The 144,179-nt window shown below is 40.0% G+C and overlaps 4 protein-coding genes across 4 annotated transcripts in view; 3 read left to right on the top strand and 1 right to left on the bottom strand.

Moving 5' to 3' along the window:
- Positions 1-44,133: 44,133 nt before the first annotated feature.
- On the top strand, positions 44,134-91,641 carry LOC149289258 (neuronal PAS domain-containing protein 2-like). The gene is made up of 20 exons (XM_089490903.1): positions 44,134-44,183; positions 44,502-44,650; positions 48,389-48,477; positions 50,746-50,835; positions 54,385-54,505; positions 55,131-55,244; positions 61,217-61,335; positions 62,721-62,803; positions 66,048-66,154; positions 67,149-67,296; positions 67,439-67,520; positions 69,698-69,839; positions 70,501-70,610; positions 71,586-71,675; positions 74,181-74,327; positions 74,504-74,719; positions 77,929-78,104; positions 81,954-82,037; positions 89,953-90,133; positions 91,495-91,641. The coding sequence occupies exons 1-20, from the start codon at positions 44,152-44,154 to the stop codon at positions 91,639-91,641; spliced, it is 2,427 nt and encodes an 808-aa protein (XP_089347029.1). The 5' UTR covers positions 44,134-44,151.
- An 11,041-nt stretch (positions 91,642-102,682) lies between these two features.
- LOC149289257 (protein CREG2-like) lies at positions 102,683-105,211 on the top strand. The gene is made up of 4 exons (XM_089490901.1): positions 102,683-103,138; positions 103,970-104,139; positions 104,345-104,458; positions 105,070-105,211. The coding sequence occupies exons 1-4, from the start codon at positions 102,683-102,685 to the stop codon at positions 105,209-105,211; spliced, it is 882 nt and encodes a 293-aa protein (XP_089347027.1).
- Positions 105,212-115,187: 9,976 nt separating this feature from the next.
- LOC149289256 (E3 ubiquitin-protein ligase RNF149-like) lies at positions 115,188-133,765 on the top strand. The gene is made up of 7 exons (XM_089490900.1): positions 115,188-115,629; positions 127,505-127,752; positions 128,712-128,780; positions 130,557-130,639; positions 131,792-131,888; positions 133,073-133,268; positions 133,698-133,765. Exons 1-7 carry the CDS (start codon positions 115,188-115,190, stop codon positions 133,763-133,765), a joined length of 1,203 nt encoding a protein of 400 aa, XP_089347026.1.
- A 5,969-nt stretch (positions 133,766-139,734) lies between these two features.
- The window catches only part of LOC149289255 (CCR4-NOT transcription complex subunit 11), a 6,919-nt gene continuing 2,474 nt past the window's right edge, over positions 139,735-144,179 (bottom strand). The window contains exons 2-7 of the mRNA XM_089490950.1: positions 143,645-143,809; positions 143,263-143,415; positions 142,932-143,134; positions 142,009-142,211; positions 141,046-141,142; positions 139,735-139,932 (exon numbers count right to left, since the gene is read on the bottom strand). Of these exons, the coding sequence (XP_089347076.1) occupies positions 139,735-139,932; positions 141,046-141,142; positions 142,009-142,211; positions 142,932-143,134; positions 143,263-143,415; positions 143,645-143,809 (1,019 nt within the window). The remainder of the gene's footprint in view (positions 139,933-141,045; positions 141,143-142,008; positions 142,212-142,931; positions 143,135-143,262; positions 143,416-143,644; positions 143,810-144,179) is intronic.

The following is a 144,179-nucleotide window of genomic DNA, read 5'->3' as shown; positions in this document are numbered from 1 at the left end:
TCCTTTTGTGTGCAATTTCATTTACATTTATGTTTAAGAAAATGAAAACAGATAAGGCCATGTCCAGATACAGAATCTAGGTCAGTGGGTCACTGTGTGAATTCACAAACCAGAAGTGGAGCTTTGTCAGAACATGCTACTGAATTAATGCAGTGTCAGCAGGGCATTCATACATTAAAAAACAAAGCAATGTAATACATCAGAAATACATAGTAGCAAAATATTTATATTCTCCATAATAAAGGACGAAATATGATCTCTCCAAGGACTCCTCTTATCTAGGATGACCACATCGGCCACATATCATTTTTACATATTACTGATCAGCCCAGATAAAATTACTTTATTAAGCACTTACATATAAGAACACGAGAACACACATCAATCAAAAGCTGTGGTTATCCACCATGACCTCCAGACGGCACAAACTATTCTCCGACAGAAGGCCGCAATCGAAAGTCCAGGTTCATAAAAATAAAACGTTTCTTTTGAATATATATTTCAGTGAGTCAAGAACACTGGTCGTATACATTCACACATCAAACTCACTTTGAAGATATGTGCATTTAGTATTAAATATATCTGTACGTTATTTTCATGGCTATCTATTCTTATTTTTTTTAAAAAGCCTAAAAGGATTTACCCTTTGGAAAAAATGGAGTATTTCCCCCAAATACAAAACAATGAATGAGTTGTGTTAGTGTGGAAGATGTTGCTGTATAAATTTTTTTTTTCAGCAATGATATGTCACCCTTAATACGTATATTAAACTTTGTTTTAAAATGTCTCTATTTTTAACATTTTATCCAGTCTTAGTGGATTAGATATAAAAATTGTATTACATACTTTTAAAAGTGGATACCAGTTTAATAATTTAATTCTAAAAATATATATTTCAATATATAGAGACTAACATTGTGGCTTTTTTGTGCATGGTTGTGTTTTTGTACTTATTGTGAATGTGCACCATCTCTGCTGTTTAAATAGCAGATAAAGTGATGGCTATGCTGTAATTATTGAATAGTAAGCAAGGCACTTGGTTAGAGCAAAACATGCCATATTGAAAACGCCCAGGACATAAGGCTTATCGCAGCCTCAGAAGAAGACAGACTGCAGAAAGCAGTTAGCCTATTGGCCAGAAGATCTTGTTGAGTCACTCATACATTGAAGTTGTAGTACATACTGGCAATGGAAATCTGTGCCCCCTGAAGTTTAAAGTCCAGTAAGAAGTAGGCAGCTATTTAGATGTGATTATCGGGATGAGCAGGGATAGGTGAAGTGTCTGTACAAGGATACTTTTGTGAAGATCCATAGAACATCATTAAATTGTCCACCACAGACCCCGGCAAATGTCCACCATGAGCAATGTTGTCTACCCCCAAGGATAAGGTAACTGGAACAAAGGAAATATCTACTGAAAGCATGTTAAATAGTTGTTGAAAATTGTAAGTTACCGTAAAGCTACAATAAAGAGGTAATAAATGGGTAGAGAGAGATGCCCCTAAATATGGGAAACAGGTGGCGTGCAGGTATATGGTGGCATATCAGAGATGAAATGTAGGATGGAGATGAGAGCTGGAGAATCTTGAAGGTAAGAAGGAGGATTTTTGAATGACACCAAATGGCTACACCTTATTTTTTTCTTTTTCGGCCATTCTGTTGTAGCATTGTCCTGTTGCATGACCCAATTTGGGACAAGCTTTAGCTATCGGACAGATGGCCTCACAATACTTTGGTACACAGAGGTGTTCATGGCTGACTCGATGACTGCAAGGTTCCCAGGTCCTGTGGCTGCAAAACAAGCCCTAATTGTCACTCCTCCACCACTGTGCTTGGTAGGAGGTGTTTTTACTGACATGTTGTGATGACTTTAGCCAAACGTTGCACTGTGCATTATGGCCAAACATCTCCACTTTGGTCTCATCTGTCCAAAGGACATTACTCCAGAAGTCTTGCGATTTTTTTTAGATGCAAACCTAAGACGTGCTGCCATGTTCTTTTTAGAGAGGAGGCGTTCTCTTGGGAACCCTTCCAAACAAACCATACTTCTGTCTTGAAAAGTTTACACTTTTAAATACTCTTTCTCACTGTAGAATGGTGGACTTTAAATTTTTTTCGGAAATGGCCTTATACCCCTTTCCAAATTGACAGCTGGTCTTTTCTTTTGATTGTCTTTCCTGCTTGGCATTGTGTTAACAGACACCTGAATGCTCCAGACCAGTAAACTGCTAAAACCTTGGTCACACTTGTTGACGATCAATTAATCAAGGTCATTCGATTAACAGCAAACTGCTACTTAGCATTTTAATTCTTGTGGATGCAGTAAGGGTATACTTAGTTTTTCACACATGGCGTCTCCATTTTGGCTTTATTTTTGTTGAATAAATCAGGACACGGTGTAATATCTCATGTGTTGTTATTCATCTGAAGTTGTTTTTACCCAATTTTTAGACCTGCTAAGGTACATGATGATTGTAAGTATGTCCTGATATGTAAACCCATAGAATTCAAAGAGGGTGTACTTTCTTTTTCACATGACTGTAGGCACTTGTATATGCATTTTAAAGGTTTCACCACTTAGAATGTTAACTTCTCCTAACTCGTACCTATAAACAGGTACTGTGTAACATATCACATAACATATCTATATTATTGTAATTATATCACTACAGCTGCTTAAGTGGTTTTGTAGTTAATTTAAGATATATATATATAATCTTTATTTAGAGAAATAATTTAATAGCAATGTAGGAGAGGTCCTTTAAGCAATTAAAATTAGTTAAAACAGAGCTGCAATCTGTCCACAGTAGATTACATTGGAAATGACAAGAAGGTTAATTGAAAAAAATAAAAATATCACCCTATAACTTATAAGGGCTTGAGGTTTCATTTAGTTTTTTTATTCATCTTAACTGCGAAAAAAGTCAGAGAAATCACTTGGAGCTGAGTCTGGCACTGCATGGAATCACTTTGGATTTGCTCTGAATAAACATTGCCTTGAGCATTCCAGTTCCTTCGAGAATCCATCAGAGCTCAAGATGTAGCTTCCGATGAGATAACATGTCAAGCGTGGAAAACATTAAAGTACCACAATATAATATTGGGGCATCTCATTTTGTGGCATGCAAATCAAAGTCATGTGCATTTTCCAGTTTGTCAATATTCCTGTGCACATCAGTGTATTCAGGACTGCTGAGTAATTCAGGAGAATTGGAGGCACATTGTAATCATGATGCAAATAGTAAATTCATTATAATTACCAGGGAAGCCATTCTTTTTATGAACAGATTGGCAGTACCTAGGTAAAGAATGCTTGGATCAACATACAGTTTATCCGCATGCATTTTGTTTGCTTGTGCAGCTCCTGCTGACCCAAGGCTAGATATAGTAAAAAAATTATTGTGGTGTTGCATAGTTCCTAACATTTAAAACAAAAATTTCAGGGACACTTGAATAGCTGTCAATTACTTACTTAAATATCTACCACATCCACTGCCCCTAAACACCACCCACTCTGCCCAACCCACATAATTAGTATAATTTAGCTCCACTTTGTCATTATGGTACAGATGTACTTTTCATAGCATGTGGGAGGCCGGGGGCATTGCACCTGCAGGACTTGCCACTGCACCCCTAGGTCTTGCCATTGCAAGGGACACTTTAGTGGACTAGTAGCAGGTGTAGGTCCTAGATTTTCTATGTTTACTGGGATTGAATCTTGTAGGTGCCTGTCTGTGCTCAGGAGGCTAATGTGCCATCACGGGAAGGCCAGGACAAGAAAGACTCTTCTTCGTACAATAGATCTATGTTAAAATAAATATATGCTTTATACAATATCCTGGATTAGCTCTCTTGCGTTACACACATACATTATACAAACACACACACACATTATATATAAACACAATACCTATATGAACCCCTTTGTGACAATGGCTGATTTAGTTTGAACATTTCTGCGGTGCTCCCATTTACTGAACCCACACAAGTTATATATTGTTTATTTCAGGACAAGAAGGGTTTTCTTTAGATGTCATTATTTTGATTGTGTTATATAATTTACTATAAATAAAAAAGTATAAAATATGGTGTAAAATTGAGAAAAAATGACTTTTTCTGACTTGTAGTTGAAAAATCTTTTACTCATCTATAAAATCTAATGAAAAAAACTGCTAAATAGATTCTATTTGTCCTGAGTTTAGAAATACCCAATGTTTTAAAAAATTTTCTGCACGTTCAGTTGGAAATTATTTTTAGATGTTACCAATTTTTTTTCTTCTTTTTTTTTTTACATTTATTTTACTAATCACATTGTGATTAGAAAGCTGGGCTCCATTGATCTGCATGGTTGAATACAGTACCTGTATTCAACCTGCAAGGGGAGACCCTCTTGGAAACTTTACCAAGTTCTTTATTTTTTTTAAAGGACGCGCCGCCATCTGGGGGTGGTTGTTTGGTGTTGCTGAATGCCTCACTATCGAGGCATTTCAGCGTCACTATTGAACGACGCCCCAGGGAGATCTCGGTGTTGCTGAAGGCCTCGACATTGAGGCATTACAGCAACAAAGTTTGGGTGCAGAAAGCGAGCGTTCTACACCTGTTTAAAGCCATGGTGGTCCTGGCACGTCAATTCTCACTAACTGGATGTCCTGGACCTTCAATTGTCATCAAGGGGTTAACAAATGACGAAAAATTTAAAAAATACCTTCTGATATGCCAGAAAGGAAAGTATATATATATATATATATACTGTATATGTATATCCAAATAAATGAATCATATAAAATCAGTTGGCATTGTTTCAAATAATAACCTAGAATAACCTGAAAATGAATTAGGTGCTTTATCAGAGCATTTAATCCCAACATATCACTAGTTAATATAATACATTAAATATTACAGAAAAACAACTGAACAGTAACCCATGTTACACGTTTGTTACAGGAAATCAAAACAATAATAGTATGACTAGACTTAAAATACACATATTCACATGCACTGCCCTTACACACGCCAAAAACTACCCAAATATACGCGCCAGCCTATACACACCCTGCCCATACACACACATATACACTGCCCATACACACATCTGCCCATACAAACACATATTCTCTCTCCATACACACACACATATATATGTATGCCTTCAATCACTTTGGATGTTCATGGCACGCTTGAGGATTATTATCATCAGTGGCCTTTGTATACTGGGGTGCTCCTAGGCTTCTTTTGCTTGTAGAGATTACTGTATACCGGTGCCATTCTCTCCTGCCTTCAAGCTTCTGACACAGAACCCTGCCTTGCCTGCAGATGGTACCAAAGAGGAAGTCTAAGGCAGCAGCAGGATACTCAGTCTATGCAGAGACTCCTGCCTGATCCGTTGACCCCAGTTATGACAGGGCTTTGCGCAACAGGAAAAGCCGTCAGCAGGATTCTTTTTTTTTCTATTGTTCTTCCAGGGGCAATGGGTGGCATAAAGTGCATTATGCTCATATGAGTTTAACAGCCATCAAATGTATATTGTAATGCAAATCAATGCCATGTTAATTAATGTGATTTTGTATTACTAGTTTATCTTGTACTGTTCAAAATCATGAGTTTTTTTACATGTGAATTTAAATCATGTCAGAACATTCTATATAAAGAAAAGGTATTCACTTATGTCCTTCACTTTTATATGCATTGTGGTCACCAGATTGAGGTGACCGGATTCACCCATAAAATGAATATAACACTTATACAGTTAGCATTCTAACACCATAAATATAATCCTTAACAATAATATTTTTTAAATGTAGAAAAAAGAAATCTACCATGGAAACTACCCACAAACCATGTTGATGATACATATTTAGTGGTCTTGGGAAACACGTCATATATTTTGAAAGTAAAATAACTTTGCTCACCGGCTTAACGTGTCCCTCCAGCGATGAGGCTGTACTTAGAGTTTGTGTTTAACCCCTTCGTGACAAAGGCTGATTTTACTTTTTGTACCCTTCGTGACAATGGCCGTTTTAACATTTCTGCGCTGCTCGTGTTTAGCTGTAATTTTCTTCTTTCCCGTTTACTGAACCCACACACATTAGATATTGTTTTTTTCAGGACAAGAAGGGCTTTCTTTAGATGACATTGTTTTGATTGTATCATATTATTTACTATTAAAAAAAGTATAAAATATGGTGAAAAATTTAGAAAAAAATGACTGTTTCTAACTTTTAGTTGAAAAATCTTTTACTCATCTATAAAAGGTAATAAAAAAACCTGCTAAATAGATTCTACTATTTGTCCTGAGTTTAGAAATACCCAATGTTTTTATGTTTTTTTTGCTTTTTTCTGCACGTTATGGAGCAATAAGTACAGGTAGCGTTTTGCTATTTCAAAGCCATTTTTTCCAAATCTGGTAATTCTTCCCCCCATGTGCCATTTCGGGTATCTTTGAAGCCGGCCAATGCAATTTACCCCATCAAGTCATATATTTTTTGAAAACTAGACAGCCCAGGGTATTCCAAATGCTAGTATTTTAACCCTTTCCAAGCACTAATTCTACCATCAGCCTTTGTCAAACTTTATGGTAGTATTTTTTTTTGCATTTGTTTTTTCACACACATTTTACTTTAGGTATGAATAAACAGGTTCTGGTATATGTCACTATCACAAAACACCCCAATATGTGTTTAGCAACATCTCCTGGGTACAGCGATACCTCACATTAATGATTTTGCCTGGCTGTTTGGGGGCAAAAGGGCCACATTTGGGGCATGCGCATTTTTCAATGTTGAACTTTGGCATTTGGTACATCTTTGAGCCGGGCCATTTCAGTGTGCCCAACAAAACCATATATTTTTGAAAACTAGAAACCCCAGGGTATTTTAAATGCTGGTATTTTAACTCTTTGCATGCACACATTTTACCACCAGCATTTTTTCAAAGTTTGCAGTAGTATTTTTGTGTGTGTATTTTTCCCACACACACATACTTTATGTATGAATTTACAGCTCCTGGTATATGCCGCTGTCACACGACACCCCAATATGTGTTCAGCAACATCTCCTGAGTACAGTGATACCCCACATGCACGGGTTTGTCATTTTTGGGGGGAACTAAAAGGCCACATTTGGTACGTGTGCATTTTTCTAATTGGAAATTAGATGTGTGGCCATCCTTCCCCCCGTGTTAATTGGGACCTTGTTGAACCCGGCCAATTCAATTTACCCCATCAAATCATACATTTTTTAAAAGTATACACCCCATGGGCATTTAATATGCCAGTATTTTAACTCTTTCCATGCGAGAATTGTTTTAAGCTAATATGCTAATTTTAGGACTTGCTCACAAAAATATATTTTTTATATATATATTTTTTTTTTTGTCTTTTTTTTTTATTTTTTTTAACATTTTTTTTCAACTTGAAGGTTCCCCTGATAGTGACATCAGTGGGAAATTATTTTTACATTTTACTGGTTTTTTACTATTTTTTTTCTAATTATTATTAATTTTATTTTTTATTTATTTTTTCTAATCACACTGTGATTAGAAAGCTGAGCTCCATTGACTTGCATGGTTGAATGCAGTACCTATATTCAACCTGCAAGTGGAGCCAGAGTTCTCTAGAGGGTCAGGAGACCGTCTAGCGAACTTTTTAGACTTTATTGATTTTCTTTATTGAATTTTCCCGGACCGCCGCCATCTTGCTGATGGCGAAGATCACCGGCAGCTGCGGCTGTGACCGCTCTCCGGAGCGGTCACAGTCCATCCCCAGGTAAGTGTTTGGTGTCGCTGGATGCCTCCTGATCGAGGCATTCCAGCGACACCATTTAAGTTTAGGAGGCGATCGTTGATCGCCTCCTAAACGCTTTTAAAACGGGCGTCCGCCTCCATATGGCGGATGTTGACGCCCCGGGGAGGGGCCAGAGATGGCCCCTTTGTGCCGATAATGGCGTTGCTGAATGCCTTGAGGTCGAGGCATTACAGCAACGCCGTTTCGGTGCAGAAAGCGAAAATAGATCGCTTTCTGCACCCGTTTAATGACGTGCCGGTCCTGGCACGTCATTTGTCGTTATCGACTTGAATTTCCGTGACGTGCCCGGACCGGCAATTGTCATCAAGGGGTTAATAAGTCTTATATCTGACATCACATTGAAAGCAATGGCACCACAACATCAGCAAAAAAATGGTTTTAGGTATAAAATACAATTTAATGGAGACTAAAAAGAGTCAGAATAACAGTGTATTAAATAAACACTGTGGCCCACTTCTGTGGGTGTGGCTTCGTGAGGGGCAAGGCTAGCCACACATAAAGGCCAACAGTAGGGGGTGTGGCAAAAGGCTGCTCCACTGCCCATAGAAAGAGGAAACTGATCCGGAGACTCCAAGGAAGCAACATTTCTCCTGGAACTCAAGGTCAAACCTGGGACCTTTTCAGGTATGCTTATGTCTATCCCATCCATAGTTCATTACGTCTTTGTAATTAAAGTTCAGTCGGGCCCACTAAGGAATGTTTTGTGCATGCCAACTTTCAGGCTGTGATCAGTGGATAAACAGGTATGGATAGCTCCACAAACGCAGAGTTGACCTCATTAATATACATGTTGTATTAGGTGTATTGGGGCCTTGTATGTTTTTACCCCTTAACTATTTTACTTTTAAATTAGTTAATATAAACGACTAAGAACACTTTTATTTATCTTTGGATACTAATCAGTAAGTAATGTTGACTCACTAGGGGACAGTTTGTAGAACTTGATTGGGTTATTGAAATAATCTTAATTTAGTAATTTACTAAAGGAAAAACTCAGTGAACAAAAGTTGCCACAAAGTTTCAAAGCAAAACATGTAATGTGATTGTTGAACTTTGTTGTATCTATGATGTCGGGTACCTCATCAAGTTTTCCAAGCTGGGCCTGGAAAGAGAATGACCAAGAACAATGATTATCAAAAATCAGTGCATTACGTAGCACATTTTTAACACTCCCCTCCCACAGAAAAAATATATAAGCAACCTACAGCGCAACGTCACATGATCTCTGACATTAGAAAGTGCGCAGCAAGGAATCTTCTAGGCAGCCTCAACACTTGAGCATTATAATAAGGTATAGGCACGAATAGGGTGCATGGTGCACATTTTCACTGGACTATAAGTTTTGTTTTACTTAAAACAATAAATTACTCCCCTAGTTTAAAATATGTTAAATAAATCTCTATTACCTTAAGGCTCACAACAGAAGTAGTAATAAACAATTAAGATCCTCACACACACTTTAGTACCCAGGACTCCCTCCTGTGCTCTCTCCATATCCTAAAAATGTTCTCAATAAAATATATATAGGAATACACACAATATTTAATTGTATAAATACAACCAAAGTCAAAACTTACAACAGTTCAATCTGTAAGCAGTGTATTTTTTTTTTGGTTTCCTTTAATAAGTACAGAGAGCTATAATAGCCATTTGTGCGTCATACTGTCCTTGGTTTCATGTGTCTTAGCAACAAGAGTTAGATTTTTTTAGACTAATGCATTTATTCAATGTGGGCTACAGCATATCACAGCTCACAAATAGGTCAAGTAGCACAAAATTGTTATTTCAATCAAAAGAGGGTTAACGAGAAGCATGTTAAAAAAGCCTCAGGAGAATAACCATGTGAATTTACAGCACATGATACCTCAGCATGACTCCAATAGCTCCGGGATCTGCCTAAATGGCACCCTGGTGTTCACTGTCACAATATTAAGGAGCCTGGAAATTGTACAAACACCATATCTGCAGAAGCCTGAATATGACTTAATAATAAAGGCACTCTCATTCCTTACGAAATGTAACAATATACAATGCTGCTGCGTACAAATGTGTGGCAAAATACATTTCTAATTAGAGAGGTTGACAATATGCTCTGCATTAAACACACGGAAGAAAAGCAGTTATCTCTTGCACACTGCATAGCAGCACGTAACCGTTCTGCTCAAGTGCTCTTGAGGTCCCAACTCTGTGGGCTAAATGTTTACACTGATAAACAAAAATGCATATAAACAGTTCAGTAATAAAATATTATAAATAGTAGAGTTTAAAAAAAAACAATATTCTTTTATGTTATGTTGAATGGTGTTTCCAATACATAAAACAAACAAACATAAATCCTGGCCTCTCAAAGCCACCATTATCACAAAAAGCATATATGTTTCTCTCTTGCTGTCCCCTTTTACCCTTGCTGGCCTGCCCTTTTTCTCTTTTTACATCCAGTTCTATAATTTTCTAAAGGTCTCAGTGGTGAAATTCTTTGTGACAGACACCTTGCCGACCACTGTTGATGAGGCTGTCAGGGACATTAAACTGTCCCTTTAATTGTGGGACTTCTTTACTATGTCCAAAGGTATTATGATATTTCGTAGACTGGGATCACGACATCTCCTGAGACATAGGTGTTATTCTATGTACTAGAGCATTTTATGCAAGTGTGAACTTTCCAGACAGATTTTTGTAAACAGGACATTCAGAAAGTTAACATTTAAAAAGTCTATAACACCAAGATAGAAGATGACAAAACATGACAAGTAAGCACAGATTTCATGGGGCTGGTTATGGTCTTGAAGACAGAGGAGCTTGTGAGACCACAGGCAGGTCCAAGCTGGGCATACTCCACATTATTTTATTTGGTGACACACTTTCATTACAAATGTAGTGGCTTGAATGCGCAAAGAGAACTTTTGGGCCATTTAGTCTAGCCCAGGCATTTTGGATCGCAGATAGAAGATGCATTTTCACAAGGACAGCCTAAGGCTGGGGCGTCTCCCCTGGCTTCAATCATCTAAATGTACAGCTCCTGTAATGCCTGACCCTGTTTGATTTTGCATTTTTATCTACTCTGCTCTATTTGCTGCATTTATTATGGCCGTAATAATAATAAATCTAAGTAAACATGCTGTTTATTAACATTCTGTGGGCTAAGTATAAGAATGTGCTAGCATGAGCCATTTTTTACCAAGAAGGTCGGGAACAAGGACCAAGAAAGTGCCTCCATTATAAGAATACTTTACTCTTGCTTTAAATAGATATCATAACCCTAGAAATATGACTAGCAAACACATGCAATCACCGTAACACTCTCATTTTATGCATCTTGATTAGGTTTCAGTGTTGCTGGTTGACATGCGTAAGCGTGTGTATGTGGCTGCTTCACAATGTGGGAAGGAGATTCAGAAGAGATTATAAACATACACATTTCCCTGCTGATATTTGCTCACAGCCTCTGAGAATCCACCCTGTTCTGTGCTCTACTTTCTTCTTTCACAGACTCTCTCCCTCTCTCTCTCTCTGCCTTGGATCCTCGCCTGTCTCCTCCTACACAGCAAGAAAAAAAAAAGGTCACGTATGTTTGGAAAAATATGTAGGTCAGTGGAACATTTCCTGCACTTGTGCTGGAGAGCTAGCTGGCTTTCCTTTATCAAACCACCTACACTAGCTTTGCTTTTTTATTTTATTATTTTTTCTTCAAGTGATGCTATTAAAGGTGAATATTTTTTTTCTGTTCCTGACCCATTTTTAAAGCTAGCTGTCACCCCCCCACACACACACACATTGATTGCAACCAACACCCTCCTAAAGACCCAGTGCTATAGGTAGGTTGTAGGGATGTGAGTAAGGTGGGTGGGTGGCAGAGGTACCCACTCAGTTCTCCCATTTATTGTGGCAATCCTTAGTGGGAACATTCCTTAATCCCAAATTGTCATCAGAGAAGAGGATGGATGAGGAGACAGTGGGGTGAAAATGAAATGTCCCCAGCAGCAGCTCAGAGGGGCATGAACTTTCTGGCCAGCTGGAGATGCATCCTCTGGCTGGGGCTTCTGACTCTGCTGACATCCCTGGATCATTGAGGGGTATTTCTGGCAGCCCCCCATTCCTCGCTATACCGCAGCCGCCTCTGCCCGTCTCTCAGGCTGCCGCTTCACTCCCTGGTATGCGGTGCCCTTCTGCACCATGAGATACAGCGGCGCCGGCAAATCCCAGGGGACCCCCGGCTGTGGTGCCACCACCAAGACTCTGCCACCGGAGCGTGCCCCGCTGCGTAGCCCTGACGGGATACCCGGAGAGCCCTCAGGTGGCCACCCGCGCACCCAGCTCGCCTCGGCGGACAGCAGCGGGAGCAGGAAGCGCGCCGCAAGTCCCAAGGCGCAGCGCACAGAGCTGAAACAGCAGTACCGCAGCGCAGCCAGGTAAGCGCCCACTATTAATAAAGACCTATTCGCCACAGGAGTAAAACACTTGTGGGTGAGTCCGCCGTGTTTTGTAAGCGGGGATAAACTCGTCTTTCCCCGGGCACTGTGAGCAGAGCCTGCATTACTTTGGCGCCAGGTGCATGTGCAGCAATGACAGAGCGATGCCACCCGGCAGCTAAAGGGTTTCAAGGGAAAAGCACATAAGGACACGCTCACTGATCTATTTTTGCTGTTACTTATTGCTCTGACTTATTTTGACAAGTGACCCTCAATACCTGAAAATTGCCATCCATTACAATAGAAACATAGCACAGCTTGGAAATAAGTGGTTAAAGTGTTGTTTTTGCACATTTATTTTTTTAATTTTGAAATTGTAAAATGTAGTGCTGACTGCTCTACCCTTGTGGACTTGTTCTTTAGTGTTTATGGTTTATCCAAAAGTGAAGGGAAGCTTCTGGTTTTGAAGGTGTGTGTTTAAGTGTGTGAATGCAATGATAAACCAAAGTGATTATGAATGAAGACCAATTGTGGTGCAAAGTGGTAAAAATGGATCCCCTGCCATTGAAACCAATAGGAAATTTATTTTGTTTGCATCAGAGCACCCAGAGGGGTTATTCGATAGAGAGTTTGCAAGAGAGTTGTGGTATGAACTCTCCAATTTCACTATTCATTACGATGAAATAACCCTGACAAGTTTGTTCTTTAAAGTATTTTTAAATGTATGATCTATAGTTAAGGAAAATGAAGACGGCCAACCATGCTCTTCCTGAAAGGCCCTTCATAATGCACAATAGTGGACTATAGGCTTCGTTGCGATGGTCTGTGTTAGTGAATAAATGATAAATGATAATGTGTTTCTGCGTGCACAGTCAATGACGAAGACTATAGTATTATATTATATATATAATTTATAAGACCTTTTAGGGGCAATATATAGGATGTGTTATTCCAAACCAGATGACACTATTAAAAAATGAGAAATGGAACGTCAATTCCCGCTCACCGATCTGAGGGCCCAAAGTATATAACAAGTCTATTTATTCAACCTACCTGTATTTTCTCCTGCCATGTAAAGGAATTCCTTGATTTACTCCCTACATTGTGGAATCCCATTCTTACTGGCAGTAGTATCATGATCTGGATATTAAGATGTATTGTTGTTATGGTAGCACCTTACATTAAGGGCAGAATTTACATTATACCTTAATATGCTATAATCATCTTTGTCATATATCCCCCACAAATCTTCTAAATAAAGTACCATAATGTTATAGTGTAAAGTAGCTGAGTTGTCCTTTTATATTAAGATTGTAAGCTTTGGTTTACAAACTTCTAATTTTTATGCACAACGTAGTTGTAGTATGCTGCAAAATCTGTTGGTATTTTATAAAGATATTCTTATTAGTTATTAATTCCTTTTCACACATACCAAGTATGGAAAAGCAAGCCTGGGGTCTGGATCAGCCCTGGTGTGGCCGGAATGGCTACCACTAATCTCTAATAATACACAAGAGGATTTTTAGTGCAGGTTTGAATTAAGTTTCTATTTTATGAATGTCAGTTCCACTTAAAAGAACATTCCATACAGTAGATGAGAAAAGCACAGGAAGAGAAAAACAAAACAGAAATCCTATTTTCCAGCTTTGAAAATGTTTCCATATATTAATATGCATACAGACTTCAGAAATACTCGTTTAGAGACTGCTGCGTCCCTTAACAATTGAGGTTGTTTTCTCAGCATATGTTACAGCTGTTTTGGGTCAGTCTCGCAAATATTACTACAATGTGTGAAATACCGTATATGTATGGGATTTACAAGCATCACGAATATCTGTGAAAAGGATTAGTTTCCTGCATGTGTTAAATTTTATGTTTTTGTTTTCCCTGTGGGAGAGCTACAACACCCTGTGAGAGGAGAGCTACAACACAACGATATTCAGATTTAGATCTTTTTTAAATCGTGCATCAACCGGGCCTTTAATATAATGTTTATTTAGGAATTATTATTACGGCTTTAAGTGGAAATTAGCTGGTAGTTAGTGTACAAAGTTTAGATAAAACATGTATGCTTAATTATGGTGCCATCCATAGATTTATGTGGAAGGAGTCTTTGGGTATGGTGTTGGCTGGAGATAGAAGCTACTAGTTCACTCACACTCTCACTCACTGTGTCACACACTTATTCACTCTCTCACGCTGTCTCTCAATGTCTCCCTAACTTCTCAGTCGACTGCTTCCATGTCCCTGTCTCCTATTCCGCAGCTTTGCTTTTTCTCTTGCCTCTTCGTGTTTTTCTGTCTTTTGTATTCCTTCTTCTGCTTCTCCCAAGTATCAGCTCCATTATCCAGGTACTTCCGCTAAAGGGCGGAGCCTTTGCACACACCCTCTGCCTCTATTGGTGGAATGGGGAGAGGCTACCCCCATTGTGTGTGTCCTGTGGCTCCACCTTTTTGTGGAAGGACTCCAAGAGGCCAGAAGATTGCAGGCAGATTCATGGGGGAAAGTGAAGCATTTCTGAACCTCTAAAAGCAGTGATATTTACCAAAAAGACCCAAATGTAGATATTAAGGAAATATGAATTACATATTTGCAAAAAGAAAAGAGAGAGAATTTATTTACTTTAATATAACGTTTCCTTGAATTCCAATTTTTTATATAGCCATAAAAATCCCACTTGCCCCCTCCCCCAGGAAGATAGTTTCAGGGTTTAATTCAGTTATATCACAACTGCCAGAATATCTGGATGGTATACTTTAACCCTTCCTCCATGGAGGAAATGACAGGATGACTATACCCTAGTGACCAGTGATGTCACATTCTTTTACATTAATTTAAAACATGGAGGGATTAGGAGCAGTTTTTCTTAAATTTAAAAATCTCCTCAATCAACAAATTGATTTGGTATTAGAAGGAATAAAAATGTATTGGAAAACAATTGTTTCTGGATGTTTTTTACCTCCAAAAGAGGGGAATGGCGGTGGGCACAAAGTGTGCACCCAGGCAAATCACACAAGTCCCATTGGGAACATCTGGGAGCAAAATGTATTAACCTATCGCCATTATATAGATCATTTGTTTTTATTATCTGGCATGGTACAGAACAGTAATGAAAATGTTTTCTTTCACATTTGAATAACAATAATTGGGGTATTACTTTAACAACATCTGCATACAGTACAATAGAAATTAACCATTTAGATTATAGACATAAATACATACCTTTAAAAAATGAATGTTAATAGCTACATAGATTTTAGTAGTTGTCATTATACACTTTGGTTAAAGAATATACTCAAGGGACAATTTTTAAACTTAAGGACAATTTTTAAACTTAAGAAAAAAAATGCACTAATGGGAGGAAGAAACAAATGATATAGAAAGCTATAAATGATGGAGATGTTAGATAGAAAATATATTTTGAAATACAGGGATAAAACTAAAAACAAAACTATAGAAATAAATTGTACCAATGAAATCTAAAGTGATATTTAGAGGAGCACCAAACCTTAAATATATATTAGTAATGTTAATAAAAAAAGAAGTACCTACAACTGATTTGTTTTTTGGTTGTGATACTTGCCTTTTTAATCTTTTTTGAAGGAGGGAAAAAGAAACAATGCAAAATAAATCAGCAAATCACTTGCTATACTAAAAAACTTTAATTTATTTATTAACCTGGAATGAAATATGTAGGGACAACTAGACCATTACATATTAGGAATATAAAAAAGGTGTAAAAAAACATAGTGTGTCTATACACTTTGACTGAAGTCACGGAAAAAAGCCAAATCATCTTAAATTTACTTGGATATAACATGTAAAAACAAAAGAGATAATTTCCTGAAAAAACTAGGCCAAGCAGAGATAAAATTGATTTTTCATTTAATTCCTTATACCTGTATGGATTAAATTCTGACTTTGAATTGTACCATTTTTATATATATTATCCAAATGTATTTTTACTTTGTATTTATTGTTTTAGGTAAATTATGAAAGAAGATTTCAAATTAAATAAAACAACCATGTTAGTATAATAAATGTATAATATTTTATTATTTATAAAACACATTGTGAAGATATGTATAGATATAGAAATTTACTTTTATAAACATATATAACACAATGATATATAATATATATTATATTTTATATATAAGTGTTATATCATATACCATTTTTATAATTTGAGATGTTTTGTTTCTTCTATAAAACATTATAATTGATTTAAATAAATAAATTGAATTTGATACTAAAATATATCTTCATCTATTTACAATTAAGAATGTGTTTGATTTTGATGCTATTTAGTAAGCAAAAAATGTATGTGGAATACTATGTATGGATAATGAATATGACAGAATCTAAATGGTTAAACTACATGTTTCACTACAAAACGGAAGAAATCAACGCCAGACACCCTGGAGATTTTTTGACGTAGGAAGAAAAACTAGTGATATTGGCGGACGATATAGGAATGTAGGACAGCAAATCATTATGCCAAATCTATGAAGTGTATAACTTTTTAAATGTAAGTGAATATTATTTTTGAAGTACAGAGATGAAACTAAAAACAAAACTATAGAAATGGTCCCTTTAATCTGTGATTATCATCAATATGTCACAAGATCACCCAAATACTTAATAAACACATACTTGAAAGATTCTAGTTTAAAATAAATTGTACCAATGAAATCTAAAGTCATATTTAGAGGAGCACCAAACCTTAAATATATATTAGTAATGTTAATAAAAAAGAAGCACCTACAACTCATTTGTTAAGAGATTTTTTTCTTAACAAATATATATATATATATATTAACAAATATATATATATATATATATATATATTAGTAATGTATATAATAAATATATATTAGTAATGTTAATAAAAAAGAAGTACCTACAACTCATTTGTTAAGAGATTTTTTTCTTAACAAATATATATATATATATATATATATATATATATATATATATATATATATATATATATATATATATATGTCCGTTGAGCCTGGTCCGTTGAGTCTGGCTTTGTGAGTGGAACATCAAAAGTAGGATTTTCATATATTTGGACGAGTTATCGTATATATATATATATATAAAAAATACTGCACTATATTAGTCTTTATGTTTGTCTTTCATTACAATATCTGCTTTCTCATTTTGAAAAGATATGTGTATTACCATATCAGTATTTAGACTGAAAAACTGTGTTATTTTAGTACCCTTAATAACTGACATGGATGTATAGCTAACATAGAATAGTGTACACACATGCATTAGTGGATTCCTAGCATTTGAAAATTGTGAAGCAAAAACAGAATGTGTTTATTATATGAGAGAAGCAAATTAGGAAATAGACAGGGTACAGTTTAGATGTTTTTTTAATTTTGCATACAGCACCCTCTCTACTTGATACATCTACTAAAAATCAAAAGGTTAATTTTACATAGATGTGCAGTCGCTAGGAAACATCATGCTTTTCAAATTAAGGAGAGAGATCTGCTGATTGGTTATTACGTTGTCATGATGCAGAATATCTCTAAATATAGGTTTCCTTGGTGTTGCGGACATGCTTATCTTTCACATCATCTATTATTGTCAGGAACCAATTTTTCGCTGCCTGAACCATGGCTTTTTTATACCTGTGGCGTTTACATCTGCGACCACTAGTGGCCACCCTCCGCCCTCTGGAGCACTCAGAACTCAGGTGTGCCTTGTTACCTGGGTTGAGCCCTAGTCTACATCCAGCTGGGCCTTGTTATCTGGATTACCCTGCCTTTATGAACCTGCCCTGCCCTTCAGTCAGGGCCTTTGTATTGAAGTCTATGGCCCTGCACCTGTACTGTTCCTGGTTCCCTGCTTTGTGTCCTTCCAGGTGGACTCCCTGCTTTGTGTCCTTCCAGGTGGACTCCCTGCTTTGTGTCCTTCCAGGTGGACTCCCTGCTTTGTGTCCTTCCAGGTGGACTCCCTGCTTTGTGTCCTTCCAGGTGGACTCCCTGCTTTGTGTCCTTCCAGGTGGACTCCCTGCTTTGTGTCCTTCCAGGTGGACTCCCTGCTTTCTGTCCTTCCAGGTGGACTCCCTGCTTTGTGTCCTTCCAGGTGGACTCCCTGCTTTGTGTCCTTCCAAGTGGACTCCCTGCTTTGTGTCCTTCCAAGCGGGCTGTGTGCCTTTCGTACCCTTCCAAGCGGGCTGTGTGCCTTTCGTACCCTTCCAAGCAGGCTGTGTGCCTTTCGTACCCTTCCAAGCGGGCTGTGTGCCTTTCGTACCCTTCCAAGCGGGCTGTGTGCCTTTCGTGCCCTTCCAAGCGGGCTCCCTGCCAAAAGACCTATTACCGGTATTTATTTTGCCATACGTCCGGTTTCTTGCTTTGACTGTATTACCCTTATTTGCTGGTCCTGTTATATACATAAAATACACTGCATTACCTGGAATTCTGCTTGTGGTGTCTTTGTTTGCATAATCATGCACCGTGGGTTACATACTGAACCCCAAGTATCCCCTGCGCATGGGCTCCCACCCGACCTGATCACCCGTGTCCTGACAATTCTTTAAATTAACAGAACAAACCCCGCAGAGAAAGCACTACCAGGATAGGTAGTAGGCAGGCCCGGGCATTTAAGCCTGAGCAGCCCATTTTAATTTATTTATTTATTGTTAAAGCCCACCCTTCATGTACCATCTTTTGCATTTACTCATTCACACAAATCATTAACACATTCATTAATGCAGTCTCACAAATCATTCAAGCAATTCATCCACACATGAATTCATTAATTGTCATACGCATTCACACATTTATTCATTCATTCTCATACGCATTCACACTACCCCCTCTCACTATGTTCCCCCCTTTTCACTACACTATGTACCCCCTCTCACTATCTATCCCCTCTCCCCCTATATAACCCCCCCCCCTCTGCCCCTTCTCACTGCACCCCCCTCCCTCACCCTACTTACCTTATTGCCGGACCGAGCAGAAACTATGACCGGGCCCGCGGCATGGCCGGATTGACTTAGGAGCTGATGGAGCTGCAGCTCCAGGCCCTTACCTTAAAATAGGCCCAGTCAGGACCAGACTGACTGGGCCTATGCGGCCTCATTAAGGCAGAGCCCCTTAAGCCCGCCGCAACTGCGACCGGGTCCGCCACTCTAAGGGGTCGGGAAGCCCCCACCAGGGCACAGGGCTTAAATTAAAACATCGGGGTTTTTGTTTTTTTTTATAAACTTTATTTAACATCCTCCATGTTAAATAAAGTTAAAAAAAACTTTATTTAACATGGAGGATGTTAAATAAAGTAAAAAACAACCCCCCGATGTTTTAATTTAAACCCTGTGCGGCCGCACACCCATAAGGCCGGCCCCTTAGAGTGGCGGACCCGGTCGAAGTTGCGGTGGGCTTAAGTGCAGACGCCCCTCATGCCCTGCGTTAATGCGGCCGTAAAGGCCGCATAGGCCCAGTCAGTCTGGTCCTGACTGGGCCTATTTTACGGTAAGGGCCTGGAGCTGCAGCTCCATCAGCCCCTAAATCAATCCGGCCATGCCGCGGCCCGGCCCACCGGGCAAATGCTCGGTGTGCCCGATGGCCAGTCCGGGCCTGGTAGTAGTTAGGCAAATATTTAGAATTATGCTTAAGCATGCTGTATAAATATTAAAAAGGGTGTACAAACATTGATAAGTACTTTTTTAACGTCTCTCTCTTCTTGCCAAATGTCGGCCAACAGAAATGCCAGTGTGTTTAATTCTTCACTACCAAAGGTTTTTCATACCCTAAATTCTGAACCATTTTTTGAGTAAATCAATGTTTATTATTTTACTTTTTCAAGGGGTTACATAAAAGGAATGAGAACATTTAACAGAAAAGAAAAGGATAAAATGCTGTTCCTTGACATCATAACTCCAGATCCTGACATCCCATCATTTGGTGATGAATAACAACAACAGATAATCACAGGGTCAGGATACATTAATTAACAGTAGTAAGAAACGAAAAGACAGGAAAAAACCCTCTTCCCCTGTGGCGTAGGACATCACCTGATGACGTATAGCGGAGCATTGTCGGGGCCCGTGTAGTGGTGGGAAGAGATCGGGGGGTAGAATAAGGATAGGGGTATGGGTGTATTTTGTCACTACACACAATTAAGTGGACAGATCTATGGGCTAGCTGTGAAGTCTAGTCAGTGGAACCACATTTACCTTTCCTGTTATCCCTCTACGGTCTGTTTTTCGCATTACCACCATATATTGGCTCAATCATGATTCCGCTTTTCTGTGTTTACCACACAAATTCACTGTAACACTAGGGTTTTTTCATCACAAGTAGGGCTTTCATTTGAAACATATAAACTATAAAAATACATAAAACATAATAATTATTAGTGCTAATATGTAACAAAAATGATACTAAAAGCACAAAAAAAAATTTTGTTGGAATTTTACTTATGATTTCTGCTTCTGTTTAACAATAATCAAAGGATGATTGGCAAAATTCCCTTATTACATTTAATACCCCACAGAACCCTATGTAGGATTTTTTGTCTACTTTAAAAATGGGGAGTTATCATATTATCTATTGTTGTTCCAAGAGTTATGTGTTTAAAAATTCAGACTTTTGGGGGGCGGACATCAAGGATATTCAACCTTCCAGGTGCCTAAAGTGCCTAAGATCAGTCTGCCAGCTCCATTGCCACTGTGACCCTTAGTCCCACTGGGTAGCGTGTCAGACGCCCAGGGATTGTTCACAAGAGACTGACCTGACATTGTTGGAGTTTGAGCCTGACCTGCAGATTTACAGACCTAGTGGCAAACTGCCAGGGAACTGCGAGAGGAGGCAGCAATTAGCTGCACATGTGGTGCTCCCCTCTCAAATACATGTGACCTATTGACTCCTGATCTGCCATCCTCATCATGGTTCATTAGTAGAATTGATAGCTACACTATCTCAATATAATTGGGAGGCATATACTGGATATCTACTCTGGGAGCTGGATAGCTGTTTGTTCACATGCCTTGAGAAATGGACAAATTTTGGGGCATAACCCAGAGGAAGACTGAGAAAAGAAGCCACTAAACAACCTCAAAAAATGAAAAAGACCCAGGTGCCATCTAGAAGCCCACCTTTCCAAGATGTGCCAAAGGAAATGCAGATCACCTGACTTCTCGGTCAGTGCACTGGCTACACCCACCACCCTGTCACAGGCAGAGGAATCAGTGCGAGAGGTCATTAAGACCATGTGGCCCCTGCTTGACGCACACTTCATGCATCAGTAGACAATGCCATGCTGCAAATTGCCTCAAACTTAACCTAAATCACAGCCTTGGAAAATAGGCACAATGACTTGGAGGATGAACTGATACAACTCAAGGAGACAACCTGCTTCAAGTCTACTGTAACTCTTCAGTCCATCCTAACCAAGGTTGATGACCTGGAGAATCGCAATTGACAGATTATAAACTTTCGAGAACACATCAAACCACACCAGATTTTTAGGGCTTTGTAAAAGTGGATACTGGAAGCCCTGTGCCTTGCATACTCCAAAGCCTCTGCATTGTTGATCGAACAGGCCCACAGAGTGGTACCCTAGAAGCAGGCCCAGGATTTTGACTTGTAGTCTTTAAACTGCTAAATTTTGTTGACAAGGCAAACATTCTGGTGGCATATAGGAAGAAGGACCTGCACCAGATGCTCATGCTGTGTTTCAGGACTATTCAGTCATAATCACTGCTAAAAGGATGGATTTTGTATCAATCTGCAAACAGCTATATGACAAGGGAATGAAATTTACCTAAATCTATCCAGCAAGGCTTTTTCTGGTCCATGAGGGCAAAACTCTAATCCTGGACACTTTGCAGGAAGCATTTTATTAAATCCAGATGGGATTGCAAGCGAAACACAGATCGAGACTTCTCACATTGGCTAGATTCTAAGAAGGTCTGTATGGAGGGATACATCAGGGGTGCCCATTATCAACCTTATCTATTACTGCCTTGATTCCCTGATAAGGGCACTATGCAACTCCTACAGATTTTTGGGTATTCTGATTGGGTCATGGGAAGTAAAGGTTTCTCCATTTACATATGATTTATTCCACTTTGTGTCTAATCCAGCAATTGCTGCAAATCCAGAGGTTTTAAAATTAATATCTCAAAATGAGTGGGCTTGTTTTTACACTCCACAGTGCAGCCCTCCAACACTGCCCAGCATGGGATCAGGTGGCGCCAAATATATTGACTACCTAGGAGTTAAGCTATACAGGCATAACTAAAATGTTAGGAAAGGAGGATTATACTGCCTGTCACCTGTGTTTCACAAATCAGAAAAATGCTGCAACAATTGATGATATATAGTCTGAAAACTGTTAGATGTTCACATAGGAAGCTAGTGTGGACTGTGGACTACCATGGTATGACTCCAAGTACCTTTGCCTTTACTATAAAGATATAAAGGTCTGCATTTATAATTACAGGAATGTGATTGACAGAGAAAGTTTACAATTTAAAACCAACATCTGCCTTATAAATGACCAAGTCGTATGTCTATAAGAAACATTGTTCTGATTTCACCAAACAGAGACTGATTCAGCTAAATTGGTTTACTTAAATGATCTCTTCAATGCAAAATTTGGCATTAATACCTTTTGAATTGGATAAGAATGGCAATGTTTAACAAATACATTCTCTAAAAAAAGTCACATGACACAGGTCTTCTTCTCAGATCCTATAGTTTTTATGCCATAGCAATCCAAAACACAGATACTATAATTCCTGTGCATATTATGCCTTTAAGAAAGTACTCTCAGTTTGATAATGTTCCCGCAATTTAGTTTCAAATAAGCATTCTTATGTAAAAATGTTCTGCAGAATGTATTCTAAAAATGGACGTTTCTAGCGCAGTCATTCAGAACTTTCAACATTTGACAATAACACATTTCTTTTGCTTTCTGTATCGGCTCTTTTGTGAAGGTAAAACATATTCATGCAGCAAAATAACACACGGTTCCAATTGATTTTTTCATGAAAGTGAAGGCATACTGGAAATACTGCAGATATTACAGACAATTGCACATCATTTCTAGGAGTGAATCACCAAGATGTCTGTTTAGCCCGTTTGGTTACTAGGTTAGTTCCCTGGTTAGTCCCCTGACTGGAAAAAGCACAGATGATCTTATTTTTCATTTGGTGTGCTTGGTCAATATCCTTTACGAGTATTCATAACTATCCTTTCCCAAATGTAATATGAGAAACTGGGTATAGACAAGGTAAGGTGTCGTCATTGTATATGCCAAAAACTAGCCCAGGATAAAGCATTGCAACCATAATGCAATGCTTTATGGTAACAGCCTATGGGCTTGAAAACAACCAAACAGCAAACGAACCAGTACGTCTTTTTGTGCAAAATCATAAAATTTTAAATTTCAGTGTGATTCAATATGAATCCCTTGTATATATCCTTTACAGCTGTGGGTACATAATATAATGTAACAAGTAAAACATTGCTATTTTCTTCCTTTTGTGGAAGCTGGCATCAGAGAATTTTAGGACAAATTAAGTTATTCATAGGCACATAGTTTCATGCATGCTGTACACCCAATCACATGAGATAATGGTAGAAAAGGATTTTTTTCCAAATTATTTCATCCGGGAGAGGGGGCACCTGTGACATCACAGTTTACTGATCCTTACATGATACCAGTAATCAGGGATCAGATATTTTCTTCCCAAATGATCTCACAATAAATCAGCTGTCAGTATGCTGCCATTTTTTTATTAACGCCACTCTTTCCATGGTAGGAGGCAGCCATAATAAACACCCTATAGTCAGCCCCACCTAAAGGTACCTGTTATGAAGTTGACATCCAACATACAGTTCACACAGTTGGCACTCTTAAGGGGTATTTCATAAATCAAACGGTATTCTCTCTACAATAGGTGATTGGTCATCATCAATCCAGTTAAATATGACATATTGTCTCTAAATATACCTTTTAAAGGTGCTTTTCCACATAACGAAAAGATTTATTGAGCTCTCGGGCAGAGCTGTAATTGTATTCTTTCCAGTTAATTTTTAATAACACTGAAACAACACAGAAAGTTATCAGCGCCTCCGTCGGTGTCACATTTCAAAAATTACTAGGAATTATGTTTCCAATGCTGAATCTAGTTTTGAAAAGTGATGCATTCAGCAGAGTAGATGGAACGGCACCTTTAACCTTGTTAAAATAGGTTGTGTGGTAGACAGCTTAGTATAATAAATAGCTCTCATCCACGATGGTTTGGGCAAAGTAGCAATGTATAATTTTCATAATACATAATGGAAGTTGAAATAAGCACTAATGTTAAAAATATGTGGTTTATGTGAAAGCAGACATTTCAATTACAATATAGAAACGGTGGCTCTGGACATCATAATGACAGCTGAAAGTGCCTGTTATGTCATAGTCTGTACCCACTCATATATTAGAGAATTCCTAATTTGCCCATATGCTATAAAAGATAGTGTTACATTTGTATTTTTACAAGAGTGGTAGATGCATGTTACAAAGATTTAATGACTCTGCTTTGAGAGTCTTATTGTATTTTGTAATTGTCTGTCATGGACTAATGTGTTTAAGTCATTTTTAGAATGGAGCATGCATTTCCAACAGTAGGGCTTGTATAGAAGAAGATGTAATGTTACAAAAGCTACTTTTTTTCTGGCCCAATAAACGGTTTTTATTTCAACTAAAGACTGCATTTTCTGTTTGGGTAAATTGCCTGCATCGTTTTTCTTATTAAGGGGTAGAACCTAATGGCTTGTTGTCTACTTGCAGAAGAATAGTGGATCTATATACCTTTATGCCTTAAGTCATTGGTTTACCTTTGTATTCTGTAAAGTATAATAGGAGAAGGTTTAAATTACACTGTTTGCTCATGCTGATGGTTCAAGTCGTGCTAGGGGCGTTCTTTTTCACTCCCCTTCAAATGTTTACAGATCAATGAGCTGTCTATAGTCACAGGCTATTAAGCGAGATTTAAAACTTCAAACAAGAAGGTTTAACAAGTGCAAGAATATCGAATTATTTTAGGCAATCTTCTTAAATGTCTACTAAAAGTTTTATAAAGTCTGAAAAAATATTTCTCTCTTGTGAGGTGCATTAACCCCTTAAGGACAATGGGCAGTGCCTAAACCCATTGAAAACAATGCATTTTGAGCCCGTACATGTACGGGCTTTGTCATTAAGGGGTTAATACTGTAGATAATTTCGTTTCTTAGTTGAACCAGGTGTAGAGCGAACTCTTCATAAACTGATATTCCCGACCTTTCCTCTTTAGTTGACACAGGCTGTTTATGACGGTGAAATCCATAGTTCTGTATGAACTGCACATAACATCACACTGAATGGGTGTACAGCATGTTTTGTGTTTCATGCATGGTCCTCCCAGGTTCACAGAGAGAAGTTAAAGGTTTAGTTCATTTTAACAACAGTCACATGAATAAAATAAATAATAAAAATAGCAGTGACAGATGTCTACAGTCACGCCAATGAAATGATAGCAGTGACACAGATTGTTACTGCCATCAGTTCCCTTAACCCCTTAATCTCTTTAACCCAATGCACCTTTATAGTAGGAACTATGACTCCTACTTCATATTTGTTTGCAAACATAATATCTCATACATTTTGTTGACTTGTTATGAGGCGGCAATACCACATCTGCAGTGACGATGTGAGCAGTATTTCCGGTCACCATAGTAACATCTATTTCATTGAAACACACTGTAATTAAGTCATTTGAGTCCTTTATGCGCCAGCGTATGCCTTTGTTCGCTGTTGTTCTCAAAACATTTTTATTTTAACTAAGACATGTGAATTGCAGCATGTGTTTCTGTTTAGTGGATTTAATAACCATTCATTTGGTATTTTTATTGAAGCATTAAAATGGGGATTATTTACAATGGCAAATGGCTATTTTACTCCGATGACTGCACAATCGATTCTGCCCACCCCTTGAGAAGCCAAATTATGTCTCAAAACAAGAACAGTGATTTCCCAAAATAAGGAGTTTATGGACATATTTGGTAAATCAGTTGATATTACAGCATGTCAGTGGTATGAAGACAGAGGTGTCTGATTTATCCCAAGAAAGAATCAATTTGTATTGTGAAGGAAACCTAAACAGTGTGAAATATGATAATATACAGATTTTCAGAGCTCAGGTTAAATTCGGCTCGTACTAGCTAAATTATACGGCTCCATTTACCATTTAGACATACAGTGGCAGGAGACTAAGGCAACGATAAATGAAAGCATCTTGTCGTTGCGCGATTGTTTTGTAAGGTTGCCTGTGTGTATTGGAACAGAAGACAAATTGGGTATAAAGACAACTGTGTTGCAAGGTGGAAGAAGTAAACCAATCCGCAGGAATAGTCCATTGCCTTGTATAGTTTCATTTTTCTACTTAGTAGCAGGATTGATCTTTATAGATGGTGGTTTACTGTACTGTTCCACCTACTCCACACCCATTCATCACCATCGATATCACCATTTGTGACCCTTATGGAAAATTGTGTTATCGTCATGGAAAGTGACATATTCAGGCGTGATGACATATTAAAATAAATACGAAAAAAGTATCTTTCTTGATTTTTAGAGGGTCATTGTCAAAACGAACCATTACAAAATTATTTCATATACTGGTGCCATCGTGGTGTGTTTAAATCAACATCCAACTTTGATTGGGGCTATGACATCTTTCAGGTTGCTATGGATTGTTATTTTTTAACTATTTCAAAACACACACATTTTCAACTCACACTAACTTTCTTAAGCTATAACTTCACCTTTAACAGATACAGGATGGCATTTGCCAGAAGTATCAAGGAAGGAGTCTAAAAATGTTTTTTTTCAGTTTGTATTTACTATTTTAATCTATGAATACAACTTATTGTTTTGTGTTCTGCCTCAGTGGAAACCCATACAACTGTATACACTAAGAAACATAAATCAAAACCTTTTAGATTATTCTCAAATATCCAATAAGCTTGTTCCTGTTTCCAATTGCATTATAAAAATGAGCAAGATTTCCCTGAGAAACATCGATTTTCTTTAGTCTACCAATGGTGGCGTCTGCTGCCTGACAATCAGCACCATAGTACATGCGTGCGCATCTCTCCATTTGTTAGTGCAGGCTTGGCAAGCACTCACAATTAGCACACATTTAATTTTACATGTTGCTGACCATTGCTTATGAAGTGCTTCCTACATGAAGAGATGGGAGATATATATCAACTTTATTAACTTTATTAATAATTCATTTTCTTCTGTGAATTTATACTTTTTACTAGACTTGCGCATTCGTCTTCGGGCGAACATGAAAACGAGCACGAAGAGGCCGTTTTTTTGTTCGTTCCGAAGACACGCCGAAGAGAATAGAGTGCCGGCAAAACGTAGGAGAAGACGAAGACTCACAACCACGAAGAATCGAAGATTCTTCGTGATCGTCTTCGTTTTTGCCGCGCAGCCGCCAAAATTTCAAACAGGAGTGAGCTGATCTCGTCTGTCCAATCAGCTCACTCTTGTGACGTCACGCTAAGGGTCTCGTCCAATGCCTGTGCTGCTGTTTTTTGAATTCTGAAGGCGCCTTTATAAGACCAGAGCTTGCCTGAGAGATCCATTCATTTTTCGCTGTGACTGCTTTGGCAACACTGCTGTGCTGCATCCGAGCGTTACAGAGAGATTGTTCTGTTCTGTGTGAGACTGGTAAGCCTTAGCCTGCCATTTCTCACAGTGTACTTCATCCTCACTTCAGTGCTACTTAATATAATTAATAATAATAATTTGATTAATTTAATTTTTATTTAATTTGTCATCAACTGTAGTGTAAGTGCTGTTGAGTTGACAGTGCACCCAGTGTCTCAGTGGCACTGGAGTGCCCTTGCCCTGGGCTGGCACTAGTGCCTACTGCCTGTCCTGCTTAAATAAATTAAATAGAATTTATAAATAATAATTTAATAGAGTCTATAATTTAATAGTTCATTATAATATTATATATATATATATTTGTCAGTCATATATATATATACTATAGTATACTAGTGTAGAGTGTACTGTAGACATTCATCTACTAGTGTCTAATTTAAAATCAGTAATATTAATTAATATAATTAATAATTGAATTCATTATAAAATTATATATATATTTGTCAGTTATAGTTAGTAATAGTATACTAGTGTAGAGTGTACTGTAGACATTCAAGACATCTACTAGTGTCTAATCTAAAATCAGTAATATCAATAATTCTATAATTCTTTCTTATCTTAATAGTTAATTAAATTAGCTATAAATAAAAGTAATAATATTAATTAATTACTACTAGCGTATAGTTCAGCTAATCTTATTAGTACTGGTGCTGCAGCTCTATAGTTTGTGCTTTGTTTTAGCAACAGCAAGAGACCAAGTCAATTTTTCTTAATTAATAATCTTTCATTTTATTTCATTTGTTTTGCTCACCTCAGTCCATCAGTGAAGTGAACTTGTTGGGCTAGTGAGTGCAGCCGCATAAGTGCTGTGTTTTTTTTTGATCAGCAAGCAGTGACGTTAACTGTTTTGCAAAGATTTTCTCATTTATTTTACATTTTATTTCAATTTTATTAAAAGTACCCTTAGTGTTTTGCTCACCTCAGTCCATCAGTGAAGTGAACTTGTTGGGCTAGTGAGTGCAGCCGCATTAGTGCTGTGTGTTTTTGTTCAGCAAGCAGTGAAGCTAACTGTTTTGCTGTGACATTTTATTTTATTTCTAATTCTTTTCAAGAAAAATTGACTGTGACGAGCTGTACTAAGCAAAGCTTCAAGCTACTAGCTGTAGTACTAAAATAATTCTAATCTTCTTTAATCTTAATCTATAATATATTATAAATAATATATAACAATATAAATTCTAATTCATAATCTATAATATAAGTAATTCTAATTCTAAATTCTAATTCATAATCTATATTCTTCTATCTATAATACATAATATATAAGTAAATTATTTCTAATCTATTAATATTATATAACTTAATATTAATTAATAAATCATACTGAATCTGATTTAACCTCACTTTAGCTTAGTGGGTTTGAGAGCGTCTGCCTAGAGGTAGACTTATAGTAAGGAAATATAGCTTTAGGCTAGCATAGTAGTAGGCTAAGCTCTTAGGCCCGTGTCAATTCAAATTAAAAATAAAATACTGCTAGTTATTAAATAGTTAATCTTGAGTTAATAATTTAAATAACTTTAGCACTTTGCCAGATTGCACACAACAGCACAGTGCAGTAGTGCATAGTTTTACTTTTTAAGCAGTAGCACTGAAGAGAACTTCCTCTAATTTTTTTGTCTTTAATTCGTTTTTCCTATTTTTTATTTTTTTATAGTTTTTTAAACACTACACTACACAAAATTTGAAATGGATCCTCCTTTTGGGACTAAGGAGGGACAAGCTCCATCTACCACCACCATCAGCACCACCACCAGTTCTAAGATGCAGCCTTTGCGTCAGTCTAGTCGGCCAAGTAGGCCAAGCTCTCGCTTATCATTTGGGGAAGCATTGCTTGAAGGATCATCAAGTAAAGGAAAGGCACCAAAAGCAGGCAGTAGTAGTGCGGCTAGGCCCACAAGCTCTATGGTTTTTTACGGAAAGCCTAAAGCACCAGAAGCACGTTCAAAGTTAAAGGGTAGCACAAGTAGTGACTAAAAAGAAGTGCCTTTTGCCCCAAGCAGCATCTTCCCCATCCACAAGCAGCATGCAAGGTACCAAGCAGAGCCAAATTAGCAGCAAGACTCAGAGGGGTCCCAAACAAAAGCGATCTCATTCCTTTGTAGGGAAAACCACCACCACCACCACCCCCACCGCCTTTACCACCACTAGTGCTGCGCCTACTGTTCCCACTGGTACCGCCACGCCATGTCCTCCTAGTACCTCTAGCAAGCCACCAAGTCCTTACAAAATTTTTGTAAAGACAGTTAGAGAGAGGGCTACACATAGTGGGACTCCACCTAGCGAGGTAGCAGAGGAGCCTGAGACTGAGAGGCCAAGTGCAGAGTCTATTCTTCCTGCTCGCACTACTACTAGTCACGAGTCTCACGACGATATCAGTCTTAGCTCCAGCCTAGCAGGAATTCCATTCGATCTGGCTAATGAAGAGCTAGACTATGAGCCAGAGGAAGTAGAGGAGATGAGTGGTCAGGAATCAGATTCCTCAGGGAGCAGTGTCCAAATGACTAGTGCACAATTTTCCCCTGAGCCTCCACCTTCTCCGCTACGATCATCACCATCACCACCACCACCAGCAGCAGCAGCAGCAAAACCTAGCAAATCTAAAGCATTTAGCAGTCCCACTATGGCCAGTGCTGTTACCACCAGTCCCACCACCACTAGTTCTGCCTCTGTTCATCCACCCCGAGCAGTAGGAGCAGCACCCAAGGCACACTCCAAGGCTATGCGCGCCCCAATTTGGGAGCACTTTGAAAATGTTGAAGAAGGGCGCTATGGAAAGTGCAAACATTGTGGGAAGCTAATAAGCAGAGGGAAAGTGTCTGGCCATTTTACCAGTGCTAGCATGAAGCATCACCTCAGCACTCAACACAACGCTGTGCTATTGGGGAAAGATGCAGAAGTAAAACTTAGTGCAGGCAGCATAGCTGGTGGCCGTGGAAAAACCCCAACAGCTTCTTCTTCTGAGCCAATAGCAGCAGCAGCAGCAGCAGCAGCTAGTGCTGGCAGCCAGAGACCAAGGCAGGTTGGAGCACTGCATGTCCAGCCCACCCTGGAACAATTTGTGGCATTCCAATCCAAAAGGTCAATGCCCAAACAGCAGGCCAATAAAATAACGCGACTGATTGGTCAGTTCATTGCTGTTGGAGGGGCATCCTTCTCTATGATCGAAGGGGAGCCTTTCAAACAATTGATGGCGGCTGTGGCTCCACAATATACAGTTCCGTCACGTTCCACTTTCAGCAGGAACATTGTCCCCTCATTGTATCGGTCCTGTGTTGCAGCAGTGAAAGAGGAGCTTTCCAAGGCTGCTGGTCAGTGTGTTCATTTCACTACAGATTTGTGGAGTGCACCTAGCGGCCAGCATGCCTTTCTTTCTTTGACAGCACACTGGTGGCAGCCCGGTGTGTCTAAGGAAGCTGCTGCAGCAGGCTACCGATCTTTCCTTCTCCATGCAGAAGTGATGGATGAAAAGCACACTTCCCAAAATATTCTGCATGCAATGAGGAAAATGTTTAGCCTTTGGGTGGGAGCAGAGGCGGGCACCAATGTTGAAGTTGGTTTTGTGGTAACTGACGGAGGTGCCAATATGGTGAAAGCGCTGCGAGATGGTCATATTGTTGGTGTGCGCTGTGCAGCCCACATCATCCATCTTGTAGTGAAGGCAGCAATGTCAGAAGGAACTAATGCTGCAGAAAGATCGCTGGGCACTTTCACCATAGTGTTAAGGCTAGCCAACTTTTGAGGGAAGAGCAAGAGAGGTCAGGTCTTCCCGTACACTGCCTACGCCAGGATGTCAGTACACGGTGGAACTCCACGTTAGACATGCTGGAGAGGATTTTGGAGCAGCAGAGGGCAATCCATAATCTTGCCTCAGAGCACAATATTGGGATTACCTCTCCATTGAATAGGGAGGATTGGACAGTGATCGCCCAGCTAATGGCAGTCCTTAAACCATTCAGGGATGCCACAGAAAATTTAAGCTCAAACACTGCCAGTCTGGCCCAGGTAATCCCAGTGTTCTCCCATCTAGGCAGCAAGATGGATGTGTTCCTTGGAAACCGTGAGGCTGTTCAAGGTGGCACTCTACATCCTGACGTAGCAGCCATAGCCAGGAAGCTGAAGGATCTGCTAAAAGTACACCTTCGCAAACGAATGGAAGAGAGTCCCGAAATGATGCTAGCGTGCCTTTGCGATCCAAGAATTAAGGGAAAGCTAGCTTTGAAATTTAATGTTCTCAGTAGCTACCGGGAGCAATTGGTCAACAAGGTGCGTGACTGGCAACGTAAAATGGGAATGCTGTCCGAGGAGGGAGAGGTGCAGGAGGAGGAAGAGATGATGTGGTCTGCTACTCCTAGCAGCAGCATCAGCAGCAGTGCCACAAGCAGCACAACACAGCTGAGTGGAGCAGCTGCGTTTTGGGAAGAGGCACTTGGGAGTATAGTTGGACCATCTGACAGAGCTAGCAGCAGAAAGGAGAGTAGTGCTGCTGAAATGGTCAAACTTTACCTCTGTGAAGTTCCTTCTGCGCCTAATGTTGATCCTCTTAGCTACTGGGATGAAAAGAAGAGTGTGTGGCCTGCACTCTCATGGGTTGCGCAGCAGCTACTATCATGTCCGCCAACCACTGTTCAAAGTGAGCGCGTGTTTTCTATGACTGGAAACATACTGAGTCCACAGCGCTCACGCATGGCACCTCACCTGATGGAGCAGATTGCCTTTCTTAAATTCAATCTGCCCAAGTTGGGTTACCCAGCTCTTAGCTTGGAAAGTTAATTTTTTTTCTCTGTAATGTTTAAGGTAGTTTCTCCCCCTGGTTGCACGTGTTTGTGGTGTGGCAACGTCCGCTACCTCCGCCGGTGTAGCCAATTTACGCTAGGGCCTAGTGTCTGAGTTCTGGAAGTCCGCTCCCAAACGCCAAGGACTGACAGTCTTTGGATGCTTTGCCCTGGGGTGAAACAGGTGAGTGGGTCGCCAATTGCCCACTCATTCGCCTTTCCCAATGCTGCTGCTGCTGGTGGTGGTGGTGCCAGCGTCTCTTCTCTGCCAGTTCGCTTCCTGGCTAGTGTCATGCCTTAAATGTCCCTAATGGAGAGGGTAGTTTCTCCCCCCTGGCTGCGTCTGTTTGCGGTGTGGCAACGCCTGCTACCTCCGCCGGTGTAGCCAGCTTACGCTAGGGCCTTGTGTCTGAGTTCTGGAAGTCTGCTCCCAAACGCCAAGGACTGACAGTGTTTGGATGCTTTGCCCTGGGGTGAAACAGGTGAGTGGGTCGCCAATTGCCCACTCATTCGCCTTTCCCAATTCTGCTGCTGCTGCTGGTGGTGCCAGCGTCTCTTCAATGCCAGTTCGCTTCCTGGCTGGTGTCATGCCTCAAATGTCCCTAATGGTAAGGGCAGTTTCTCCCCCCTGGTTGCACTTGCTGCGGTGTGGCAACGCATGCTACCTCCGCCAGTGTAGCCAGCTTACGCTAGGGCCTAGTGTCTGAGCTCTGGAAGTCTGCTGCCAAACATCTAAGACTGACAGTGTTTGGGTGCTTTGCCCTGGGGTGAAACAGGTGAGTGGGTCGCCAATTGCCCACTCATTCGCCTTTCCCATTTTTCAATGCTGCTGCTGGTGGTGGTTGTGGTGGTGGTTGTGGTGGTGCCAGCATCTCTTCTGTGCCAGTTCGCTTCCTGGCTAGAGTCATGCCCAAAATGTCCCTAATGGTAAGGGCAGTTTCTCCCCCCTGGCTGCGTCTGTTTGCAGTGTGGCAACGCCTGCTACCTCCGCCGGAGTGGCCAGCTTACGCTAGGGCCTAGTGTCTGAGCTCTGGAAGTCTGCTGCCAAACGTCTAAGACTGACAGTGTTTGGGTGCTTTGCCCTGGGGGGAAACAGGTGAGTGGGTCGCCAATTGCCCACTCATTCGCCTTTCCCATTTTTCACTGCTGCTGCTGGTGGTGGTTGTGGTGGTGGTGCCAGCATCTCTTCCGTGCCAGTTTGCTTCCTGGCTAGAGTCATGCCCAAAATGTCCCTAACGGTAAGGGCAGTTTCTCCCCCCTGGCTGCCTCTGTCTGCGGTGTGGCAACGCCTGCTACCTCCGCCAGAGTGGCCAGCTTACGCTAGGGCCTTGTGTCTGAGCTCTGGAAGTCCGCTGCCAAACGTCTAGGACTGACAGTGTTTGGATGCTTTGATCTGGGGTGAAACAGGTGAGTGGGTCGCCAATTGCCCACTCATTCGCCTTTTCCATTTCCTTTTCCATTTCCATTTCATTATTTTCCTTCTGATACACAACCAACCAACCAAACATAACACAATAACACAAATAACACAGTGACATAATACATAACACATATAACACACAGTGACAACACACATAACACACATAACACATACACGTACAATGCACAAATCACAAGGACCTTTCCTCTTGTTATTTGTCCTGGCCTTCACTTCTACACTCACTAGCATTAACGCTATAACTCACACTTCATACTATAACATTTTTCCATCCACATACCTGCCAACAGACCCAACTTTTTCAGGGACAGTCCTGCTTTTTTCCAGTCCTGTCCCATCTAATTTAGCTATCTAGGTATGCAAATACACGTTGGTAGTTATAGCTCGGTAGGTAGCACTAGTATAAACATTAAATAAATATAATAAAGTACTAAATAATAAATCTAACTTTAAAATACATTTAAATAAACCCCTTAATTTTTTAAAACCCATTAAAATTAAAATTAAATTATTATTTAGACATAATACATCTTTAACCAAACCAGTGCACTGCTACTAATCTTAAACATAACCGTACATTAACCCTAAGCTATTTTTTAGTTCTTGTCCAACATTTTTCCATCCGCATACCTGCCAACACACCTAAGATTTTGGTGGACAGTCCTGCTTTTTTCCAGTCCTGTCCAGTAAAAGTTGGGTTGTTGCAAAGTATGCCATTGTGAATAGGTAGCAAATGTTAGGCATGTATTACAAGTGGTCCAAAATCAATTTAAAAATGTAAAATAATCCCTATTCTTTTATTAAACATCTATGGATGTGTGACTGTGTATGATAAACGGAGGCCAAGTTCCTTGGAGCATTTGTCTCTAGGTCATTTTGTGTACAGTACACCTCAGTGCGTGTGTGCAACTCTATTGGTCGTTTCGGCAGGGGGCTGGCCTGCCATCAACGAATGAAGTGCGTTCTGCAATTCACTTGTTGATGCCAGACCAGCCCCCTGCCGAAACGACCAATAGAGTTGCACACACGTTCCTTCACGGCAGCTGCTGCTGCTCCGATGTGTTGTTAACCCCGTATTAACCCCTGCTAGGCAACCGGGAAGGAAACGAAGATTAAACGAGCACGAAGAATGTCCGCGAATATTCGCCCGAAGAGAAGACAGGAACGGGCGAATATTCGCGGAATACGAAGGTTTTTTTCCCCCCGAAGACGAGCACGAAGACGAACACGAAGAGCCCCCTGGTGCCCAAGTCTACTTTTTACATGCATGTGGGTGCACATGGAGGTCTGCTCGAAATAATGAATAAACATATGAACAACAGGTGAATATGAGATTGGGAAATGTCTGTACATTATGATAGGCTTGGGGGATACCTTAAATAATAAACAATTGGATATATAATTTTAATAGGTAGACCAAATCCATTCCATCCTACTCAATTGTCTTGACTTTTATTTCATTTTTTAAATACAGTTTGAGACATAAGAATATTATTAGTCCATCTCCCCAATGGAAAGCACTTTGGTATAGTATCAATCCATAGCTTTATATGAATGTTCTTTTATTTTTTGGTATTTTTTTAGCTTTCCTGTATTGTATCTGCTGACATGTATTGTGCTTATCTAGCAGTAATCTTTAATGACATTCAGCAGGTAACAGTTTAAATTTCATTTAACCTACTCTCTACAGGTGGTTGAATATTTATTGTTAAGTTAACCCTTTTTTGTACTGATGAAGTACATGCCTTATGTTGAATTATACTGAAATCCCCACTTCCCACAGGGAATTGTTTTCTATGTAATTACTATGCTACGTACTACAGTATAGTGTGGCATTCCATGATTGTAATCAAAACATTGTAATCATGCACACATTTCCATATGGTTGGAAATATTTCACATTTGGTTTGATCATGGCACCTGTAGTTATAGATGTACGGCAGATAACACTTCAGAATGACTCCCACCCTTGTCTTTATTTAAATAAATAAATAAATAAATAAATAACTAATTGGAATATACAGTATATTCTAAGCTGCCCCACACAGCATGATGATCACATTCAGCTACATTCTGCATTATTTGTATTGTAAGAGGGACCACGATTGCATTATATTTTCTGTTACGGCCACATTTGGAATTTTTCTGGTTCTCAGAAATCATAGACGCTCAGCTTTAATAGCAAATTAGGACAGTGTGTTGTACTTAGATTTTTGGCACACTTTGCCAAGGCGCCTGTTTTCCCAGCAAGCACATTTCTTGAGGGCATACGAGGTAAATGACTCAGTCTGAACAAGGGTTACGGGACTGTTTGTCTCACCATGTTTCCTTTGAGGAGGGCAGGAATTAAACTTGTTATCTGCTTGTCTAAACATCAGTTGTCTTCTTAACACATTCATTTCTGGCTGGTGAGAAATGTAAGAACATACAACTCAGTTTTCAACTTTGTCTTATAAAATAAAATTACGTTTGTAACTAAACTTTGGAGGGATTTTTCAGGGGATTTTGCAGCACATCTTTTGCCAATCTAACCTTAACCAGCTGGATCCATGTCAGAATGTATTGTCAGTAACAATCACGAAAATTTGCGGTACGACCTTAACATAAGCACATTTTGCTCTCACGCAGACCATGTATGAAACCAAAGCCAGCTTTTAAATGTCTTTCTATGCTTACGTAGTCCTTATTTATGAGTAGTCTACAGAAGAGCCAGAATTACACATGATGTTGGTAGGTGACATGCGTGGACTGCAAAAAAAACCCCCATACCATCAGTTTTCATAGGAGATGCATAGAGAATGCAAAAAGGTGTGCAGCTCTGAGCACAACCCAAGGGCGTTTCATTCATTCATTCATTCACTTTTTTCTTTTTATCTGGCCGTAAGACTGTGTAATACACAACGTATACACATTATTTACCTATATTATTTATAGTATCTTTGGTTGTTTATTTACTCTCTGCTTATATTTGTTTGGAGAACAACATGCAAAGAGGACTACGCTTTATTGTGCTCAGCTATTAAAAGTCTTCTAATTTTTGCCCACAGTATAGTCACATTATTCCCAGCTTTGCTTTAACACGAGTGAATGCACAGCACATATTCCTTGTCCTAAGCAGCTTAACTAACTGTTATTATAGGAACTGTTGGCTGCTTTTACTCCAGAGCAGATAAAAGCAAACATTAGACTGTCCACAACAATAGCTTTCTTACTTACCTATACCACAAACTTTAGTTTCCTATGAGCATTTATTTTGAATACTGAAGATCAGTGTATTGTGTTTTTACTTACCGTACTTGACATTATGTTATGCGCTATGGCAATGTTATGTTTCCAAGTGATATGCTCTTTTTTTGTCCAAGCTGTCAAAGAGTATATGAAAGGGAATATTATTTGTCCCTCAACTACCGACCCTTTAATGTTTATTTTACTTTGGGAATGTGCATACATTATACACATACATTATATAAAATTCATATTTTAGTTAAATTAATACATGTGCATGTATTATGCTGATTTATTCTCATAGACACATAACTGGGTAACCCAAATTCCAGAGCCGTTCTTTTATTGAGCTATGTATATGATTATTAAACAATTCTTAAAGCTACTGCAAATACGCACTAATATGAATTGAAGTGGCAATCTAGGGATTAAGTATATAATTTGTTTATATATATAGTTGTGTTAGAACAAATATGTACAGTACCCTATACCTGGTTATGGAGTATTCCGGTCACTTAAACCAACAGGGCTTTCCACTTCCATATTACTTCAAACCAAAATATGTAAACAAAATATAAATTAGAAAAGAAACCTCAACACCTATAGAAATACTTGAAAATTAAAAGTGAGGTTTCTATAATTTTCCCTTTTCACTGCAACAAAATATTACAAATATGCTTGTATCATTGTCCCTGCAAAATCCTGTTGCCTTCCTGATCCCTGAGAAAATGGATTCTACTGGTTCTTTAGCCATCATATATATACTTTAATGCACAATTCCCCATATGCATTTGCCTCTTTACACCCCTCAGCTATTTTCCGTGCAGATGTGTTCAGCTAAAACTCATTGGATGTGGTATAGTTACTATTAGCTCCAGCGCTGGTTCGGTGAACATAATGAGGCACTCCCCACCCATGCACATGTACCACAAGAGCTCCCGTGGACTTCAGTGGCTAGAATCACCTGGCCACGGAAGAGGAGGGTAGCTGCTGCAGGTAAGTTGTTTTTAAGGAATTTAAAGTACTCAGGATATTTTGACAACAGATAAGAACCATTCAACCTGTCTAGTCTGCTTCTTTTTCCTGATGTAAAGAACACAAACATTGGATGTGACCAATTTCATCTATAGGTACTCATCCATAGTAGGAACTACAGTGGTACAACAGGTACACTGAGTGTTACGTAGCACCAATGATTATGAAACCAGTCCGTAATCACCTAACAGTACAAGTTATATTTAGAACCCTATTAGAACTAGGGATAGGCGAGCTGGAACATTCCAGTTGCTATGCATTCTGATTTGGCCTAATGAACTTCAAGGGAATTGTTGCGTACAGAGACTGGAATGCCAGCAGTTGCATATAGCTGGTGATAACATAGTTTATAATGAAACATTTGTAAGACAATGTCTAGAATTTGTTGATACATGAAGTGTCAGGGAACAGCCTTATAGTCCAACTATACAACTCCCCGATGGTGACATCTGCACATTTCTAAATTGGTTAGTCTTCTTTTTCTGAAGCTTTATATCAAGTTTTCTTTCTATTGTTAGTTTTATTGCTGCCATAAGGTACCACACGGGGACTTGCCTTTTTTTTTGGGAAATCATATAAAAAAAACAACAGAATAAAGGAAAGGTTAAAAAATAAAATTGAGTGGTTATTGCATTGTTTACATGGATATTGAGGAAGTGCATAAACATTTAATATGCCACAAATATATCCGATATCTCAGGTAGAGATATGTCATTGATGCTGTGGAAGTAAAAACATGAATGCAGAATTATATAAAGAAATTCGATAAAATTAACCCGATTATGGCCTTTAATGTATCAGGGCTGAGAGCTGCTTAATTCGTACTGATTATGATGACACTAGTGAGTGAAAGGTCTCCTTGTTGTGGGAAGTTATGATCAGCTGTGGAGTTATTTCAATACTGGATGTAATTATTCTCTCTAAAAACTGTACAATGATCAAGATAGATGCGGGGGCCTGTTTGGAACACACATATTGGTAGTAGGTAAATAATTATATTTAATATAATTTTTTTTTTGCTCCTTTCTGCCTTGGACCTTGTGTTTATTTGGTAACTTGCGTGAAAGGTGATGTGGGGCAGCTTATGCAATGCTTGATAAGAGAACGTTTACACAAACAGGTGTGGCCACAGTATATCAAGAATGATAATCCTTTTCAAAAGGTAAATTGTTTGGTAGAGACAACTTGAGCTGAGCCGTTTCTGCTCCCTGTGAATTGGCAGCGTGTCAGCTCAATGAACATCTCCACCCACTATAAATTTATATTTTGTTCCAGCACCTTTCAAAGGAGCTTCACCCACAGCAAAGCAATGAGCCCGGCTGTGCCTGGAAGTCTATCAAGACCTCTTTCCAAAAAAACAAGTGCGTGTTTTTTAAATTCACATTGGACTGTACTGTATCTTATAGAATAAAATATATATTTCAAACAATGATGGAACTGTATTATATTATACAATATTGTTTTGTTCAGACATACACCTGAAGGCATTTGTAATATAGTAACATAGTAATCCAGAAGGCAATAAAATCCACATTGAGGCAATGGCGGTCTGATTTCTCACTGGTTCAACAGGCTATAACTAATCCAGCCCTTATAGCAAACAATATCCCTGTATATTCTTTGCTAAAAAAATCTAGTTGCGAGCACAATGTTTATAATTAGAGAATTCCACATGCTTATTGTAAGGAAACCTTCCTGGGGCATTAAGTGATGAGTCCTTTCTTCAACTCTTGAATGGTTGACCACCTGTTCATTATTAATGATCTGATCACCAGAGAGTGGCTGTTATTTTTATTTATTTGTATAACGCTATCATATCCACTCTAAGATACCCTTTTTTATAATAGGATGTCTTGTTTCTAATGTGTTACAGAAAAGATTGTTCATATTAACAGAGTACTTGTTACAGCAGTATGAAACATGTGATGTGCAAAACAATATATGTTAACATTGGGGATAGATCTTTTGTTATTTTTGGAATCGTTTATAGCTTTTGTCGATACTGACATTGATATATATTGACTTGACAGGGAAGTGTATGGTTGTCATGGGCTATTTGCTCTATTTTGTCAACCTTGGTTTGATTTGATCCTTAGCACAAACTGTATAGGGCTTTCTCCTTTTTTTCTTATACATTTTTCCCTCTGTATTCTTTTTTAAATGTGGAGTGTCAATAAGATTAGGTTAGGCTTCTTATGGTAATCCATCATAAATAATTTTCCCCTGAATGCTATTATGTAGACTGAAAATAATTATTTTTACTTTTAGTCTGCTTCTGTTCTATGGAGAGTGCTTTTCTCTTACATTTAATGTATAATAATGCTCTCCAGTTCCATCATTGTCTTTATTTCACCTGTTCTAACATAAAATGTAGATTTTTATCGTGTCATAAGATGTAAACAGCAGCCCCCTAGAGAGGGCCATATTATTAATCAGACTTAGAATTAAAAAGATACACAACAAATCCATGTTCCACCAGAGGTGCCATTGTTACCTACACTGTGAGTTTTATCAGTTTTATATGATGATTGATAGCAAACTATTGCGATCACATCATCACAGTTCAACAATAGTGTGTTACTGACCTAGTTTTAGTGCTCAGAACAGGCTAATCCAGTTTAGCATTGCATGAGGAGGATGGGCAACCAGAAATTTTTGTGAAATAAAAAAATAAAATCTACTCCGACAGTCTTCGTGCTGCATTGTTTTCTGTTGTGATGAGCTAAAGCTCTGAAACATGGTGGCTTTTTTCTTCTGGCCAATTCATCAGAGGTGAGTGGCATTATCAATAATATACATCTACCCTAAAATGACAAATAATTGAAAGAACTGGTGCAAACATGATATATATATATATATAATTATGATTAATGTTTAATATAATTTAATTATATAATTTATTTTTAGCTCATATGAGGCATTTGTGGAAAACCATTTAAATTATTATTGGTTTCTTTAGTGCAAAACTAGATATGCTTTTTTCCCTCATTGCACAGAAACACACACAGTGTGTATTGCATATAGTCCAGGAGTGAGTAGCATGCTCAAATCCACAAACAAATTATCCATGGTGCCTCCAATGGCCAAATAGAAGATATCTAGAAAAGCAGGAGCACTCATGAGACTTTTTGTTTGCTATAATGATTCCTTTATAGCAGTAGCAATCTCTGAAGGGGAGTTTGTCTTGAGAAACGCTTCCCTTCGGAGACTGAAACATTGACGTTTATGATATATATATATATATATATATATATATATATATATATATATATATATATATGTGAAGATCTATTACCACTCAGGTCTTAAAAACAATGCCCCTAATAAAAAAAAAAAAAGTCCAGCAATAATAGTCTATGAATATCTTAGTCCTATGACTTTGGACTTTTATCTTTATTCTATTATAAGTATATACAGTATTACAACAAGATGATTTTGACTATTTTAACTAGACAGATTTTTTTGAGCTAATAGTATATTTATGTGCTTCTGGAATTTACAGAAGATGTATTAAAGTAGACTTATGTATCTGAGCCTGTTCTTTCAGGCTAGAATAGAAGTGTATGCATTATTTAATCACATGTACAAAACTATTTCAAGAGGCAGATTTGGCCTTAATAAATGTATATAAATATGTATACATTTCACAGAAAACGTTACATACTTTGTATTCAGGAAAGATATTTGTCAGACTTCATACCACAAGGTCCTCAAGGCTGACTTATGACATCTTCTCCAAGGCTTAGGTACCGCCACCACTTTTTGTTGGCTTGCTGTTCCCTGAAACTTGTACTTTCATATATACACGAAAAAGAAGCACATTGGTTGCAAATATAAAATACTCTGTGGTGGAATGAACCAACTTTAGGTTACCTGCAGAGTGTTCTCTCTGTTTACAGGTAACCATTTTGTACCCAGTAGCAAGTTATCATTGCAACAACATTGGTCGCAAATAAGAGGTTCTTAAAATGACAGTAAATGTATGGTGTTTCCTATTGTAAAACTTCAAGTGTATTGCAAATGTTTTCAAGGAATATGTGTTCATAGCCAAGTTATTCTTTGTAGTGTTAGTGGGATAAAAAGAGTTTAAAATGCCCTCTTATTGCAAAATAAGCATTCACATTTTCTGAGCCATTAGTGCCATACAGGGGCATAGCATGGATTACTTAATCCTCCCTCTAAAGTTTATTGAGGGCCCCATGTATTTCCAAATTACTTTTCTTTAAACTCAATTTGCCTCAAAATAATTGAGTATAAACTCACTTTAAGTCATTGATAAGTCAATTGAACACCATACCAGATCAATCATTCTTGTGATTCTATTTTTCCGGCAAAAGTGGGATGATGAGACACTATATAAATGTACCTTTCATAAATGTAACTATAATAAGTTTTCATAGCCTTGCCATATAATAATCTCCTATGTAGGCAGATGTATAGCTAGAATCATTATGTGTTTACTGTTTAAAGAAGACATTCTAAGCTGTCATTTTAGCAGAAGGTCCTTAAATGATTTTTTCCTAACTGACAGAATCCCACTGGCATTACCGAGCAATAGAAGTGGAAGGATTCTGCTGAATTTACTGGCAAATTGCTGCCTCTCAAAGGAGGCTGGAACTGATTGTACTAATTACTTATATACTGTACTCCAGGGAAGAAAAGGAAAATGCTCTTTTGGAAAACAGTTATGTATTCCAATTTTAATTATAGATGAGATGATTAGAACGAGACAATTTCTATAAACTCATCACTATACAGTGTGGCTAAATATACTGTATATTCTTTATAATTGATTGCCAATAATAAAAAGTTAAATGAGATGAATAAATAGGAAAACACATGAGTAACAATACTTACTGTTATAGTTATAGTTGCTGCAAACAGTTACATTTATAAGTACCTCCACTGAATGTGTAATAAAATCTGTATTTTTAAAATATTTTCTCTTAATGCTGTATTCTTTTTAAATTACGTTAAAATCTTAAACACTTCAGACAGAGCCTGTAACTCTTACAACACACTTAAAATGGTTCACAAGTAATAATAACCCTTTCTAAACCATTCTTCCATACCTACAAAGTATATCCAGAGTCTTTCATTAGACTATCTTTGTTCCATATCTGATATGAAGGTCAGACCAAACTAAACTGAATCCGGCGGTAGCGGGTCAATTTTAAAAAGCAGGAACATTTTAGGACCGTTTTTAAACTAGAGAATATATTTCACCACGAGTGTGGTGAATACCTGACTTACTGTTTTATGGATAATTACATAGAGAATACCAGGGTGTACAATATCTTCTGCATTCATAAGTGGGTAATTGACCGTACATTTAAATGAGTCCTCTGTTGCACAACAAAGCCCATTGTCTGTGCAAAGGTATGGGAAAAATTATACAGTAACGGATGTAAAAAAGTTTCCTGTAAAAGTGACCTAACAACATAAGTCAAAATGTATTATTCAAAAATATAAAATAAATCATTTTAGCCATGTAACAAAAACCTTAATTTGTCACAAATCTGGAAATATTTTGGAACAAAATAGCATTGCACTCTCTCTCTCTCTTTCTCTCCCTCTCTCTTTCTCTCCCTCTCTCTTTCCATATTCCAGTAAAGAAAGAAATGACTCACTTGGAAGCTCAGTAAAAAGTCTGAACGTTCCACGTGTGTAGGTTGCAACTCCTGTTTCTATTCTTTTCATAGGAAAAGCTGTGGAGAGTCGCTAATGGAAGAGGATGAGAAGGATAGAGCAAAGAGGTAAGTGCGATGACTTTGTGTGTAAAGCACCTTATAAACCTTCAAATATATCAAGGGCTCAATAAAGAAGAATACTTTTAAATAAAAATGATAACTAGAACCAGTTGACTTGAGTCTAAGTTGTACAGTAGAAGAATAATGTGCCGCTGGTAAAAGAAATGGGCCTATTGGTTCATATCCACCATCACATTCTGTGTTTAGATATATTGTAAAATGTTTTGATCAAGTTAGGCTGAAACATCCTAAAATAAATAAACCTCCTGAAAATGTTGCTATGCTGCGCCAAAAAACTCTAACACGCAGTATTTTCCTAAATAGGGCTTCACGTAACAGGTCTGAGAAAAAAAGGCGAGACCAGTTTAATGTACTTATTAAAGAGCTCAGTATCATGCTTCCAGGAAACACTCGCAAAATGGATAAAACCACCGTGCTGGAAAAAGTCATTGGCTTCCTACAAAAGCACAATGGTAAGTCCCTGGCACACACTTCAATATTCTTTCTGTCTATACGTGAATAACAAACTTATCCTGCCTCCCATTAAGCCATTGCAGGCATGACCTTGAGGTGCTTGAGATAGAGCTGAGTTGATAACAGCGTAAGTGCTCCCTCACTTTCCAGTGATGCCCCCAAGGCATCCTCAAATACCTCTGTAAGGGCAAGTTGGCCACAATCACATCTCTATTGTATCAAGACAATTACTCACCTATGGTTTACATGTATGGGAAATAATGTGGTCTGAGCAAAAATAGAAATAAATAGTCAGGGCCTGAGTGAAATAGCTGGGGTGTGGAAATCAGTGTGTGTTCTTCATTGCACATATGTCAACTTTTATATATATATATATAGAGAGAGAGAGAGAGAGAGCAGGGGAGGGCTGGCAGCCTAAGGCCTGGGGGGCAAGTCAAGTCAAGTGGCCCATTGTGCCACCGAATCAGCCCATCTTTTCCTGATTTTCTAACGCATATTGATTATAAAAATACAAATATGATTCAAATGTGGTTTAACATAAGTAAATTTAATAGCAACAAAGGATAGTAAAAAAAACCGCAAAACCTAATGTCCCCCTGATGCTCAGCCAGGTAAATGTCCCCCATGATACTGGCTGAGAACTATGGGACGTATAGTACACAGCAGCAGGGAAAGTGTTTTTAAGGCTAATATGAGTACCCTACCAGGATCAAGTGGGCCCATACACTCTCAAATATTAATTCCCTGGAAGAGCTGATTGGGGACAGAGCTGACACATGGGAGCTGAATGTGGACAGTAATTACATGGGGGGCTGAATGGGGACAGAGGTGACACTGGAGAGCTGAATGGGGATAGTAATGACACTGGGAGGGGCTGATTGTGGACAGAGGTGACACCGGGAGGGTATGATTGGGGACACAGGTAACACTGGGGAGCTGAATGTGGACAGCAATGACATGGGGGTGCTGAATGCAGACAAAGGTGACACTGGGAGGGGCTGATTGGGGACAGAGGTGATACTAGAGAGCTGAATAGGGACAGCAATGACATGGGGGGCTGATTGGGGACAGAGGTGACACTGGGAGGGGCTGATTGGGGACAGAGGTGACACTGGAGAGCTGAATGGGGACAGTAATGACATGGGGGGGCTGATTGGGGACAGAGGTGACAATGGGAGGGGCTGATTGGGGACAGAGGTGACACTGGAGAGCTGAATGGGGACAGTAATGACATGGGGGCTGAAAGGGGACAGAGGTGACACTGGGAGGGGCTGATTGGGGACAGAGGTGACACTGGTTGGGGCTGATGGGGGACAGCAATGACATGGGGAGCTGAAAGGGGACAGAGGTGACACTGGGAGGGGTTAATTGGGGACAGAGGTGGCACTACCTTTTTTTTTTTTTTTTACCGAATACAAAAGAATAATATATAATTTGTACAAAGATTGGTTTAATAACCTTCTTCCACTTCTTCGTCTAGGCCTCCGTCTCCTCGTAGCTGCAGACTGCCGTTTCTACTTTGTGTCACTAACATCCGGTGCTCCAGCAGTCTGAGCGCAAGGGGGCGGAGCTTTCACTCCTGACGCTGCTCCCATCATCACTAGGCGGCCAATCTAATCTAAACGGCCGATGCGTGCTGCTGATTCCGCCAGCTGGAGCTTCTTTAATACTTTTTTTTTTTTTTTATTTATTATGGCAAGCCAATCCGGCTTGCCATATTAAATAAAAAAAAAAATTAAAGTAGCGCCGGCCGGCGGCATCAGCAGCACGCATCGGCCGTTTAGATTGGATTGGCCGCATAGTGATGGGAGCAGCGTGAGGGGTGAAAGCTCCGTGCGAGGGGGCGGAGCTTTCAACCCTCACGCTGGCACTGCTCCCATCACTAGGCGGCCATCGCACACAGCCGCTGGGTGCTGATGCTGCCGGCCGGCTCTGCTTTAATACCTTTTTTTAAAGGATCGGCTTGCCGCTTGCCATAGTAAATAAGTAAAAAAAAAAAAAGTATTATAGTAGCACCGGCCGGCGGCATCAGCACCCAGCGGCCGTTTAGATTAGATTTCGGGCGGCCTGTGGGCCAATTGCCCCCCTGCCCCCCGGCCCAGCCCGCCCCTGATAGAGAGAGAGAGAGAGAGAGAGAGATATGTGTGTGTGTGTGTGTACATTACAAAATGGCAAATTATTAATGAACATATGTTTGTGTTCCATTTATTCCATTTGAATATATTACATCATAACATATACGTGTTTAAAAAGTATATACTGTAAAAGAGGAAATGTTATTTGTATTTTATCATTAATTATATGTTAATGTGACACTCCAGCCATCGTATGCTCTTAATGTATATGACAACTAAGAGTCATTAAATACGTGTGGTGTCCCCTTTGGGTTGGGATCCAAAATTTGCATATGATTTTATTTTTCAAGACGATTCCATGAAAACTGGAGCATCCTATTCATTCGACCCCCCCTTATTGTAACAGTGCTTTGGAATCTGCTGGCTCTCGATAAATAAAATCTGATTGATACTACCGTATTTGCTCGATTATAAGATGACCCTGATTATAAGACGACCCCCCAAAATCTAAATATTAATTTATGAAAAAAAGAAAAAGCCTGGATAGGAAAAAGGTTTTACTAGTAAATGTTAATTCGTGTAAACTATGTGAACAATTATTTTTTAATAAAAGCTATGATTGAGAAAAATATTTTGTTTTTATTTCCTTTATTTTCAACCTGCCCCCCCAGTTATGCACATCTGCCCCCTGGCATATAGGGAGATATAAGGCATTTCAGGAGGCAGAGTGGCGTATAGAGGGTTAAAAGGCATTTCTAGAGGCAGAGTGGCATTAAGGGGTTAAAAGGCATTTCACAGAGCACTCTGCCTCCAGAAATGCCTTATGCCCCCCATTTAACACTTCCTCCCCCTCCCTCCTCCAAACTTACAGGAGCCTCTGAGTCCCCGGTGCGTAGTCCGGGCAGCGTGTAGAGCTCTACGCGATTCGCATAGACAACTTCCGCTGCAGCCGGGAGGAGGTCCGGTTAGCAGCGGGGGTTGCCTGTGTCCATCGCGCAGACCTTCCCCAGCTGTCAGAGATCACGCTGCCCGGACTAAGCACCGGGGACTCAGAAGCACCGGTAAGTTTGGGGGAGGGACGGGAGGATACAGGTCCCCTGCATCTGGATCTTAGTCGCATAGTCAGACCTAGTTGAGGTCTGATTATAAGACGACCCCGATTATAAGACGAGGGGTATTTTTCAAAGATGGAAAAAACCTTGTCTTATAATCGAGCAAATACGTTATAGCAGATACTATAAAATATAATTTATTTTAAAAACATTGACAAGATGTATTGGTATAACTAAAGTGGGCATCAATCTATATCTATTATATTAGAATGTGGGTACCATTACTACTGTAGTGAAATTACAGCCCTGACATGATGTCACATCTAGTTCAGGGAGCATGTGCATGTGCATGTGCTCCAGTAATTACATAGTTACATACATAGGCTGAAAAAAGACATGTGTCCATCAAGTTCAGCCTTTCCTATATCTGTTAATTTGTTGCTGTTGTAATCATTTGTTACTCGTATTAATATGCCAAAATATCCCATTCAGAAGTGGTTTGTTAAAAAAGTAATGGTTATATGGATTTCTACTAAGAAAGTGTTTGCATTGAAGTGATCTTTGCATGGTTCTGTTTTAAAATGATAATGTTTTTTTTTAATTTGGTCAGAGGTTGCTCAGACAGAGATCTGTGATCTCCAGCAGGACTGGAAGCCTTCTTTCCTTACTAATGAAGAGTTCACTCAGCTCATGTTGGAGGTAAATACAAAATTTTTAAGTTTTGCCATTTTTAATACTTTAGTTCATTTAATTTGAGACTTGTACAAATAGGAAATCATTTATGCCTTAAAACAGTTGTAAATTGGTAATTGCCATTTTTTATTTTTTCCCATTTAACAAAATGCAAAATCTAAATAAAATCAATATTTGGTGTGACCACCCTTTCCCTTCAAAACAACATCAATTCTTCTATGTACGCTTGCACACAGTTTTTAAGGAACTCGGCAGGTAGGTTGTTCCAAACATCTTGGAGAGCTAACCACAGTTCTTCTGTGGATTTAGGCAATCTCATTTGCTTCTTTCTTTTCATGTAAACACAGACAGTCTCGATGAAGTTGAGATCAGGGCTATGTGGGGGCTATACCATCACTTACTGGACTCCTTGATCTTTTAATGCTGAAGATAGTTCTTTATGACTTTATATGTGTAGGGTAGCTGTTATGCTGCAGAATAAATTTAAAGCCAGTAAAATGTCTCACTAATGGTATTGCATGAGGAGACCATTCTGATCAAATCCCCAAGTCCATTTGCAGAAATGCAGCCCCAGACTCTCAAAAAATCTCCACCATGTTTCACTGTTTCCTGTAAGCATTGATTCTTTTACTGCTCTCCAGACTTCTGCTACAGCCACTTAGTTGAAATTGACTCATCAGTACTTGTTGCAAATTTTCTGTACCCCAATTGCTCTGTTTTTTTGTGAAAAGTCTTGTTTCCAATGAAGACCACTTCTGACAAAACCTCTCTGGACAGTAGATGGGTATACCAGGGTCCCGCTATTTTCTGCCAATGCTGAGCTGATGGCACTGTTGGACATCTTCCGATTGCGAAGGGAAGTAAGCGTCATGTGTCCTACATTTCCTTGGCCGACCACTGCTTTGATGGTCCTCAACATTGCCAGTTTCTTTGTGCTTTTTCAAAAGAATGTGGACAGAACATCTGGAAACACCTGTCTGCCTTGAAATTTATGTCTGAGAGAGACATTGCTAATACAGTACATCTTGTTGCTGTGCTTAGTCTGGCCATGGTGTATGACTTCACATTGTTTGTGAGTTTGGCTGTTCCTCAAACATTTTTATTCCTCCTACAAAGCTGTTTCTGTTAATGATTGTGCTTAAATCTGTAAATAAAATGTATGATCATTAGGACCTATTTGATATAATTGTTTAATCATACACCTAACTACTGTATATGCCTACAAAACCTCTGACTTTGTGCACCTAGAAGAATTGATGCTATTTTGAAGGCAAATGGTGGTCACAGCAAATATTCATTTGTCTTTTCTTCTGTTCGCTCATTTTGCATTTTGTTAAATGATAAACAACATGTATATTTTTGAAAGCATTCTAAAACTTTTGCACAGTACTGTATATACCATATACAGTACTCAAATAGAGGTCTGACTATAAGACTAAGATCCAGATCCCCCGCAGCACTGCAGGGGACCTGGATCCTCAACCTCCATTGCTACCTGACACTTTGCCGGGGCTTCTGTGACGGAGAGCCGGCGTCACATGACCTTCCGGTGCTCCATCATAGAGGCCCGGTGGAAGTCCTACTTGACAACAGGGAGTCTGGAGCACGGGGGACAAGTCGAGGGATGCATCTGTAAGTCGGGGGGGGTAAGGCATATCAGGGGGGCGAAGTGGCATATAGAGAGTATAAGGCATATGAGTGGACAGAGTGGCATATAGGGGGAAAAGTGGCATATCAGGGAGGCATATCAGGGTTTTTCTTTTAATTAATATTCAAATTTTGGGCGGTCGTCTTATAATCAGGGTCATCTTATAATTAAGCAAATATGGTGTATATATATATATATATATATATATATATATATATATATTTAAAGTCAGAGACATGGTCATTGGTCAACTCATCCCATAAGATGAACCATAAGATTTCTGGACCAATAAGATTTCTGGAGAAGATGTAAACAGGTAATTGGAACAGTTTATTTGCATCCTATGCTTGTCGCTTCCTGCATAATTTCAATTTACTCTTAATGGTTGAAGGATGCCACAATAGAAGGCCAAACATTTTTAAGTCTTATCTGCCAAGTTTAGTCAAGTGCATAAGTAATTTTATCAGTAAAGGAAGATTGTCTAGGAAAAATGTGTAATGTTTATACAATATTGCAATGTGAGTATGTAATGTAAACCAAAGTTCAAGTACTCAGTCTTGTGTCCTAATAGATGTATGATTCTGCAGTGAAAATCAGAAATTCAACATTTTGTTCATTATGTTTAGGCACTAGATGGCTTCATTATAGCAGTCACAACAGATGGGAGTATCATATATGTTTCTGATAGCATCACTCCACTTCTTGGCCATTTACCAGTAAGTATATTCTGTGTTTCTGTTCTTAATTTTTGTGATCAGTCATTTGCAAGTCATGTAGCACAGGCAACACTGGGCTAAGCTACATAGATATTAGGAGCCAGACCAAAACTTAAAAAGCTTGCAAGGTAACTCAAAATGGTAGGCCCCAGCAAAATACATATAAATACATAAATAATGAAGAGGTCAGGTTAATCTATAAAAGGTTTCCCCCTTTTTAGGCATAGTAAATTTGTATAGACCGAATAATATTTAACGGGTTATACGTTGGTCCATCTAGGTCGAGTTTGGTGAGACTGTCCACTTATCCTTGCCCACCAGGCCCGCCCTCAGAATTCTTGGAGCCCAGTACAGACTTAAGGCACTATACGTTGACATACACACTCAGGATAATGTCATACCGTAACACACACAACACCACCACCACACACTTATACACATACATACACTTTCCAACAGCATACACTAAAGCACACTCTGAATCTAACACTAATCTCGTTTGAGCAGGACCCTCCCTACCTCTTGTTTCTGTAAGTCAAATTGCTATGTTATACACTACTGTTATGTCCTGTTTACCCATTGTGCAGTGCTACAGAATATGATGATGCTATATAAAATGATAAAAATAATTTAAAAAAATAAAATATAAGTAAAAAAATAACTGTGCAAAAGTTTTAGGTAGGTGTAAAATGCCATAAAATAGGAATAATTTCAAATATTTCAGACGTTAATTGTTTATTTTTATTATTTACCAACATCCAAAGTGAGCAAACAGAAGGAAAAGCTAACTCAAATTAATATTTGACTACCCTTAGCATTCAAATCAGTATCATTTTTTTCTAGGAACAAATGCATACAATCAGGGATTTTGCAGGCATATAGTTAGGTTTATGATTAAACAATTTTACCAAACAGGTGCTAATTATCATCAATTTAAAATGTAGATTGAAACACAATAACTCACTGTAACAGATACGGCTGTGTAGGAGGAATAAAACTGGGTTAGGAAAAGCCAAACTCACAAGTTTAATGTCAAAAGTCATATACGATGTCAAGACTGAGCACAGCAACAAGACACAAGATAGTTATACTGCATTAGCAAGCTCTCTGCCAAGCAGACATTTCAAGGCAGATAGAAGTTTCCTTGGTGAGCCAAGGAAACTAACTGCAGCAAGTAAAAGGCTCATAAGGCTTACTTACCTTTACAATCAGAAGATGTCCAGCAGTGCCATTAGCTCTGCTGAAAAAAGTGGGACCCTGGTACACCCATGTACTGTCTGGAAAAGTCATACCTCTGACGTGGAAACAAAGCCAAGCAACCCAAAGAACACAGGGATTGAGGCAAGAAAAATGGCAGCAGGGGCTCTGGATTGATGAGTAAAAATGTTCAGCTGTAGCAGAAGGCAGTTTGTTCCGGACGGACTGGAGAGCGGTACAAAATTGAGTATTTGCAGGCAACGGTGAAGCTTGGTGGAGGTTCCTTGCAAGTTTTTGCAAAATGGAGTTGGGAATTTGATCAGAATTAATGGTGTCCTCAGTGCTGAGAAGTACAGGCAGATACTTCACCATCATGCAATACTATCAGTGAGGCATTTCATTGGCCCTAAATGTATTCTGCTGCATGACAACGGCCCCAAACATACAGCCGAAATCATTAAGAACTATCTTCAGCATAAAGAAGAACAATAGAGCGATGGTATGGCCTCCGCAGAGCCCTAATCTCAACATCATCAAGTATGTCTGGGAATATACGAAGAGAGAAGCAACTGAGGCTGCCTAAATCCACAGAAGAACTGTGGTTAGTTCTCCTAGATTTTTCTAACAACCTACCTGCCAAGTTCCTTGAAAAACTGTGTACCTACATTATCATAGTCATATAAGAGACAATATGAAAAACATTGGTTTTACTTTACTACTTTAGAAAAGACAGAAAAATACTGAAATGTCTTTACAGTAAGCCACCACTTTTTTGATACTTGTTAAAGGGAGTTTTAATTTATTGATCCAGTGGGTCCAAATATATATATACACATTTTAGAGACATCTGGATACATTTTTACATAATTTATGTTTAAGACGGAAGGTGAAATCATAAAATTTTGATATCATTTTTAGATTATTTTGGTTAGGTATTGACTCTAACCATGCTTGAGCATCAGATTTGTTAGACTGTAGAATAATTAATATATATTTTTAACTTAAATAAGTAAACAATTCTCTGGGAAGCAAACAAAATTTGTATACCAATATTGGTATAAACTGAGTATACCAATACTGGGCGTACTCCCCTGATGGAGGCCACGTTGCCCACTCTAAAGGGAGATGTTACTGATTCGTGCCCTTTTTTCAGACTCCAATCACCGTACAAGGTTACGTCAGGAAAGAGCTTTAATATCTTTTATATTGTTTTTTTTTAATAGATTGTCAATACATTACTATTAACTGTCAAAACACTGTGATACATTTGATATGGTGTTGCTTAGTAATGTTTTTTTGTGTCTCTATCATTGTATTCTTTTAGAAAAACAAATAACGCATTACTAATAAGTAGATATGGAAACCTGGTTTGTCCAGCCTTCAGTACAAGAAAATTCACACTATGAATGTCTGTATTTTGGTATAGACATGTAATTATTCTGTTGACCTATTGTAATGAGCCATTTGTGCCTATGGCTATTGTTTGATCTGGCACTATTGATCACTTCCCACTAACATATATACTGTTCACTTGCTCTGTAAATGTCTCTTGCACTACATGCAATACATGTGTAGAAAGTTTGTAGTAAGGTTCTTGAGCGTGTTTTATGATTCTCATTCATGAGGTTTGGGAAATACGTTCATGATTTTTTCCAACTTCATTTTTTCTTACAACATATAAACATCTCCTATTCTTCGCGGTTTGTCTATTTTATGTTCGTTTTATAGTGAGGGCTTATAAAATTGCACTCTCTTTTTTGCTCAGGAATTGAAGAAAACGGCTATGATTTAGACATGATGAACTTAAGCATCTTGATAAAACTCTTTCAGTAAAATTGTCTTTTTGTCTTTCACCTAATCCCGCCACATAAAGACGTAACCAAGATGCATGAGTCAGAGCCTTTATGTCTCTGTGAGCTGTGAGCTTAGCATGATGGTAATTTACTTAACAGTAGATATCATTCTAATATATTTTTATGTAGGAGTATAGATATTAAATCTAATCTTATGGCAGATATTGAGTGTGTATCTGCCACACGCATGCTGATTCACATTACATGTAAGAGGAAGACCGGCAAGAGGGACCGGGGGGGGGGGGAATTAACAAGGATTTTATGGACAATTTTTCTGCTAATGTGATGGGTCCCATATTCTCAAACATATTTTCCAACACAAAATTTCTAATGTTTCTGAAAATTGAATAATATCTAGCACAGGTCTTGGTGTTTCAGTTGGAACATAACCTAAAAGTACATTGATTTGGGTTTTGATCTTAAACTTGTTTCTGCGTCTGTTTGTAAGTGTAGTATTTGTATATTTTACCAATATTTGTTATAACTTTTTCCTCTACAGTCAGATATCATGGATCAAAATTTGTTGAATTTCCTGCCAGAGCAAGAACATTCAGAGATATATAAGATATTATCATCACATATGCTTATCACAGACCCTGCTTCTCTCAACTGCTTGAACTGTAAGTTGTTTTGAACACCTGTTTTATCAATGACATCTTGTCTTCAACTGAAATTATACCTATGGTATTACTTCTGTACAGTGTGGTAGGATCTGTTTCCAGTCATGGCCAGTTATTTTTATGGTGATTTTACCCTATGTTGTTCATCACACAGAACTTCCATGACCAGATCCTCACACATGATATAGAAATTCCAGCAGCTGGTTAAAAATAATGTATTTTTTTAAATAAATAAAATGATAAAAAAGTATACATGGTGTGAGAATAATTAGCCAGATAATAATATCCAGAAAATAATTATACACACACATATGGCACCTATCTTTCCTCAACTGCTGCTTATTATGATGTGGGTCGTATTAGTAGTCCTGATAACTACATACTAAAACTATATTTAAAATAAATGCATATTACATTGTAGTATGTAAAATATCTGGAGATCTGCACTACAGCTGTTGCAGACTCTTAAAGAGTACTGATTGTGAACTAAGGTCGAGAGGTGAGAATGTTTACCCTTTCAGCCCTAAGCAGAAATTGAGAAGAACTACACATTTGAATGATCACAATTGAATGATCATTATGGACATCACTGTTGTAATTTTGTATTGTATTTCTGTTGTTTAAGCTGACAATGGGCTGGAGTTTTGCTGTCACCTTCTAAGAGGCACTTTAAATCCAAAGGAGTTCCCAACATATGAATATATTAAGTTTGTTGGAAATTTTCGGTCTTGCAACACTGGTAAGTTAAATTAGTTAATGATGTTGGATGTTGAATATAAAGCACACAATCGTACATTGCATTTTGTGAGGAAAGTACAATATTTGGAGTTTCAGAAACTCTTCAACCTAGATTCATCAAGATTGCCTATTGAACAATATTAGCACAGTATAGATCTCATAGTATAGTTCTTTCCAACTTAAGTTAGTATTTTAAATCTGTGGTTTTAGATAACAAGATTTCATAAAGGCATAATAAAACAGATATGAAAAATAACATTTAGCAACATTTAACAATTTTGGGGACAAAAGGAAATTGTAGTGTTGTGTTTGGTTAGATGGCACTGGGCTTCCGCGCAGGCATGATGTCATCAACTGGGCGGAGCTTGCAGGTACATTAAAATGACAGTTGGCAGTTATTTGGTGTCAGTAGGACATAACAAAAATTAAGGTGTTATAATTTCTTCTTAATTTCTTGTTGTGTATTTACTATAGTGCCATTAATAGTATTTCTCAGAAAAACACTTTATGTTTTAAACCCATAATGATTGCTCTCTTTATTATCAGTATAACGAATAGCACTACAATATACTAAACAAAGTCAAATTTACTCTTACGTACCTTTAACTCTTGGAATGGGGAGCCCAATGGTCTCCCAGGCCAAGTTCCGCCGTCAGGAGTTAAAGGTCTGTACGAGCGACTCTATTGGTCGCTCATAAGGACCTTTAACTCCTGGAGCAGGGAGTCCAATGGTCTCCCCAGGCGGAGTTTCGCCGTCGGGAGATAAAGGTTACATAGTTACATAGTTACATAGTTCATAAGGTAGAAAAAAGATCTAAGTCCCTCAAGTTCAACCCTTCTACCTAACCTTCCTATTCTTGATCCAAAAGAAGGCAAAAAACCCCTAATTAAGCTAATTCCAATTCTGCCATCAGGGGGAAAAAATTCCTTCTTGACTCCAAGAGGCAATCAGATTTCTCCCTGGATCAAGAAGCTCTAAAATATTAATGTTCTTCTATTTATAGGTCTTTAGGAGCGACTCTATTGGTCACCGGCAGGGAGCTCCTCTGCTACCTGCCGGTGACCAATAGAGTTGCTTGCATAGACCTTTAACTCCTGGAACCTCCCTAGGCCGAGTTCCGCCGTGAGGAGTTAAATGTCCGTACAGGCGACTCTATTGGACATTCATACGGACTTTTAACCCTTGGAGCGGGGAGATCAGTGGTCTCCCCAGGCTGAGTTTCGGCACCAGGATTTTAAAAGTCTGTACGAGCAACTCTATTGGTCGCCTGCAGGGGGCTCATATGACATCAACCAATGAAGAGCAGCTGCAGCTTAATTTTTTTATCTAGCTATATAAACTAGAGAGGAACCTGATAAACCGTTCAACTATAACTTTTCATTTCCTTCAGACTGTAAGCTCATGAGTGGGGCCCTCAGAAGCCCACCATTACTGTCTAGAACTTTATGTGAAGGTTCCAGGGTTCTCAACTCCTGATGTATCTGTATGTATTAATGTATATTTGTTATGTATGTGTTACCTGCCCCTTTTAAATTGTACAGTGCTGCATAATTTGTTGGTGCCAATAAATTATAGATAATATTAGTAATAATAATAATTGAATAAACTACATCAGGTCACCTTCAGTTTTAAGTGAATTGGTAAACAATTTGATGCAAGTCTTTAGGCTGTCATGTCAAGCTTAGAGTTTGCACTTCTTATGTAGCCGTTCAGCTCCATTTAGCTAAAAGAGATTTAAAAGCATTTTATGAGAAGTGAAAAGGCACTCCTAGTTTTCTGCACTCTGTATGTCATATTTTGTTCCAGAGAGAAACTATTCAGATGCCTCTGGTGTCTCTCCAAATAGGTCATCCTCTGCTGAGATTCCTCAGCGTGCCTTCTACAAACCACAGTGCATTTCCTCTCCATGCCTCTCAGGCGTTGTGACTCATTGCCCTTACTTCACCTCTGAGGTTCAAAGCATGTTGGTAACATGTAAGGACTAGCTTGAGGAGGGATGCATATTTGTGCAGTTAGCACAGCTTGCCTGGCATGTCTGATGAAGCTCTTTGTGGTGGTGTGGAGACCAAGGAGAGCCCTTCAGCTGCCAAACCAATGGCAGCATCCTAATTACTGTTTTCTTCCTGTATTTTTCTGGTCGGATGGTTACATTTTTCCAAGTGAGTCATCGTTTCATAAAGATCAACTCCACCAAAAGTATTCAGATGGTCCTGGATTATTTGTTTCTAAAAATACTGTTGACTGAATAAGGGAATACATCTTGAAACAAAAAACAATAATGTTTTCAGCCAAATACTGTGTCAGCTGAAGCAGTGTTGTTCTTAGATCAGTAATGCTAATAAACTGGCTTACAATTCGCAAATGCTAAGATAACACACCAGTGAGACGCATAAGAGAATTGTAGGAGCTTGAACTCTTATATATTAAGTATTGTTAAAAACATTTAAAATAGATCTAATGCTTTTCCCAAATCCTACGTTTTACAGTTTTATGCACTAAATAAACCCGGGTAATGCGAATTAAAATAACCTGAGGAATGGGTTTTAACGTCTTATTTCAGGGTCTGTATTTCTATTCCCCTCCATTATAAGTACATTCCAGCCTTATTTTGTGTTAAAAAGCATTTTGGTCTCCATGTTTGATGGCTTCCAGTGGATTTTACTGCATGCAAATCAGTGAAAGCATTCTTTAGTTACTGAGGTTAGGAAAAGAGACTCCTTTTAACTCCTCTCCCCAGCTTCCTCTATTGAAAACAATGAGTGTTCCTGAGTACACTTCTTGCATATGCTCAGAGGAATCCAATTTATATTTAATAAGGGTGCCATTGAAATCAACAAGGTAGCACATGCTATTTACATGTATGCTGTTTGAACAGTGATGTTTCCTAGAATACATGCAATGGGCTACTGTTTCAGGGCTGCTCAGCATGTGCAAAAAGTTTACATACTAATGCTTGTTGTTTTAGTAGAGACAGCCAGCTGAGGATGAAAATGAGACACTTTAATTAATTAATGACTTGCGCATGCATTCCTCTAGTTGCATGCAAATATGCTTTGGAGCCTATGCAAAACATAAACATATCCTCTTTAAATGTATTTTCTAATTATCTGCCCAAAAGACTATCCTTTCACTTTTGATACATTCTCCTTTGGTAGAAGATGACATCCTTTGTACGAGTGGGGTGAGAAGTGGAAACTAATTCTTACTAATTCGTATTAAAATAGTTCCTTACTTTAAAACAAATATTTTAACCATCAACAACACTGACTGACAAGCAAAAAGCAGCAGCATTTTTTAAAAGTGATTTTACATATCGTGTGAAAATGTATATGTTTTATAATGTTATACAAGGCTTTTAACTAAGTAGGACACTTTTATTATAATTCTGTAACAGAGACACAAGAGTAAAGCAGCAGATACGTTTAGTGGTGCTATTTTTTTATATAATAAGTTTTTATTGGAGAGTTTTGATTAAAGATTTTTTTTTTGCATGTATATCAAACTCTGTTACAGAGTGTGTTGGTTAATGACAAAGATATTACAAGGTCAAGGGAACACCGAGATCATTTCATTCTATGTGACCTCGATACTCCGTTTACAGAGTAAATACATCATAATGCCAAAAATACAACACAACATAAAGATTGAATATTTCAAGATAATCAGTTGCAAAGATAAAAGGAACAAAATTATAAGAAAGTGTAAAAGAAAACCAAAGGAAAAATTAAAGTATAACAAAAACAACCATTATGGTGAAAGTTGTGTATGTTTTCAGATATTTATGGATTGATCCTAAACACGAGTATGCATAAATTATATTTCCAAGGAGTGTAGTCATTGCTGCGATATGAGGTGGTTTATCTATGTATATGTGTCATCTTTATTCTAACCCTCAATTTAATGATATTTGATGAAGTATAGCTAGGGATAATGAATTGATTTTATGAATATGTTATTTATTTATTTTAATCATGCTCCTTTGATGGAAAGTTTTCCCATATTTTATTGAAAGTGCTCATTGTCTGGTTGGCCATATGGAAACCCAATTCCATTTTTCTAGTTTCTCTCATTCTTTTGATGATCATTGGTATGGTTGGAAGCTGATCCGAGTTCCATAGTTTAGCTAAAAACTGTTTAAAAAGCATAAAAGCTATATTTAAAAGTTTCCTGAATTTGTGTGGTATATAATGCGGATAGATTCCCAAAATCGCTATCTTTGGATCAATTGGAATCTGGATTTTTAGGATTTCACTCATGTGTTTGTATAATTGAGATTTGATATACTTGTGGACAGGACCAAAATATATGTAGATGAGTACCAATTTGGTTGCATTTCCGCCAACATAAATTCGGTCTTTGGGGATAGAATGTGTGCAATTTCTCAGGTGTGTAGTGCCACCTATAAAGTATTTTATTCTGATAGTTTTATACATTTGGTTGGGCCTTTCAGTAAAGCAAACGATTGATCCCATTGTTCATCATCTATTGTTTCTTCTATTTCTGTTGCCCAATGGTCTAAAAATTTTATTTTGACTGTAAAAATATTAGTTAACAATTGTTAATACATAAAAGATACTAACCCTTTTATATCTGTTAAATTGTTTAATTTCGATTCCATAAAAGCAATTTGTGTATTAGAAAATCTCTGTATGAAAGCTGGTGAGTTTAAGTATTTTTTTATTTTTAAATAGTTAAAAATTTCTCTGGGGCGAAGATTAAACTCTTCCCTCAAACATTCAAAAGATTTCAGTTTTTTTGAGGTAATATTTGAGAAATTGAATTTATCTTACATAATACCCAGTTTGCGATGTTTAACCCAGGTATATTAAGGTGTAGAGTTTGTATTGGGGCTATCTTTGACAGATTGTTTTCCAAATTGAAGGATTTTAAAAATGTTATCCATGTTTTTAATACATAAGTTAATGTTGGCATGGTTGCTTTAGGTTTGATTGGGATGTTGTTTGCCCACATGACATGTGAAACTATAGGATAGCTTAGAGGATTTTCTTCTATTTATTTCGCCTATTTTTTTTAGGGTTTGAGAGGAATAAGACTAGTTGAGATTATATGGCCGCCTTGTGATATAGTAAAACATTAGGAATCCCCATACCTCCTTTGAGTGTATGTCTATATAAAGTTGACATACTGACTCTAGGGGTTTTTTTTTTCCTCTAATATATCTATTTATGGTTCCTTGGATAGTTTTAAGGAGTTTGACTGGAAATTTTAGAGGAATTGTTCTTAAAAGGTAAAGAATTTTTGGTATTATATTCATTTTAATTGCTGAATTTCTTCCAAACCATGAAAGGTTAAAACCTTGCCATCTTCTTATATCCGCTTGGACATTTTTCCGTACATTTTTTAAATTGTTGCCCGCTATGCTTGTTGTATTTCTATAAAGATCAATACCCAGATATTTCAAGTTGCTTTTTCGCCAATCAAAATTGTATGACTCATGCAGTAAGGATTTCGTTTTTGTATCTAGGTTTAAAGTTAATGCTTGGGATTTGTTGTTGTTTATTTTGTGATATGATACTTTGTTAAACATTTTAAGGTCATTAATTAGGTGAGGTAGGGATTCAATAGGGTTAGCATGATGTCATCTGCAAACATTGAGATTTTATGTTGTTCAGTTTGGTTTGGTAATGTTAATATTTTTGTTTTGGCGAATTAGTTGTGCAAGTGGCTCTAAAGAGAGTATATATAAAAGAGGTGACATGGGACACCCCTGTCTTGCTCCATTATTTATGTCAAAAATAGGAGAGTGGATTCCCAGACAGATTTGTATAAATTCATCAGGGATACCATATCTCCTCATGCATTCCCCTAAGAAAGACCAGTTTAATCTATCGAATGCCATCTCTGCATCCAGTTATTATAATGCCACACGGTTTTTGGGAAATACTGTGATGAGAACCTAACCTGAGGATAAAGTGTTTTTGGAACATCTGAGGTTGTGCTTTTCTTTGCAGTGTCTAATTCCTCATGCAATGGCTTTGAAGGAACTGTTTCAAGAACATATCGATCACAGCTTGGCAAGCAAGTATGTTTTGTCGCAACAGTTCGTCTTGCAACGCCTCAGTTTTTAAAGGTAAAACATTAACTGAATTGGCTTTAATTCTATTAAATCCCCCCAAAAATCCCAATATTTATCACACATAGTTTTAAGTAACCTGTCATGTTTGATAAAATAATAAGTAAATAAACTAAATACAGCATGAAAAATACCATTTCTAGTTCTGTCCTTTCCCTGAACTAAACATTTTCAAAGTTTGCCTCATTAAAGGAACACTCCACCCCAACATACGGTAAATTAGATCTACGTTGAGTCAATGCAAATGGGTGCAGGGATTTCTGTCTTATAGGTTTTAAATTTAAGTCTGGTTTTCTCTGCCTAGTTCTGCTGATTAAGGTTCTGTTCTTAAGTATCCTTCTCACGCATGCGCTACAAGAACATGTCAGCCCAACTTGCATGCTTGTGAGTTGAGTGACAGCCTTTTCTAATTTTGAGAGCTGAACGGCCATTGTGAAAGAAGTCTCATTTTCCAACTCCTTAAAACAGAAACATATGCAAACTAAACAGCATAATATTTTTTAAAAACTTGCATTTTTAAAACTATTTAGGGAACGTCACAAATCAATTTCTTTCAAAGAATGCTTCATTGGTTAAGGGACACAAAAACAGGTACATAGATAGTTGCCATAAAAAACTGAAACTGAGTCTTTTTAATGTGTTTTACACAATTGACAAGGAATAAATCAATGACAGATCTGCTAAGGTTTAAAAATACTATCATTGTTATTACTAGTATTAGATTAAAAATATTTTTTTCAAAAATATTATGCTGTTCGTTTTTTTGCATAATATCATGGTTTCAGGTAGCTGCAAATCACCCATTTGTATGTGTTTTAGCTCTTTTATCGTAGCCCAATTTGCTTGCTAAATACCGTGTTTGCTCGACTATAAAACAAGGTTTTTTCACAGCAAATGCCCTGAAAAATACTCGTCTTTTATATTCAAGGTCATTTTATAATCAGACCACAAATAGAGGTCAGACTACAAGACTAAGATCCAGATCCTCCTGCACAGACAACCTCCGCTGTTGCCCTCATAGAAGCCCCGGCGTGACATGACCTTCCAGTGCTCCACCATAGAAGCGCCGGAGGAAGTACTGGCCAGCAGCAGCGGGGGTTGTCTGCACGCATTGTGTAGACGTTCACCGGCTGCCTGAGAGGAGGATCCCCCACAGTGCTGCAGGGGACCTGCATCCTCCTCTCTAGCAGCCGGTGAACGTCTGTGCTATGTGGGCAGACAACCACCGCTGCTACCTGACACTTCCGCTGGGGCGTCTATGACGGAGCACTGGCGTGACATGACCTTACGGGGCTTAGTCATGGAAGCTCTGCAATTTGTGTAAAATTACTAGAAATAATTTTGTTACTTTCAGTTCACTTGTGTCTTGCATGGATTTGCAGGAAATGTGCATAGTTGAAGAATCTTTTGAAGAATTCACGTCAAGACATAGTCTAGAATGGAAGTTCCTTTTTCTAGATCACAGGTGAGTTTGATTTAATTTATAGTATCCGGAGAATAATAAAACTTGGCATGGTTTCATTGGTGCTCAACTGTATGGAAGATTAGCAGAGTCACAGAGATTAGCAGAAACACTATATAGTTTATTGTTAAAGGGAATACATTTTGCCAGCTATCTACTGTACTTTTAATATAACTTTCCTTGGAATGTGTTGTAAAACATTTCTAAGGGTTTTTTTCCACTAAAATATGTGTGCAAGTAAGTTGAATTCACTATGCATTATGAAGCCCTTCTTGCATGAAATACTCCTTTGGTGGACCCTTGTAATCCCGAGGGGTCTATTCACTAAACTGAGTGCTTGCAAGTTGGCTAAAAATGCTAGTTTGCAACAGCCAATGGAAGATGCAATACATCCTCCAACTGCTCGTGACCTGCTGGTGCACGGGAGCATATATATATTAAAGCTGGACTTGTGCATTAAGATTTTATTTTGAAAAAAATTGTCTATTTTGTTAATTTATACAACTATCCCAAAACGAGGAGGGAGTCCAACTAAACACACAAAAGCAAGGCTGACATTCACTCCATCAAGCTCTCTCACACTTCTCAGTCCCTTTTCCACAGCTCTGCGTCTTGTTCTCTGCTTCTTCTCCTCCTTTGTGTTCTCCTTGTTTTCATCCTTCTTTTCTCTTCTCCAGTGATCTACTGTGTCACCCTAGAGCACTTCTGCATCAGGGCAGAGCCTCAGCACACACAAAGGGGACCCCGATTGGGGTAATGGGGAACAAGTTGTCCCTGTGGTGTGTGCTGAAGCTCCACCATGATGCAGAAGTGTTCCATGAGGCCTGATATGCATTAGATAAACGATGTTGGCTTAAATATTAAGGCTTTCCAAATCCCGGCCTTCCGAATGTGTCGATTAGGGCTGCAACTTACGATTATTTTTATTTTAGTTGGCCGATTATTTTTTCGATTAATTAATCGGATAAAAAATGTAATTTTTTTTCAATTTAAAATAATGTAATAAAAAACTTACAATTTACACTTTCATCTCTTTATTGCAATGGCCTCTCTCTCTCTATTCACCTTCTTATTTTACTGACATAATAATAAAAGCTACAAGAACCCAAACACAGTGTTTCTCAAACTAGGTTTTAATACAAAGTTATTAGTAAATATGAATTCATATGTTAACTATTTTTCATATTTAATAAAAACTATGAGAAAAAAGCCTTGTTTAAATTTTTTTTATTTACCAAACTGCCCCTGGTTATGCACATCTGACCCCCAGCTTGCTACTCTGCCCCCATATATGCCTTATACCTCTTATATGCCAGTGATATGCAACTGAGCCCCCTGTTATACCTTTTACCCCAGATATGTTTTATGCCCCCCCTGATATGCCTAATATCGATATCCCTTATACCCCCTATATGCCACTGAGCCCCCTGATATACCTTTTACCCCCAGATATGCCTAATATCGATATGCCTTATACCCCCTATATGCCCTGAAATTCATAATACCCCCATACACCACTATAACTCACCCATACACCACTCTGGCTCCTCCCCCTCCCATACACCACTCTGGCTCCTCCCCCTACCATACACCACTCTGGCTCCTCCCCCTCCCATACACCACTCTGGCTCCTCCCCTTCCCATACATCACTTTGGCTCCTCCCCCTCCCATACATCACTTTGGCTCCTCCCCCTCCCATACTCCACTCTGCCTCCCCCCCTCATACACCACTCTGCCTCCTCCCCCTCCCATACATAACTTTGCCTCCTCCCCCTCCCATATACCACTTTGCCCCCTCCCATACTCCACTCTGGCTCCTCCCCCCTCCCATACACCACTGCCTCCTCCCCCTCCCATACATCACTTTGCCTCCTCCCCCCTCCCATACTCCACTCTGCCTCCTCCCCCTCCCATACTCCACTCTGCCTCCTGTCAGCCACGTAGGTTCACAAGACACCAGGGAGCCGGGTAGAGAGGCAGAGTGCCGAATGGAAGGGGGAGGAGCCAGAGTGGTGTATGGGAGGGTGGCTCCCATACACCCCTCTGACTCCTCCCCCCTCCCATACACCGCTCTGCCTCTCTACCCGGCTCCGTTACTGACAGGAACTTTCACTGCAGCTTCATAGAAGCCTCAGCGTAAGTGAAGGTGAGTAACGGAGGCTGTCTGTGCGATGCAGACCCCCCACCGGCTGACAGAGAAGATGATCCTCTGTCAGCCGGTGGGGGTCTAAACGATGCGCACAGCCAGCCTCCGTTACTGCCCTTCACTTACGCTGAGGCTTCTATGAAGTCAGTAACGGAGCCGGGTAGAGAGGCAGAGTGATGTATGGGAGGGGGGAGGAGTCAGAGGGGTGTATGGGAGGGGGAGAGAGACGGAAGTGAGAGACCGGCCGACAGTGAGGATAATCCAGGTCCCCTGCAGCGTTGCGGGGGATCTGGATTCTAGTGTTATAATCCGATCTCTGTTTGAGGTCGGATTATAATTTTTATAATCGATAAAAATCGATTCGATTAATCGATAATGAAAATCGTTGACAACGATTTTCATTATCGATTATTATCGATTTTATCGATTAGTTGTTTCAGCCCTAGTGTGGATAACTCCACTATGTGCTACTTCAATAAATAACAACAGACTGTTGAAAAACAGAAGGGAAAATTTGCAATAGCATTAAAATCGACAATATGCAAAACTGACAATAACATTAACACACGTTAGGGCTTACTGGTATAGAAGGAGAAGAGGGCCCTGCTTTTACGAGCTTACAAACTATTAGGAGAGGAAAAAGACAGAAGGTGAGATAGGGATGATATGGTAGTAGCAGAAGCCAAACTGTATGTCTAACTCTACATACAGCTTACCCGTTAGATATTTGGACAGCACATTAACATGCCATGGCATTATAACAATTGTACAAGTGCACTTTATCCAGTAAATATACCTTAACTCTATATCCTGTCCTTTTCTATTGCATTCTTAAGATTCAACTTGATGTGTAGTGTCTGTTCTTTCAATTTGCCCCTGATGATGGAAAGTCCCAGTCAGCAGTCACATTCCCTTCAAGGTGTTTATTGACTTTTCCTAGCTGAAAGCTGCAAAATACATCAGGAGCTGTGTTGAAAAGAAAAGTATGGAAACACGGCTAATCTGCTTTATGTGTTTTTAAATTGTTTTTAGCGTTTAATCAAACTGTTTATATTGGCCTTGTATTATCAGATATATACTACATTTCTTAACTTGTGCAGGGCACCACCAATCATTGGATATTTGCCTTTTGAAGTCCTTGGTACATCTGGTTATGATTATTACCATGTAGATGACCTTGAAATATTAGCCAGGTGCCATGAACATTGTAAGTATTCCACTACTCATGATGAAATTATTTTCGGTTAGCATGGATATGTGTATGTGCACATCTATTACGTTTGGGGCTATAGATATATATATATATATATATATATATATATATACAATAGATACATAAGAGGGCCCTGCTCATCTATCTTGTTCTACTGTACTGCCTGTCTTAGTGTTTGCTCTTTAAAAAATTATTTACAATTTCACTTCAACTTTTGTTGTCAGATTTTGCTGTTATACAGCATTCCAACATCTCTCCATTTTCATTCCCTTACTTTAGCCACTCTGACTTCCAAAGTTATTCAATTGCTCAGAAATTGGTTAATAAAAGAGGGAAAATATAAAAGATCTCACATTACAAATGTAGACATAAATGAAAAGTGGGGAAAGCAAACATGCTCACAGTTCTAACAATGTGGTTGGCTTTTATTAGATAACCTAACGTACCCCAAAATAAATGGTATTAGTAACAATATGTTGTTGCCAATTTCAGTTATGATAGCAACTAAAACCAAATTTCTACCCCAAGTGCCAGGAGGCACAATTTTTACTCTGTCTTTCACGCAATATAATCAATGTACAGTGGGAAGTCTAATGACATATGGTAATCTGGTCTTTTCACTAAAGGGGATGTTGTGATTTCAAATGCTTGACTTCACTGCACATTATGAAGGTTAAGACTTAGCGAGCTTCTGCTGCAGGAAGAGCTTGGTTGGCCATGTTTAAATCCAACACTACTAAAAATTATCCTGCGAACTCCCCTTTAGTGAATGCACCCCAAATCCCCTTAATAGCACATTGATGGGGGGTTTAGCATGTTGTTCTTATGACACATGGAGCCATCTTAAATAGTCGAGATTTGCTTTTCTATACTATATGTGAATGCCCCATATTCTAAAGAAACAAACTGACAGAGCGGAAAATGTGGCTAGTTTTTTTCATGTTTTATAGACATTACAAAAAGAAAACCTTTTTTTGAATCTTAACAGTAATGCAATTTGGAAAGGGAAAATCTTGCTGTTATCGCTTTCTCACCAAGGGCCAACAGTGGATCTGGCTTCAAACACATTACTATATCACATATCATCAGTGGAACTCAAAGCCCGAATTTATTGTATGCACACACACTGTTGTCAGGTACGTCCCATTGGCCCACTTGTTGGGTAAGTGTATTCATTGTTTTATGTGTTTGTGTAACTTTGATTGTGTTGTACATAAAGTATAATAAACCTGGAAACACAATCCTCTGCATATGTCAGCTTGTTTTTATAATTATTAGTTATGCTGATGTACGTGTAGAAAGAAGAAAAGAAGTGAATTTAGAAGAAGCTTCAACTGAAATGATCTCCTCAGCACTGAAGGTAAAATGTAAAGCCTTGTCTACATGAAACAGTATCATGCCAAAACAAAGGCTCTGTAACTGTAAAATGCAATCCAGTTAGATTCTAACCGCATGGTATTTGTTTCAGAACTAGAAAAAACTGAGCAATACCGACGTAAGAAATCTACCAAAAGCATGATGATAATGGAAAAAAGCAGGCCTAGCCATGTAGGTATTGGCAGAGGCTACAGACCTATATTTATTTTGGTTAAGGCTGGCAGTGTGTGCTTATATTGGAAGATGAAAAAATTATATTATTTAAGTAAAATTGGCTGTTAGCATTAATACTAATATTAATATAAATGGCATCATGCTAATGTTGGTAGAGATTGGTCTAAAATACCGATGTTTGTAAAAGACAGCAACATATGTGTCTTCCTGTTCTGCAAGAAAACAGATGCTGATATCACAAGGGCATAAGACGCGTATAGCCTGACAAACAGTTAATGAAAAATATGATTAGGCTATATTAATGAATAACTCCTGCCCATCGAACAATGTTGGGTCTATATAGAGAACGAAAGTAGATACATGAGCATGGAACCCTGTAGTTTGCATTAACTGAATTCACACTGATTTACTGCATTCACACTGGGATAGACAGCTGGTAACTAGTTGGCTACACAATTCTACTGGGCAAATCTGTTTCATAAACCATGCCAGAGTTTTCTGGATCATCAGAGGCATTCGGAGTGAAAGGGACAAGCAAATGTTTTTACTTCACCTTGTTAGTGATTGTAGCTGTTCCTCACCCAGTTTTATTCCTCCTACACAGCTGTTTCTGTTTCAGTTAATGATTCAACCTATATATTAAAGTAGCACCTGTTTTGTATAATTGTTTAATCATACACCTAACTATATGCCAAGAAATGTCTGACTTTGTGCACCTAGAATTGATGCTGTTTTGAAGGCGAATGGTGGTCATACCAAATATTGATTTGATTTAGATTGTTCATATTTCCCCATGTATAAGACGCACCTTAATTTTGGGGCCAGAAATTTGAAAAAAATTGTATTAAATAAAATGATTGTACTGGCTGCCTGGGCATGATATGAGTGTGATTGATGTTATCTGCTAGCAATTGTTAGCAATCACACTCCTATCATGCTCAGGCAGCAAGTACATGCACATCACTTTCAGCCTCCCTGTGCCCTTCCCCCCCTACTTACAAATCCATGATATCACACACACACATATTTACTCATTCATTCCCTCATTCACGCATACTCGTTCATACACCCTCCCCCACCCATACCTGAACTGCAGATCTTCTGGTGACGCTCGTAGACTTCCGTGGGGGCCACTGTTTCCCTCTGCGTTGCTCGAACTCTGAGTGAACTCCTCTTGTCCCGCCTAAGGGAAACAGGAACCGAGTGGAGTCATGTGGTGTGATGTACATTCACGTGACTCTACTGGGTTCCTAAGTAGCCTCGACGGAACAAGAGACACTGCTGAGCAACACAGAGGTAAGCAGGGCCCCTGTAGATGATTATTTCCGGTAAAAGAAAAAAATCTACAACCACTGTATAAGACGCACCCAATTTTTAGACCCCAAAATTTTCAACAAAAGCTGCGTCTTATACATGGGGAAATACGGTAACTCTCATTTTGAAAGCATTCTTACTTTACAGCATGTTTCACACCTGCACGAAACTTTAGCACAGTACCCACATCTTAATTAGTCATTGGTCTCATCTCAGACATGCCAATGCCATGCATGTTTGATCTCCCTCTCTGTGTTGCTACCACTTTGGCTGTATGAGGCTGTTCCACATACCTAACAGCCTTACAGTAGGTTAACAAGATGATAATATATTATGGAATTACTAACTCGACTGATTAAAGCAATGTCTGAGTCATAAATCCAATTTAGACTGCATATTTCACCTGTATCCACTTGTTTTAATTTGTCCTCTTATTAAATATAGACAATGCAATAGATTGCTGTGTAAGTAAGTCGGGAGTCCTACTAGTTTTAAATGAAGAATGGTATTGCAAGAGCAAAGAGTAAGTTACCATGTTACAATCTTACGCCTCTCTTCAGTATCTATCGAGGGAGATACCTTTTGTATATTGTACATTATTGTGTATATTTGTTATTATTGTGTGCATTTATACTCTTTTTTTCTGTGAAATAAAAAATGCTTTGCTTTCAGGAGAGAGACTTAGGTGAGGATGCCGATCAGCACTTTACTGCACTAGAAGTTAGTGCCTCACTTCTTAGCCCCAGCCGCACACCATCCGTATCCTCAAGGAGCTCGCACAAATCCTCACAAACCCAGATGTCCGAACCTACATGTAAGTAACACTATTTGTTTTTAGTATGGATAGAGTGCGGCTAGTTCACCACCAATCAGATTTATTTAGGTTTATACCATCCACTGCAATGTGAGAGTTTAATTTGGCTTTCCACATGTGGTGTTGGCAGTGAAGATGGTATTTAGAAACAGATGCCATCCAATGCAAATAGCCAAGGGGAACTATTTAGATTTAGCAGAACGAAAAGCAAATCTAGTACTCCTCAAATAAACAAACTGTATAGAAATATAAAAAAGCTTCAAGATTTAAAAATAATAACACCCCTGTTTTTAGATAGATAACAGATAGATATTGGATGTTGTAAATGTAGCTACTTACTTTAAAAGTCTTTATTAAGTTATTTGTTATACAAAACATGAAAATAAAACATGCCATTATTCCGTGAAGAGTTTCTTTAGCTAAATGCGATTAAAAAATGTAAAAAAAAAAACCCATACAAGATATAAATAAATCATGGTTCAAAAAAAGGTAAGACTCCAATATTGTGACATGCTGAAAAATAATAACAAAAAGTATGTAGGAGCGAGTGTTCAGAAGAATAATTTAGAAAAAAACTAATTATTTGGATAGCATGACTTTATTCCTTCATTATCGCTTGTATAAAATCATCTAGTGAGTTAAAACGTTTGGCTTCTTTCAGCTACTCCCACAAAGCTGATTACAGAATCCAGCAGTCAGACCTTGCAAGGAATACCCAGAATGCCACTTGATGTAGCCCTGCAAAGAATGAATCAGCCTGTCTCAATTCAGGTATAGAACACATCATGAAGGTGTCATACAATACACGTTATGTTAAGACAGGTCTCTGTGTAACCATAAACACGCACCACATAATATAAGGAAGTTCAAAGTCACCTAATCTGGTTAAATGTCAGTACTGGATTGTTTTGTTTCCTTAAATCTTGGACGTCAAGTGTACCGTTACTAAGAAATGTGTCATGTGTAGACGTACAATGGAGGCTTCCTCCCACAATATGTGATTTCTGTCGAAGTGATGACACGAGGGCTGTTTCATATTTTTCGCATTTTTTTTTTTGGAAGCTGTTGGATGTCACAGTGAAAGGAGCACGCCATTAATTTGGCACTCATTGTTGTGTGGTCATGCTTTGGATGATTATTTCGGTATGGAGCTGTAGATTCTACTTATGTCTTTTATTTGCACATTGCAATTACAACAAAAAAAAGCATGAGACAGTCCCCAGTAAAATGCTTTAACATGAATGCAGCTGTATTTCAAAAAAAAGTATATCACTGACTGGGATATCCACGTGACTGGGATAATCACTCTAGATTAGGTTTCCAGACCCTAAGTGACGTGAATGTGGCTTAATAGGATCTCTAAACACTCCATACCGTGTGTTATTTTCTTTTTACCATACTTTATGCCCCTTTTATAATATAGATTTCTTCACTATGAACTATGCATCACACAGGGTTAACTCAAGCCTTCTGGTAGGGACATTTTCAAGGCATGGGCTTTTACAATGCAAAATGAATTCACATGGTTGTAACCACAGCTATCCTAAATAAACAAATCACATTTTGCTTCAGCATCTGGCTTGGAGATGTAAGTGATGGAAAGAAACATTAAGATACTTAGTAGAAGCAGAGATATTAGTGGACCATAAATAAAACATTTAGTTGGGGTAAAGTGAAAGGAGAGGGTAACGCTTTTCATCAATCATACTCATTATATTCATGTATACTGTTATACTCTTTATACAGACTCCGGTACCTGCTCAGTCATGTGACCTGCTTCAACAACAGCTTTTGGAGCAAGATCCGCTCCCGAACCAGACCTCTCCTCTAGCCCAAGTAAGTCTTCCTTGCCAATTACAAATCTTTTAGATGTTGGAAAAAAACACCATTAGCACAGACTCCTACTGAGCCGTACTGAAATAACAAAACAGCCAGTCTGTGAGGAAACTGTACAGAAGAGAGAGAAGAGGCGAAGTGGCAACATGGAATAGAAAGGCGCAGACAGCTAGGGGGAATGAAAAAAGATGAATATGCCAGATTTCAATAGATATTATAAGAGACGGGGTTAATTCATGTTTTTATTGTGGACCAAGAGAGGCAGTTAAAAAAAAAATCCTAATAATGCAGACTCAGATTTTCAGAAGGTAATGAGATGTATGAACTATTTCCTGTATCACCAGAAATAAACGATCAAATTCATTTTTACTGTGCATGTTATTTTAAGATAATGTTATACAAAACAAAGTAATAATTCAGCACATTATCTTAAGAAAATATTATGCTTCCATGTTAGAATGATCTGCAGCCCCAACAAAACTGTTTAGTAAAACTGAGAAAATATCACAGGTTAGCAGGATTTCTTAAATAAATCAATTGTAATGATATACTCTTCCTATCTTTATTTTAAATACACACTTTCATTTTTCAATGCATTTGCATTAGTATGCCAAAATAATCTCTCTGCTCACTGAATTCATAAACCAACAGGCTGCTGGCAAGTAGCAAGTGCAAGTTTGAATTAAGCACCCACAAGCACACACACACGCACACACACACACGCACACACACCTAAAACCCTATCCTGTGTGTCCCTCTCACCCCCAACCCACATCTGTTTATCCCAAACTCAAGATGGGAGTTTATGCCTCCCAAAGGCAATTTTAGGAACTTCAAACACCCATTGCACTGGGCAGATAAAGTGGGTGGGGATATACTGAGGGGTACCCCAAAATGTATTTTATTACCCCCTGCCTCACTGCATATGGGATGGAGGAACAGGGGTGGTGATTGTCTCCCCCCGCCTTAGTCAGTAGGGGTCCCTGGGACCTTTTTAAAAATATTTAAACATATTCTTAAATGAATATGCTGTGAGGGATGCTGCTATGTGAGACAGGGATGCATGTTGTGATCCATCTTGCATGCCTTCACCTGCGACTCACAAAAGTCATCTTTTGTGCCTTTGCCTACAACTCATAGAATCTAAAGTTACAACACTTGATTGTATGGATCATGCAAAATGCAACATTGTGAGGAATAAGAAAATCATATCAGTGAAACTTGTAGAATGTAATTAAGTAATTTTTGTAAACCAAAATTACCCATATTAAATATGAGGACATAACAGCAATATAGATATATTGTGCGTCCATCCTTTAATGTAATGCAGGAAAGCATAATATTGATTAGTCTTTTGTTCAGACTGTATACAATATAAGTCAGTATTCTGGTGTGAAATCATGATGTATGTTACATTTACATTATTAAACATCTGCTCAAGAACCAGCCTTCTGCAGCTATGAAAATAACAAAAGACATAATTTAAGCAACAGTGATACCCATAAGCAAGCACAAACAGTACCATCTGTATGTGAAGGCATCTTATGTAACTTTATTCGTGATCTATCTAAATAGAAGACTAACTGAGTTGCATATTTACGATCAGGCATGTAAAGTGGTCTGTTCTACTAACAAATTAATACAAATTGTTACTTGGGAAAGGTTTGAGGTTGCTAAAATCTATGTAATATATGATAAGGGAAAATGAGCCCCAGTTTTGTTCATTGCTCAAATGTTATTGATCTTGCAGTTCATTATAGGGCCCTCAATTTGTTATGTTACATACTACTTGTTATGTCCTGTCTACCAATTGTACAGCGCTATGGAATTTGATGGCGTTATAAAAAACAATAAATAATAATAATAATAATTACACCTGTAATTAATGTTTTACACACTTAAACATTTACATTATGTATTTCCAAACAAAGCATGCGGAATATGTATTTGTTTAGGGGATTTAACAGCCTTGCTAAGGGTGGGGTGTGAAAAAAAGTAGATCAGATCAGGACAGCAAATGTATTAGATAACATTAGCCATTTAATCATCTCCATGGTTCTGTCAGAGCAGCATAACTTTTCCTTTTTATTCTTCTGATTGCTGTATTTATCTGTAATGTGTAACGAAAAATTACTGCAGTTTTTTCTGAAGTAATACTGCAGATTTTTGGACATGAAAAAACTGCAATACTGCACTTTTACTGCGCAGTTTTACTGCAGTTATTTTTGTAAGGAAGTACAAATGCAAGAAAGCTTCAGTACATTGAAGTACAACTGTAGGTTTGCAATATAAAAAAAAAAATGCAGTAAAAGTGCAGTATTGCAGTTTTTTCATGTCCAAAAAACTGCAGTATTACTAGAGAAAAAACTGCAGTAATTTTTCGTAAGGGATAGGAAAAACAAGCTGCATATCATCTAGTATGTCAATAGTGTCGTCATCTGTTTGTTTAAAAAATGAATACACCTATATTCCAGCAACTTTTTTTACGTTTTCTTATTTTTTAAGTTTTCAGTGCAGTTCGGTGTGTTCCAAACCATAAAGAGCCAGCTAGAGCAGAGGACACAGATTCTCCAGGCCAATATACAGTGGCAGCAGGAAGAACTCTACAAAATTCAGGAGCAATTAAATATGGTTCAGGATTCCAACTTACAGGTAAGCCATTGATGCAGCTGATGTTATGTCGCATATATAACACACCCTAGATGATTCTTGTCGTTCTGTGACATATTGCCATATTTTCATGCTGCATTTGGAAGCGTTATTTTTAATACTCCATGAATTAACTACTGAATAAACAGACAGATAAATAGATGTTACATTCCTTTCAGATGTTTTACGAGACACCAGATATGTCATTGAACTACGACAGCCTGCAGCACTCAGACCCTCAGCAAGCATCAGTCCAGTCGAGGCCCACCAGCATACCCCAGCAACACCCGATCATTTCCAGTCCTCCGACTCAAGGACAGATTGCAGCTTCCCAGATAGGAAATTTGCTTTCATCCGGTCAACAACAGAGAGACCCCACTGTAATCTCAAATAGGGTACTATTTTTAGTCATCTGTGGGTTTTTTGGCAATGATAATCCTTACTCTTAAGACATCCTTCATAACATCTTGGAAATCACCAGCAAGGTGAAACTTCATAGTGTGGAAGCAGTGCTGACCGTAGTATATTTCATTAGCCTTTTCTTCTGTGTTTATGCAGTCCAACATGGTGCCGTTTTAGGTTTCTATAACTGAATGAATGGCATAATCAAATATGATACATTATCATGCATACCTTGGGAGCAGTGGCGACTCTAGAAACAATATATAGGGGGGGCACACAAGATACCACAGTCAAACTGGGGGGGGCATTAATAATTTCCACCATTAAATCATACCACTGAAAAAACACATTATATATATATATATATATATATATATATATATATATATATTGCCAAAAGTAATGTGCTATGGAATGATACTTTTGTTACTGGACAATACAATACTTGATCATTCAACATGGGAAGCCTGAAGCCACAATTTACTACGACTAATCCTTGAAATCCTTTAAACAACACAATACCTTAACTTTTGCACTAAATGATTTCAGGGCCTAATATTAGACCCCGCTGCCGATATATATATAAATATTAGATCCTGCTGCTGATATATATATATATTAGCCCCTGCTGCCCATATATATTAATATTAGCTCCAGTTGCCGATATATATATTAATATTAGTCCCTGCTGCCGATAGCAGGTATAGATCAACACATTAACACACAAACCCAGCTTTGCATGTATAGATCAATTGAAATTCACTTGTGATCTCAGCACTGAAGGTATATATCAAATAAACAGAATCAGACATACAAATCCTGTATTTGCAGGTATACAATAATAATATATGAAACGTAGCATTGCAGGTATAGATCAAATAAATACATGGAAACAGCATTGCAGGTATTAATCAACTGAACAAGACATACAAACCCTGTATTTGCAGGTATACATAAAAAATGTATGGAAACATAGCATAGCAGATATGGATCTACAGAATAACACAGAAACCCAGCTTTGCAGGTGTAGATCAATTGGAATTAACATAAAAACATGGCATTAAAGGTATATTTAAAACCCCCTAATTTACAGGGATAGATCACAGGTTGCACCCCAAAGCCAGCCCTGGCGTCCACTCTGCCCACATAGAACCTGACCAGCACCCAGATAACACACATAAGATTTGCCATCTTTGTCCCATATACACCCGGCCTGTGCCATCTCGGTCCCCAAGGCTCAAACATCCTGCTAGTGCCATCTTTTCCCTTCCACAATTATACATCTATGATACACACAAACACATTAACTCATGCTCTCCCTCATTCAGACAATTCATCCACACATTAACTCATGCTCTCCCTCATTCAGACAATTCATCCACACATTAACTCATGCTCTCCCTCATTCAGACAATTCATCCACATATTAACTCATGCTCTCCCTCATTCGGACAATTCATCCATTTTGAGAAACTACGCCCCTTGGAGCTTCAAATGAGGGGCTACATGTATTTCTATGACAAAAGTTGAGTGCACAAATAATGATGGAATATGTCGCTTTGGCTAGAAAATATGTTTTTTCTAACCATAGCGACATGTTCATTTGTGTCTTGCGCACACCAGGTTTGTACTAGAAACACATACAGCCCCTCATTTGATGCGCCAAGGGGTGTAGTTCTTGCAAATGTATACTTTTTGTGCCATAATTTAACTTCCTACGTGAGCAGTAATGCCACGTCAAGGCTTCAACCCTAATTACTGATCATTCACATGCCTTTCATATCTCCATTCACTCGCAGAAGCACATACCATACTTTACATACATTCACTCACAGAAGCACACACCATTCTTTCCCCTTACAATCCCAAAGAAACGATGGTAAAGGGAGAAAAAAAAAAATCACTTTTACAGCAAAAATAAGTTTTGCAGTAAAAATGCAAGGCGCTGCAGGGATGAGATGGTTACTTACGTACCGCACAGGCTAACTGGCTGATTTTAATAATATTTGCAGTTCATCAGGATTTCAAAAATTGCCTCCCTCTACCGTTGACTAAATTTAACCCCATGATCAAAGGGATCATGGGATGAAAGATTAGTATCGGCCATTTTTAAAAAGGGAATGTGACTTTTTATAGCTATATGATCAGTGGTAACATTGGCTACCACAGTGATCATTTAGCTAGAATACTTAAACTTCATTTTTTTTTTTAAATTAAACTACTTTATGCTTAAATAATTTCATTTGGGGGTCTCAAGGCAATTTTAATCTTTTTTTATCTGCCTTTAGAGACCCCCAAATCATTTTTTTTTACATTTTTATTTTTTAACTTAAGATTCTTACAAGCTATATACCATTGGAAAGGTGAGGTAATTACCTTTCCAACGGTATATGTTGGGGGTCTGTAGCTGCCCCCATACCGCTTTAACTGACAATTGTCAGTTATTAATAAAGTTGCGCGGTGACGTCATCGCGTCATTGCGCGTGCCGTCACCGGCCGGATCGGGTGGCCCCGGTGATGCCCTTCAGTGTGAGGGGCAGATGGTGATGGGGGTCCACAGACCTCCATCAAGGTAAGATACTGCTAGCGACGGCACCATGCCGTCGTTAGCAGTCAAGGGGACTGTCCTGGGTGGCTCCAAAATCGGCGGGGGGGCAACAGGGGGGGCAAGGAATATCCTAGGGGGGGCAATTGCCCCCCTGTAGCGACGCCACTGCTTGGGAGCATACTGTATATTGTAAATGAACATTTATGGCGTGCTGTTTTGTTTCAGTAGTGTAAAACCAAACCTTCTTTGATCATTATGCAGTGCAAACGTCTCTCATGGTCTGTGATCAGTAAGGGTTTAATCATATCTTATTTCCTCGCCATGGGGAATAACAACCATGTTAACAGAAGCAGGTTCTGATCGTACTGAAATAAGGTGGCAAATAGTAACCTTGATACTTATTTCAGAGCTTTTCAAATACATTAACAGTGGAAGCGCAAAGAGTAAGACTAGAAGATAGATGATCTCCGTTTGAAGGCATTGTATAATACAAAATGTGTTATTGTTGTATTCATGTCTAGCGACTTTTACATGTTATTTAGCACATTTAGCATTTTGCACGTGTAGTAACATAAATATTTCTGTGAAAATAAGGTCAGTTGTCATATTGGTTTGCAGGCCTCTACTAACAGCTAACTGAACAATGTTTTCCAGGTTCAAAAATCTATGAGGAATACTCAAGGAATTCCAAGCAGCGACCAACAATCCAACAGTAACAATGCCGCTCAACTATTATCACAGAGTTTGACAATAGCACCACCTTCTGGTCCACAGCAGGATAACAGCCAGTGTCATACAGCTCCAGACTTCAGTCACGACAAACACTTAAGGTAAATTGTGATATTAAAGGGACCTTTCCATGAATTGCATTTATTTATGTTATGATAAAGAAACAAATATATGTATATGGAGGGGATATGATATATTTATATCATTTTTTATTTATTAATGTCATAATAAAACTAGTGTAGCAAAAGGAAATAGTTACACATTGGGAAATGCCCAAGATTTTCAGCCCTTTGTAAAAACAATCTATACTGTCCCCTTCAGCATACCAAGACATTTTCTACGATGCTATACTTCCAACTTTGTGGGAACAGTTTGGGGAAGGCCTTTTCTATTCCTGCATGACTGTGCCCCAGTGCACAAAGTGAGGTCCGTAAAGACATGGTTGGATGAGCCTGGTGTGCAAGAACTTGACTGGCCCACACAGAGCCCTGACCTCAACCCCATCCAACACCTTTGGGATGAACTGGAACGGAGATTGCGAGCCTTCTCATCCAACATCAGTGCCTGAGCACGCAAATGCTCTGCTGGATGAATGGACAAAATATTCCCACGGAAACACTTGAAAATCTTGTGGAAATCCCAGAAGAATGAAAGCTGTCATAGCTGCAAAGAGGGGACCTATTTAGAATGCAATATCATAATGTCATAAATGTCCCTGTTTGTGTAATGGTCAGGCGCCCCAACACTCTTGTTCATATAGTGAGAATGCCTCAGTTTTAAATCCTTTTTGGGTGTGGAGCCATGTAAAGGCTAGAGTGGTTGTGTTTCAGAGCTCCCATAATTAAATATATTGCACCTGCCAGAAAGAGACATGATGGCTGAAAGGCGACCTAGCATACTACCAGCATCAGCTATCGCTATTGTTTATTAAACTATTATTCGCTACATCCCCTCCTACATCAATAATTATATTAACCTACTACATTTTTTTACCCACTGGCTCGGCTCATCATCACAGCCTGCACTTCAAGTAAAGGTGCCATTTCTTAAATGACCAGGAACTCCACATACAATGCTACAAAATATGCTGGTGTTTTATAAACAAACAATGACATCCATGTGTGATTAAAAAGGTGCACAAATCACTCAAACAGAAGTTTTGCAAAATCCAGTGATAAATAAATAAATATCACAGCACAAGGCCTTTAACCCCTTCGAGACAAAGGCTGATTTTACTTTTTGTACCCTTTGTGACAATGGCCTTTTTAACATTTCTGCGCTGCTCGTGTTTAGCTGTAATTTTCTTCTTTCCCGTTTACTGAACCCACACACATTAGATATTGTTTTTTTCAGGACAAGAAGGGCTTTCTTTAGATGACATTGTTTTGATTGTATCATATTATTTACTATTAAAAAAATTATAAAATATGGTGAAAAATGTAGAAAAAAATGACTGTTTCTAACTTTTAGTTGAAAAATCTTTTACTCATCTATAAAAGGTAATGAAAAAACCTGCTAAATAGATTCTACTATTTGTCCTGAGTTTAGAAATACCCAATGTTTTTATGTTTTTTTGCTTTTTTCTACCCATTATGGGGCAATAAGTACAGGTAGCGTTTTGCTATTTCAAAGCCATTTTTTCCAAATCTGGTAATTCTTCCCCCCATGTGCCATTTCGGGTATCTTTGAACCCGGCCAATGCAATTTACCCCATCAAGTCATATATTTTTGAAAACTAGACAGCCCAGGGTATTCCAAATGCTAGTATTTTAACTCTTTCCATGCACCATATCTACCACCAGTCTTTGTCAAACTTTATGGTAGTCATTTTTTTGCATTTGTTTTGTCATACACATTTTACTTCAGGTATGAATTAAAATGTTCTAGTTTATGTCACTATCACAAAACACCCCAATATGTGTTCAGCAACATCTCCTGAGCGCAGCGATACCCCACATGAATGATTTTGCCTGGCTGTTTGGGGGCAAAAGGGCCACATTTGGGGCATGCGCATTTTTCAATGTTGAACTTTGGCATTTGGGGATCCACTGCCCATGCCCTATTTGGTACATCTTTGAGCCGGGCCATTTCAGTGTGCCCAATAAACCCATATATTTTTGAAAACTAGACACCCCAGGGTATTTCAAATGCTAGTATTTTAACTCTTTCCATGCACCATATCTACCACCAGTCTTTGTCAAACTTTGTGGTAGTCATTTTTTTGCATTTGGTTTTCCACACACATTTTAATTCAGGTATGAATTAAAATGTTCTCGTATATGTCACTATCACAAAACACCCCAATATGTGTTCAGCAACATCTCCTGAGTACAGCGATACCTCACATGAATGATTTTGCCTGGCTGTTTTGGGGCAAAAGGGCCACATTTGGGGCATGCGCTTTTTTCAATGTTGAACTTTGGCATTTGGGATCCACTGCCCATGCCCTATTTGGTACATCTTTGAGCCAGGCCATTTCAGTGTGCCCAACAAAACCATATATTTTTCAAAACTAGACACCACAGGGTATTTTAAATGCTGGTATTTTAACTCTTTGCATGCACATATTTTACCACCAGCATTTTTTCAAAGTTTGCAGTAATATTTTTGTGTGTGTATTTTTCCCACACACACCTACTTTATGTATGAATTTACAGCTCCTGGTATATGCCGCTGTCACACGACACCCCATAATGTGTTCAGCAACATCTCCTGAGTGCAGTGATACCCCACATGCATGGGTGTGTCATTTTTTGGGGGAACTAAAAGGCCACATTTGGTACGTGTGCATTTTTCTAATTGGAAATTAGATGTGTGGCCATCCTTCCCCCCGTGTTAATTGGGACGTTGTTGAACCTGGCCCATTCAATTTACCCCATCAAATCATACATTTTTTAAAAGTAGACACCCCACGGGCATTTAATATGCCAGTATTTTAACTCTTTCCATGCGAGAATTGTTTTAAGCTAATATGCTAATTTTAGGACTTGCTCACAAAAATATATTTTTTATATATATATATATTTTTTTTTTATTTTTTTTAAAAAAAAAATTAACATTTTTTTTCAACTTGGAGGTTCCCCTGATAGTGACATCAGTGGGAAATGATTTTTACATTTTACTGTTTTTTTACTATTTTTTTCTAATTATTATTAATTTTATTTTATTTTTTAATTTATTTTTACTAATCACACTGTGATTAGAAAGCTGGGCTCCATTGACTTGCATGGTGAATGCAGTACCTGTATTCAACCTGCAAGTGGAGCCAAAGTTCTCTAGATGGTCTGGACTATCTAGCGAACTTTTAAAATTTGTGGTTCCTGTTACAGGACGGCGGCCATCTTCCTTGATGGCGAAGATTGCCGGCAGCTGCGGCTGTGACCGCTCTCCGGAGCGGTCACAGCCCATCAAAAGGTTAGTGTTTGGTGTCGCTGGATGCCTCCTGATCGAGGCATTCCAGCGACACCATTTAAGTTTAGGAGGCGATCGTCGATCGCCTCCTAAACGCTTTTAAAACGGGCGTCCGCCGCCATACAAAGTATGGCGGATGTTGACGCCCCGTGGAGGGGCCAGAGATGGCCCCTTCGTGCCGATCGCGGCGTTGCTGAATGCCTCGAGGTCGAGGCATTCAGCAACGCTTTTTGGGTGCAGAAAGCGATAGTAGATCGCTTTCTGCACCCGTTTAAAGACGTGCCGGTCCTGGCACGTCAATTGTCGTAAAGCACATGCTTTTCCGTGCCGTGCCAGGACCGGCAATTGTCATTAAGGGGTTAATAGTGGTGTTCTCCTCAATATTTGTACTGTGTAGACTTTCTTTTTAGACATGTTCTTCATTAAACATATGTTTTGTTTTGTTTGTGTACATGGTGTCTTGAATTATAGCTACATGAGAAATGTACTATGTAGGTTACTCTTTAGGAAATCTTTTCAATTTTGTTTCTGTCTTCCAGATTGTTGCTCAGTCAACCCATCCAGCCAATGATGCCAAGGCCCTGTAGCACAAGGCGATCCTCTGACACCGGACATCAGTCCAAGTAATGGAACAATCGTACATTTTTTAAAGAAAAACGTTTCTCTCCATGGGGCTGGTCTGGCCATTTCTAACGTGCGCACTGCTTTCATAAACGCTGTAGGAAAAGTGCGGGATGCCGCTATATATGAAGTTTGGTTACATATTGAACAAAACAAAAACACTGTATTATCTGTGCGTAGCTGCACAGTCTTTCTGAATAGCTATATACAAAGCAGCAGTTGGCCAGGCAATGGTGAACTACATTCAATGTGTTTTCACCAATATTTCATTTATTGAAAATCTATATCTTATATGAGAGAAATTTTCACCAGCAATTGTCACTAGCCAAAAGATCACTTAACCATTGGAAAGTGCCTCTTCTTTCCTGCTCTGCCGGTGACTATTGTCACCTCCCATTGACATCTGCCCATTAAGCTAAGTACTGCTTCAGGTTTCCCCTCATTCTTTTATATGATATACCCTCACTTTGTAACTTTGTAACTTTGCAACTTTGTAACTGATGATGGGAGTAAACTGGGCTCAGTAGACTTCGGTTTATACATAGAAACTGATTTTGGTGCAGCATTTATAAAAAAAAAAGGGCCTTGTTGCCACAAAAAGTGAATTTTATAGCAAGACAGGAGGCTTCGTATTTTGCATCAAACCTTCTTTACTGTTAACCTCCAGCAGCAAAACAGTTAACAGAAAAACAAGAAAAACAACCAATCAGAACACAGGAATAGTCTATAAATGTCAGAACATCCTGGAACTCCTCCTCTTTCTTTGCTGCTTAACCTCCAGGTGAGAACTTTCCTTTTATAGAGGTAATATCATATATATTGATATATATATAATTTTATTTTTGTATATGGTCTCTAGGTGATCTTTGTGGTATATATATATTGATTCGGTGCTGTTTTTTTGCTGGTGCCTATTCCGTTTTCACTCATTTATTTAGTCGTTATTCCCTTATTTTATTTGTGTTTTCCTGATTTCTTTATTTTCCCGGTCTTTTTAATTTTCTCTACTACGTCTATTTACTTGTTGCTGGGTAGTCTTACCTTGCATTCCGTCCCTTGCTCCGAGACCGCATGGTCCTTTTCTCGTCCCTTGTTTCTCGGCTGTCATTCTTCTTGCGCGCCAGCTCTTCTGCCGGCCGCGCGAAGTGTTCCCTCTCTGTACGTTCCCTCACGTTGTGCGGGTAGTACTCTTCCCGCGCGGCAGCCTCTCCGGCTCCCGCGGGTTTATCTGTTTCTCTGCTCCCCTCGCCCGCGGCGCGGTGATCCTGCAGACTTGTGCTACGCCCGGTTTTTCCCGCGTGTGGCGCGAGTTTCGGCCTTCACTGCGCTGCGCGCCATTTTTTTTTTTTTTTTTTTTATTTTTTTTTCCTCACGTTGGCCGGTTAGGCCCGGTTTGCTTCATGGCGTTTTTCCTTTCATGTTTTAACGTTTCTGCTTTTTCTTTAGGCCTCGTTTTCGCGTTTATTAAAGGTTTTATTTTATATTATCATTTTTCTGGCCTTTATATCTTTAACCCTTGCTGGTTGGATCTCTGGCAATTTGTCCCTTTTTCTATACATAGTTACCTTCAGTACTCAGCTTATGCCTCTGGATTCCTTTAAACACTACAGTGGATGACCATTTCAGTGCCTCAGGATTAACCCTCAGTGGTCATTAGGGGTGACCCCCTTGGGTGAACCCCTGCAGCCATTACCCAGGGTGACCCCTGGCTGCCTATTGGGCCCCAACCCAAGCCTTCTCAATAGCCTTGGAGTTGTGAGAGTTTTGATTTAGGGTGCCTGCCACCTAGCATTAGGGGTGACCCCCTTCCCGTGCCATCTGCCTCGTGGGTGAACCCCCACACTCTCTATTCACGGGCGACCCCCGTTGATTCCAGCCATATGGATATTATTATTTCTACTCACCTTCCTTTGGTGTAAGATGGCTGAGGATTCCCAAGCTCAGATTCCAGCCGCCATCCAGGCCTGGCTCCGCTCTGCCCTGGCGGCTTCATTTCCTGCCCATGCTGATGAGCTCCAATCTGCTCGCTCCATCCAACCTCCTTCTCCAACCGGAGTCGGAGATTCAGAGGCCGGCTGCTCCGCTTCTTCCGCTGACGCTGCCACTTCCCACAACCGCATCTGGACAGATGCCCCCTCCACGTTGGGTAAAGGGAAAGCCCCACTAAAGAAATCGTGCACGTCCGTGCTTCCTATCGTCTCTCCGACCGAGGATCTCACTGATTACGAGATATTGGACGAGTACAGCGCAGGCTCCTAAGACGTCATGCATTCCGTCCAACGCACCCGATAGACCTTTCGAGGTGACTAACGAGTTTGGCACTCCACTGTTTGACCCCAGAACCCTGCGGCACCCCCGCTCTTCTGAATGGACACCTTTGGCCCATATCGCTGAGTTCTTGCAGTTCTGGCTTCGCCCGCCCTCTAGACAAGGAGGTTCGTCAGCGGCTACGTTCCCGAGTGTCCTCGTCCCACCGTCCAGGACAAGGTTCTGCATACCCCGGAGTTCGACCAAACTTTTGTCACTTTTCTCAACAAAAATGGCAAAGATCCTCGCAAAGGAATTGAACTGGGGTTACGCTCAGCCCAGGACAAACTGTTAGATGTGTCGGGCCCTTTAACCCAAGTTTTTCAGATGGCGGATGAGGCCATATCTGACGGCTCCCCCTTGGATCCACATTTGGTCCGTGACTGGACCCAGAGGGCCCTATGTCTCTTGGGCAATGCTAACTGTGCAATCTCTACAGAGAGGCAGGGCGGCCTTATTCAAATTGGATGCCAAACTGGCAGAGCTTGCACCCAAGGAACTAGGTGCAGACGCCAAGGGCCTTCTGTTTGGCGAGAAGTTTCTCAAGGACCTTAGTCAACACGTAAATGTGTTCAAGTCACTCACTAAGGCCCAGACCAGCATGAGGCGAGTTTTCAGTACAGGAAACCGTTTTTCCTCCAGAGCTGGCCGGCAGAGGGGTCGTGCCGCCAGCAGATCGGCCTCATACGCCGCAAGACCCCGGTTTCCTGACTCGTCCACCGCTTACCGATCTCAGTTCCGACTCCTCTTCCCTAGAGGCGGATCCAGAGGCAGAGGCTATTCGTCTACCCGGGGAAGATCAGCCTCAGGTAAGACTCTTTTCTTTTCTTCCCCATATCCCTATCGCGGCGCGTCTCGTCCTTTTTTTTTCCAGGTCTGGTCCCGTCTCATGGCGGACCCCTGGGTACTGCAAACAGTGGAGGGCTTCCGTCTGGAGTTCCTTTCCCCTCCTCTTCAGCGCGCTTTTCCCCAGCTTCCCAGGCTATCTCGGGATGCTACTTCCCTCGTTCATGCTGAGCTCTCTTCGCTGTTAGAAAAGGGTGCTATAGAAAAGGCGGACTCCCTTCAGTTCCTCGGCAACATTTTCCTCGTCTGCAAGAAGTCGGGAGATTTTCGTCCCGTCATAAACCTTCGGGCACTCAATCGATTCGTTGTGTACCGACATTTCAAAATAAAGGGTATTCATGTCCTCCGCGACCTTCTCAGGGAGAACGATTGGTTCTCGCTCCTCGATCTCAAGGACGCTTACCTCACCGTTCCCGTTCATCGCGACGATCGGGGGTTCCTTCAGTTTCGCTGGCAGGACCGCGTCATTTATCTAGACAACATCCTCCTCATGGCTCAGGATGTCGAGTCTCTTCGTCGCGATACCGACCTCACGGTTCGTCTTCTCCAGGACTTGGGTTTCGTTATCAACGAGACCAAGTCCGTTTTGGTTCCAACGCAGACCATTCAATTCCTCGGTTTTTCGGTAGATTCGGTGGCGTCGGTTCTCAGACTCTCTCGCGAGAAGGTTCTGGTCATAAAGAAAGTCATTCGCAAGCTCCTTCGGTGTGGCCTAGTCTCCCTGAGGAACCTGGCCAGGGTCATAGGTCTTCTTTCTGCATCCATTCGGGCCATCTTCCCGGGCCCGCTCCACTACCGGGCCCTCCAGCGCCTGAGGACACGACACCTCCGCGAGTCGGCCTCCTACGACTCCATGATCGCCTTGTCAGACGAGGCTCGGTTGGAGCTTCATTGGTGGTTGATCCACATGGACGCGTGGAACGGCTGTGCCATTTTCGGGTCAAGCCTAGACTTCGTCTCACGGAGCTCACCATAGAGCTTTATTAGTTCTGCCTGGACAACCATCTGTCCATACGCGCGGAGTATCTGCCTGGCAAGGAGAATCTCGTGGCCGATTGGTTCTCTCGCCATTGGAGGGACGTGAGCAACTGGCCTCTTCGTCCGGACGTGTTTCACTCTCTCCACCTTTGTCGCGGTCCACTCCATCTGGACCTGTTCGCGTCCAGGGCGAATTGTCAGAGCGACGTGTTTTTCAGTTGGCTTCCGGACCCGATGTCCTCGGCGGTGGATGCCTTCCTGCAGTCGTGGCCTCTCCAGGGAGCTTACGTTTTTCCCCCGTTCAACATGGTCCTCCGGACTCTCCATTCGGTCAGTCGTCAGGGTGTTTCAATTCTCTTGATAGCGCCACTGTGGAGGACACAGCCATGGTTCCCGTTGCTTCTGGAACTGTCGTGCGCGGATCCCTTTGTCCTTCCCTCATTCTGGGATCTGCTTCGGGATCCGGAGGGGAACCCTCACCCTCTCATCCTCCAGACTCGTTTGACTCTGGTGGCTTGGTCAGTTTCCGGGGATCCTGGCATGTGCCGGGCTTATCGGAGTCAGCTCGAGATCTGCTCTGGGGATCTTGGACCCCGGGCACCAGGAGATCTTACCTCCAGGCTTGGAGCGCCTGCAGTCGCTGGTGTATGGTTCGACACTTTGATCCCCTTACGGCACCTGTGATGGAGGTCCTTAATTTTTTTGGCCCACCTTTTTTCCCTGGGTAAGTCCTACCGCACTATTAATTTGTTTGTTTCGCTCTACCATTTTGGCTGCTCATGTTCCAGAGCGGGGCTTGGGTGTTGGTAAGGATCCGGCGGTCTGTCGTCTCCTCTGGGGTGTTCGGCTCTCCAGACCCCCGGGGGTTCGTTACCGATCCTTTTGGGATGTCTCCCAGGTACTCCGTTTTTTGGAGGACTGGCCTGACAACGATGGGTTGTCTTTCCGTCAGCTTTCCGCCAAGACTGCGCTCCTTTTGTGCCTCGTTTCTTTTCGACGGGTGTCTGACGTTCGTGCTTTTGTTGTATCGTCTTTCACGTTTTCTCCCGAGGGTGTTTCTTTTTCCGTTTTTCGGAGGACTAACTCCTATTCTACATCGGTGTCTTATCCTTATTTCCCCGATCGGCCACGCCTTTGTGTGGCTCGTTGTGTCCACTCTTATCTTGCCAGGTCGGCTCAGTTCCGGTCTTCCTTATCGGGCCCGCTCTTCATCTCCTATGTGCGTCCCTTTCGCCCTGTCTCTGTTCCCACGCTTTCCAGGTGGATTTGTTGGATTCTCTTTTCGGCCGGTATTGGGGACTCCTTCGGGGCGCATTCGGTTCGTGGCGCCGCCGCCTCCGCGGCATTGTCTGCGGGCTGCTCCCTCTCGGACCTGTTGTCTGCGGCAGATTGGTCCAGGGAATCTACTTTCCGGACTTATTATTTTCGGGCTCCGGCTCACGCTGCCTTGGTTTTGCTTGAGGGGCGTTAAAACTGCAAAATACGAAGCCTCCTGTCTTGCTATAAAATTAGGGATTAATCTAGCCTTGGTGCAGTATTAATCTAAATTTTATTAAAGACAGGAGGCGAGTATTTTCCCTCCCTTGCCTCGTGGCCTCCCCCCCCCTATCGTCTGCTTGTTTGGTTGGTTTGGGGGTTTGTTGGCTTGCTTCGTATTGTTGTTCTTTTATGACGGTACTACTCTGGTTTTAGTCATGTTTTGACCTATGATTTGCCTGGTACTGTCATGATGTTTTGTCTTTTCAGGTCGTGCTCCTGTTGTTTAACATGATGGTGTTGCAGTGTCCCCGTGCCGCGATGTGTTACGTGGTTTCCGGAATGTTTCTTCCAGTTCGGCTAGTTCGCAAAGAAAGAGGAGGAGTTCCAGGATGTTCTGACATTTATAGACTATTCCTGTGTTCTGATTGGTTGTTTTTCTTGTTTTTCTGTTAACTGTTTTGCTGCTGGAGGTTAACAGTAAAGAAGGTTTGATGCAAAATACTCGCCTCCTGTCTTTAATAAAATTTAGATTAATACTGCACCAAGGCTAGATTAATCCCTAATTAGCTTTTTAACCAGTTAATGTGATACATGATGGTGTTCAAGGATAGTGTTATTATGTTCATAATGTTGTTAACTGTTGCTGACGTGGAATACATAGCTTTCCTGTAAATCTCTGGTTGCTCTAGGGCAGGGGTGTCCAAGTTTTTTCTGCAGTGGGCCACTTCATCAGAATTGTATACGTGCGCGGGCCGCACTCATTTTTCACTGAGAGAAAATATGGCCTTTAATAAAATATGCAGATTAAAATAAAGTAAATGACACAAAACCTTTACTTTTCTCTCACTGATTTCTGGGATTATCTGGGCCTACAAATTCAGGATTCTGGATAAGTAAAAATAAAATAGTTCTTTTTATTTTAGGGATGCACTAAAATGAAAATTCTGGACCAAAACCAAAAATTCAGGGTTCACTTAGCCGAAACTGAAAGTGACCCCCTCCACACACACACTTTTAATAAAAGTAAGTTACACACCAAAATTGTACAAAAAATTATATATTATGATTGTTAACAGCAATCTCAGGCATACCCAGATTCCAGCATGTACTGGTTGGCTGGGCATTGTATTTTTTTTCCAATTTTAGTGTGTAACCACGCTTTTATTAAAAGTAACACACCACAATTGGACAAAAAAAATCAACACTATGACTTGGCATGATAGGAGTGTGATTGCTAACAGCAAACACACTCTTTTTATACCCAGGCAACCAGTGAATGCTGGAACCTAGGCATGATGAGACTGTGATTGCTGTTAGCAATCACACTCCTATCATCCCAAGTCAGCCGATACATGCTGGTACAGGGTGGCTGTGAGTGCAGACCCCATACTGCTGGCAGCCTCAATACACAAGGGGGGCAGCTAGCCAGGTTTCAGCATGTACTGGCTGACTTGGCATGATAGGAGTGTGATTTCTAACAGCAAACACACTCTTTTTATACCCAGGCAACCAGTAAATGCTGGAACCTAGGCATGATGGGACTGTGATTGCTGTTAGCAGATTGCTGTTAGCAATCACACTCCTATCATCCCAAGTCAGCCAATACATGCTGGTACAGGGTGGCTGTAAGTGCAGACCCCATACTACTGGCAGCATCAATACACAAGGGGGGCAGCTAGCCAGGTTTCAGCATGTACTGGCTGACTTGGCATGATAGGAGCGTGATTGCTAACAGCAATCATAGTCCCATCATGCCTAGGTTCCAGCACTTACACATCCATGCTATCACACACACACCAATTATTCATTCACAGATTCATTCCCTCAATCAGACATACTCATTCACACCTACCCCATCCCCTTACCTGCTCTACAGCTCTCTCAATGCCGATCACAGACTTCAGCAGGGGGCACGGCCTCCCTCGTTCTCCCCACAGAGGAAGCAGGACTGGAGCAGAGAATGGACCCTCCCACAAGTAAGGAGCAGGGCTCTTATGAGCCTGGCTGCAGATCTCACGCGGGCCGCACCTCGAGGTTCCGCGGGCCGCATGTTGGACGCCCCTGCTCTAGGGAATAGTGCTTTGTTGTCTCGTTACATTGCTCCTCACATGATATGTATTCTACCCGTTTTCTCATGACTGGAACATAAAGTGATGAGAATAGAATAACTTTAATTACTAAAAAATGTTCACAGCTTGTTCCTCATGGGTGGGTTCCTGTTTAACAGATGTTTTCCCTTTCCATCATTGCCATCATATTATTTATTAAAATATAACTGTTCTTGTCCTTTCTGTTTCTTTTAAACAGATATTCGCAAAATGTGCAAATTTTTCGAAATTTAGAGGTACAAACTTCGAGCAATAACACTCCTATTTTGCTCATGGGTCAAGCAATATTGCACCCCGGATTTCCAGTAACGCATTCATCCCAGAAACAAAATTTTCAACCAGTGCAAGTCCAACAACCACAACAGCAGCAACATGTGCAGGTGACAAAATCCTCCTTCCTTTAAAAAATAAAAAAATTAGTTATTTTAAGAGCTATCTGTCAAGTAGCACCAGATCTGTGCATGGCCAGGTTTGAATGTGGTGTATTCTCACAGAAATGAGAGGAAATGGGCACAGAATGTCTGGCATTTTACATTTTTGTTTTCAAGGAATAGTTCTAACAAAAAATAAGTAATAACTGTGTCTTCAAATAAAGCCGTAATGCAATTAAATTATTTAGAATTTAGCTCTGGACAAAAAAGTAGTAACAAGATCATCAGTCGGCGAGCTGCAGGGATATTTTGTGAAAGCCATGCAGTAGAATATCTGGGACTATAGCTGCATTCTAGGAATAGGACTTGGGTGGCTGACACCTGGCACTGGAATGGATAATTTTATCACATTAAAACCATTTACAACCTTCCCAACATCAACTGAAAGTTATGCCGAACTTTTATGCCTCATTTTTAATTTAAACTTCAAAACTTGGTTGCACTGTATATAGTGTATCATTATGTGTGTATTCTCAAATGAGCATGTGCATTATTATTAGTATTATTTATTGTTTTATATGAAGCCATCATATTCCACAGGTCTGTACAATGAGTAAACATGACATAACCAGTAGTATATAACAACAATTGGACTTACAGAAACAAGCGGTAAAGTGGGCCCTTCTCAATCTAGAGGCAGTTAGGGTGTATTACACAAGAGGTAAAAGAGCCATTGTTAGAGAAGGACTAGCCAAAGGTGAGCTAAATGAAGATGAGAGGAAGGGCGTTAACACACATGTTTGTCGGCATCCCTAAAGAAGTGTATCTTGTGGGATTTTTTGAAGGCGTGAAGGTAGGGGTAAACATGGATAGGTCGGGGGGGGGTATTCCAGAGGATGGAGCAGCCCTTGAGAAATCTTGAAAGCTTGCATGAGAACTAGAATCAGAGCACATGCCAGACGGAGATCGACGTATGAGTGGAGAGACCGGGTAGGAGTGTACTTGGAGATGAGTGAGGAGATGTAGGTGAACCACCATGAAGATCTTTTAAAGTAAGAGTCAGGATTTTGAAATGAATCCTGTAGCGCTCAAGCAAACAGAGAAGACACTAACGTGCATGCGTAGCCTCATGCATCTGATTTGTCTCGCTGCATAGTCTGATGCTTGTTGACAAGCTAATGTGCATCACTAGCTGGATTGCAGAAGACGCTAGCGATGTTCTCATCAAGCTGTCTTTAAAAGGGAACTGCATATAAGATCCACTTCCAAAAAATTTGCCCTTAAACTACAAAGTTTTTTTTCAAGCAATTGTCAATTAAAAGCTACCGTAACTTTTTCCTTCCTGACGATAAATTCTCTTGAACCAGCAGGTGCCAACATCCAACTCTTTACGGAATGAGCAGTCTGACTCTTTGCTTTTGCCTACCTATTCCCAAGGGGCTATTGGATTTCTTCAACAGCAGCGGATTACTCCAAGAAGAACTAACAGTCTGTCTGAAACTTCAGGGGCAAAATAGCCATTATGGTAAACACAGACATGTCTCTTTTCCACATGGATAAGAGGAGAATACACTGTTTTCTGGATTATTGTATATTTGAGACTCCAACAATAGTCCTCAAGCGTGGGGAAGCTGCTGGTGATGTACGTATTGTTAAATGAAGCACTGTATGACTGGTTAATTTGTATGCATTCAGAATCTGGATCAGCAGCTAGATGGAAATCATGTTTCTGCATTGAGGACCAGCTCTACTAGACATATTATGGAGAACACACGCTCTTTAACTAAATATGTACATTTTTGTGTGTCTGTCAAATCACTGTGTAAAAGTAATGAGCTCAAGAACAGTTAAAAAAGGCAAAGTACAAGACATATATAGATAGTCTATATTGCACAGGCTTACTGTGTTTTATGAATTTTTTTGCTAGTGCTGCGCACAAGTTACAGTAGATTGTAGTGTCTCACACTTTGGCCTTACATCCGGTCTGCCCCTTTATACTTCTGTGCCACACAAGGCTGTAAGGGCCCTGATATATTTGTAGGATCCTGTCAAGGTGTCATCGCCAGCCACTTTTTATTTGAAAGGCATTTTTAGGGGTTTTTTTTTTCAATATGCAAAAGTAGCTATACTTCAGTGTGGAAATTCAGATTTTGCCAAAAGCAGTCAGAGTGCAGTAAGATGTTTTTAATTTACTTTATTAGAAGACATTTTAAAGCTGCAACGGGAGACCTGTTTTCTTAAAAATGCTGATTCTTATAAGAGGACTTGCAGGCTTTCGTACATGATAGAGCAGAACTCCTCAAGTGTGTTTAAAATATCTGAGGGATTAAGCATTATATTTACCAAGTTGTTATTATCTTGCTTGTTGCGTTGCTTTACCTGGATCCTTCTATGACGTTCCAGCTATGTAGATAAGTCAGGCAGCTAGATATTCTGGAATGGTAAATATACCATTAGCCTGATATACAAGGGACAGTGACTAAACATGATGCCAATATTTGGATTATGCATTATATGTTACATTTTGTTTCAAGACAAACAAGTGGGGATGCAGAGACCTATTTTTATTATTTTTGTATGGACTGCTATGTTGAGATGTTTCTACACTGAGAATATTGTAGTGTATTGTACAGTTATTGTAATAATGCCCTATTTCTTTATAAAATTAAAAAAAGTAAAGGATGTTTGTGGTGTTATTTATATAAATTCTACTATATTTGGCCACAACCCAGGAATGGTTACTTTTTCTTAAAGGACAAAAAAATATTATACAGAAGGCATAACTATATATGAAAGCATGGTTGTGTAGTTCCTCGCACCCGCCCCATGCAAAGCTCTAGCATTATTCAGTTGGGAGTCTACTACAATCGAAACAGACTTCAGAGAAGAGGAGGTTCCAAATACGTCGTTGTCTACACCGGTCCCTCGGGCAAGTGCTGCTGGGCTTCAAAATTAGAGACAGAAATCACCCACCATCTGCCCATCATTTGATGTCTGGTAGCCAGATCTCTTCTGTTTATTTATATTTAAAATGTAAATGTATTTCCTACAGTAATATATTGAAAGTTGGGGAGCGGCAAGGGAGGATATTCCACTTGCAAGCTCCTATTTTAGGAATATATGGAGTATTCCGTCTCACTATATGGCCTTTTTACACATCAAAGTACCCTAATTACATTGAGTCCTTTCAAATCTGAACATTAAGAGAATTTTTGATGTAAAGGTGGGCTTAGTGATATATGGCCATACAGTGTGACAGAATATCCAGTAGTTTTGTTCCAGATAGGTGCTTTTAATAGTATTGGTTAGGTGTGCTTTGATTCCTTGCTTTGTTGTATGTACATGTTGATCATTTCAGCAGCATCCTAAAATGTGAAATTATATGCTTTTTAGGGTGTGCTTTTTTTTTTTGTGTGTGCTTTATGTCCTCCGGGCACTCCAGTCCCAGGGAGTGAAAATAGTCTTTCTCCCTGGAATCTCCTTCTAGTTGTTGTTTAAGGTGAGTTAACTACTGGGTCTTTTCTCTATCAGGCACTGCACTCCTTTTTGCACCATGCTGCCTCTTGCTAATGGTGCAATAACAGGCAAAGGATAACGGTGGTATAGGTGTTTGTAGCAATTGTGGATATATAGTTGCTAATTGCCTGGGACTTGTGATTTGCTGTAATGTGAATGCTCCATGGAAACAGACAGAAGACGATACGTATGTGTTGCTGGCCAACAGTACAAACCAACGTTTGGATTTCTCAGGAATATTGAAGTGTTTATTTCTGCAAAAAGATGGCATGCTTTAAGAAAAAGAAGCAACCTACATATTTATTAACCCACTAGTTGCAAATGTGAGTTGGCAAGGTGGGATGCAAACTTACATGTGTGTACCTCATTAGTTTATTTTGTTTGTTCACTTATACTCATTTATATATAACAGGGGGGTTTCTTACTTATTTTGAGAGTTTAAGCAAAGGAAATGGGAGCTGTCATTAAACTCACGTTCTTTGTGTAAAACAAACGGTGGGTGACTGATGTTGAGTCTGTCAATCGAGTTAGTGAATAGATGTTTTATGGAGAGACATACAATAGGCTCCTGGAATGTAGGTTGTGTGGCTCAAGATGACATGAGCCATGAGCAGAAATGTAAATGTTATAGTATGTAAGATCACAACATCTAGAACTGTATGTTGAGAGAAAAAATGTTTCATAAATAAAAACAGCTATAAGGCTAGGTTTCCACTTGGGTTTTTGTCCTGCGTTTTTTTTCTTGATGAAAAACGCCAAGAAAACTGCCACTGCATTTTTCTGCGTTTTGGCGTTTTTTTCTGGAGTTTTTTCTGGCGTTTTAGCCTTTCTGTGGAAATTGCTTTTTTTGACCTTAGGCAGTTTTTCCAGCCTTTACAAGTTAGAAGTTTCACCCAGCTAAAAGGGATTAGGATAAATGGCAAGTATCTGCCCTCTCCTAATGTCATTTTCTTGGTAGAGTTCTACTTAAACGCCCTGGCGGACCCTTTTGTCACTTTTCTGTGGTTTGTAAGGCATGCTTTATTCCGAATGTCTGCTCCTCTAGGAAGATTGGCCCCAAATGATGGTGCAAATTGTTTGCTGTTGCTTTTGGCACGCAGGATCCAGTTGATGTGTCGCTTATGTTTGTTTGTAATGGCATGTTTGTTCCAAATGGTGTAGAATTCAATATGAACTTTGTTTTGTGTGAAACTGTTTGTTTCCAGCCTATTTCTCGTAGGACACACAGATACTGGGTCCATCCTCTGCATTGTAACTGTGGAAAAAACGCCATAAAAAACGCCAAGGCAAAAAACCCACATGGCTTTTTCATGGCGTTTTTTCTCTCCCATAGACTTCTATTGGAGAAAAACGCCAAGATTTCCTTGCAAAAAACGCCAGAGTGTCAACATGCTGCGATTTTGAAAAACTGCCACAGAGCCCAAAAAAGCAGAAAAACGCCAAAGAGGACTGAAAAAACGCAGAACAGAAAAACGCCAAGTGGATATGGCATTCTGCGATTTCCTATTGAAGAACAGCTAACATGTGGCTGCTGCGTTTTTTCACAAAAAAAACGCCAGGTGGCGCTATTGGCGTTTTTATGGGCGTTTTTAGCTAAAAAAAACCAAGTGGAAACCTAGCCTCATGAATGCTTAACGTGAGCCCTTACAATGTTTTGTTCTCATATAAAATTATGGCAACACAACTCAAAATTTAACTAACTTTAATTGCTAAATCTACATACAAAACTTGCAAGTCTTAGGTATCACATTTAAACTATAATAATAAGTTTGTATTTTTTTATTTCAAATCCAATTTTTTTTCTACATTAAATAAAAAATGTAGAGGAAATATATTCAGGGAACACACAAATTGGGTATATAATTTTTGTTCTGTTAGCAATGTGGTTGTGGCTGAAAACCCTAAACTATAATTATTCGTGGTATCTGCATACAGTTGGTCATATATATTGGTATATTTCATTCTATGTGTTGAATAAGAAGCTAACATCACAGTGCCGTAAAAAAGGTAAGAGCTGTAGAGAGGAAGAAAAAGAACATGTGTTTAAATCATATCATTTACATGAAGGTGTATTGGAGGAATAATTTATAAATTGTTTTTTAAATCAAATTTTGTTAATTTACATAAACATATAATGATTTAGCCTCGGGGGGTGTAATATTATAAATTTATGTTCTGAACTATGAATGATTGACATCAGGAAAGGAAGGGGACTTATAGAGGGATTTCTCTGTGATAAGGACAGACAATTTAAGACAGCACAGTTTTTTTAATCTTTTGTGACAATGGCTGTTTTAACATTTTTGCAGTGTTGCTGTATACCTGTTTTTCTCTCTATCATTTATAATTAAATATTGTTTTTTCAGGACAAGAAGGGCTTTCTTTAGATACAATTAGTTATTAGTTATTAGGCCCCATTCAGGCTACGGAGCTGCTTCTCTCTAGTTTCCCCTGTCTTGCTACAGGTCCCCTGTCTCACTACAGTTCCCCCTTTGCTGTAATCCATTCCTGGATTACCTTATGCTCTGCCGTTTACTTCTGATACTTTGTTCCAGTCCATTTGTTATGTTTGTCTTATTCTGCAGTCTATAGGTATGTTTTATCTCTGTTCTGTGTTTAGATTTAATGTTTAGTTTCAGCTTATTAGTAATTCAGTAGGCAGGGTTTAGTGCTAGGATCCACCGAATATTGGAGTACTTTGGCATAGTGGTGGGCTAAGCATACTATTTGTCATGCCCCTCTCACCCTTACCTGCTCTCCCCTGCTGTCCTCCGTTACAGCTTACCATCCACAAGCTCCGCGATCGCGGAGTAGGCCAAAGCCGCGGACTGTAGTAGCGGCGTCTTCCCGCAATCGCGATCACGGTAGGCCAAAACCGCGGCCTAAAGTTTCAGCAAACCCCAGGAATGACTTCCAGGTGTTGTCCAAGCATCAACACAATGCTGTACACCTGTAGCAGGGTGGTAACACCAGCAATCCCCATTAAGCATCCACCAATGAAGGCCACATACAACACTAATGAATCAGGTGCTATGGATTTAACCCTGCCTAGCAACCAATCCAGTAAGGAGCTTGTTCAGCACAGGGGAGGAGTAGATACCTGCAGCACTATAAAAACCCCTCCAATTGTGAACACTTTACTTCAGTGTTCCAGAACTTTGGTTCCTGTATGTCCGTGGACTTCAGCTTCCTGTTCTCCTCTGCTCGCTCTGCTACAGACACGCTATTGGATTCTTCGTTACCTGACCTTCGGCTTCCCTATTGGACTACCCCGTTTGCCTGTTACCTGACCCTTGCCTGGACTACCGTTTATTCTGCTCGCTGCCTGCCCTTGACCTATTGCTTGTTTACTGACACCGCTTTGGACAATCCTCTGCTCTTACGCTCCCAGCCCAATCCTGACAATACACTGGAGTCTAATGGAGCTGGCAGGGATGGTCGATGCTATCGCAGCGCTTACACAGCAGCTTACTACGCTATCCCATACGGTACAAGGTATACAAGAAAACCAAGCTACCTTACAAGCCCAGTTCCAGGGACTACAACCGGCCCCAGTGCAACCTCCAGCACTAAATCAACCTCCTCCTGTTCCGAATGCAGGACCTCCTGGTTTCGATACGGCTGCTAGTCCTGAACCCCATGTCAAACTGCCTGCTTGTTGACCGAGCCTTGTACCGCTCATTTATTACTTCCTGCGAACTGTTATTTACATTGAAACCCAGGACATATGCCACAGACTATGTTAAGGTCCGTACTGCCATATCACTGCTCGCTCGCGCTCCTCTATCTTGGGCGCATCACCTGTTACATACCAACAATCCTATCCTGGACTCCTGGATGTCCTTTTGTCACGCTATGGGTGCCCTGTACGATGACCCCCATAAAAGGGTCACTGCAGAAGCCACAATAAGAACACTACAACAAGGGCGTCGTCCTGTGGAGGACTATGTATCAGACTTCCGGAGGGTAGCGGTAGAAACAGAATGGAACGAACCTGCCTTACGTGATCAATTTCGCTTGGGCCTTTCCGATCCACTAAAGGATGAGTTGGCTCGTACCGGAATTCTTGACTCTTTGGATGATCTGATTGTCCTGGTAACCCAGATAGATCGGAGACTCCGGGAGAGACGTATGGAACGATCTACCAACCTTCCTCTTCGTTCAGTTTCTACACCACGTCCTCCCATACCTGTTTCCTCTACACCAGTTACCACTACAGAGGAACCGATGCAATTGGGAGCGACCCATGGACCCCTTACTGAAGCTGAAAAGGCCAGAAGAAGACGGATGAACCTCTGTCTATACTGCGGTGTATCTGGTCATCTAGTTCGTCTCTGTCCTGAGTTAGCAGCCAGAGGTAAGCCAAATCCCATAGAATATCCGTTACTCCTGGGTGGGATGGCCCCTCATTTATCTCTCCTTGTCTCCCTACAGTGGATGCATAACAGGAGTCCACAAAATGCTATCATTGACTCTGGGGCCAGTGACTGCTTTATGGACTGCAATTTAGCCAAAAAACTGAACATACCCACACGACCCAAGAGGCAACCCCTGACGATACTTCTCGTCGATGGCAGCAACATCAATTCAGGACCTGTTACCACGGAGACAATACCCATTACCGTATGTATCGGAGTAAACCATAAAGAGACGCTTAGTTTCAATTTGGTACAATCACCTTTATTTCCTTTGATCCTTGGACTTCCTTGGCTGAAAATTCACAACCCCACTATTAATTGGGCTACGGGACATGTTACTTTTGCTTCTCAACACTGTAAAGAACACTGTTTCTTTTCTGCTTCTACCCTACATGCCACGTCCTCTGAGAACCCCGAGATACCTATACCCTACCGAACTTTTAGTAAAGTATTTGACAAACAAGAGGCTAATAAACTACCCCCACATCGTCCATATGACTGTCCTATCGACCTACTTCCTGGGGCCCCCATACCATCTGGACGCATATACCCCCTCTCCGAACCCGAATTAAAGACACTTAAGACTTACATTGAAGAGAACTTAAAAAATGAGTTTATCAGACCTTCCATTTCTCCCGCTGGTGCTCCCATATTTTTTGTCGGGAAGAAGGATGGAGGGCTTCGTCCATGTGTGGATTACAGAGAACTCAACAAGGTCACTATCAAAAACAAGTACCCTCTACCTTTAATTTCGGAATTAATGGACAGACTTAGAGACGCACAAATTTACACTAAATTAGACCTACGAGGTGCATATAATTTGGTACGGGTAAAGGAAGGACACGAATGGAAAACGGCTTTCCGATCAAGGTATGGTCACTTTGAATACCAAGTCATGCCGTTCGGGCTCTGCAACGCCCCTGCCACTTTTCAACACTTCCTCAATGACGTGTTCAGGGATATGTTGGACTCTTTTGTTGTGGTTTATCTCGATGACATCCTGGTCTACTCACCATCTCTCACCATTCATCGTGAACATGTGAAACGTGTCCTTTCCCGTCTCCAACAACATGGACTCTATGCTAAATTAGAAAAGTGCATTTTTGAAACCGCCTCTGTTGAGTTCTTGGGATTCGTGTTAACTCCAGGGAGCATCAAGATGGATCCTAAAAAGGTTTCTGCCATCCTGGACTGGCCCGTTCCTACCTCCGTTAAAACCGTACAGAAATTTGTAGGTTTCTCAAATTTCTATAGGAAACTCATTAAAGGCTTCTCCAGGCTCATCGCTCCCATCACTCAGTTAACCAAGAAACATGTACCGTTTGTTTGGTCCCCTCAAGCACAACAAGCTTTTGATGAATTAAAGCAACGTTTCACTACGGCTCCTATTCTCGCCCTACCTGACCCCAAGAAACCATTTTTTGTGGAAGTAGATGCCTCGGAGACTGCAGCGGGTGCCATCCTGTCCCAACGACAAGGTGATGGAGAGACACTCCATCCTGTATCGTTCTTCTCCAGACGTTTCTCCCCAGCAGAAATTAACTACAGCGTAGGGGACAAAGAACTATTGGCCATAAAAATGGCACTAGAGGAATGGCGTCATCTTCTCGAAGGGGCTGATCATCCGGTTACTGTTTTTACTGATCACAAGAACTTGGAGTATCTGCAGGGGGCTCGTCGCCTATGCCCCAGACAAGCCAGATGGGCTGTTTTTCACTCGATTTACATTACATATAACTTATAGACCAGGTTCACGCAATGGAAAGGCTGATGCCTTAACCCGATTACATGGACCACCTACAGACTCTAAGACAGACACAGTTCTCCAACCTGGTCATTTCTTGATAACCCATAATTCAATAAGAAAAACTCTGCAGACACACTCTCAAGTGGATTCCTATCTATCCCAATACCCTTTTCTTACCAAAAGACATGGCCTTCTTTACAAAGACGCTCTTCTTTTTGTCCCCCCTGCTGTTCGTACCAAAGTGCTACATACGGTACATGACCACCCACTGGCGGGCCATGGAGGTATTAAGAAAACACTCGAACTCACACAACGTTCGTTTTGGTGGCCCAATATGAAAAAGGACATTGAACAATACATATGATCATGTGATGTATGCGGGCGTTCTAAAGGCACCAACACAAGACCCGCTGGATTATTGCAACCATTGCCAGTGCCAACAAGTCCTTGGGCCGAGATAACTGTGGACTTTATCATAGAACTCCCACCCTCACAAGGCTACACCACCATTATGGTGGTTGTGGATCGCCTGACTAAAATGGCACACTTCATTCCCACTATAGGATTACCTACTGCTGCTGAGACTGCGGACATTTTCATCAAAGAGATCTTCCGTCTTCATGGTATTCCACAGACTATCCTCTCTGACCGTGGTGTTCAATTTACCTCTCACTTCTGGTCTGCCTTTTGTCGTGGTTTGGGCATACAAAGACTACTGTCATCCGCATATCATCCTCAAACCGATGGACAGACAGAGCGAACAAACCAAACCCTAGAGCAATATCTCCGTTGTTATGTCACCCACCTTCAAGACAACTGGCTTTCCCTGCTACCAACAGCAGAGTTTGCCTACAACAATCACCTACATAGTTTCATCGGCATGTCACCCTTCAAGGCCAACTATGGTTATCATCCATCCTTTATTCCACAACTTCCTGCGATAACCCAGGTTCCCCAAGTCACAGACCGAATCAGACTGCTTAACCAAGGTTTTGCTTTATTACAGGAGACTGAGAAAAGCACAACAAGCCTACAAGGATCAAGCAGATAAACGACGTAAGCCTTCTCCCGTGTACCAAATTGGGGATAAGGTATGGCTCTCCTCAACTCATGTTAAATTGTCCTGCCCTACCAAGAGATTGGGTCCCAAGTTCCTAGGCCCCTTCACAATCACGAAAGTCATCAGTCCTGTAGCGGTCTCCTTACAGTTGCCGAATACATGGCGTGTTCATCCTACATTTCATGTCTCATTGCTCAAAAAATGGATACCGGACACAACACAAAGAAGACCTCCTGCTCCCCCTCTTCCCGTAGTGGTGAACGATTCAGAGGAGTTCGAGATCCAAGAAATCCTCGATTCTCGCATACGTCGAGGGCGATTGGAGTACTTGATCCACTGGAAAGGGTATGGACCAGAAGAGCGATCTTGGGAACCAGCTGCCAATATCCATGCTCCAGCACGCCTTAGAGCATTTTTCATCGAGCGCACCCTGAACGCCCAGCACCAAGACGCGCCCGGAGGTCACGCATTGGAGGGGGGTCCTGTCATGCCCCTCTCACCCTTATCTGCTCTCCCCTGCTGTCCTCCGTTACAGCATGCCATCCACAAGCTCCGCGATCGCGGAGTAGGCCAAAGCCGCGGACTGTAGTAGCGGCGTCTTCCCGCGATCGCGATCGCGGTAGGCCAAAACCGCGGCCTAAAGTTTCAGCAAACCCCAGGAATGACTTCCAGGTGTTGTCCAAGCATCAACACAATGCAGTACACCTGTAGCAGGGTGGTAACACCAGCAATCCCCATTAAGCATCCACCAATGAAGGCCACATACAACACTAATGAATCAGGTGCTATGGATTTAACCCTGCCTAGCAACCAATCCAGTAAGGAGCTTGTTCAGCACAGGGGAGGAGTAGATACCTGCAGCACTATAAAAACCCCTCCAATTGTGAACACTTTACTCCAGTGTTCCAGAACTTTGGTTCCTGTATGTCCGTGGACTTCAGCTTCCTGTTCTCCTCTGCTCGCTCTGCTACAGACACGCTATTGGATTCTTCGTTACCTGACCTTCGGCTTCCCTATTGGACTACCCCGTTTGCCTGTTACCTGACCCTTGCCTGGACTACCGTTTATTCTGCTCGCTGCCTGCCCTTGACCTATTGCTTGTTTACTGACACCGCTTTGGACAATCCTCTGCTCTTACGCTCCCAGCCCAATCCTGACACTATTTTACTGATCACAGTGACCTGCATGGTTGGTTGCAGTACCTTTAGTCAACCTCCAGGGGGAACTCAGTGTTCTCAGGAGGGTGTGGACAGACCCTCTGGGAACTCTTTTATTTTGAATGGGTGCCGTCATCTTCTTAGAGGTAGCATGTCTCTTTCAAGTGGCATTTTTCAAGTGGCGTTTTTAAACGGTCCTAGGATCGATCAAACCCCCTTTTTATTTTTGTGCTGCTCTTCAGCAGCATTGGTGTAGCTGCTGGGTGGCGCAATATTTCATTTTGTGGGGTGTTGCTGAATGCCTCAAAATAAATGCATTTTTAAACTAAAAATAGTTTTGTTAATTCAAATGTATGTTTTCATACATTAATTATTACAAACATTCATAAAATCAGACATTAAGCAATAAATGTATGCTGAACTTGATGGCCTTTAGACAAAGCCCATGGCCGACTAGCGGAAGCGACATAGCCGCTCATAGACAGCTGTTTCATCCTTAATAAGAACACATACAGAGAAAGTAAATGGCAGTCGTTCTTTATGTGCCATCGTAAATACTACTTTTTCTCCACCAGAGGGCACTCGGTGTATTGCAAAAGTATATATTTCTCAAAGCTTAAATAGAGGAATGTAGACTCCGGCATCATTAGCTCTGTGAAAATGTCTGTGCGCTGCCTTCATCGCAAAACACGGTCTTTCTCCACCTGCCTGTTGTGGCTGCTGGGCTGTAGCCTCCTGCCGTGTGTTAAAGGGTATGTAATAGTAAATTCAGTGTCATGGTCAGTCACCAACGAAGTGGAAGAGGAAATGGACAGTTCTTCCACTGAAGATGCTTTACCAGCTCTGCTGGAAGATGCCCTCAGTATATGGAAGCAGAGCTACCCAGCATCTGCCTACAAGGAGGACAAAGAGATTAAATCTAAGCCAGGGCCTGAACCATCCAAGCATATCTCTTCACCCTCAAGAATGTTTTCTTACAGGAGAGAAGGCAGTGCAGCGACCGATAGCTCTCCATCTCCTACAAATGCTAACCAGTACAGAGTCGCCAAGAAAGCTCGGGTGCTAGCCCACCAGAGCAAATGGGGTTTCCTGGCAACATTGTCCGCCCAGGAGGTGGTAAGTGTCATTTTAACATCTCTTAATTAAAACAGATAAGCAGCTCCGTTACATTGTCAATACCTGATAAATATTTATTATAGGTCACACAAATATTATTTTTTTACGCGAGAAAATGCGTTTTCATCATTATTTCGGAACTTGATAATATTGGTTTAAATGGCTAATATCTGGTTCACAATTGTTTGGTCAGTTAGCTGCAAAATGCAGGTACTAACATTAAGAGAATACATGAAATGTTTGCATTGTAGCTGCTACAATTATTTCAATATGATTGATCTAAAAATCATTGACTATGTCCATCAAGGCCCATTTGGCTTGAGTATGGACCCAATGTAGTTTCAAAGATCAATGGTTTTGACTGTGTTGGTGATTAAAAGTGTACTGTTTCCAATAGTATGTATCCTTCCACATTAACACTATTTGTATTATCAATGATAACGATTAGTTATTTATCAATGATAAGGGTGGTTAGGCAGGGGTCATCCCACTTACAGTAGGATAGTGCTGTGTCATTGAATCATTTTCTAAGAATGGAAATGATAGATAGATAGACAGACATTTACTATTGACTAAACAACAGTATAAATACATATTACAGAAGACAAACTAATATCTAACAATTTACAAAAATGAATCAAAATTATTTTACAAAATAAATGATATAAGAAGCATAACTGCTCAAAGAAAAAATAAGGGGTATAGCATTAATTTATTATTAACATATTTTATTTGTACAGTGCCAACGCTGTGTCCTACGATGTGGGCGAGAGAACCTAGACGGTATGGTACTTATTAACAAAAATGATGTCTCTGCCTTTTCTTCGCCAGATCCAGGCTATGCCTTTTGGACACGTTCTTCTGACTAGTGATGGTCCTATTGATAACAGTACCGGTATCCCCTTCTGTTATGTTCCTCCTAAGTCCAGTTTAGTCTCAGATTTACTGAAGAACCCAACCGCCTCACTGACGTTTGCAGATCCAGATAGTGATAAAGTGAGGTAGGCACGGCTGTAATCAGCACCTTACTCAAATAAATGTCTTAAGTTAATTCACATAAAAAACACCTGTGAATGAAACTACCATTTTTTGTTTTATATAGCATTTTGACATCTTAAATTGTCTTTTTCATGACACTAACCAATTTAAATAGGATTTGTCATATACATATATTTTAGCAATATTAATTTCGTTTATCAAAAATAGAAAGAACCTCAGTGAGCCAGAAGACCTACAGTGTGCCTCATTGACCCTTACCGGCCAGATGATAAGTGTTCCTGTGGAAGAAGTAGACTTTGCCAGGAAATCATTGTATTCCAGGTATAGTCATCATTAACACACACAATGTTTAATTAATATGGTGGGTAGTTTAAATTAGGCTGTAAAGGAAGTGGGTGGGAGAGTAGGCAGAACCTGTGCAGGCGAGCAGGATTGAACAAATGATCTTTCAAGCCTAGAGATTAACGATGGGGAAGCAAGACCTCAGCTGAGGCTCTGGCTTAAACCCAACAAGTTCTCAGCTATAGCAGTAATGGATGTCAGATCAGATGGATGTTCTTATTTCATACCAATCTAAATACTTGTGTGATTCGACGGGGAATAAATCTTATATCAAATGATAAACCATTGGCTCGTCAGAGTTTCAGAAGGGAAAGTGTCTTGTGTCTACATGATATGTCCACCATGAACATGTCATTTCTTTATGACCTTAGTGTGTTATATCTTTGAATAAATGCTAACCTAGGGCTGTTTGGACTTGATTGCGTTTCTTTGGTTAGCCCGTACAATAGAATTCCTCTGTATACCAGAAATGTTTAGGTGCCATACATGACTGTACTATTTTGTACCTTATGAACTAGAAAGCTATGAGTGCTATATGGAGGAAGATGTAGATTTTATTATTTTCAGCTTTGCTCTCATGTCTTTTACAGGCACGCCTTAATGAAAAAGTGGTCCCAAAATAAGGAGTGGCTCCTAATGAAAATGAATACAGAGCATATATTCCTTTTAAATTGTTATGGAGGATCCTTCAACATTTCTTTGGATGATTATTACAGGGCAAGCGTAAACTGAGGAAGCTGTCTTCTCCTGTGCTTCAAGGCACTGATGATGTTGCTATATGTTGGGGTCCAAGAAAGTTATTTGAACATTTAGAAGAAATGGATTTCTTTTTTCAGTGTGCAAAAAGATATTGGATTTGTTCAATTCAACCAGTTGGAACAGTTTTAATGATATTATTTTTGGGAACTGTAGAAACCCCACACCAGTGAAATCAAACTACAGTCCTCAGCAAGCTGTGTCATGTGTCAGGGCACTGTTTACTCATTGACCTGTAGTGTTTGTTGCTTCTATCATTTATTAAACAGCACCAAGCTATTCCATAGCGATATAAAAGGACACTACAAATACAATTGAAATGACACGATGCAGGATTCCGGAGGTACATTGATTTATTGCATGTAGATGCAGAGATCGCTGGATGATGACTCTTAAGGAGAAGGCTGTCCTGCTTAAGAAAAAGAACTACATTATTATTATTATCTTTTATTTATATAGCGCCAACAGTTTACACAGCGCTTTATACAATACATATATTCAAGGGGTATGACAAGATGAGAACTGACAGACTAAGGCAAACCGAGACATTTGTTGGAGAGAGCCCTGCTCGCAAGCTTACAATCTTGAGATAATGCAATGTAATTGCATAAGGTGTAGGTATACAGCATATTTAAGTGTAGGATCAAAGTTTTCCTTGTGATGCCCAATCAAATTGTTCTTATTTAGCTTTTGTTTCATTGGTCCTATACACATTCTGTTCATTTTAAGTTGATGTCCCAGCAATATCATGCCTTCCAACTATCCCCATTAATCGGAGACGGTCTTTTAGTACGCAACCACAGGCTGGATGCACTTGGCTGCACGCTGCAAAAATGTAAAAGCATATTGTGCAGCCGCTTATATCCAGCCGACAGCAGCATATACGTCATATTTTGGCCACTGACCTTAAAGTGTTAGGGTAGTTTTGAATTCCCAGCAGGGTCCGGGTTTCTCTTTTTTGAAGTAGTTATCTCATCCAGCAAGGAAATCATTTTCTTCATTGATCCACCTCCACAGTGCTCTCTGTCTTATGTAATGCATGCCAGAAATGTTCCATAAAAATGGGACAACTGTGACATTACAATAAAGAATTATTTCTTGGCATAAGTTAAGCTTCTTGTACTGTCTTTACCTTGAACAATAAGTACCTAAGCACTATAACTAATAACAAGAGCCATGAACACAGAATGCATATTTATTTTTTTATACTGGCTGTTCGACCTCGGTCACATCATAATGCAAATTTTTTTAAAAATATCCCTTGATGCATTTTACAGTTGTTTTTCTCTTTGTAAAAACTGCTTTAATATAAGAAAGGTCAAGAAAAAAAAACAAGCTTTGGCGCTAACGAATGACAATATAAAAAGGAACCAAGCACTACACTTATTGCTTGGTTATACCAGCTCCCCTATGGTTGTGTCCTGCTGTCCTCCTGTCCCTTATACCCGTATCCTGCTCCTGTATCGCTTCCTTACTGCCTGTCTCCGGTATTTTGACTCCTGGACCGTCTCCTGACTTTGAGTGTTTGCTGCCTGCCCTGACCCTTGCCTGTTTACCGTTGATGAGATTGTCGCCACCTGCCTTGACCCGTGCCTGCTTACCGTTTATGAGATTGTCATCAATAGCACTACACAGCCCCCAAATGACTATCCAAGCAATAATGTAATAATATAATAAATAATAATAAAATAAAAAGAGTCCAAGCATGTAAATTATTGTGCCTGGTTAAAAAATTCCAAGTTACCAGATGTGGCCGTAATACATCCTAAGCATAATAAACTTCTGGGAAGTTGAAAACCAGCTCCTTGGTTATGATTAAATATTTATGTTTAAGAATAAATTAATACGTTGTTGACTAAAGATGTCTGTGTTTGCAACTCCTCCTATCCATACGAATGCATTGCACACCAAAGAAACAGCCCTTGCCCCCCGCTTGTAGAAGCTGATGCATGTGTACTTTATATCTTAATTGTCTAAATAAAATGTAATAAACTCATGTTATGGATCGTGTATAATCTTTATATAATCCATTCTTTTATTAATGCATTGATTAATATACATGACGGATTGGCCTTTTCACTGCAGACAGGGTGCAAGTTTTCCTCCAAGTTTCTAACAGGCGTCTCTTCGGACGTTGCACTGTGCACTTCCTTTCATTGGCGTCCCAGATGGTGAATTGGTTTGATGGAAATTACTATTAATAGGATCTCCATAAAAATTACAGTTTTATCTTTTACTCAAATTTTGCTACAGCTGCAAAATACATTTTTCTGAAACTGAATGGTATACGTCCTAAACTAAGCATTTAGTGGTGTAATGTTTTAATGTCCTAACGAAGATAGCGTGTGTATCGGTGGGTAGTGATACAGTAACGCAGTACCTCAAACATTAAGCATGCACAGCTGTAATATATTATGTTTCACTATTAAAAAACAGTGGAAAACAGACTAAAATTGCCATGAACGTGTTTGCATGTGGCAGATGGGCAAAAGACAAAGTCCAAATGCGAATCGCTCATGAGAACTACTAATGTGCAAAACAGCACTGATGTCAGCTTAAAGTTTAACTGGCTTTTGTGACAATGTCCACTTAAAGTATTAAACAGTAACATTTTGGATTAAGAATTATGTTTACAATACAAATAAACAGCAAGCGTGTTTATTCACTAAATACGCTTACAATACAAATACACATATAGAGCGTTTGTTCATTAAATATGTTTACAGATACACTTAGGGCCAGATTGGCCATCACAGCTGGGAACGCTCAGGGTTTTTAGCCTCAATTTTAGGGTCTGAAATAGTTGGTGCTTTGGCTACCAGTGTGTTATGGTTGATATCCCTGCTTGAATGCAGGTGACTCAATTAAGTGTATTTTTAATGATAAGTCTAGGATTCCATGAGGACTGGAAGTGGAGCCATTGCTCACTACATATAATCTCCACAAGGGGCTATTAAAAAGGTTAATATTTCAAGAGTCTCAGTGTCAGCTCATTTAGAAAGTCCCCAGGTATGTTGGCCATACGTCACATTATATTTATTTATAAAGCACCCGCAGATTCCGTGGCACTGTTCCGTGAAATTATTTAAAATCACACACAATGACAAACTGGTATAAAAGGAGAGGAGGGCCCCGCTCTTGGGGGCTTACAATCTAGTTATTGGCTGAGGGAGAAGCGAAACAGTAGGAGAGGACTGCTTGGATGGGGATGAGTTGGTCAAGTCAGGATGATCTGTAGAGGTTGTTGGTCATTCAGATGGTTAGATTAGGATGCTGGCTGAGAGTATTACGAGGATGGGTTGTATGCGAGAAAGTCTAACGGGACCAGAAAGGGAATTCCACAGAAAGGAGTGCAGCACGGGTGCAATCCTAAATATAGGAGTGAGAAGAGGTAATGGAAGTAGTAGAGAGACACAGGTCACAAGAGGGGCCAAGAGGGCAGTTAGGGGGATATTTGGGTAAGAGATTAGATATATGGGGGGGGTGGAGTTGTTAAGGGCTCTGTAGGTCAGGGTAAGAAGTTTAAATTTGATTCTGGAGGATATAGGGAGCCAATGGAGTGATTGGCACAGTGGAGCGGCAGATGAGGAACATTGACACACATAGTGTTTATTAACTAAATTGTTAGTTTACAGATGAGCAGAAACATTTGAATACATTTGCATTCCGAATGGTGAACCCTGGCGAGTTACTCCAGCAAGGAGGACTATGTCCCTTCCTAATCCATGGTAAAATGACATGTTTGGGTACATCAAAACTCAACTGAAAACTCACAGATGCAGGATTTCTGTTTGTGGTATGAAAACCTTAAGTTTTAAAAGCTTTATTAAAATATCTACTTCATTTTGATTGTATGTAATTGTACATAATACAGTATATATTGATGCTTACAGATTCCTTCATTCACATTTTTTTAATGCGTCAAATAAATAATTTAAAATGTTAGAAATGTCTAAAATATATGCTGTGGACTATATGGTATGATACATTTGCTCAATTATCCACTATTTGGCTGTTCAGAAGATTTCGGGGCAACAAGGCCTTTTTGTTTGCAGGTCCACATATAGCCATATGGATTCCTGGCACAATAAGCACTTACTTTATCAATCAGAATAGCTTCGGTAAACAGCTTGTGTCAAATAAAAGTAACTCAGAGTAAGGCAGGTCAGGAGCTTCCTTTCTCTTTTTTCTTTACTCAGCATAATAGATGCTTATCAGATAATTCCATCTTCCTGAAGTGATCCTAAGGGGATTTTTCTTTTGAAAATCTTTCCAAGGGCTGTCATTAAGGATGAAGAAAACCCCAAAGGTTTGGGTCGGTCGCAGCACCCAGATACCATCTTATTCACATAAATACTCCTTTGCTCTAGTTGGGACATGCCACTGTCTTTGAGAGCTAATGAATGACACACACAAGTGAACCTGCAAAATGAATCAGAATCAGTAAAATCCCCTTTTGAAGGACACATGCAGCATTTTATGACTTGCTTCAGTTGCTTCTTCCTCGAGCAATGCTACCTGAGCTCTTACCTCCCACCTTTTTCCTAACATTATTGTATATGCACACACAAACACATAGTAGATATAAACACATGTCGAGGTTGTATATCTAGTATCTATTCTAGGGAAATGCTGAATAGTCACTGGATAGTTTTTTGACATTGGGAACCTGATGGATGGCCAAGCTTGGATTTAGGGGAAGAGCATATGCCAGAATGGCATATTGATGTGGTGTGGTGGCCCTCTCGGCATCGTTAACATGCAGTCAGGGGTCTGGCTTAGCACCACATCAATCCCTTGAATTCCCTGACTAGCTATATAGGGGACATATAGATATTATATTATTATTATTGTCATGACTCAAATGTGGTTATTTATATTGAGTGGTCCAGATACAAGGCAAAAGACCATAGCAAACAGTTCTTCCAATTGGTCCACTTTATCACTTGGCATCAGAATTGGTCTCAATCTGCTCTTCACCGGTAAGCCCTGGCAAGGGGCTTGAAAGACGCTCAACCCCATCACAAATCCTCACTTTGAGTTATTTTTGTTTAGTGTGAAGTAAATTTAAATTTTTTACTTTCCAATAGTAAGTAAATATTACAAATGTAAATGTAAAAAATTACAAATGTAAATGTAAAAAATTACATATATAATGTAGGGGTCACTCTTCACATCACCATTGTGTTCCAGGCAAGGACGGGCAAAAAATCCATGCCCAGGCACTGGACGCCCAGGCACTGGACGTCTTATGGAAAAGCACCAGTGCCTATGGGGCATTTATTGAAATAACAAGCCACGAAGCCTGTTGCCCCCCCATACCCATGTCTTATGGTTAATCCACTTATGTTTGCAACCTTTGATTAGTTCATGGCTATTAAACATGTTGAGTTTTGGGTAATTGTGAAATATGAACCACCAAGTGGTGTACATTTGCACCAAATTGACCCGGGAGTATGAATACTAATTGTAACAGAGAACCCTTCTTCTAGTTTTACATTTTTATTTATATGTATTGCAACCTTTTAATTCCCCATTTAATTCTCTAAATATACAGAACATTACAATTTTACCAGAAACTGAGTTTTTCCATGATGCTCTAGAATTTCGCAATAGAGGGAAGTTCATAAATAATAGTAAGCTGCCAGTTATTTTCAAAAGAGATGGCTCTTTCTCAGACCAAGTGGAAGTGAAGCTGCTCTTACACAGACGTCCGATTACTTCTGGCTTAATAAAAGCTGCAGCGGAGATAAAGTTGATTCATAGTTCTACAGAGATTGAGAAATAACATGATTGTGAGTTGGAATTGATCCGTAAATCGTATGCTTGGCTGAGCTTTTACTCTCTGTGTCACCCATACTGAGAAGGTGGTAGATAAGTGGAATAGCCTTCCTGCAGATGTAGTAGATCTAGTAAGTCGATGTCTGGCTTAGTGTATAGTGATGGGAGTTATGCTGTACCATATCTATTCAGTAAATGTTATTTATTTAAATGTATGTAATAATTGATTTTATATAGTTTTTTCCTGTTGACACACATTTTACAAATTTGTGAAATGTTGCCAACATTAATTTTGTGTTTGTGGGGGTGTCACATACAGAATCCGCCACGGGTGCCAAATACTCTTAGTATGCTCCTGGTGATACTGAAGACCCCAGTCACTTTAAACGATGCCAAAAGTCAGTTTGTGAAATTTCTGCCCTGCTTTGTACTTTGTACAAAGTACCATAAGGCTAGATGGCAAGCTCACAGCATGGCGAAGCTAGGGTTCTCATCTTCCGATGAATCTGTATGTATTACTGTACATTTGTCATGTGTGTGTTAACTGTCCCATTTAAATTGTACAGTGCTGCGTAAGTTGTTGCCACTTAATAAATAAAAGGTAAATAATAATAATAATAACAAAACCAATGGTGCAAAATCACATTACAAAATGTGTTGCATTTTATATAGATATATTTATCAGTTTTGATACTTCCTAAGTGGCATTATTGCATCCCCCACATCCTATTTCTCAGTATTGTATCCCTGTGTCTAGGGCTGGTAGTTCTGTTTATACCGATATGTCGCAAGTGAAAATGTAGACATTGCTCTAAACAGGCACTTGTGACACATTTATACGTAACCCCATTTTCTTCTTGCACGTAGAGATTCAAGGGACAATTTAATGTCCCTAACCAGATAATAAGACGTACCTCACTTAGAAGCCCTCCTGCAATGTGGTGTTTTTTGAAGCAGCTAATCAATGGCTAGAAAGTGCTCCTATAGAAATTAGTAGGAGCGCTTTATGATCATGCGCAGAATGGCCAGCGCTGGAGCAGACTGGAGGTAGGTATATCATGTGCATGGAGATGTGTTTGACTGAACACATCTCTTGCACAGCCTATAGTGTGTGTGTGTGGGTGGGGGGGGAAATGCATATGACAGGAGGGTTTCTGCAGAATCCCCCCATGCATTTCTGAAAGGAACACCATGGAAAAAGGGACCACACAACTATCATATTCATTACAGTGCATATGATGGCTGGGGTATCTCTTAAAAGAGCAGACATGCTGCGGGCAACCTTTTTTAGTATTAAAATTACCACCAAATAGATATATGAGCAAATTTCAACATGTTTATTGGGCCATTCAATGAAATGCCAAAACTGCAATTATGACTAATGAGTGGATTGCTATGGGAGGATACCTTGTGACGTTTTTTTGGGTGTGTTACAACCAGGTAATCTGACACAGAACTTTTAGTCATGGTTATAGAGTGCCAACAATGTGGCACTGTCTCCTGTCCAACAAGCTTAGCAAACCAGCTAGGCTTGTCCTGACAATAGACACAGCTTTACCCTCGGAGGTATTCTGTTGGTGGCATTTGAATGGGATCACTAGTAACTGCTCTCTTTTAGAACGCTAATGAATTACATGTCGTAGTACAAAGACAAGAGCCATAAACTGAACGGGTGAATAAAAGGTTACATTTCAGGCTCAGAAACAGCGGGAATAGAAGCATAGAATTTGACTGCAAACAAGAACAATTTTGTCTTAGATTCAGGATAGGTTTATGCATACACCAGACATGTTTCAATGTAATATGAATATGTAAGTGTGTGTGGCTGGGTATGTAAGTGTGTGTGGCTGGGTATGTTAGTGTGTGGCTGGGTATATTAGTGTGTGTGTCTGGGTATTTTAGTGTGTGTGTCTGGGTATGTAAGTGTGTGTGGCTGGGTATGTTAGTGTGTGGCTGGGTATATTAGTGTGTGTGTCTGGGTATTTTAGTGTGTGTGTCTGGGTATGTTAGTGTGTGGCTGGGTATGTTAATGTCTGTGGTTGGGTATGTTAGTGTGGCTGGGCATGTTAGTGTGTATGGGTATGTTTGTGTGTGTGGTTGGGTATTAGGGTGACCACATTTTATTTCTGCCATTCAGGGACACACTCTGCAGAGCATGAGATAAATATATATAAATATTAGACCCCGCTGCCAATACATTTTATACTGAAAAAATTGGACCCTACGCAAGCATTTCCTTGGGCCCTGCTCCACGCTCTCCCTAGCATGCAGTCACTCCCTTCGCCCCAGCACCAAAAATAATATTTGCCACACTGAATCAGAATCAGACATACAAATCCTATATTTGCAGGTATACATAAATAATGTATGGAAACCCAGCATTGCAGGTATAGATCAACTGGAAATCATATGTAAACTCAGCACTGAGGGTATAGATCAAAAAAACAACACATGGAAACATAGCTTAGCAGATATGGATCAATAGAATAACACACAAACCCAGCTTTGCAGGTATAGATCAGTTGGAAATCACATAAAAACTCAGCATTAAAGGTATAGATAAAACCCCCTAAATTACAGGATCACAGGTTGTACACCCCAAAGCCAGCCCTGGTGTCCACACTGTCCACATAGAACCTGACCAGCACCCAGATAACACACATAGGACTTGCCATCTATGTCCCCAAACAGCCCAGCATTCCAGCATTAGTCAACTTTGTCCCCAGACAGCCCGGCCTGTGCCATCTTGGTCCCCAAGGCTCAAACACCCTGCTTGTGTCATCTATTCCTTTCCACACATCACTTCTACATTTATGATACACACACTTTTAAAAGTCACTCACCAATTCACTTTCATTTACATAATCCATTCACACAAATCAATTTACACATATTTGCTAATGCATTCTCACAAATTAATTAATTCTCTCACTCATTCACACAATTCATCCACACATTAATTAATTCTCTCATTCATACAATTCATCCACAGATTAATTCATTCTCTCACTCATTTACACAATTGATCCACACATTCAATTGTTCATTCTCTCACTCATTCACACATTCTTTCATTTTCTCACTCATTCACACAATGCATCCACATTCTTTCATTTTCTCACTCATTCACACAATGCATCCACACTCACTCACTCATTCTCTTTATTTCAATATTCTTACTACTCCTCCTTCTCACTATCTACCCCCTCTCGCTCCCTTCTCAGTATCTAACCCCCCCTCTGCTTCACAGCTGAGCACCGGAATATGACATCATATTCTGGTGCTCAGCATGACATGCCGGCACCTCAACCGAGCTAGAGGCCTTGCAGAGGAGACTGAGGGGTGCCGAGCAGTTGCTGAAAACATATTCCTGAGGGACTGCTTGGCGCCCCTCTCTCCCCTCCGCATCAAAAAATAAAGACAGTGTTTCAATTCCCGGACAATTAAATTCCCATTGCAAGACTGTCCCCTTTGGTGATGGGGGGGTTCACTTTTTAGCCTTGGGCAGTTCTGTATTAGCCTCTACCACTTGTGATGGGAGGTTGTTCCATCTATCTACCACCCTCTCAGTAAAGCACATTACATCTAAGCCTCTGACCTTCCAGCCCTCTTGTTCTAACACTCCTGGGCTATATAAACTCACGGAAGGGTAATACACCCCACATACTGCCGGACAATGCACATGTGTCCTGGAAAACATGGCTGCATGGGATCCTGGGGCATGCGGTTACAATATAAAACTTATTGATGTAATCTGTACGAGGCGTTCCGTCGCTGTAACCGCCTGTCACTGTGTGCACTAGTGTCTGAGGCGGTGTGTGGAGAGGGGCGGGGGTCACGGGGAACAGGAAGGGGAGGAGTCACGCCGCTGTAAGGGGAAGTAAAGCGGCTGAAGGAGTGGGAGTCGAGGGTTGCATTGTTTGTGTGTCCGGGGAGTTGGTGACACAAGATCCCGGGGTCAGCGGCAGTGCAGGCTGGCGGCGAGCGTACCGTCGGCTTAATGGTGTCAACTCGTTGCTGACAAGGGATAGTACCCGGCTACCACGGGGCAAGTCCGAGGGCTTCAGTTTATACGGTGTCCGCGGTCTGGCTAACCTGCTGTACAAGGAACAGCCAGCGATCTGAGTATACCGTCCGCGATCCCGGTGTGTCTTGACTTGAGAAGCCCTGCATGAGGATGCTGGGTTGGCTCTGTGTGTGCTCGGTGCTGTGCGCTTTCTGCCCTGCCATCCCCGTGCACTCCCTGGAATGGTTCACCGCCGTGGTACGCACCGAGTACACCGAGCCGCTCACTAACGTCACTGTGCTTAACACCACGGAGAGCGGCAGCTATGGAGATCACTCGCCTAAGGACAGCGTGCAGGGCTTGGTGGGCTTTCCTCGGGACCCCGAGCACTTGGAAGGATGTCACCCGGACACCGAGTTCACTGTCCCGGGCATGGCCCCCGGGTCCACGGAGGCGGAGGATGCGCAGCCCTGGATAGCGCTGGTAGCCCGGGGAGGATGTACCTTCAAGGAGAAAGTGTTCCTCGCTGCCCGCAGGAGAGCCTCGGCTGTGGTCATCTTCAACGATCTGAAGAGTGGCAACGCCACCGTGCCCATGTCACACCTGGGTAAGCAGGGAGTATACTGATGGCTTCCCCCTGTGGGCTGTACACTGCTGCATATCCCAACTCGAGCACTGCCTCATACATAGGCTGCACTCGGGGTTATGATTGTTTTATATAGTGCCGTCATACTCCACAGCGCTGTACACATATATGTATAGTATGACAGATCATTGTGTGACATTCCTGCTTACACTGTCAGTGTTCTATCATGGTTTGAAGGGCTGATGACCTGTTAAATGTTTTAAGGCTCATCCAGTTTAAGAAAGTGTTCTTTGGCTTGGTTAATGTATGGATGTGCCCTTTCAGCCGGGCCGCCCTGGAAAGCGTTAGCGGGTGCTGTAGCGTATAGGCAGAAAACATACGGTTTGGTCATGCGTATCTCACGTGACCAAGATGTTGTGGCATCACCATGATGAGCCGGCCAGGCAGATGGTAGATCTGCTGATACGCCAGGTATTGAGATTGCCCGTTGTGCATGGCTTGGACCAGCTCCTGTATGTTGTCTTGGTGGCTCGTTCCGCTGCCATTGTGTATTGTGGGGGTTGACGTTTGTTCTTTAGGGCCCAAGAAGAAGGCATCTGGATACAAACATTAGCCCTGTGTGGGCTGATGACACCAGTGGATTTCTTGCATTTCTTCTCTTCTTGTTGGGCAACGCTTGCATCATGTGTGGGTCGGCATAGTTCGCATTGTGCAATGTGTCCACCGTTGGTACATTGTTTGCTTCCTAAATTATAACCGCTTCAACTTGTGTAAGCCCTGTAGTCATGCATTAATTATACGCCTACGTTGGAATTATAGTTATTGCCAAATGTTTATCCAAACAGTCCCGATAATACAGAGCGGGACATGTGTTCTGCTCCCGGACTCTCCAGTATTTTAGTTGTCACTCTGGAAGACCTTTCTTCTTCGCTGTGGTCTACTTTAATAAAGAGGGTTACCAGGAGGGCCAGCACTGGTAATACGTCTTTGTGTGAGCAGGTCTTATGAATTTAGCCATGTTCTTCCATCAGCAGAAGCTCATTGGGTTTGGCTCTTCTGAAACCCAGAACCTGAAACCACAACTCTTGTGTAAATTCTTCCTTTGGTGAATAAGCTCCTTAATCATCTGCAGGCTAGGCATTGGGACCTAAAATCTCAATTGGAATATAATCTAAATGTAAAGTTGTTTTTTTTTTTGCTGGGGTGAATTGCCTTGACCTAGTATCTTAAATCCTTGGTATGTAAGGTGCTGCTGTTATACTTCTTCTTCTGCAGCATGAAATAGTATTCCTAGCTTTATTAAATGCCTGAACACTTCCCGGATATATTCTTTAATCGTGTAAAATGTTGTTGTCATTTATAGTTTTGTATTTATTTTTTTGGGGGGGGGGTTGCCAGGAACATCTAATTATCATGTGACAAACACAGGCTTAGATAGGTTGGTGCCATAGAAACTCAAACACAAAGCTTCTTAACATTTTTCTCTGTTTTCAAGTGTTTAAACTTCCAGCGAAAGGAATAAAAGGCTTACAATGACAGATCTCCTAAACTTAAGATACTGGAGAGTGCAATTAATGGATTATCTAAGTGGAACACCACCTTTAAATGGCATGTGGCCTCTAGTTATTTGATATGCGCTCTTGGAGACAGCGGAAAGAAAGTAAGCGCTGTCTGTAAATAGAACATAAGCTATAACTTGTATGTTGTTATATTGTAACCCCCCATCTGGAAGACTTCAGGCCAAGTCTTTATGTTTTAGGCTTTCACCTAAACCAACTCGTATTTCCTGTCATATGTACCAGTTGAAAAAGTTAGAGATTTCAGAAGAATGCTCACATCTGGGATAAATCCCTAATTAAATCCAGCACAGAAAATTCACTATTGTGGGATTTCATTTTTTTTTATTTTATTTTTTTAGTTTGTTACCCGATTTCTAGTTTGATGTCCACCAATGGCTTATCGGAATCATTCCAAGTAGGACGTTGGTACATACTACTTATACTCTTATTCTGTTTTGTATTAAAGCCCCAAGGTCGGTTCTTTGCTATGAAAACCAAAAAAAATAACTTTGTGAAAAAGATTTTAGTGTCATGTAAGGGCCACAGCAGACACCAGAGCCCCCACTCCTTCCCTCCTTGTTCAGAAGGCCTGCAGGAGGGCTGGACCTTCTCGGTCCTTCCTCGCAAGGAGAACGACCACTGGAAGTGCCCAAAGCCTCACAAAAAACAAATCTTCGGGGGATCAGGTTCTGCCATGGGTTCTGCCATGGGTTCTGCCATGGGTTCTGCCATGGGTTCTGCCATGGTCTGTTATTAAAAATTGGAAAAATAACACAAAAAATGTAATGGACGTAAACCACAAAAGTGCCCCTATGGCCCCAACCCTTAGGCTGAAATATATTCCCTGCCCTGCCATCCAGCCTAAAAGAAGGGTCTGAGGGGGAAGATGCCAAGCCACCAGTGCTGGTGTGACCCACGCATCACACTTGGGTTGACCTTCACACCCAGACTAACTGGTCTACCATAGCTACATCGGGGCTTCAGGCTGTCTTGACCATAATGCTACAGGACCAAGCTTTTCCTCTCTCACAGGTACCCACTTGATCTTCGCTGAAAGGCCAAGAAGCGACTCCTGTATTCCTTTGGTAGACTGTCTGTGGGCTTCTAGCGCTAATGTTTTGTAATGTCACAAATCAGGTCAAACGCGCGCTGTATGTGGGATCACATCCCATCTTGCATGTGGTGTGAGTAGACCTACTATTTCACCTAAGGTGTGTTATGATCTTTGTGCGAAAACAAACATTGTCGGCAGTTGTCAAGATAACGACACCAATGTAGCTCCTAGCAAGCAAAAAAAAAAAGTAAATGACTTTTTTTTTTTTTTTTACAAGGCTTGTTTTGTTTTATATACAGAATAGGTCTTGTTATGGGTTTGAAGAATGTTTTTACATTCTTGCGTGACGACAGGTCTGTGTTGTATGTCAACAAACACAACAAATACTTTAAAAAAAGAAAAAAAAACAAAAATACAAACTTTTAAATAAATGCACCAGGGCAATTCCTTTGCATTTGATGTTTATTCTTTTTATCCCGTACAGGGCCCGTCTTGCATCTATTTCTTATCGATAGCACATTATTTGCACTCTTTCGGTTTATCCGAAAGAGATATACAGGGCGTGTTTTTCCTTTAAATATACCCCTATCACGTTCTTTTGTCTTAAGCATCTCTGTTTATGGTAAAGAGTGAATTCAAGTAACCCCGCTGCCGCAAATGCACCCAAACTTGTGGCTAATTTCGATTTCTTTTGTTCAAAGAATGATAAGGTGTCCCTCTTGTCATCAAACAAACTGGCTTTAAAGAGAAGCTGCTGTTAAGGGTCTGCTTTGGGGGGGGGGGGTAAGAGCGAGAAGCCAGACCTGTTTAACGGCTTGTTTTTTTGGTCGCTCTTCTGGTTTCTCGTCTGTTTCTGCCATGCATTGTTTAATGAGAGCCTGGAGATCCTGGTCGTCAGTACGGCCAGGAAACATCTGCTACTCGATGTCTTTCTGATCTGCGTTCTTGGCTCTGGATCAGCGATTATCTTTGATATGATGTTCTCGGTAGTCTCGTGCTACTGGTGGAACGCCGCACATACAATGTTGCGTGGTTGTTTTAATGTTTGTTGCCGATTCCGTTCTTGTTACACCACAGAAACAAAGAATGCAATATATTGTAAATTATTAGCCATGGCAATAATGTGAATTATTAATCGTACACCAAAAGAGCCAGAGCAAAGGGAAAATTACCATCCATATAGTAGGACTCGTTATCTCCTATGCATGTCACGAATAATTTCACATTATACGATACTATAGGATCTGTTTTGTACAATTACTAGTAAAGCGCTCTCTTACTGGCGAGTCATTACTCCTCGGCACGCGTATTCTGTATTCATATAAACTGCCACTGTTTCTTGCAGCATCTTTTTTTGGCTCTTTAGCTTCATGATTCCGCCTCCATGGCGGGTTTACCTAAACAAATGGCAATCGGACATCCTTAGCGAGGGTTTGTTACATGGCTTGTAAAAGCAGTGATGGGTGATTAATTACGGAGCTCGCTTGTGGCCGGTGAAGTGATTAGTTATGGTCTACGGGCTCCTGCACACTCCTGTTACTCCTTTTCTTTAATCTTTACTGTTTTGGGTTTTTTTTTTGTTTTTCGGATTTAATTAGAATGTGTAAATATTGTACATTTTGCACACCGATTCAGTCGAGGATCCCTGTAAATGAAATATCCTTTAAATGATTTTTTTTTTCATACTGTGTGAAGGCTTGCTCGATCTGTAATGAGATGATTACGCTCATTCGACATATCCAACAAAAAAAAAATCCTGTGATTCAGGGAAATTCTCAATGAAATTTGTCCGTGGGATGTTGTGTGATCCCTGACATTGCAGTGGCCTCACTCTCATACTGTGTTGCCGCGTACATGAAGAAGGCTTATGGTATATTGAGCTGTCGGGGCAATATGGGAGCAGGCATTCGGGGGCATTAAACCTATCCAGCCAGATGTTCCTGCCAGTTATCCCACTTTGGCCGTTATGCAAAAGAATTGCTCAACAAACCCCTCTTTGTGTCCCAGCGTCTGGCTAGTACTAGAACACAAAGCATTTATTATCATTCAGCTCTGCTAAGCAGTTTGCTGTATGAACTGAAATGAGCTCATGGTCTAAAACTAGATGGTCAGAGGCTTAGATGTAACAGAAGGAAGTTCTACCTTACTCAGAGGGTAGTAGATGGATGGGGCAGTCTCCCAGCAGGAGCGGAGGCTAATACACTGAGGGACTTTAAACAGGCATGGGATGGACATAAACTATAGGACCTGACCAAAGACTGATTAGGGGTTTAAACCCATTACATCTGGGGTAAATGGGCAGACAAGATGCGCCAAATGGTTCCTATCTGCCATCAAAATCTGTTTCTAAATGGAGTGGAAAAGGTCTTGATGCCAGTACTAGCTATTGTTATGTATTTGTTTTTTGACAGTTGCTTTGTTGAATTTGTATTGATCATGAATCATTTCCTTTTTTACCGCAGAGATCACATGGAAATTAGCTGTAGGATGTCGTGATACTGCAGATACAAGCAGTAGTATATTATTTATTATCCCATCCATTTCTCCTTATTAATAAAATTATTGTATGGGGAAAAAACACCAATTTATTGGAGAAAGTTCATGTTCGGGCACAGTATAACAAATGTTGAAATTTGCTACTTTTTGTAATATGAAGTTGCCACGTAACCTATGAATTTACTGCTTTGCCTAGTTTCGGGATTGCTTAACCCTTTGAATGATGGGCACATTGTTTACTTGATTAGCTACCATGGCAAGACGGTGTTATAATATGATTTAGTTAATCAGCGTATTACTAGTGCATTAGAAATATAGTAATCTTGAGGTCTCTATCCTTCATTGCTTTACTTGGGGGGGGGGGTGCTAGTCTCTAATTGTCGATACAGGTATTAATCTAAACACACAGACTAGAATGGTTATTACCAAATTGGTCCTAGAGAAGGCCTTACACAAAAAAGGCTTTGTATCAAATTTCAGGTTGTAGTCTCCTAAACGTTCAACATCTCTGAGGTCCGTTCTTTTAGTACCTTCCGAGGTACTGAACAACAGCAGTCTTTGGCCTAATACACAGGGTACTTATTGATTGATACTAAAGTTTGTTGATCCCCCACAAGATTTGGAAAAATGCCATTGTTTACTTTTCACTGTCTGCATGATATCATTTCCTAAACCACCATTGCGTACCGTAGTCGATATTCTGCAGAGAAATATTCCGGACTATGAATAGATTCCTTTGTGTCAAACCACTTGTGACATGACTGGACAGGTCTCTGAAATTGTTACGGGTCTGTTAATGTGTGACGGTATTAACGGCACGTTCCGGAGATTTGGTCGGGTCTGTGGAGGAAGCACCTGGAAGCTGTTAGTAAATGTTTATGTTCTCAAGTATTCTACGCGGGTACAAAACCAATTCTGAGTGGAGAGAACTACCCATAAAACCTATGTATGGTTTGGAAACCTCATCAGCGTTCAGCCGGAGTTAAACGTACTGGAAATATTACACATACTCCCCATGGTGAATTCTGTAGGTGCTTACGGCCTCAGATTGTATTGTGGAAAAATGTGGTAGTGTGATGAAAATGTTAATATAATGCTACATGGGGAATGGAAATGACATTTGAATCTCCTGCAATCCAACTTGTTTCAGTACCAGTGCAGTGGCACCCAACAGGCTAGATTGTCTCTTGAAAGATTGTCCAATCTACTTTTCTTATTTCCCAGATGTCATGCTTGTGGTGATTTGGATCTGACCTGCACATGTGACACGTGTTCTCCTGTCAAGACTTGTCTTTCTGAGAGACTTTGCAGCTTTTATTGATGCTCTTTTAGTATGTATATGATGACTTGACGCTCACATTTTAGCACAACCCACAGTATACTTATTTTCAGACCGTCCGTATCCCTTTGTGTTGGGATTTTCATATACCAGACCCAGGGCACTTCTCACCTGCTCAAATGATCTTATGTCCGATTGTACTGTACCCATAGACCATTTGGCAAGTCTTTGTTTATAAGCTTGACTTGTCCAAAGGTACCTAAAAGCCCAAGCTCTAGGGAAAAGGGTAAAGAGTCCGCTTTTTGTTAGTTTCTGTCCTTGCTGATGGTCCAGACTGTGACAGGCATTTGGTATATTAAATAACTTAATTTATATGAAACCAGAGAAACAATATATGGAACGCAACCTAATGTCCACGTTTTCTTCTCCTCCTAGCATCTCTGCGGTCTGCCCATAGGTCATGTTAGTGATGTAACCGTATAGTTCTATAGACATACTGGTAGGCAACGGTGATGTCTATAAGGCCAGAATTCTTGTTTGGATTATAATCATAGAGTGTGAGTCACTGATGGTTTGGAAATGGTTATCAGCCATGTAGGGCTGGACCGGCACAGTAGACTCGGCCCTTTAACTTTATCAACAGGTGATAAATAACACGCATGCGGCAGTGTTGGTTACCAGCCCAACAGAAATTGTCTCGATGTGCCCAATGGCCAGGTCTTCATCCTAGGCTACTGTGTACCCTTTACAGAAACTTGCTTACTTCACCTGTTTTGTTATTCATGGTTCTACAAAATCCAAAAATAACATGTTCTACTGGAGCATCCCTGAATGAGCAGAAGTACGCGATCAATTAAACTAAAATGGAAAAGGCAGTAGGAAGCCATTTTCTGTCGGGGGGGGGGGTAGAACTGAGCTCTTGTTCCATATGCCTGTATCGGTTATCTTGCTTATCAGCTGTTGGATGTGCTGTGGAAATACATGAATATGATAGCCATGTCGGAGCCAGCACAGGTGCTTCAACATAGTATTAAATAGCAGTTTGAATAACTAAACGGAGATCATTAAGACTGGCGGAGCCTGTCCAATGTACCAGCTGACATGGATTCGTTTACCTACAACGGTCAGCTGGATGCGTGAAATAACCTATGGCATACTTACTGCCCCGGCCACCATTGACCACCATCAAATATTTATACCAAAAGCTGTATGTTAACATAGCGCTGGATTATTTTTAAATCTGAATATCTTATAAATTCAGATTTTGTGGGTGAAATTGTTTATATATATATATATATATATATATATATATATATATATATATATATATATTATATAAATACAGTAAGCAATTGGCACACACCAGGGGTGGATTGCAGCAGAGTCACGTAAAGCTCTAACTCGCTGTATGCTTAATGTGTAAGACATTGCCGGGGGGGGGGGGGGCTTCTATAATGGGGTATATAATTCATATATATATATATATATATATATATATATATATATATATACACACATGCAGCTGCAAAAGGTAATGTCATTTATCCATGCATAAACCCCTCTGGAGGCATTAGTCTAATTCAATGGCTCTCAAGGCACACAGACTGGGCATTGTTTAGCGCTTACCCCAAAAGGGAACCTGGACTGCTGGGAACCACTCGTCTAATTTCATTGCAGCGGTTATTGTTCCCAGTTTAACAAACAGCTAGTTGTTGTTTGTGAATAAACAGGCATTCATTTCTCCTATTGATAACATGTAAATTCTCCATCTTTTTGGTGGACAGAAAATAAACCCGAGGTCTTTCTGCACTGGCAAAGTGTGGAGAAGGGCTTAATAAATGAAAGTATACCGGAAACTAAGTAAAATCCTAGAAATTGGTGATAGAATGGGTGTGTGGCACGTTAACGTTGTATTAAGATTACAATGAAAATTGCTAATGAAATTTCCCCTTTTAAGCCGTGTTCCGTTCTGAACCTTCTGTATGTGTTTTCGGTTTCCTTCAATTCCATTATACTTGGCTCCACTGATCTCAAGGTTACTGAAACTTTTTAATACATCATGAAGGGTGTTATTTTCGGCTTCTGATTGATCACAAGGTTCTATGTGGTTAAAAGCAATTTAAAGCTCCTTTGCTAGATTTCTTTAAATAGATTTGGTCAGGATGGCAAATATTGTTGCGTTTAATACTTTTAAGCCATACTAAAATGAAAACACATAATGATCTCTCTTGTCAAGGTCGCTCATTTCCAGATCTTGAGCGAAGCTTTAGACATATTTCAAATTCTAATGCCATTCCCTTCAATGTGATCTGTTGGTTTAAACAACCGGGCGTATTCTGTGCAGAGAAGGCTTAAGACACGATAGGATGGGGATGCCATATATCGTCTCATCGCCTTTGTAAACACATTTATAGGGTGTCAGCAGAGGTGTTGCCTTGTTTAAACTGGACAACATACAAATTAACAAGTTCATGAACACACATTAACACAGATACTGTAGAGAAGGGGAAGATGGTCCTGTTCTTGTGAGCTTACAGTCTATTATGAGCACCTCCAAATAAATGCATGTTCCTAAGACTCTTCTGTATCCCCCCCCCCCCCCCCAGTCTTCTGGTAGATGGACCACACGGTCTCCATACCTGCCCAGTTGCACAGAACTCATGTTCCATCTCATTATGTACCATGGTTGGCTTGAGGTAACCCCAACAGGCTTACAGACTTAGGCCCTAGGGAATCTCCTAAAATGACTTAGTCATGTTAACTTTTCCAATTTGACGAACAGTTTGGCTTCCCTCACAATATCCTGACAAGCTGCCAGATCATTCAAAGCCAATTTCTACAACATTATAGTTTGGCAATTCCGACCATAAAGTGCCAAACTATTGCTATGTATGTATTGTGGATGGTTTTTGGATTTTTGTCTTCAGTTTAAGACGTAGCTAGATGTTCCACCTCTGGCGTCTCCTCAGGGCTGCAGGGTGAATGTGCTTGTTTGATGTTGTGGCAGGGACCTGAAGCCAAGTGGTAGAGCAGTATCACATGGAAAAGGCTTAGTTGTTGGGCCAGCTTCAGAATTGTTACACAAGAGCCTTTGTTTTAAGAACGTTTCAAGCCATGTCATTCCAGAGAGATTAACTACATATGACAGGATCCCAAAATGCTGGAACACTTTCGAAGATTTACCTCTGGTACTTTTTAATTGATAAACTTAGAAACAAAATACTGATATTTTCTAGATAGAATCTGTCATTTCTTTTTTTATATAAAGTGTGTGTAAAATATATATATATATAATCTCTATCCTTTTCCTGTATTGATGTTCTAGTTTTTCTTCTAGGTCCTTTCTGGCTTAACCCCACTGCTTTTCTGACGTGGGCGCTACGGCGGGCACAGATTGTGCCACAGGGTTCTTTGGTGAAATGAACCAGTGATGTGACTCAAGAGGCAGCTACCTGTTAAGTGAACGTGCAACGATTCATGCAGAAATGCTGCTTAATTTGCCGAAAGGGACAATGACTGCCTGTTTAAGTGATATTTTCAGCAAGAAATACACTACAGCTAGGTTAGCGACAGGTTAAGAAGCTACTTTTTTCATGACTAAAAGGTATAATGGGGTCAATTATATATCTCGATGGAGGCTGAAATAATTTTGGTGTTTACGAAAGGTGTAAGATGCGTATGACCTCATGTGTGATCAGGCAAATAATAGCTATTGTTTTGCACTCCAGGAAGTTGACTGCTAGCTGGCTGAACAATATTGGCGGTGTACGTCCACAATGATTTTTATTTTATTTTTTCTTATTTTTAACTTTGGAGGCATTTTATTTATTCCTCTTTGCTTGGTAACTGGAATGCGTTAAACAGTATCGGTGACGCCGTGGGGGGAAATATTTTTGCGACCTGAGGATAAAATAAAAGCGTGTGTGTGTGTGTGTGTGTGTGTGTGTACGTATGTATAAAATATAACGTCCCCTTCCCCCACCTGACCTCCCACATCACCCAGCACACTAAGTACTATACACATGTTGTGAAGGTTGGTACACAAACTGTGCTGCAGCAAGCGGCGGCCCCTAGACACCTGGGGCAATTTTTCATATCTCTTAATCCGCTCCTGCCCGTCAATAATGAAACTGAAGAGGTTTAAAATAATTGTCCAGCTTTATTTCTTATGAAACTTTACAAGGCGATGTCTTGCACCTAGTCATGGGCCACAGTAAGTTTAAGTCCCCTATCTTCTGTTCACGCGACAACTTCAATTCTAAAGCTGAAGAGTCTAAAATATTTTGGCTTCCTCTTACGCAAGTCCTATATGTCCATTGTCCCCATGTAAATCCATGGGACAATGGATTTACATGGCGTTATCTCAAAAGCATCCTCTTACAAGGTTCTCCGCGAAAGTAAAAAGCCTGTCATGTTCCGGCATTGAGCATAGCTAAATAAATCTACAAAAAGTACCTAGATCTTTTGGTTTAAAGGTACGGGATTATTTTACTTTATGTAATCCCTGATTTTTGGGATAAAGTGGCAAAACGTAATGTCAGATTCTAGACCTCTTTTTCCAGACAAAGGGAGCTATTAAACAATATTGATTTAAAACGGTGAAGTGTTAGACGCCCGGATTAAAGAATCGGAAGAGTTAAAGGCTCTCTTGGCATTATGTAGATGCCTGATTAGGAAATAAATATTTACATAAACTCGGTCTGTATCTGCTGGGCAGTGGAATGGAACTATCTGCCGGTTTCTACGTCTGTTTTGTTTCCCAAGAGTTTTGGTGACCGTTTGGCAGTGAGCGGGATTTATAGTCAAGCTGTTTCTCTATGTAGGCTGGTCTCTTAGCACCTGTCACCGCATACGGTTACTTCACACGCGGCAGGAGCGGTCATTCTGCACCTGGATACGCTTTTTAAGTTGGAAAATGTGCATCCTGCGAGTTTCCTTATTTTAGAATATTTGCATCTCTAGAGTAGAGTGTCAAGCTCCAGGGCGGGAATCGCTGGCAGTAATGTTGCCGACTTTCCCATGATTAATAGAATATATAAAGCAAAATATATGTAAATTGAATATTTTCCATTATGTCTACGGTGTAGAACTTTACTATCCGCTACTTAAAATCCATAGGGTGCATCAAATTCTATAGAAATGTCTTGGGCACACTTCTGAAAATATTTTTTACACATTTGGGCGGCAGACTATGTGTAAAATATTATATACCTGCTTTTTTTTTTTTTTTTTTTTTTTGAACAAAGCATATTGAGCGTTCGTACAATGTAGGTATTCTTCAAAGTGCGGTTGTAGCTTTGATGGCCGGTGTTTGTCAGCGTACTAGGAAATGCCTTTTTTTTTTTTTTTTGTGCTGTTGAGCTAAACTTCTGAATTTATGACACAGATGGGTTTTAAATTATTGCTACTGCACTTTCCAAGTATGTACTCAATGAGCGTTGGGTGGCGTGATGGGGAGACGTAAGCGAGTGTGCCATCTGACCAGTTCTCTATGGTTTCTGTCTGCAGGTACTGGAAACACGGTGGTGATTATGGTTTGGTATGCAAAGGGATTGGAGATTTTGGAGCCCCTTAGAAGACAGATTCCTGTAAAGATGTCCATCAGCGTGGGTACCCGCCATGTCCAAGAAATCAGTGGGCAGTCTGTAGTGTTTGTGGCTATTGCGTTCATTACCATGATGATCATCTCGCTGGCCTGGCTAATATTCTACTACGTTCAGCGTTTTCTGTACACAGGAGCACAGTTTGGAAATCAGGTAACTAATGACAGCTTATAATGTTTGCTGGATGTGGTGGACTTAGAACCTGGTTGATGCTAGCAAACATTGCTAACCTGGCAAACTTCTTCAACACAAAAGTTTTTGGAAGTGGCTGATTATTTTTTTTTTAAACATTTTTTGTAAGTTACTTGATCCCAAAATGTTCGTATTGATTATGCTGAAATTTTTTTTATTTCTTTTTAAGCTTCAAAATGTTCTCTATTTAGCTTCATTTGGTTAAGATTAACCTTTAGTTAAGATTAACCTTTAGTTAAGATTAACCTTTAGTTAAGATTAACCTTTAGTTAAGATTAACCTTTAGTTAAGATTAACCTTTAGTTAAGATTAAAATTGCACAAAATATTCTTGGTATAACGACAATGTCATTTTGGACATGGTTTAATGCTTGTCCTCATAAGGACGTTCATATTATCATTATGGAGGCAACCCATTTCATCCTTTTACAGACTTTTACAGAGATTTTATTGCTTGGATATGCACTATGTAATCTTAGAGGCAATACTAAAATTACAATGAATTTGGTCCCTTGGGTACTGTGTTGTATTCCAGTAGTGACACCTACATGCCTACCCCTGGAATCTGCTTACCGCACAGGTTTCGATTATAACTCTACCTGTTGTGTGACGTGAATGTGTCCTGCAGTCGCATGTGTTCAAATGACCATGTTGGCAATCGGTGGTTCTTACTCTTAAACCTCCACGACATACCCCTAGCTCATGGGGGAACTCAGAGCTGTCCTTATCAGCTGTACTTCAAAGGACCACAGCAGGTTGTAGCTGGGCATTCGAGATTTAATTGCCAGAATCATGCCGGCTTGGTGTGTGCACGACAGGGCCAGTAGTGATTTTTTTGTATTTTTTTTATTATTATTTATTTTTTTTGCTGTGAAATAAATTATATATATAACTACATTTTTTTTTTTTTTTCTTTTGTAGGCTAACCGTAAGGAAACAAAAAAAGCCATTGGCCAACTCCAGCTTCACCGCGTAAAGAAAGTGGAAAAGGTAAATGTCCTTTTAAGTTGTTATACGGTGTACATTGCCCTGATAGAACAGTGTGTGTTCATGCTTGCCGGATGTGGAAGAACAGGCATTAAATGAGTCATCTTTTTTGGGGCAGTCTGTTGAAATGGGTAAGGTAGCATGCCCCACATCTGCCTAATTTACCTATGACTCCTAGGTAATTGTTGGGCGAAGATCCTGATGTCTTTAATTACAGTGACTTACCAGTTGCCATTTGACTTCCGAGGCTTAAGAATGGTGATGTAATTTAAAATTACATTTTGAATTTGAAATTTTTGTCACAATGAAAGACATAAATAAAAAATGATTAATCTTTCAACAGATTCCTTTGTTTGGTGTGTAGTAGTTTAACCACATAAATGGACATTCTACCACTTTTGCAGCTGTTGTCAAAAAAGAAAACCTTTTTTGCACGTCCATTGCAATTTTGCTTAGGGTTTAGGTGCCGCTCCATGGATGTCCTTTAACCAGAAGGTTCCACAGCGATGAGGGTAGCCTCTGGTTTATTGAATTTTTTTTTTTTTGTTGATCCGTTTTATTTTTGCTTTACTCACCCTCCTATATACCCATTACTGATATGAAATTATGGTGTAGCATGGAAGTATAGCAAAGTAACAAGTCTGTAGTTGCCAGTGACCTGCAAGCCTCATCATGAAAAGTCTTCTGACTGAGGCAGAGAATGAATACTGCCGTCTTCTAATTAAAGGGCATAGTAAAGTATGGAGCTCATCGCTACTAACGTCGAGGGCATTCCTGTGATCTGGAACTGAAAAGTCAGGACGTCAGTATTTAACATTTTGGCTCCTTCACAGTTCAGGCTGAGTGATTGTACGAAAGATATCTGAACAAGTTTGGCCTTGCAGATACGATGAAACCATCTTGGCGCTTGCCATAAAGCACTTAAGAGATTAGGGCACGTTGTTGCATTGTACTCGCGTATCACGCAGCGTTTGTAGTGCTAATCGCACATTCTTTAGTACCAAAATAATGAGTACTGATGGGATCATCTAGATGTACGTAAGTAAACCCAGGCGTATGGCGGTTCTTGTTACAGGAAAGGAATGGTGGTTTGATGTATAGGCCATGGCCTTGTGATCGTTGAATTTGGGATAATTCACTTTTAAGATGGGCAGTACTAGATTGAGTTAAAACGGCCATGGAATAATGCCTTTTTTATGATCATATCTAAAGTAAGACAAATGCACTACAGCTCAAAGGTTTGGAGTCCCTTAGAAATATCCTTGTTAACATGAAATGCAGTGCGGACGTTGTTAACGTTGTAAATGACTATTGTAGCTGGAAATGGCTGATTTTTAATGGAATATTTTCCTAGGCGTACAGAGGTCCTTTATCACTCCCTTCAGCCCTGTGTGCCCAATGGCACGTTGTGTTCTCTAATACAAGTTTGTTTAAAAGGCTAATTGATCGTTGGAAAGCCCTTTTCCAATTATGTTACACAGCTGGAAATATCTTTGTTATCCATGAAAACAGCTAAGTGACCCCAAACTTTTGAATGGCAGCGTGCGTGTATATGTCTGTAATATAAATAAATATGTAATAGTTTACGTTTGCAGTGTGAATGAAGTTGTGAGTGAGCCGTCGGATTCGGTCGGCAGCGATCTACATGTCCAATCGCACAGGGTGAACCGCACAGGATGTGACTCATATTTAGTTGTATTTCATCATCGGGTTGTGATGTCCTTTGACAGATTCGTCAACACCCAAGTACTTATTTCTCTTCCCTTCTTTCTATTTCAGGGAATAGACATAGATGCTGAGAACTGCGCCGTGTGCATAGAAAATTACAAGCCCAAAGATGTCGTCCGCATCCTGCCGTGCAAGTACGTCTTCTCCCAACACTCACAAATCTTACTTATTTTTTTTGGTATTCTTGGCCGGTGTAATTTCTCATACAACTTATTTTAGTCTGATAGATAAAACGTCAGTCGTTATCAATCTGAAAACTAAACCTGCTGAATGTTTGTTCCAGAGGGGCATTATTACTAAATGCAGATGGAAAAATGCCCTCCATGCTACTCTAGACCATACGGTGATTAAAATAATTCTAGAAGCATATTGCCTAAAGCTGCACGCTGAAAGACGTTATTGCGTGTATTGGATGCCGTTGCTGAATACAAAATAAAAAAAACTTGACGTTAAACAAAACTTAGTTTGATTTTCACCCGATGAGAAGACCGCTAAATGGGACCTCCCAACAAGACTTTAGCCATGTAGATAATCTATTATAAAATATGCCTGTTCAGGGGCTTGTTTTTGTATCTCGGTGGAGGAGGAGGAGTGGGGAGGAAGTCCCAAGTGGTAGCTGTGCACACATTGACACCCGTGCCCATTTTCAGGTACATTGCTTAATGAGAGTAATCAGCAGACACGGTTAATTGCTATTGTGACTGCACCCAATTTACATCTGTGTTCCACCTTAATAATTAGGACCTTATTAAAGAAATACCTTTTTGTATCTAAAAAATTATTAAAATCTTATATTCACTTATTTGCCATATATGACTAGAACCTATTATAATAATTCTGAGGCGTAACGAATAAACGATTATCGATACTAATGAGGATAATTAATTTTTCTGTCCTTCTTGTGTACTCCACAGAAAGGGCTCTATTGTGAAGACGTTGTATGCAGGGATTGTAGAATGCAAATTCTATAAGAATGGCATGCTTCATTTACAATGGCATACAATGGGTTAAGGTGCTGCTTTCTGCTTCTTTATAGTATCATTGATAATATAGGACCCCCTCCCCCCCAACATACTTGGCATACATCCCCTGACATGGATGGCATATTTCATTGTCTGTTTTTGAACTACAAATCCAGTGTTTGCCTTGGGAGGATGGGAGTTGTAATCCACCACCAGTTTTGTTTTACATGTCTTATTTTAATTGGATCTCTCCTTCATGTTTTTGTTTTTTTTTTGTTTTTTTGTATACAAAAACTGAAATCGGATAATCTTTGTTTCTAACAGCCATATCTTCCACCGACAATGCATAGAGCCGTGGCTGCTTGAACACAGAACGTGTCCTATGTGCAAACTGGATTTTATGAAAGCACTTGGATTTTGGGTATGTAGATAACCTTGTGTATTTACTATACGTGAACTGGGGAGGAATAATTCCGAATATTTTTTTTTTTGCTGCGCAGGGTTTTTGCATTGAACTTTATTTAGAATGACACTTCTAATGCTCCAAGGTAGTTATAAAAGTGCTAGATTTAGTAGAGTAGTTTGAGCAGCAACTTTTGTAAATTCCCTGTTGTAGAGGCTGCTGAAGCCACTGTGGAAAAAGGGTCTATACTCTGACGCTGTCAAGCTTTCTATATCCAGTGTAACCAATAAGTAGCTTTCTAGTTGTTGTGGGCCTACAACTCCCATGATGTCAGCCATATGTGCACAGGGTCAATCAGCATAGGAGGTTCAGTTACGCAACAGACCGCTAAGCGTGTCCGGATTCTATAGTTTTTGGCTATGATACCCAGTATAGGCTCACCTGCCTGCCCCTAGTGATATTAATATACAACGCTATGAATATCGGGCTTCTTTTCATACTCGCCATTCCCATTGGGTGGCACCGAGGCTCAAGCTGTGGCCCCACCGTACAGGAGAGCTGCGTGAGGAGCCGCCAATAACTTGGCCGCTTAGCTGTAATAGTGTGCTGGGCCAAGAGAATAATAACTGAGAAAACACTGGTCTGGAGCAATGAAAGTGGACAAATACGGGAAGACAGTACTGAATGCTTTTAGTTTAATCCCCCGGGCTTTGGAGGCCGTTCCTCATCACCCAGGGCTCATCTGAACAGTGTGTACTATGTGTACGTCTAATACAACATGCCTCGTGCTGGCAGAATTTAACGCAAAGGTGTAGGTAGAGAGAGGAATTGCTCTTCTTTAGGATATCGAGTTGCTACGTATGCAAATGAATTCTTGTGATCATTTATCTGCATGTACTCCTCTATGGTGACACGATTGCTGAGGATTTTGCATTTAAAACGTGCCCTTCTCTTACTCTTTATGCCCAAATTACTCTAATCTCAGTTTAAACCATGGTTAAACCATTTTCTTGTTATATTGTGGAACCATCTCTTATTTCAGTAAATGAGAAATCCACTCCCGTTATTGTGCATCGGGCTTGCGAGTGAACCATTTGACATGCGGTTAAATACATGCTGTTTTTTCCAACTTTCCTTGGATCTGATTTATTAAGTAGTTTTTTTTTTTGTTTTATATCTTCTGCCACTTGCTAATGTTGCAGGTTGATCCTGAAGAAACGCTCGAGGTCCCTGCACCTGAATCCATGGCAGGCAGCAGCCTTTCTGTTGGGACTTTAAGTATTGCTCAGGATGACAACAGGAGTGAGGTAAACAACCTGCCAAGTTACTCCACAGAGGATTCCTTGCCGCATTGTAACAGTGCCAAGGACGACGCAGGGGAGACCACGGCGTTACTAGGTCGGTACACAGTGGCGCTCTTCTCATCAAGTATAAATATCTGGGTTTTTTTGTTTTCAGTACACAAATCTATGGTTTGACACTTTTGTAAAAGAACCCTAGGTAGTTTAGTCACTGGTTAGGGGTGACCATGTTTTTTTTTTGTTTTTTTTCTCCTGAATTATTTCTACGTTAGTCGCTTATCTATACTTTAAACTCGCAAAGATCCACAGTCATCCATTTACTTAGCAAAGGATTATGTAAACAATTTGAATATGATATTGAGTGCAGCTTCATTTTGCAGGTGAGAAGTTGAGTATTTCAGTTCTCCCTCTCATATTTCACTATTTTGCACCACATTCTTGGTGAATTCAAGCTGTTCCGATTTTGTTTTGGCCTGCTATGTGCTTGTGTCCTTTTCAACAGTACAGCGTTTTTTTCCTTTTGCAGACGACCCTTGTGTTGAGGACGCCCCAGAAGAACAGCTACGGCCCTCTGGAAGCCATACGCCCCACTAGCTTTCTCTACTGTGGACCTTTTGGACTGAGCATAGAACTATTTTACTCCTTGTGGACTTTTGTTTTTAATTATATTACTGGCCATGAACATAAGTTCTGATTTAAAGAAAAAAAAAAGACTGACATTTTTGTATTATATTTTTTATTAACTACTTATAAGCCTCTTCTTTTGGAGTGGTCTGGCAGCAAAGCTCGAAGTCCATGTTGACCTGCACCGTTGGAGACCAAGTCGTATCTGACTGGAGGTTGACTATGATGAGGCTGGATCAAACTCTGTTAGAATGTGTGTATCTGTACACGTTGTTTTTTTTTTTGTGTGTGTGTGTGTATATGTGAGCGACATTTTGGTTGTCGGTTTAAAAAAAAAAATAATAATTACTACAATGTTTCAATTTATCAGGGACTGGGAGTAACCAAAGGCTATTTGTGGTTTTAAAGTACTAACTAACTTTTAACTTTCCTATCAATATAGTCTTGCTTTTAAAAAGGACAAGTAACAAAGCACTTCTATTCGAGAGTGAGGAACGTGCGTGCAGAAGTCTTGGATGCCATCTATTAATCTGCTGAAAATATGATTTTCATCTATAGCAGATATATTTTAGGACTTTGTAAGATCTGCCCAGGAATCTGCACATTGAATCGAGGTCTGCTGTCTTGGATCCTTTTCAGGATCCTGTGACGGCGGCAATGAACACATCCGTTCCTGCTGGAAAGACCCTGCTGCAAATGTCAGAATGTGTGGGAGATTTTGTTAACCCGTTACTAAAGGTTTACTTGTTAGTTTGAACAAGGGCTGTTTTTGTTATGTTTACATATAGCACATATTCATACAACGTACTGCTCTGAACATACCATGTTCAATAGAGGAATTAAAGCCTTTTCTTTAGGTGCAACTCCGAGCCAAAAAGTGCTGCTGATTATTTATCTTTCTAGTTTCTATAATACATAAGAGTAAAATAAAAACATACCTCCCTAGAAAAGGTAGTATTTAATATTTGGTAATACTTGGACCTACAGTTTTCCCAATTTATATATTTGTATTTCAAAAGTCCTTATCTATAAGCAACATAAAGATCTCTTGTCTACTCTGTAAGACGAGGCAAGAACAAGAAACTGATATGTTAAAAGGTATAACTATCCCTCTATCTATCGGATAATTTATTTTCCTTGTCATTTTCCAAGCGTGAGAGCTTGGCCTATCCCAGTACCGTGAGCCTATGAATTCTTCCTTTGTAATAAGTGAAGTTGACAGCAAAACAAACACTAGGGAAATGAAACTAAATTGGCAGGTCAATTATAAGCCAACAGGAAATTTAGGAGATGCACCAACCCTTCTGCTGAAAATTAGAGGCCTCATCCAATGGGTAATGTCTGCAAATCGCTAACTTAAGAACAGCAGCTGCTTCCTCCAATGAACATTCTGGTAGAATGTGCGCCAAGTTCAGCTGGAGGTTTCATGGCAGCAGAAAAATAGGGCCGTGTCTTTCATCTTCTACAACCCATCTTCCAATGGTAGGGTTAGAAACACTACAACTGCCTCTTTCTACAAAAGCCACGCAGTTGGAGAGGTTCTGTTGCCAGGGAGTACTGTGGTGAGGAGGTCTGCCTCAACTGCAATGAGGTGTCCCAGACACAGGCTCCATATCCCAACAAGGTTTTGTAAGAAAGTCCAAGGTCAGAGTATATGGCCAGAATCTAGCTTGCCAAGCTCTCAAAACCCATGAAAGTGCAAGGAATTGCATGTATATTTAAGGTAGCCTTAAAAGCTAGAAAATAGACTATATGCCTAAAAGGCAACCTTGCAGCCTGCTCGTTTACTACAATCATTAAGGTCGTTGTAGTAAACTGTCTGTCCAGTCTACCCAACAGAAGCGTATGGAAAAAATGTAGTTCCAAAATCTTCACCATATGTGCCTCGTGAGTAGAGTCACCATCTGCTTTGTGGCGTTCAGAATTGTATAAGAAAAAGATCCTATAGGTGCTGAGGATAGAGGGGTGTCTCCAAGCTAATAATTCCAGTTTTTGAAAAAGGTTCAGGGTTGTCAACGGCAAGAAGCCAGTGTAAGTGCTAAGGATGATCTGTTGGCCTGTCACCTACCCCTTGGGGTTTTCACAAAGGGTGGTGACTGGAACTGTCTTATTCCTTCCTGTTGACGGAACAGCAATCCTAAGAAACACCTGAGAATGCCCCACTATAGGGATGTGCAGATAACCATCCGTATGGTTTATAGTGACCATAAAGTCATACCTGGAAAGCGACTTGACTTGTATGATCTGTTGACCAAACATCCACAATAAACCTGATCTTCCTCAAAGATTGAAGAATACATTACTGAACCACGCATCTTAGCTGGAACCAACAGTATGACACTCTTACATACAAAGTTGACAAGACTCTATAGAGATCTTTTGGGGAGACTTGGAATGGGGGAAAGCAGAAAATGCCCAATTGAATGTGCTGTGACTGCTGTCAACTCCAGCTTGCAGCCACCAGGAGAGTGTACTCTCCCTAAGAGTCCATGATGAGCCAACTCCAAGCCGGGATGGAAAATTTAAGAAAATCTAGATGATTTCTAGCTCTTTTCAACACAAAAAGCATTACTTCTAGAATCTTGGCATTGGTTTCCTCTAGGGAAGAGAATGCTTTTTCCCCAGTAGTATGCTACAGGACAGTTTGTTGCCAAAAAAATTAAGATGGGAGCAAAAAGCATCAATACCACACCATGCAACTAAGAGAGAGAGGGGGGGAAAAAAAATAAAAAAAATAAAAATTGTTACACATCGCACAGATGCTGAAGGTGTGGAGTCAACATAACTCTTCCCGCCTTCGAAGAGTGGAGAAGTAGCATGCCATTGACCTGAGAAACCACAGGCATGTGGAAGGAAACGGCTTCTGACTAAAAAAATGGAGAGATTTGAAAAATGTATAGACTATGGTATCCTGCCCCGCTCGAAAACTCTCTTTTTGCTACTGGGAATGATTTGGATAGACATGTTGTTGAGATATATTGCAGTTGTGTACTTTAACTTCAGTCGAGCAGCAATGTCAGGCCTCTGCACAGGTTCCAGTTTTGGATTGTCATACTATGTGAAAAATAGTCTGCCCTGCCCACGCATTAGGAATCATTATATCCAACCCTGCACTGCTGATAAGGGTTCTGTTGCTCCCCAGTCTGTTATAATAAAAAAAAAAAACAAATACCAAGGCTGTGTGCACAGAGAAGTTTTGGTTTAGGCCAAGAAAAATGGTGTTGCTATCAGTACAACTACCCATAAAACATTTCTTTAGTGGGATTCTGTCAAGAGCTGTCTTTAAAGGAAATGCACACACAATATTCATAATAATGACATGAATTTAAAAAGGCATACATATGGCATATTATCATGGCTTTTACTTTACAATTACCATAAACTTGATAATATAGTTTACAAATTGTCATACTTTAAAAAAAGGAAAAGCTGAGTGAAAGGAAAATAAAGTGTCCCAACCACTCGGGGCTGTCCCAATTATGCTTTGACTAGCTGTGAATGTAAGTAATTGGAAGGTTAAACATGTGGGGGTTAACAAGCAAGAGACGCACGTTTGCACACACCACTGCAAGGGATTCTGGGTATGTAGATGCAAATAAGGTTAACAACAATCACCTTTTTGTCTACTTTATACGTGGACATTCTGAAGCAAATGTATGTTGTACTAGATGGCGTTTAAACAAAGCCCGGGACAGAGGAGCAGAAGCCACATAGCCGCTCATGCTGGGACCGGCAATTGTCATTAAGGGGTTAAATGTTTCTCATTTTTTGAGTCTATAAGAGTCATGGACAGCTGTTTCATCCCTAATGGGACTCATTAGCATGAAGCTTGAGGCTTGGATCAGTCCGAGAAGCACACACACCATAAGTTATAGTGGTGTAAAGGTGATGGAAAATCCCTTCACTTAAAATTAAGGTACTAGCAAAGGCATAATTAAACAAACAAATGCTACAATTGTGTTTAATAATGCTTCTGTTACCCACTTAATTTTAAGTGGAGGGGGTTTCCATCACCTTCTCCCCCCCATAACTTATGTTGTGCATGCTTCACATATTTGCAGTCTGTTTCGTTTCAGTTGGCATAGAGATAAACTTTTAATGGCAAAGTGACACCATGCCAACTGTTTGATGACAGTTGCGCTTTGACAATTTAATTTGTTTGAAGCCAGTTGTATTAAGCGGCAAACATATAAATCAAAAACAACTGTCAGCCTTACCCTACATCCATCTGAATGTATACTTTAAGATGCAAAGTATCTTTCTGTAAAACAAAATCGCAGACATTGTGCATAATTATAGTTCTCTAAACATTGGGTTGCAGCTAGCCCTCCGTGTCTGTTTACCATGCACCTCATCAAGCCGTTACCTGAACCTTGGGTTTGTATGTATGTGTATATAAATTACACGTGACACACACTCACTGGCAACTTTATTAGATACACCTGTTCAATTGCTTGTTAACACAAATAGCTAATCAGCCAATCACATGGCAGCAACTCAATGCATTAAGGCATGTGGATGAGGTCAAGACAACTTGCTGAAGTTCAAACCAAGCATAAGAATGGGGAAGAAAGGGGATTTAACGTGGCATGGTTGTTGGTGCCAGATAGGCTGGTCTGAGTATTTCAGAAACTGCTGATCTACTGGGATTTTCACGCACAACCATCTCTAGGGTTTACAGAGAATGGTCCAAAAAAAGAGAAAATATCCAGTGAGCAGCAGTTGCGTGGACCAAAATGCCATGTTGATGTCAGAGGAAAATGGGCAGACTGGTTCGAGATACCAGAAAGGTGACAGTAACTCAAATAACCACTCGTTACAACCAATGTATGCAGAATATCATCTCTGAACGCACAACACGTCGAACCTTGAAGGAGATGGGATACAACAGCTCCTGTCAACTAAGAACAGGAAACTGAGGCTATAATGTGCACAGGCTCACCAAAATTGGACAATGGAAGACTGGAAGAACGTTGTCTGGTCGGATGAGTCTGGATTCCAGCTGCAGCATTCAGATGGCATTGATCCATCCTGCCTTGTGGTGATGGTGGTGCAATGCTGTGGGGGACATTTTCTTGGCACACTTTGGGCCCCTTAGTACCAATATAGCATTGTTTAAACGAGAGAGCCTACCCCAATATTGTTACTGACCATGTCCATCCTTTTATGACCACAGCGTACCCATCTTCTGATGGCTACTTCCAGCAAGATAATGCATCATGTCACAAAGCTCACATCTCAAACTGGTTTCTTGAACATGACTTAAGGGTGTATTTAGGAAGGGCCAAGTCCCATAAGCTTCTCTTCTCTCATGAAGAGCTTAACGCGAGAAGACTCGCAAGTAATCTGCGTGTTTATTATGCTTTATGCCTCCACCGGCTCAGACTTTCTTGGAGAGGTTGTACACTGGGCAGTTAAGCGATAATACCTTTTAGCCACACATATACAATGTCATTAGTAACAGCACCATAGTTAATATAACAATTCTCCCAATGCTGCAGTATTTTAAACTTCAATGAATAGAGGTGAAAATATATTTCAGGGAAGTAAAATAACATTTTAATTTAAAATGTGCATTTTAGGTTAGCTGTAACTGAGAACTCCCTAACAATTTTAACAAATGGTAAAGTCAAAGCGTGTTGAATTGAATTTGTACATTGTTTGCTATATAATGCATGCAGATTTGTTTGTATTGAAAACCATATAAGATATATACAACTATTCCGTCCTCTCGCAGAGCTTTCCCAATATTGGTAAAGAGAACACGAGTTCCCAAAACGTCAACGTCTTGCCTCTTCAGCAATCCAATTAGCAGTAAACGTTTCTAGCCAGTATCGTTCAACATCTCCAGAAGAGGAAAAGAAAGAAGGCAGGAAATTCACAAGATGCCACAAAGGGGTAAAGCAGTTCCTCTCATAAATTAGAGACGGACGCGTGTCCTATTTTGCAGGCTTTGCCTCTGCTGGGTTCTCTCCTGTATCCAAGGTCTTGAGCAATCTGAACAAGCCGGCTGCTTCCCGGATCCTGCTGAACTCTATACAGAAAGCCTGGACCTCTATAAACAAGTCCTGGACATTGATAATTTTGTTTCTAATCAAAGATTGGAGGAAGACACAAACCAGTCGCACCAAGCGGTTCTGTAAATAATCAGAATATAAGCAAGCGTTTAATTTCAAGTATTTGACACAGGCCTCAAACATGATATTATGAATCAATCCGTGCACCCTTTGTATTATTTCAGCAGCTCCTTCACGTTTAAGGTATTATTACGTATCAGCTGACAATTGACTTTCCCTGACCGCCTCACTAAAGGAGAAAGCATACTAAAAAAACTACAAGTACTTTAATGTTTTCTTTAAAAATAGGGGAGAATAAAAAAGTAAGGTACTGCAGCCCCCTCAACAATTCTCACGACCGATTGGTTGCTTGAGGCAGAAAGCCACTCCCACTACAGTCAGGGACCCTTGCCGGCAGCATTTGCAGAGTCGGTATGCATACAGATAAACACAATTCATGCGCAAAAAACACCCGGGAAAGAGGTAAAAGCACACTGTGGGGATTCTGCAGACGTCACACATGAAGTTGCAATGCTGACACCTGACACTTAAAGGCGACTCTCAGCTATATTGATGGATTGGAGTGCCTCTTCTATACAAAAGTAGACAGCATATCCCACCTTCATATTCACTGCTATTTTTCAAGACTGGCGATAATTTTTATTCTAGAAGCTCACTATAGTAAGCATCCATTTTCTCCTTTTTATTTTTATTTGACCTTGGTTTTTTTGTTTTGTTTTTTAAGAAATAGTCAGGGTATTTTCTTTCTTTCTTTATTCATGGATGTTCATTTCCACCGTAAACCCTGCTCCTTTTTGACGACGAGTCTGCCTTTGGTGACGACTGGTCAAAGAATAAAACAAATTGTACCGCTACCTGAATAACACACTAGATGCAACCATCAGGAAAGTAAATGCAACCATGGGAACCAATGGTTTGTGTCAGAAATGTCTTAAAAAAAGAGAACATTCTGAAGATGCCTATAACTTTAAAGGCTGAACGTACTTTTCCCTATAATAATGTGTAACGTTTTAACTACTCCCTGGTGTAGTCACACTAGCCTGTCCAGTCTGTGCTTTTGGTAGGGAAAAGGTGCAGCTATGTATAGGCATGAAGTATATTTATCGTACCCACATTCCTGCCTCACACTCACTAGGTAACCAAGCAGTGAGTTGTGTGATATGTAATGCTTACCTGCATATACTTATCCTTGATCTGCTCACATGTGGATATACAATTAGATATGTAAAGATGAATGAATTCTGGAGGGAGGTCCACTGCTGTAGTCAGCCTATATTATAATAAAGTAAATAAGTTCTAAATACCAAGTAAAAACGTATAGACATGTTAAAAGATCCTAGAAGCAAAACAGCAGATGAGGAAGATGAAATGTAAGATATAACACTTAAAGCAAAATATATATATATAATTATTACTATATGAAACCTGTAATCCACAGGCCATAAGCGGTTCCCACAATGGAGTCAAAATTCTTTTTTAAACTAAACTAATATTCCTTTCTCATTTTATGTACCTGCACACAATGTGCAATATTTATTAATTTCCAGGGCAAGTAGGGTTTTTCATTCGAAACAATGCAGCCAAAACGTTAACCTCCACTTTTTGGATGTCACGATTAATGATTTATTTCAACTCCTTTTATGTATATACAGTATCCATGGTGCTTAGGATTTCATTCACAGGATAGGCGCCGCTGCCAAAACAAACCAAGTAAAGCAGCATGACTTAAGTGTGCTGTAACGCCTTATACACAGTTTTTCTATATTTCGGGGGCTATTCCTTTATTATTTGTTTTTATTACTTTTGCGTCTGTGGGCAGTTCATTTTTAATTTTACTTTATTATCGGAAGGTAGGAGGTGTTTTGAAATTGTTTACACTTATTTTTTCAACCTTTTTTGCTGTACCTCATCAGAGAGCAGTATAACATGACTTTGTCTTTATATAGTGGCAGCAGATTCCATACTGCCATCATGTTTTGGGGAGAGTACAATTGGGCAACATTAAAACGGACAAAAACATTGACAAACATCCTGCTCTGGCAAGCTTACGATCTATTAAAAGATTGATAATAAGTCAATAGAAATAGTAGCACATATTAGTTCCTAACACAAAACAAAACATTCTTTACAACTTACCGATTTACAACTTCCATGGAGTGTAAAGACATGTCCATGTTGACCAGTACTGAAAAGTACTCTGTGATTTGGCTCGACTGCATTAACTTGAGAAGCATTTCAATTGCCACCAGAGGGTTGTTTTCTACCAGGTCTGGAAGCTTGGCTGGAGTGAGGCCTATGTGATAGACTAGTTTAGGGTCTTTCTCCAATTCTCCCAGGAGCTGGGGGATAAAGAACATTAGAAATTATAATATAAACGAACTTCCAACTAGAAAGTAACCAGTCGCACAGTATGGTGAAACACCCATGTCAGGGATATTTCACTTTATGGATTCAAGGGATCCATAAAGTGGATATAGAGGCAAAAGGTGATTATTGCATGCACCTACCCAGAATCCCTTGTGGTTGTGGCAGCACCATGAGATTTCTGAGAGGAAACAAGCCTTCTACTACCCCCTTAATTTTAAGCGGAAGGGTTTTCCATCACCTTTACCAACCATAACTTATGTAATGGTATAACTAATGTTTAGGAAGACCAAGAGGTGGCGCTATAAAATCTTGTCACACAGTTTGACCACTACCGGTTGCAAACCAAAAAACAATATTTCAAACCACAGTGCAGCATCAAAATGACGCATATTTCTCAGATGGGGTTAGGAAAAAATATTAAAAGTTAAAGATCTAAGACTCTGTATTAATTAAATGGATAGTCTGTTCCGCTCTTAGCCATTAAAAAAAATAGGGGTTTGTTTTACCCGATTTTCATATTACCATAGTTTTTTTTTCCTGCTGGATAAATGAAAGATTTTTCTAGCTCATTATCCATTAAAATTTAGTTCATGGGGAAGCATAGCACTCTTGCAATTGAAGTCTCTATACCAGTAAATAATCCCAATGGGGATGGCTGCACTGAAAGGTAAACACTTGCAGAGATACTACACCTGTGTCTGCTGAGGAGAGGTCAGCGGGCTTTTGAATGCTTTAGCCATGATGCGCTTTATTTCAACTCCAGTACTGTTCTTCACACACATGGACCGATCCCATTTGACTGCATGGTCTGGTTCAATAGGATTTATCCAAGCGAGTTCATCCTCACAGATGTGAAGCGGTGGAGGGGGGCGAATAAACTCTGGCCGGAAATGGCCTTTAAAAACAAATTAAAAAAAACAAACAATTAAAATTGGCAAACTTGTATCCCATGGATATTCCTGCAGCCTGAATAACAAGTGAAACACACACAAAGCCCCATTGCAATTAGGGTCTGGAACATACTTTCGATGGGTGGCTTCGGTCCACTGACCAACGATTCCGTGATCTGCGAAGCAACTGAGCTGTCAAAGCCAGAATTAGAGGAGTCTGGGTCGGGATCACTTAGGATGCTGGGAAAGCTGGCCTTGCTCTGTGTGGGGAGCTCAGACTGGCGTTCTGGAAACAGAGAGATACAGAACAAAATATAAAAAGATAAACCTGCGCCCAAGACTATTTGTGTCGCTTATACAGAAGTGACCAGGGGTGTCTTTAACATGAATATAAAGATGGAAGGTACAGGCATCTAATGATGGATACATGCTGCATGCTCTGTACTATAAAACGGTGAATCATTTTTACTTGTTCCCTAAGTTTTCAAGTAAAATACCCACTTGTTCTCTCCTACCTGCAAGTGCTAACTGAAGCCCACTGATATCCACAGGTTGGGCCAAATTAGTAACATCCATCACAGCAATCTGCCGGGGGGTTTTCTTGAACAGCTCTCTCGGTGGGGCCAACATCAGCTGGGACAGAAAGAATTTTTCCGGGGGTGTGATTGGCGGTAGAAAGCCTAGCAAAAGAAAGTTGTTTGGGGTTTTTTTTTTTCTTTTTTCTTAAATCCCATTACGCATACAAACACTTTAAAAATGATAAACAGAATTATGTTAAACTGGAGGCTACTGGTTAACGAAAAAAAAATGACCCACCGACCTAACCAAACACAAATTAGACGAGATAATATCACACTGAGATTATATATATATATATATATATATATATATATATATATATATATATATATATATATAATATTATACATTGAGACATATGCCATATATACCTATGTTATTACCACTTCGCTCACATTTTCTTACCACACTTCAGGGCCATGGGAAGAGGGGGGCACAGCAGTGTATGTGCTTAATCAAAATGTGGGGGAT

The sequence above is a fragment of the Sceloporus occidentalis genome, unplaced genomic scaffold (genome assembly GCF_023333645.1).
Source record: "Sceloporus occidentalis isolate IW3139 unplaced genomic scaffold, rSceOcc1.0.p SCAF_47, whole genome shotgun sequence".
NCBI classification, from domain to species: Eukaryota; Metazoa; Chordata; class Lepidosauria; order Squamata; family Phrynosomatidae; genus Sceloporus; species Sceloporus occidentalis.
Note: the sequence above shows the minus strand (reverse complement) of the source record. Positions and strands in the feature narration are given on the sequence as shown.

Coding starts and splice junctions, on each gene's coding strand:
- LOC149289258 (XM_089490903.1), top strand. CDS start 44,152: ATGGAAGAGGATGAGAAGGATAGAGCAAAGAG. Junction 54,506..55,130: donor TTCTCTCAACTGCTTGAACT/GTAAGTTGTTTT, acceptor CTGTTGTTTAAG/CTGACAATGGGCTGGAGTTT. Junction 74,720..77,928: donor CCACTGTAATCTCAAATAGG/GTACTATTTTTA, acceptor AATGTTTTCCAG/GTTCAAAAATCTATGAGGAA.
- LOC149289256 (XM_089490900.1), top strand. CDS start 115,188: ATGAGGATGCTGGGTTGGCTCTGTGTGTGCTCGGTGCTGTGCGCTTTC. Junction 115,630..127,504: donor CGTGCCCATGTCACACCTGG/GTAAGCAGGGAG, acceptor TTCTGTCTGCAG/GTACTGGAAACACGGTGGTG. Junction 128,781..130,556: donor GCGTAAAGAAAGTGGAAAAG/GTAAATGTCCTT, acceptor TTTCTATTTCAG/GGAATAGACATAGATGCTGA.
- LOC149289257 (XM_089490901.1), top strand. CDS start 102,683: ATGTCTGTGCGCTGCCTTCATCGCAAAACACGGTCTTTCTCCACCTGC. Junction 104,140..104,344: donor CCAGATAGTGATAAAGTGAG/GTAGGCACGGCT, acceptor TATCAAAAATAG/AAAGAACCTCAGTGAGCCAG. Junction 104,459..105,069: donor AGGAAATCATTGTATTCCAG/GTATAGTCATCA, acceptor TGTCTTTTACAG/GCACGCCTTAATGAAAAAGT.